At 44.5% G+C, this 143,274-nt stretch overlaps 2 protein-coding genes across 4 annotated transcripts; one reads left to right on the top strand and one right to left on the bottom strand.

Moving 5' to 3' along the window:
* The first annotated feature begins 13,349 nt into the window (after positions 1–13,349).
* Positions 13,350–66,066, top strand: CLIP4 (CAP-Gly domain containing linker protein family member 4). 3 transcript variants are annotated; one of them, XM_090047207.1, is made up of 17 exons: positions 13,350–13,457; positions 19,043–19,096; positions 19,664–19,811; positions 30,068–30,207; positions 31,625–31,718; positions 33,714–33,875; positions 37,029–37,147; positions 43,814–44,050; positions 46,451–46,586; positions 47,869–48,009; positions 53,016–53,099; positions 55,868–56,005; positions 56,501–56,635; positions 59,182–59,305; positions 62,035–62,099; positions 63,327–63,399; positions 64,607–66,066. In XM_090047207.1, exons 3-17 carry the CDS (start codon positions 19,679–19,681, stop codon positions 64,926–64,928), a joined length of 2,103 nt encoding a protein of 700 aa, XP_089903333.1. In that variant the 5' UTR covers positions 13,350–13,457; positions 19,043–19,096; positions 19,664–19,678; the 3' UTR covers positions 64,929–66,066. The 3 variants fall into 3 exon arrangements, with proteins under 3 accessions (XP_089903333.1, XP_089903314.1, XP_089903323.1); XM_090047197.1 differs by lacking the exon at positions 55,868–56,005 and adding an exon at positions 15,470–15,524 and having other exon boundaries at positions 13,366–13,457; XM_090047188.1 differs by lacking the exon at positions 55,868–56,005 and having other exon boundaries at positions 13,354–13,457.
* A 3,629-nt stretch (positions 66,067–69,695) lies between these two features.
* LOC149873569 (ALK tyrosine kinase receptor-like) lies at positions 69,696–119,922 on the bottom strand. Its single transcript, XM_090047220.1, has 15 exons — positions 118,768–119,922; positions 117,544–117,652; positions 115,805–115,903; positions 112,079–112,231; positions 110,284–110,382; positions 108,037–108,223; positions 103,296–103,386; positions 97,316–97,380; positions 96,265–96,394; positions 88,927–89,024; positions 84,607–84,699; positions 83,280–83,381; positions 81,781–81,915; positions 80,417–80,507; positions 69,696–78,976 (listed from the first exon to the last, which is right to left on the bottom strand). Exons 1-15 carry the CDS (start codon positions 118,786–118,788, stop codon positions 78,272–78,274), a joined length of 2,178 nt encoding a protein of 725 aa, XP_089903346.1. The 5' UTR covers positions 118,789–119,922; the 3' UTR covers positions 69,696–78,271.
* Positions 119,923–143,274: the final 23,352 nt, after the last annotated feature.

Consider the following 143,274-nt stretch of genomic DNA (forward strand, 5'->3'; position numbering starts at 1 on the left):
AATTTATTATGAAGGCTAGGCTAAATGCACTGAGCTGTATTATGTTCTACCTTCTAAATACAGGCAGCAGGCAGGGTAGAGTTGCACCTTACAGACTAATTTGGAGATGCATAAGCTTTTGTAAGCAACAGCTCACTTCATCAGATGCTGTGAGTTGGCACCCAGAGAACAGGCATTCAAAAAGAAAGAGTTATTTAAATATAAAGCCAAGGAAGAGGGGAGGAAAGGAGAGAAGAAATGGTGAGAGAGGCAAAGATGGGTTGAATTAAAAAACAAAGCAGTAAACTATGCGGACGTTGGGGTCTTAAAAGCTACCGTAGGCAATGGGAATTAATATAAGAATTTATATAGTCTCTGTTGAGACTACACTTAACACAATCCAGTCTGTGGATGATTTCTTTTCCACAATTTTTGCATTTAGTTGGCTTTTAAGGCTGTACTGTTTGAGAACAGATACTCTGAGGTCAGTGATGAAATGCTGACGGAGAGTAAAGTGTTCTGCTACAGTTTTTTGTGTTTCTGGATTTGGTGTCATGCTGGTGTCCATTCATTCTTTCATGTATGGATTTCCCTGTCAGTCCAGTGCAGACAGTAGAGGAGCACTGTAAGCAGGTGATGGTTATATAGAGAAGCAAAAACCTTAGCTATTATAATCTACTCTGTTTGGTCTGATGATGATGTGCTCTGTGTTGATGAGGGGACACAGCTGGCATCTTCTAAATACAGTTATCCTAAAGAAAACAGACATCTCTCAGTATTGTAAAGGTTGGGAAAGGTACCTTCCACCACTTTTAATTATTATGTGGCTTTATGCTGAATTAGCAGTCATCTCTTTGTAACAGCATGACCTCTAACAATTTTGATGTAGAATTCTGGTTTCCTAAAAATCTCTTTTCAAGTTGCCAAGTGTATGTGGTGTTCTCAGAACATAGCAAATTTAGCTGATATAATTAATTTCTCGCTACTAGACTCTACTAGCAGAAAACCAATGGCCTTGTCTGTACAAAAGAAGCAGTAGCTCCAGGCACCAGAAGGCTTGGGTGCAGGCACAGAAAGACAAGCTAGGAGCAGCCTCCTGGCATATTTCTGGTTTAAAGTGTGCTTGGGCAGGATATGCTTGAGCAGTCCTATGCTGGGACCTACCACTATAGATATATGGACAAGGTGCAGGTGGACCAGACTTCTATTTTATGAATAGGTTTTATAAGGTTTCATTTTTCCTCTTCTCCCCACAGTGAGACTCACGGTGATGGAGGCATGTGGTTATAAACTAGTTGAGGTACAAAAATTAGTTTCAACAAAATTATGTCAAACTGAGAAAAAAATCTAAAGTAGTTCTTCTGTCATAAATAAAATGTGTTAAGAATTCAGGATGGAGCACTGGAATGTTGTTGAAGTGTAAACATTTTATCTCCAAAGCCCTGAGCAACTCACTCTTAGTTCATGTGGTGGTGAATAATGTAACTCATGCCAATGGTATGTTCATGTTCCACCATCATATATTTTCCTTTTGTACATGCAACAGTCCTGACCTAGTTTCCCACAGCCACTCAGCTAACATCCTGCCACAGTAGCCTAAATAGGGTGAGGTGGGTTGGGCACCAGCCCTGGATGCTATGAGGGAGTGCCAGAATCGTGACCCTGCAGGAGTCTGCAAATGCAGGACAGCACTGTGCTGTCCCTGCCTGGCCATAGGAGATGGGGAGGGTAGTGCCACACCAAGCAGGGTATCAAGGGAGTGAGGTGGAAGTAGAGAAAGTGGAATGGTGCTCCCCAGCCCCCTCCATCATGGGGGCCTTTGCCAGAACAGGCACAGCCCTGCACTCCATATGTATGTATCAGAGGAAGGAAGCAAATGGGGTACCAGGGCTGGCTCCTAGGGAGTCCAGCCATGGGGCTGCTACCATCAGAGTGGTGCTAACACTGCTGCGGCAGCAGTAGCCTGGGAAGATAAGCCTTCCCTTCCACTCATCTGCATTCTTCCCCACAATTTACAAAGGTTAGCATACCTCTGCACTCGTGGAGATGTTACGCAACACTGTATAAAACATTCTTGTTACTTTTAACTGAAAAGAAACTCTAAATCTCCACTGATGACAGTAGGTGTAGGTAGTTTTACAGTTAAGATGATGGATTAGAAATCCATTTGTGGGGCTGTCCTGTTCATTCTGATGAGGAGGATTTTTTAGTTTAGGAACAGTGAATCCTGCCTTTATGTACAGGATTGGACTAAATGAGACTTGGGGTCCCTTCCAACCCTAGGATTCTATGAAATTTGGCAAGAAGAAAGGCCCAGGGCCAAAAAGTACATTTTCTTTCTTGAGTGAAATTCCCTCTGGACTTGATTAAAAAATAGGCATGTATTACCATTTCCTCCTATTGTCTGCTTCCTGCAGAATAATGTTAGCAGCTCATCAGAATACTACTCAAACATGGAAATTCCAATCTATGGCTTGGCCCATGCTGCCACTGCTGTTGTTGTCACGGCAGCACACACTGCATCAGGAAACCCAGGGGCAGTCAGTCTTTCCAGAAGCAGACCTTTAAAAGTCATACCAGAGAACCCCAACAAGGCCTTTCTGAATCTACTATATGATTGAAGAAGTCCATCTCCCACTCTAGGGGCACCAGGTGAGGAAGGACTTCCCCTATCTCTTAGGGTGACAGCAGGAGTAATAGCAAGCTCTCTAGCAAGCTACCCTGAATATTCCTGACATCAAGCACGTATCTCAGCACAGGGATGGACCACTGGACCCATAATCTGCAACAGCTGTATGTAATAGCATTTGCTTTCCCATTTTTTCTTAAAACTAAAACAGAACATTAGTTACATGCTTAAAAAAAGCAAAAGACAAAACCTCTACTGAAAAAATACTATTTGGATAAGAAATTCAAATACAAGTTGGGAATTATTCAACCTGTTCAACCTTAAATTGACCCTGTATAAGATATGTGTTATGAGATGATCTTTAATCACATGATCATATATAGGACTTATGCCTAATGCAGGGAAGAAAATGGATGGTGTCTAGAGAATGAATAGAGGTGTAGAGCGAATGGAACTGTGACCTATAAGAGTCCTGTCTTATTTACTTTTTTAAAAGATGAAAAGTATGTACAGAACAAGACAAGGAAATGCAGAAAGAGAAAGAATGGTTGTGCTGATTGCATCTAAATTCCTTAAGGTAAATGAATGCAAGGATATTAGCAGAATGCTGATTGATCTGTTTGTGAGGACTGTTTTTTCCCTGTTGAATACATTAAATTATGCCTCTTTCACTATTAATTTGACAATTTCATTTCTTGTTAATTTCCATTATAGGATGTCATAGACTAGCAGAATTCAGATGTCAATACTGCATTGCAATGTTTGCGTGATTGTTTTCACTGTTATTCAGAAGATCTCAGTAAATCTCATAATAACAAGACGTACATTTTTGGTCTAACTTTACCTGACAGTGTTTCTTTAACATATGATAGCTAATTTGCATATGCACCGTGATTGGTCATCATTGTTCCAAACCTATTACTTGCTAAGGCAGTAAACAACTGAAGCTTTGTTGACTCATTATATGACTATTCAGTGGGTTGTGAGAGAGGATTTTTGTCATGTCGGTTCTTGTTATAAATCTATACAGTGTAGCAAATGTTTTCTCCATGTGATTTTTAAAGAGACTCAAACACTTCCTTTTCCCAGAAGATCTTACTAGGAAAGACGAGACAAAACATGATGTAGGACATGAGCTCAGTAAAAGCACTATGAAAAGATTATTGGCGAGGCAACCAAGGTAGGAAAGATTTCTGGATGAAATGAGGTGCGATAAAAAGGACCTGCTTTGTATAATGTATTAGTACTGTTTATTGATCTGCTTATGGGGATGTTAGAATATATTGGTTTAATATATATGGTAGAAAAGCAGGAAGGCAAACAACAGAAATGGCTTATGATAAAACTTCTTGGTAAACGCCTAAGGTGTGGTAAGAAACAACATTCAAATTATTAGGGTCTGTAAAATAACTGGTTCCAGCCAGTTTACAAAACAAATTCTGGCAAGAAGAGATTAAATTTAAAGACAGACTACCGTGCTAATGAAGATCTAAAAAATAAGGGGGTAGCTATATCATGTTGGGCAATGGTTGCGTCAGCTTCTACAAGCTTAAGCAAGTTTGCACTTTATGGGGATCTTCTAAGAAAAAACAAATTAGGAAGAGATTTTGGTGCTTTAAATATGTAGCAGTCTTCTGAGTCATCACTAAACTGGTGGCCCAGCATGAGACTACAAAACACCATTCTGGTGGTGATGGTACGATCTTCTAAATCAGATGTAAAGCTAGAATCCTAACTACTTGTGGTCATGAACTCTCTGAGAGTATTATTTGCAGAAACAGAGCAGAGTTATCTAACTGTGCTCTGAAGATCCCCTGAAGTTTCAAATGAACTAGGCTCTTTTTTCATGTCCTATTCTAAACCTCTTTGGAGAATTGCTGTCTTTGTTCAAAGTTACTACATTTCACCCCCTGCAGGTATGATTTCATAATGGCTGAAGCAGTTCTTTCCCTTAGATACTAGTGTTTATGAGGTTGATGGGGTTGGATTAGGAATATCCAGATTCTGTTTGCAGGACAAATAAATAAAAGTAAAATATTTTAACTAGCAAAATACTTTTCTTTATATACCTAGCCTTTTCTGCCTGCCTTTTTCATTAAGGGATGCCATAGTCCATTTTTTTGGGACATTGCAATTGATAAGCAATTGTGATGTCTGTGCATTCAGATATTAGGCAGGAGGAAGAGAAAGTGATGGGGTTCTTACTTAGAGATATACCTTCTGATAATCTGCAGATTGGAAAGGCAATACTGAAAAGATACTCAATAATCGTTTTAAGAACATTGGACTGGAGAGGTGGTCTTGGTCAGTGAATTCAGTGCCGGGCTATTGAAAGCACCGTGTCATATAATCCCTTACGGAAATGTATCAAGCTTAATTTTAAGTCCTTAAGGTTTTTTTGCTCCTGCCATTCTAAGTGAAAGATGTTCCAGATCTCACTGCTATAATGGTTGGAACCTTCTTCTAAATCCTAACCTAACCTATGGCCAGTTTAAAGCCATTTATTGTTTTAGCAGTATTGTCCTTTTGCCTTCTTCCACTTTAGTGGTTACCCTTTGATATATGGCTAGACAGGAATTATATCTCCCTGTGCCTTTCTTTTGTTAGGCTAACAAAGCCAGACTTTTTAGTTGCATCTTGCCACATTCCCCCGAGCATCCTAGTAGCCTTTATCTACACCTGTTTCAGTTTGAATTCATCGTTCTTGAACTTGGGTGACTGGAACTAGTCACACAGAGCTCTTGGTTCAGAGGTGATATCTGTCATTTATTGGACCAAATAAATAGTAGCAAAAAAATTCCTTTCTTTGTAAGCTTTCGGGCACCCCCCCTCCCCCCAGAACTAGCCACAGCATTCCAGTGCCTTATACAATATAATAAATACTTCCCTTTCCCCACTAGAAAGGGGTGTGTGGTGCCAGTGGAGCTAAGTTATCTTGCTGCAGGTTTGGGGGTATGAGTTCAAGCTCTGTTCTTGACTTGTGCCCAAGGTAATTTCTAGTCAATCCTTCTGTAAAGAAGTATTTGGTCATTCAGGCTGGGGAGTAAAAGGTGGCTGGATGTGATGCCAACCACATCACTTCCATGTGTTCTGTTGTCTACAGAAATTGGTGGGCCTTAACCACATTAGCTCAATGAGCCATTAGGCTTGGGTGGACCTTTGCCCTTGAATTTTTTATCTCCATTGGCACCCCCTAGGATTTCATTTGCCTTTTTTACAGTTGCACCCATTGGCAACTCCTAGTCACTAGGGCTGTTGAAAATTTCACTGGTTGTTTTGATTTGACACTGTTTCGACTGATTTCGAGCTCAAAACAGTGAGATTGAATCGAAATGAAGGGTTTTGGAACAGCCTCGAAACAAAATGAGGCTAGTAGAAATGTTTTGAAAGTTTCAAAGCCAGCAGGGAGAGACAGGGGAGAACTAGGGCTATGTTCCCAGCACCAGCCGGGAGCACAGCCCTGGTTCTCCCCATCTCCTGCTGCTAGAAGCTGATAACAGTGCAGGGGAAGGGAACTGAGCCTGGTCTCAGTTCCCCACCCCAGCACTGTGATCCGGCAGGGGGCACTGTGATCTGGCAGAGGGGTGGGTGGAAATTCAGTCCAACTGGGCCCACTTCTAAGGTGCGCGCGGCCACACACAACTAAAAGTGTGGCCATGTACAACCTTTTCAAGGCTGCGCACCAGAAAAGGTGGGGGTGGGAGCCTGGCTCAGGCCCTGCCGGCTCTGGGGAAGTGCTCTGCTCCCCTGCATCAGAGCCGGGAGTGGAGCACTTCCCCGGAGCCGGTGGAGCCTGTGCCAGCCACCCGCCTCAACCTCCATCCCTGTCTTGCCTCACCTCAGGGAGGAGTCACTGTCTGCGCCAGTGAGGCTCCGCCGGCTCTGGGACACTGCTCTGCTCCCCACATCGCTTTGGGGAGCAAGAAGGCACATGGTGTCAGAGCTGGGGAGTGGAGCAATGTCCCAGAGCCGGCAGAGCCTCACTGGGCAGGCAGTGGCTCCTCCCCGAGGTGAGGCAAGGCAGGGGTAGAGGCTGGCGCAGGCTCCGCCAGCTCTGGGGAAGTGCTCCACTCCCCGGCCCTGATGCAGGGGAGTGGAGCACTTCCCCAGAGCTGGCAGAGCCCATGCCAGGCTCCAGCTCCCAGCCCTCAGCTCCAGCCCCTGACCCTTGGTCCCAGTCCCTGGCTCCTGGCCCCAGCCTCTGGCCCCCAGCATCTGGCTCCAGCTCCAGCATCTGGCTCCAGCTCCAGCCTCTGGCCCCTGGCCCCAGCTCTTCAGCCCCCTTTGGTAAATGTCCCATGCCAGACTAAGGTGGCGTGCTCATGGACTGAGGCGGAGCGCTCATGGGCCGCTGCTCACTTCCCCTCCACCTGCATTGTGATCGGGAGACCAGTTAGGCTGACTTTCCACCTCCACACCCGATTACAGTGTGGGGGTGGGGAGTGAGCCCAGCTGGGTTGACTCTCCGCCCCCGCATCTGATCACAGCGCAGGGGTTGGCAGGGGGTAAGCCTGGCTGGGCTGACTCTCCGCCCCTCGCCTGATCGCGGTGGGGGGTGGGGAGCGAGCCCAGCTGGGCTGACTCTCTGCTTTCCCCTGCCTGATCTAGCAGTGGGGATGGGAATCAACTCAGCTGGGCTCACTCCCCATCTAGCACTGGGGGTGGGAAGTCAGCCTAGCTGGGCTGACTTCCCACCCCTAGTGAAACATTGAAACAGCCTTTCAGTTTCGATGGAACGGAATGGAACAGCTGTTTCGAATTGAAATGAAATTCGAAATGGAACGCTGTTTCTTTGAACTGGCGAAGCTGAAGGCGAAACAAAACAGTGCCATTTCGCACAGCCCTACTAGTCACCCTGCAATCTATTAACAAACCCAGGTCCCTCTTCCCCTCCATTGTTTCTAATTGATGAACTCCCAGTTTATAGCATAACTTTTTATTATAGTTACCAAGTGGATGACCTTGTATTTTATATTATGGTATTTCATCCCATTTTTTTTACTACCAACCTCCAGGTCATCGAGTTCTTTCTGTATATCAAGATCCTTTTTTGTACTGATGATGCCATCTTCTTTATATTGTCACCCACTGCCACAAAGCCTCTCTCTCCCTACTATGCAGTTGGCCTAGTAAAAGATATCACAAAAATGCTTTATCAGCATGCTTTTTGGCAGCCACCAGCTTTGGGGCTAAAGTAGATGACTATTTGTAAAAATAAGACTAATCCTAGCCCCAAAACTCTCTCTTCAACCCTTAGCTATCACCCTTTTACCTAGCTCTTTCATTAACTCAAAATTCTCCATTTTCTCCAATGTCACTAATAATTTCCCATGTGGCATTATATCCAATGCTTCTTGAAGTTTAGCTAGATGAGATATTCCACATTTCCTTTCTCTAGAAAATGAGTTATCAAAGAAAGACACTGGGTTAATCTGACGTGATTTACTTTTGGTAGACCTGTATCAAAATTCATTCACATTCCCCTCTATGCCCATATCTTTGATTATTTTTTCCTTCAGAATTTCATAGATTTCATAGACATTAGGGCTGGAAGGGACCTCGGGAGATCATCGAGTCCAGTCCCCTGCCCAAAGGGCAGGAAGTCAGTTGGGGTCATAGGATCCCAGCAAGATAAGCATCCAATTTACTCTTGAAGGTGTTCAATGTAGGCGCTTGAACCACCTCCGCTGGCAGACTGTTCCAGACCTTGGGGGCTCGGACAGTAAAGAAATTCTTCCTTATGTCCAGCCTGAAACAGTCTTGCAGGAGTTTGTAACCATTCGACCTCGTCATCCCTTGGGGCGCTCTGGTGAACAAACAGTCCCCCAGATCCTGGTGGTCACCCTTGATAAACTTATAGGTGGCCATCAGATCACCCCTGAGCCTGCGCTTTTCCAGTCTAAAGAGTCCCATGTCTCTCAGCCTGTCATCGTAAGATCTGTTTTCCTGACCTCTGATCATGCGCGTGGCTCTCCTCTGGACTCTCTCAAGCTTCTCCACATCCTTTTTGAATTGTGGAGCCCAAAACTGGAAGCAGTACTCCAGCTGCGGCCTCACCAAGGCCGAGTACAAGGGGAGAATGACGTCCCGGGATTTGCTCGAGAAGCATCTATGGATGCAAGCCAGCATTTTGGTCGCTTTACTAGCCGCAGCATCACATTGCAGGCTCATGTTCATCTTGTGGTCAATGATGACCCCCAAGTCTCTTTCTTCTGTAGTGCTATCCAACGTAGCACTGCCAAGCCTATAAGGATGCTGCAGGTTTTTCCTCCCAAGGTGGAGAACCTTTCATTTTTTGGTGTTAAACACCATCAGGTTCTCATCCGCCCATTTGCTGAGCTTGTCCAGGTCAGCCTGGATCACCCGCCTATCTTCTGGCGTGGATGCTTTGCCCCAAAGTTTGGTGTCATCGGCGAACTTGGCCAGTCCACTCCTGACTCTAGTGTCCACATCATTAATGAAGATGTTGAACAGGATGGGTCCCAGAACAGAGCCTTGAGGGACCCCACTGGTCACAGGGCACCACGATGAGTAACTGCCATCAATTACAACCCTCTGGGTCCGACCACGGAGCCAGTTTCCCAGCCAGCGGATTGTGGTGGAGCCAAGGCCACAACTGGCCAGTTTGGCCAAGAGGTGATCATGGGATACCAGATCAAAAGCTTTTTTGAAGTCAAGATATATGACTTCAATCTCTTCTCCCCAGGCAAGCGAATGGGGCCTTGCAGCCACCAGGTCAACCCCAGGCAATTTGTTCTGAAGACTTGCATATTATTGAGTTCAGACTAACTAACAGGCCTGTGTTTTTTTTCTCCTATCTACAATCCTTTCTATTCTGTAATCATCTAGTACCACCCTGATTTGACACATTTATTAAAAATATTTACTTCCAGACTTGTTATTTTATGTGTCATTTTTTTCACAGTTCTGGGATGGAGGTTATCTGGTCTCCCCTGACATCAGAACATTAAGCTTCCATGTTTGTCTCCTACCTTAACTGTGATTTTTTTTATTTGCATACTCTTAGTCTCATTAACAATCATAGTTTTCATTAAGATAAAGCTGATCTTTTTCTTTTTCTTTTAACTTTTAGTGCCGTCTCAAGTCAAGCATGTACTCTAGCAAGGCTGATTTGGGCTCATATTCAAGGGAAATATTCTTGCTCTCTTCATCAGTTCAGGACCAAGCCCTAAGAGACCAAGTTTCTTTTTGCACATGTAATCTAGAGAAATTTATCAGACCGTGTTTGGATTTAGATACTGATTAGTTACTGATTAGTGCCTACCAGTGTTAGATAGGCACCCTGCTGAAATACTTTCCCATTCTCTCCCATTTTTCCTCCTTCAGATCTAATGATTAGCAAATGATTCCCTTGGAGCTGTCAGTAATTCCAAAGCAACCTTAGCATTTCACTTCTCTGTGCTTCATCTTGACCTTTGTAAAATTGGTAAGATTGTTCACTTTGTAGGAGTGAAGCTTAACTTTAGAAATTTGGAAGATTTGGAAAATGCTTGAGATCCTCAGTTAAAAATACATTATCTAATAGGTAGTGTCAGAGTGATATTTCAGAGTCAGAGTAGCCATGATAGTCCAGGAACTATGTGATAAGCAAGGATATCAGCCACAAAAATCCTTGCCTCTCACATATTATCTAATTGCTTTTCATTCCAACTACATTCTCTTTACAATTCTCTCTCCATTTGCCCTTTGTTCTTGATCCATCTATGTTTTCTGCCCCTGTTTCTTCAAAACTGAGGACAGCATTAGTATTAGTTCTCCAGTTGTCCACAGATCCAAGCTGTCTGATTTTCAATTTGGTGACCTGTAATTTTCCACTGGCTTTACTTCTAGGCACTACTGTATTCATTAAATGCCTCTGTGCCAACATGTTGGGAGAACATAGGCAGGTGCAGTTGATTAAGCTGATAGAAATGTCCTCTAAGTCATCTTGGATAGTTTCCAAACCAATCCATGGCTAGTGTAAACAAGGGACATAATCTGTCTGCCTACGGAACAGACCAATACTATTTTAGTGCAGGCTCACATCACACTAGATGTAACAGGATCTTCTATCTTATAAAGGATTGCCTATTTACAGATGTCACTTCCAAACAGAGCGATGTGAAGAGATGTCTTTAAATTTCCTTTTCTCCCCCCACCCTTTTGTTTAAGAAAAACACACTGATACATTTTGTAAATGTTAGCAACATTGAGAAATAAAAGTTGAAAAGTTTGGTTACAGCAAGTCTCTAAGTAGGCTAACTCCTCCGCACGCTGTAAAATAATACGTGAGTGCTGCTTAGCAATATGAGTCCTTGAGTAGCTACAGACTTAGAGAAAATGCCAACAGTATGACTGTTGCGTAATAAGAAGAAACGTACATTACAGAATAAGTCAAGGTACCAGTAAACTAGTTGGTGATCTGCTGGAGGGCACACTTGAATACAGGCCCACAGAGGAAGAAAGTCTATTCACCTGCTGTAATATCAAGCGGATGTAATGATACATCATCAGAGAGAGAGAGAGTTTTAGCTGTGTGAGTCCAAAGTTAGGCAGAAGGCAAGGCGGGATGGCACTTTAGAGCAGCGTTTCTCAACACATGGGTTGCAAGAATATATGAAAGGCATGTGAACAAACTTTAAAAATGGATCAACAAAAAAAATGGATTCCCCTGTAAAGGAGGAAAACATGGGAAACTGTGGCGTTTCCCTTGCAGACAGTCAGATTTCCAGCCTGCAAGGGCCTGCTTGGGTCCCCCCTGCCCCACATATACCACTCCCTGCCCTGCACACTGGAAGGCTGGGGACAGTGGGTTGGGAGTGAGGGGCATTGGGTCAGGACTGGCCATTGATGTTTACAAATGGGCTTCTGGTACAAAAAAGATTGTGAACCACTGCTTTAGAGACTAACCCTCTGAACAAGATTAATCTGTAGGCTGCCACCCTGCTCTGCTTTCTGACTGGTGGTTCTCCTTGTTAGACTGAAAATGCTAGCTGTTAAGTTTTTACTCTTTTTTTACTATAGATACATAAAAGAACAGGACAGTATGTTTTGGACACTGTAGGTTCCTAGTTGAAATCTCTGGGTTTATCATCTTGTGGAAGGCAAGGCAGATTTGTGCCCTATAGACTAAAAAAAGTAGATCTCTCTCACTCGCTCTCTCTCTAATCCTGTGCATGTGTATATACAGGCATGTGGGCCTGTATATACACATGCACACCTACTCTCTCTCTCTTTTTATTTATATATATATGTATTTTTTTTTATACACACTTTGTAGTATATATAGTGTTTGTGTGTACTCTAAATATACATTGTAATATATATAGTATATATTGTATATGTATGTACATCTTTATATATATATACACACACAGAGTATATATATGTAGTGTATGTCTACATGTGTAGCTCTGATGATGTTGTTACTGTGCTATGATTATTATTATTACTACCAAGTCATTGCACAGTAACAGCTCATACTGCACTGCATGCATGGCACACAGTTATTTTTAGCAGCTACTTTGCTGTAGCCGTGTGCTATACTAGGGGAGCGCATCACTGTGGCAAAGCAGCTGCTACTCACGTGTAGACACCCGCAGACCCTATGTTGCGGTAGTGCGTTGCTACAGTGATGTAACATCAAGTGTAGATGCCGCCCTATATATACTACAAAGTAGATATCCTCTATATATACTGCAAAGTGGGTATATATAATTGATATATATTACAAACTAAATATATATATTCTACAAAGTTGATTATAGATATCCTCTATATATCTACTACAACTCTGTATACTAGAAAGTATATATATTTACTCTCTCATCTATATTTATCTATCTACTTTATAGTATATATGTAGAGAGAGCGAGAGCTTCTTGTATGAAATGAAACCTTTTGTATTCTAACCACTGTCTCCATTTTATACACTACTCTATGATGCATGTCCTTCTACAGCATGGGATAAAGTGAGCATGGGCTCACGAAACCTTGTTACTCTCTCCATCTCTCCCCGCTTTCTTGGAGTACAAGGTGCAAATCTCCCCTGCCTTCTACTTAGCCACACAGACTAGCCAGGTTCTAGCCCTGTTTCCCCAGGCCCCTGCCAAATGTCTCATGTAGTCCACAATTCCCTGGTGAATACCATGAGACATTTAGATTGGCCACAGGCACCAAGCAATTACTGCGCCTAAAAACAGAGGCCTAGCTCAGCCCATCACATATTACATGTCATGCAAGTCTCTGGTAAATTGCACCAGGCATTTAGACCAGCTGCACGTGCAAAGGAGGTATGACAGGATTCAAAAGGACTCTCTAAAAAGCTGACCAGGGGAGCGCTTAACTTGTGTAACAGCAGCTCAGGGGGCGGCTTCCAGCCAACTCGGTGTGACCTGAGGCGGAGTCCAGTCTGCACCCCTTAGTCTTGCCATTGCCAGCCCAAGGCACCCCTCACACTGTGACGTTGCCTGTCCCACTCCCCTTACCCCGCCCCCTTTTCTAACCGAAGGGAGGAAAGCGACGGGATGCGCATGCGCAGAGGGCAGAGGCTGGTCTATCCCGCTGAAGGGCATGGCGCAAGGGGAGGGAAACTGGAGGAGGGGGCGGGGACATTCTCTTTGCCCCGCCCCTTTACGGAACTCGGAGGACGGGGAAGAAAAGGGGGGGAGAGCAGCGGATGCGCATGCGCAGAGGAGAGAGGCAGGTCTATCTTGTGGAGGGGCGTGGCACGGGGAGGGGGCGGGGCGCGCGAGGCGGCTCGGGGTCGCTGTCAGTTCAGTGTGGGTTCGGGCTGCAGCGGCGGCGCGAGCAGCTCGGCCTGCTGGTCCCACCCCCGCGCCGAGCCCAGGTAAAAGCCTTCGCGGGGGGCGGTTGGGCTGTGTCCCGCACTCGCCCCCGCACTATTGGCCTCCCCTCCCCGCCTCACGCGGGAGCGCGCCTGCGGCGGGGAGAAGTGGGCGCGGGGGGAGGGGTGCTGCGCTGGCCGCGGCACGGCTGGGGAGGCGATCTCCCTCCTTCCTTCCCCCCAGGCAAGGCGGGCTGGGGCTTGGGGAGGCGGGCCCCGTGCCTTCCCCCTGCTTCAGTTGGCTGTGGGGGCGTAATAAGGAGGGTTACCGTATTTCCAAAAAAAGAGGATGCCTGTAGGAAGCACCGTGATATGCCCGTGATCTGCCCCTCACTCCCAAGCCGCAGCCCTGTTTGTGCCCCTCGTGCCTGACCTGCACACCACAGCCCTGTTGCCCAGGCAGCTCCCTCTTGGCCCTGAGCAATGCCCCCCACCCTCTCCTGCTGGAAAGGCAGCACTTCCCCCACCTCCCTGCCCTGCAGCAGGGCCCCCCCCCCCACCCCCATCCCTTCAGATGCCCCTGACACACATGCACACCCCCTGCCCCCAGTCCTCAGCTCTTGGGCCTTGTGAGCAGATGCACGTGGTACCCTGCTCAGCTTCAATGCTGAGCAGAGGCATGGCAAAATCCCGGATGTTTGTTGATATTTTAAAAAAACCGCCTGGACGGACATGGGAGGACGCAAAAAGAGGACATGTCTGGGAAAACTGGGGCATATGGTAACCTTAATAATAATGCAGGCACCCGGTACCTGCTTGTGTTAGCTGGCACATTGTAGGCCTTCTGCATGTGGAAACACGTGTGCCGAAAACCGATGCACTGGCATGTCCGTGTGTTCATACGCAGCATAGTCGACACTAGCACATGTGCCAGCGCATGCAAACATGCATTGGCATGTGCATGTGCTGGCACATGCACAGTATAGTAGGCACTAGCACACATGCCAGCACACACACAGCATTGTAGGCATTCTGGCATGTGCGAACAATTTGCGCCACCATATGCAAGCACATGCACTGGCACATGCATGTGTACATGCACACCATAGTAGACACTAGCACAGGTGCTGGCACATGCAAACACATGCACTGGTATACACACAGCATAGTAGACACTGGTATGCATGCCAGCACATGCCAATGAACTTTGGTATGTGCATGTCCTGGCACATGCACAGCATAATAAATGTGAGCATATGTGCCGGCATACTCACATCATAGTAGACACTGGTGCACACACCAGCCCATGCAAACACACACCAGCACATATATGTGCTGACACGCATAGCACAGTAGCTGCTAGCACATGCAAACACATGTGCCTTCACATGCACAGCACACCCACATGATGGCACATACAGAATATAGCAGATACTCTGGCACATGCACACACGTGCTGGCACATGCACAGTGTAGCAGACATGCTGGCACACTCATGCACTGGCACATGCACAGCAGACTGGCATATGCTGGGAGGCACACGTGCAACCCATGTATGCACTGGTCATGCATGGTATAGTATGCACTGGCACGCAGACTGGTGCATGCACTGGCATGTGTGGGTGAACGCGCTGACACTGGCACACACCTAGTACAGTAGATATGCTGGAACATGGGCTGGCACATGCACAACAGTTATGCACAAACACATGCATATCATAGCAGACATGCTGGCCCATGCATGCTCTGATCCATGCATACACTGGCACATGCACAGCACAGTAGACACAGGCATAACTAATCTCTTCCCTTTGCTTCTGTCAGGCAGCTGGTGAACCCCCCCATCCCCTTCCTTTTCTCTCCTCCTTCCTTTAGTTACTCTGCTACAGTATCCTTCCTCTAGCACTAATAACTAGCCTGAAAGTGTGGGAGTTTTTGTTCATTAAAAAGAGATGTATGTTATTGGCTACACATGTTGCAGTGTGTTCTCTAACTGGGTGCACACATTTTAAAGATGTTTAGGTGATTCCCGCTATTTATAGTACTGTATTTTTTTTGCATATATCATGCCTCAGGGTATAACACGCACCCGGTTTTTGAAAGCCAAGAAGACCTTGCCTTGTAGTACTGGTAAGTAACTGACTACTAGCAGCTCAGGAGCTGAGCCTGCTCCTGAGCCACATGCCAGATATAGCCCATGGACTGACCCTGTGTCAGCCTGATCTGGCACAGGAGGACATGTCAGGCTTGGGTCTGGAAATTTGGCCAAAGGGGAGGGGTTGTAGTATTAATTGCTCTGACTCCCAGAGCCACTCCTCCCCTGATGCCTGATTTCCAGACCCATGGGGATCCCTGTTTCTCACATAATGCGCACCCTAATTTTCATTAGCTGGCTTGGGAGGGTGCGGGGAGAGGTGCATGTTTTATATGAGAAAATATGGTGTTTCCGTAGCTTGATGTCTGTAAATGGACTTAGAGCATCAGGAAAGCTGTAACATTATGGGTAATGTAGCAGTGTACAGTGGAGAGCTAAACTGCAGATTGAAAGACCTTTTTAATTTGAGAAATTAAAGTTGTATTCACTGCTTGTCCACAAACTTGTCGACAGCATGGATTTTACTTGCCATGTGTTTACATTTTGTATTGCTTGTAGTAATGTAACATAAGAAATACTACTAATGTAATTCTGATACTGCCTTGGATTCCACTTGCTCTTGGATTTTGAAACTTTATCTTGTGTCTGACCTCTGCTGCATATAAAATGTTGGCTGCAATTGCTTAAAACCCATGCTGCTTTCTGTACTGCCATGCAGGAGAATTTAATGCAGAGGACCTATTTGTAGCAGCATTTAAATATGACCTTTTTCCCCATGTTCTTTGTCCACCAAATCCTGTAGTATTTGCAGGAAAAGAAGGCAGCTTATGGCGGCATTGTCTTGTCCAAAACTTCAAAAGGTTTTTCTAAACTTTCAGCTCTCCAAAATGTAATGGTGCATTGCAAGGAGCTCCAGCATTTTAGCTGGGGAAGTTCAAGATGCTGAATTGTTATTTCATTATGCTGCACTGCCCACTCACCCTGCAGACAGGTGCAGAGAGTGGAAGCTGGAGGAAGGGGAGAGAGCCTGGGTACACTAGAGGCAGCAGAAGGGGAATGATGGGGCAGCAGTGCCTGGACAGGGAGCTTGGTGGTGGCAGCTGGTTAGTTTCCTTGGCGCTGTATGTGGTCTGTGGGTCCCAAGTTGGACAGCCCCGATTTAGAGGGTAGGCAGTGTGCAAGAATCTTGTTCTCTGAAGCATGCAGTTTTTTCCTGTGTGCCACTAGACAAGTTCTGATGCAAAGACATGGTTCACTGTGTGACCTTGTTACGATATGGTGCATTATACATTTTTGACTCAAAAATGTCCTGTGGTAGAAGCCCTTGTACACTTTTCACTTTTAAACCTTTAAGATAAAATTGAGTTACAGAGATACGGATGCACCCAGTTTTTTACTGTTCATTGTAAAGGTAGGACTCTCTAGTTGAATTTTCTTGAACGACTCTTAGTCTCCTCTAACCTTCAAGGATTAGGAAATCTATACTTGCTCTAGATGCTCCTATGTCTGTCTAAACAATCTTTCAGTTTTTCTGTTTTACACAGTTACAGTTCCCATTTTCATTTTAATCTGTTTAACCTAATCCACATTACGTTAACCAGTTCTTTCTTCCCTGCCTCTGAATTTGCCTAACTGTCACTTACTGGACCCTAAATTTCTTAACCTACCACCACCACATTGCATCCATTTTGCAAGAATGCTACCAGCTGCCAAATTCCAAGAACTTTCATAGTAATGAGTCTTTGATCTTGCTTATTTCTGTGTTCAAACATCATTCCTCCTGCACTGTCAATTGTGGCACCTTATTCTTTTTAAATTCATCCTCTCAAAAGTCAATTCTTAACTGATGTGCTGGCAGCACACTTCAACAGTATATCTTTTTGTGCCCATCCCTTCCAGCTTTTTTAAAACTGTTTTCTGTTTCCCTGCTTATTGGATTCAAGATGCTTGATGCATTTGTAGAATCTTTCAGAGGCCTGATTGAGGTGGTAAACTCTTGTGGTAGACAACAAAAGTCTCACTAAAAGTCCAATCAGTTTATCTTTCTCTGGCTGCTGAATGCCTGGCAGATGGTAACAGCTTTAGAGCACAGTCGCTCCATGCAAGATTTAAACTGATGACCTAGCAGTTGTAGGTTTTGTAAGCCATTGTGATTGTACATCTAACATTATTATGTCATGTTCATGACGGTTGCAATTCAGTCTCACTAATAAAAGTCTTTGAAACTTGTTTTGGCTTTATTGGATGAAAACAACAATGACAACTTTAAAAGTGGATTTGAGCATGTTGGATTTTTGTTGAGAATGTGGCAGCACGCAGTGAACTGTACATGGTGCTGAAAGAGGAGAGATGTTCTTGTTTCAAGGTCACCATTGCCCATATATACTCTAAATTTATCATTTATTAGAAAATGGATCATGCTGTATATGTATCACAAGTTTGGGGCATTCACAAGAGGCGATGACTTTATTTAGGTGGTTATTGAAATGAGCCTCTTTAAAATACCCTGAAGTGTGAATAGTATATGCAAAAGAGCAACTTCAGATAACACATAGAAGTTTTCTTGAGTTAAGTAGATGAACCTTAATAAATCACATACCCTAAAATTCAGCAAATTCTACCTTTGTTAAGTCAAGAGCTCTCCAGGAGGGCTGTACAGCCATTCCCCAGAGAAAATTTGGGGCCTGTTAGTATGGGCACTCCAGCTTATCTTTACTGGTAGGCTGTAGACATCACAGTGATGAATGTAATATAACTGCCTGCATTAGAAGTACATGCACTGATTCCCGGAGGTTCATTTACCAATTCTTTCTTGCATTGCATCACGGTCCTATTAGTCTACCATGTACATGATCAAGAACCACCTCTTATCTATATTTTACATTAAATTGTCTAGGTCTGAATGTTCTCATGGTTAACCGATTGTAGTGTTCTCACATGTTATGTCTTTCTTTCTCTGAACAGACATTTACACAAATTTCTAGAGTCACAAAGTAGATCCTTTTACTTACTTGGTCAGAATGGGAGTGCTGTTGTGCTTAGGGATGGCAATGTCCTCTTCATGAAAACTTTCAGTGAGAAAATACTTTGAAATTGTGGCATTTTAATAATATCTATAACTTTTGGCAGATGAACATACTGCAAAATTTATATTTAAATGAGGAGGTCAGAGATGTAGGATGTAATAGCCTGTATGTTATGGTTGAATTCAATTTTAAGCAGGTTCCTCTCCTTTTGTGAAAAGTAACAAAGTATATTTTGCCTTGAGTCATCAGGGTCTAGATTTTCAATTTCTCATCCAAGAGATAGATGGTCTATCCAGTTACGAATTAAATTCAGTTTTAATTATGGGGAAAGGAAGTGCAACCTCCTAAAGCTCTGCCTTACACATACTAACCGAGTCTCCCTCTCATCCTGTTCAGTTTGTCAGATCTGACTATAATATAGTCTGACCTGGTTAATGGAAAAATGTAACTAATTATTCTGTGAAGTTTATCTGAATTGTGGTTTGATTTTTTTTTTCTTCTCCCCCCTCAACCATTCTCTCTCCTAGGTTGATGTAAGGCTTGGAAAGTTGGCTGGCAATACTGGACATTACATCACTGCAGTGAGTTCATTAAAATAAAATGTGGAAGGACAGGTTGAGATATGAACTGAAAGAAAAGAGAGCAGGGAGGGGGAGACGAGCAGTTTCAGTAATGAATCTGCCTGTGAGTGGTGGTTTGGGATCCTCTGTGGAAATATGACAACAGTTTTCTCTTTGAAGAAGAGTAAAATGGCAAATCTGTCGAGTGACTTATTTCTTGTTTGTGGGAGCAGGGGAGTTAGAGGAAGTTGAGATGAGAAGACAGGATGAGTAGTAATGCTTATCATTTCGTATTTCCATAAAGCTATGCAAAATATTAATCTATTAATCCTTACAGCATGCCTGTTAACTGTAGCAATACAGCTCCATTTCACGGATGGCAGAAAGAAATAGAATGTGGATGCCCTTGGCATCATGCCCAACCTATTTTGATTAATAAAATTGAATTTATTATCAAAAGAGTGGCAATTGCAGTCCTTTGTATGTTTGAAAAAAGGAAATAGCTGAATCCCAATATAGATAGCAATTTATAGTTCATTGTAATAAAATATAGTCTGCAGTGTGTGCAGTGAGCTTTTCCTGTTTAAGGTGGCTTGCTAGAAGATGACCATAGAAGATCTTCCCGAGCCTTCCTTAGAAGGAGATTCTTTGAATCGGAGAAATCCATTTTTGTTCCCTGGCTCAGAAACATCAGTTACTTTTTCAGTTGCTGCAGCACCAATGCCTTCAGACTGTGGTATGTATATTTACTGGAAACAAGAAGCTATTTTGAGAGCAAATGCAGTGGCTAATTTGAGGAGAAGAAAGCAGTCTTAAAGGGGTATTAGAAACTTAAAAATGTTGCTCCTGTCTGAAAATGTCAGCTGAAATTTCTATATGTGAACTTTAAGAGGCAGAATGCTTTTTTCTAGTTTTATTTTTCTTCAGTCAGCTTAACTTCCCTGTATGTTCAGTTGTAGTAATCTTCCTGATTTTTGTAGACTTTTTGTGACCCAATCTAGGTGAATCTTATGTGTGGGGGGAGAAAACACTGTAGAACCACCAAAAAGTGTGTGGGATGTGACTTAAGTAGGCATGGCACCTAAAATGTGTTTAAATAAATAAAAACAAAGGACTTAAAAGTTGATGGTCCTACACAGGTTCCCATTGTTTAAAAACACAGAGATTTTGGGGAAGAGAATTTCTGTGGGAAGTGTGTGTGTGTTAAGGGAGATCTATATTCTTTCCCTCAGACAGTGGACTTTTGTTTTTGGAGAAATTGCCTTCCTATGCATCCTTTAAAATTTGTTATGTGACTTGTATTTATATTTTAAATAAAGCTGTAGTGATTAATTGCACATATTTATGAAAATCTCTAGCAATCTGCCAGATATTCTGGTAGATATTAAGTGCACTTGGGTGGCTTAAAAAATATCCTTTAATTTGAGTCTTTCCTTACATGGATTTCTTTATCCCATCTTCATTTCACCTTTGTACTGTGTAACAGAGCACATCATGTGCTCTGTTACTTGCAGGGGCCTGAGCAGCAGAGCAGCAGTCTGCAGCTGGCTGTAATTCCAATTAGGCAGGGCTGCCTAATTGGGAACAGAGCCCAGTTGTTCCTTGTAAGAGTTGGGCCCTGAACAGCAAAGGCAGCAGTCTGTTGCTGGCTGCAGCTGCTGCTTGTGACATCTTGGAGGTAAGGGAGGAACTGTGGGGATGGCAGGAGATTCCTGGTCCTGGGTATGACTGAAAACTGCATCCTGCTGGGGAAGGATAGTCTGGTGGGATTACCTGTCAGGATAGTTCCCCAGAAATGCCAGACCTGTTGCCTCCCCAGTGAAAGACGGTAGGGGGGTCACTTATAGCCCCACCCCCACATCCCTAGTGTATAGTAAGACCGAGCAGGGGGATCCCAGACTCACTGTGAGTGCTGAGGCAGGGTCCAGGTCAGGTGGAGGGGCTTGACACAGTGCCCAGACTCACAGATGAGTTCTGAGACTGCACATAGGAACCAGGAGTGAGGATCTAGGGGGGTGGGGCCCGGAACCTTGCGGAGCTATGAGTAGAGCTCCTGGGGCAAGGGGATAAGGGGTTAGAGCCCAGGGAGGGCAAAGGTATGGGGCTTGGAGCTCCACTATCAGATGGGGCTTGGAGCCCTGAATTAATAGAGGCTGGGAGACCTGAGGGGAACCAGGCTAGGAGCCCAAGTGAATGAGTGGCTGGGTAGTAGACCAGATAACTAGGCTGGGTGTCAGGTCATGGAACATCTGCAGGGCGCTGGGACTACAAGCTCCAGAGGGGAGTGAGAGTCCCATGTGAGATTCTGGAGCTCGGCTCCCAGTGTGTGGCACTGGAGGAACATCTGTGAGGCATGGACCACAGTACAGGGATGGTCAGAGCTATGCCCTTGTCATCAGGGCAAGTAAATGGGCAACCTCTCGCCTTGTTAACATCAGTCAATTATATCATCTACGGATTGGTGGGCAAAGAAGGTGGGTGGTTTGCTAAAGACAAGTGAGTGGGACAAGAATCAGACTGGCCCCGGGATGTCTACTTGTTACAACTGTTGAACACTTGTCTTTTTATTCCTATGAATTATGTCTTTGAAGCCAATCATTGTTGATCCTGTGAGAATTTTCAGTTTTAAGAGCTGAATGTGATGCACTTCCATGTTTTCTTCTACACTTCCTTCCTAGAGGCTTTTCTCACACCTGTTGAATTCTGTCTAAAAGAGGATAAAGTAATGGATAAATATTCCTCTGATGTGTTATTTGGCAAATTACTCCAGAGATTAGCAGAACAGCAGAAGTTGCAGCTGTTTGCCTGACTGATGCTGTGAACTATTGCTACTTCTCGCTTAACATTGTAGTTACGTTCTTGAAAAATGCAACTTTAAGCAAAACAATGTTAAGCTAATTCAGTTACATCACAGTAGTTACCTACTAGCAGGCGGCAGCCAAACAACATTATAACCAAATGTTGCGCGAAGAGTATGTTCTCTAATAGATCAGCAGTGTAATAACAAAACAATGTTAACTGGGACATCTTTAAGTGAGGAGTACCTGTAGTAAGCTTAGATCCAAGTAGCAGGTTAGCTGTGGCGGCATGGAGCTCAGTACAAGCAATATTTGGTGAAATTAACCCCTGCTAAAGTCTGGAGTGCTGTGGCTAGACCCTGGTTTTGCAAGCTAGTTTTGGTGTCTGTCTACTACACTGCTTGACTTTTTTGACTGGGAAGTGGGAAATATGGTTTTAAATTCCCAAAGGCAGGAGAGAAGACTGAATCTGGATATTCCACAACCTGATTGTGTTTGACCATGAGGCAGTTGGTGGATGCCCTTCCTTCCTCCATTAGATTTTTGGATCTATTCCTTTGTTCCCTCTGTTTTTTCTCACAGAGGTCTACAAATGAAACATTTTGTTTGACTCAAAATAATGTTTTGATTTTTTTCATTCTGGTAATGAGAAAAACACTAAATAAATCTTGTTTGGGTGGTACCAAAAATCAGTTGCTCTAACAATCCCAACTATAACAATTCCAAAATGTAACTAAAAAAAAAAAAAGCAAAAGAAAAAACATTCTCTCTTCCTGACTGCATGTCGCTAATGAGAAAAGTAGTAAAAGCTTAAGGTGTTCCATAATAATAAACATGTATGACTGTGGAGACATATTGTGTATGAATCTGTCTTCCATCATACCAATTTTATTCTGGCATCATTTTGAAATGCTGTTTTTTGCCCTGCAAAAAAACGAATGGAGTAGAGATTTGGGCCTACTGAGCATACCTGACAATTTTAATTTCTTCTTTTAAGAGCTATCAGAGTACCTCAGTATTTAGCATATCAGGCTTTCCTGTAGGTCTGTTGGGATGCAGTGATGGTGTTTTTAGATAACACGTAAACTGAGGTACAGATTAGTTAAGAGCTCTGTTCTCCTCTTGTTGTCAGCAGTCTCACATGTATCTGTGTTAGAGCTAATACTACAGCCAAGTACAATGTGCATTTCCATGCTTGAGCCATCCTGTTACATAGCCTCTCTGTTGAGTAAAAATGTGACTGCAAAACAAAAAAAGTACTGCCTGTGCAGTAATAAGACACTTAAATAGTAATTGTTGTTTCTCAGCTGTGGTTACCTCTTTATGGCATCTAATACTTTGTTTGACCAACTTGCCTTAGCAAAAGCTATCAGACAGGAAGTGAGGTTACTGGATCTGCTACATTTTAGCTGCGTCCTATTAGATCCTTTCTTCTTCATAATGGAGTTTGCTTTTTGCATAACATCTTGTTATTTCACAGATTTATTAAAGGCATGGGTACCATAGCTCATTAACTGTTAAACACATTCAACTGGTTTCAGTCATCAGCACTTAAAATACTGTTTAGAGATTTTTATCTCAGTGTGGTAGTTGTAATGTTTTATTGAATTTGTATTTTAATACATAATTTAGATTTATTCCACAGGGGATTGGTTGGGGGTGGGGGGAGCAAGGGGCTTTCCAGAAGCTTAAAGAACCCTGAGAGATGCACAGGAGATGGTCATGGCTACCTGTTTGTGACTTGCTGTAATACCATATTCATTCAAATATAAGATGAGGTTTTTTGCCCCAGTAAACATGAGGAAAAAAGCCCCTCATCTTACAGTTGCATACAAGGAAACCTCGTTAAATACATTGTTTCTTGTTAAACTGCTGCCAAAAGCTGCATGTGCTCAGTAATCAAAACCAACCATGAAGCTGATTAAATGCAGCCGGCACTGAGCATGGCTGTAAAACACATGATGGGAACCTTTTTTTGGTGTGTGTGTGGTCCTTAAAAAAATGTGTGTGTGTGTGTGTGTGTGGAGGGAGGCAGTTGATTCTCCAAGAGGAAAGCAAGGCAGGGCAGACCCTATGAGGAGAGGCTATGGAACCTGAACCTGTTCAGCCTTTACAAGAGAAGGCTGAGAGGGGACCTGGTGGCAGAGTTCCCTCTAAGGTGTGCACATGCATGGCCACACACGAGTAAAAGTTTGGCCGTGCATGAACTTTTTCAGGCTGTGCACCCGCCAGGAATGGAGCTGAGCTGCAGCGTGGGACGCTTAGTAAAGGTAAGCTTGTCCCCTAGGTGAAGGCGGGGTCTGGCATGGGCTCTGCCGGCTCTGAGGCGATGCCGGGGAGCGGAGCAGTTCCTAGGGGAGCGAGGATGCACATGGAGTCAGGGCCGGGGAGTGTAGCACTTTTCAGAGCTGGTGGAGCCTGCGGAGCAGTTACCTAGAGTCAGAGGAGCCTCACTTGGGGCAGGCAGTGGCTCCTTCCTGAGGTGAGGCAAAGCAGGGATGGAGCCTGGGGCGGGGGCTGGCACGGGGTCCGCTGGCCCCAGGGAACTGCTCCATGGGCTCTGGGAAGTGCTCCACTCCCTGGCCCTGATGCCACGTGCTTCCTTACTCCCCGAGGCAATGCAGGGGAGTGGAGCAGTTTCCCGGAGCCTGCGCCAGCCCCCAGCGGAGCAACACTCGGGGCAGGCAGGCTCCAAGCCCAGGCCTTAACTCTGCAGCCTCCAGCCCCTGCCCCCTAGGCTCCAGCCCCAGCCCTCCAGCCCCCCAGCCTACAACCCCCAAGGCCCCACTGCCTGCCCTGGGTGAAGAGTGAGGAGCTTACCTTTTGTAAGTGTCCCATGCTGCACTGAAAGGGGGAGGCAGGACCAAAGTGGCACGCTCACGGACTGAAGCGGCACACTCACAGACCACTACTCCTTAGAGGGAACATTGCCTAGTGGCTGTCTGTAAACTTACCAGGGGGACCAGCAGGGAATGGGAGAGACCCTGTTCACTCGAGCTCCTCCCGGAATAATGGTCATAAATTGTCTGAGAGTAGGTTCAGGCTGGACATTAGAAGGGACTACTTCACAGGGAAGTTGGTTCCAGATCCTAGCCACCAAGGGAAGTGGTGCTGGCTCCTACCTTGGGGGTCTTTAAGAGGAGGCTTGACAGTTACCTAGCTGGGGTCATATAAGCCCAGTATTCTCTCCTGCCCAGGGCAGGGGGTCAGACTTGAAGATCTACTTGGGTCTCTTCCAACGCTACATCTATGAATCTATGAAATGAACACCAGGTCTGGAGGTATTGCAATACTAGGCTAGCTTTTAGGAGAGGCCAGAGCAAGCTCCAGCACCTTCCTCACTGCCAAAAATGCTGATAGGAATCTTTTTTTTTTTTTTGCTGATGGGAATCTACCACAAGGCTAGGTTAGTGTAGCCCATTTAAATAAAATGTATAGTAATGCCCATTGCTCTCAGTCCCCCTCAGCCTCAACTCTTTTTAAAGTCATGGTGAACCACTACATTGAATACATTTCAACTTCCACAGCTGAGCTGTGCCTTTCTTTCAAATTTCCAGTGATTCCTGTTTCTTCACCAGCCTTAAATGTCTAGCAAGCTTCACTAAATGGGGTCCTGAACAGTTTGCCCCCTCTCTCAGCCTGTCATGTATGATCAGCATGGATCCGGGTTTTCTGTTTTCCACGGAAAAACGGAGTAAACCCCAGATTTTGCCTTCTACCAGAGGCAAGTGCAGACTTTTCATTTTACCAGAGAAACCCGTAGATTTTGCCATTTTGCAATAAGCTCCCTGCAGGCTGGCAGAGTTCCAGCCTGCTGGGAGGGAGCAGGAAGAAAGCAGAAAGGGAGTGCCATGTGCATAGACATGCACGTGGCCCTAGGCAGCCTGCAGAGCAGCTCCAGCAGGTAAGTGTGGGGGTAAAGGGGGATTGAGGCCCCTGTAGGGAGGGAGCTGGGCAGGGCTGCCCAGCTCAGTGGGGCTTGGGGCCTGGGGCTGTAATGTGCAGCTGCAGGGCCCCAGTGGGGAGCAGGGTGGGGCCAGAGGTGGCTCATCTGGGGGAGGGGCAGCTCCCTGCTGCCATGCACACTGCTGGGGGGGAGAGGGGACCTGCAACCCCCCTCCCCCCAAGATCTTTACCCGGGGCAGGCGCAGGCTGCAGGCTTATATGTGTTGCTTAAATATGTGTGAATGGAGTATGTGTGCTAAAACTTACAGACGTTTCAGAAAAGGTAAAATGCATCAATTCTGGATGAACTAAGTTTCATAGTTAGTAGGGTTGGAAGCGACCTGAGCAGATCATCAAGTCCAACCCCCTGCCATGGCAGGAAAGAGTACAGGGGCCAAACGACACTAACAAGGTGATTGTCAAGCCTTAAAGACCCCCAGGGTAGGAGCCAACACCACTTTGCTTGGAAGTTGGTTCCAGATCCTAGCTGCCCTGACCGTGAAGTAGTGCCTCCTGATGTCTAATCTGAATTTACCCTCTGCCAGCTTGTGACCATTATTTCTAGTCACTCCTGGTGGTGCTTGGGGGAACAGGGACTCCCCCAGTGCCTGCTGGTCCCCTCCGACAAGTTTGTAACAGGCCACTAGATCCACCCTCAGCCTTCTCTTGTGGAGGCTGAACAGGTTCGGGTCTCTGAGCCTCTCCTCATAGGGCCTGCCCTGCTGCCCCCTGCTCATTCGAGTGGCCCTCCTCTGGAACCTCTCCATGTTGTCCACATCCCTAAGTAATATACAAATTACTATAAGCATGTTTGTATCAAAGTTAATGTTTTCAGATTTGCTCCTCACTTGCATGTGCTCAGGGAAATCGGGCTGACAGTAAAGGGAAGTGGGGTAGGTTGCATGGGGAAGAAGTCTCCTTGCTACAGGGCAAGGATGCCACCTGATTCCAGCCCCTCAAGATTTATTTTCCCTGCTGTAACTGTGGGAGGGAGATGAATTAAAGGCAAACCTCCAAGAGTTAGATTCTATACCTGGAAAATTATAACAGATTTCTAGATTTTTTCATCTGCAGAATCTAATTATTTTGTGGTCATCTTATAGTTAAGTAACTACTGTAGTTCTCATCATGAGATTTGCTTGGGCCTAGAAAGAAGCTAAATATAGTTGATACTTTATCTGAGCTATCTGATTTGCTAGCACAAGGTGGCTTGGGTTAAGGAGCAAGTGACTTAACAGCTTGGATGTGAATCAGAATTCAAAATAAAGAAATATATATAGGGAGTAAAAGAAAGGCCCAGGGCAGGATAGGACCACTACTGAATGGGCAAAAGCAATTGGTGACAGACAGGGGGGACAAGGCTGAACTCCGCAATGAGTTCTTTGCCTCAGTCTTCCTAAACAAGGGGCAAGACATGTCTCAGAATAGGATTGTAGAGATGCAACAGCTGGGTGCCAGACTACCAAGCATTCACCCTGAGATAAACGCATCCAGTCCTTCCAAGTGACTCTGCACTAAGATGGCAGGCTTGGATGAGCTCCATCCGAGGGTACTGAAGGCACTGGCTGATGTCATTGCACAGCCACTGGCAAGAATATTTGAGCACTTGTGGTGCACGGGCCAGGTCCCGGAGGACTGGAAAAGGGCCAGTGTGGTCCTTATTTTCAAGAAGGGGAGGAAGGAGGATCCAAGCAACTACAGGCCAGTCAGTCTCACCTCCATCCTTGGTGTAAAGTCTTTGAAAAGATGATTAAGGCTCATATATGTGAGAGCCCAGCAAGAAAAAGTATGCTGAGGGGAAACCAGCATGGGTTCATAGCAGGTAGATCATGCCTGACTAATTTAGTCTCTTTTTATGACCAGGTTACAAAACACCTGGATGCAGGAGTAGGGGTAGATATCATTTACTTAGACTTCAGGAAGGCCTTTGATACAGTATCCCACTCCATACTGGTAAACAAATTAAGAGGCTGTGACTTGGATGATTACACAGTCAGGTGGGTGGCAAATTGGCTAGAGGGTCGTACCCAGAGAGTGGTGGTGGATGGGTCGGTATCCACCTGGAAGGACATGGGCAGTGGAGTCCTGCAGGGCTTGGTCCTTGGAACAGTACTCTTCAATGTCTTCATCAGTGACTTGGATGAGGGAGTGAAGTGCACTCTGCCCAAGTTTGCGGATGATACAAAACTGCTGGGAGAAGCGGACACACCGGAGGGCAGGGAACAACTACAGGCAGACCTGGACAGGTTTGACAAATGGGCAGAAAACAATAGAATGCGATTTAACAAGGAGAAATGCTAAGTGCTGCACCTAGGGAGGAAAAATGTCCAGCACACCTACTGCCTAGGAAATGACCTGCTTGGCAGCACAGAAGCAGAAAGGGATCTTGGAGTCCTAGGGGACTCCAAGATGAACGTGAGTCATCAGTGTGACGAAGTCATCAGCAAATCTCACTACACTTTACCATGCATCAGCAGATGCATGACAAACAGAACCAAGGAGGTGATACTTCGCCTCTATCAGGTGCTGGTCAGACTGCAGTTGGAATACTGTGTGCAGTTTTGGGTGTCACACTTTAAGAGGGATGTGGATAACCTGGAGAGGGTCCAGAGAAGGGCCACTCATATGGTTAAGAGCTTGCAGGCCAAGCCCTACAAGGAGAGACTAGGGTACCTAGATCTCTTTAGCCTCTGCAAGAGAAGGTTGAGGATTGACCTTGTGGCTGCCTATAAATTCATCATAGGGGTGTGGAAGGGAATTGGTGAGTCTCTACTCACCAAGGCACCTCTGGGAATTACAAGAAATAATGGTCATAAGCTAGCAGAGAGCAGATTTAGACTCGACATTAGGAAGAACTTCTTCACAGTAAGAGTATCCAAAATCTGGAATGGGCTCCCAAGGGAGGTGGTGCTCTCCCCTACCCTGGGGTCTTCAAGAGGAGATTAGACAGGCATCTGGCTGGGGTCATCTGAACCCAGCACACTTTACTGCCTATGCAGGGGGTTGGACTCTGATATATTGAGGTCCCTTCTGACCCTAACATCTGTGAATCTATGAAATGGCAGTGAGGATACCATCCTGCTTTCTGCTTTAGGAAGTCAAGGAAACATGATGAGAGAACCTTTAGAACACAGATGTATGCACTCTTTGTGTTTTATTCCTAGATTCAACTCAATGGCTCTCACACTGAGGAGAGCAGCAGTGCACTACCTCTGGGTGCATTACTATCTCAACCCCTCTTGTTGTGGCCTCAGAGCTGTTCCAGAAGTCAGAGACCTATTTTTACTCTGAGTAGTATCACAGGGATCCTCTATCTGCTATTGATGCAGAGTGATGTTATGCATTCATCCTTTTCTGAAAGCAGCTCTGTGGTAACTATAATGGAGGTAAAAGATCTATGACTTCCATTTTCATTGTCAAGCTTTCATTCCCACTGGAAATGATAATAACATGAGGGATTTTGGATAGCTAGATTCTTTCAGGATGGGAAAAATTTCCACAAATGTCAAATCTGTCTGTATGGTGTGGGAAGATGCATGTGCAGCTTGTAAGTTCAGCTGTGTAAGTTGCATAATTAAGTTTAAGGTTCTACAAAGGAAGATGCTTTTTGAAGGTAGTGATTGATGGCCTGATTTTCAAAGGTGCTAAGTATCTGCAGCTGCCACCAATTTCAGTAGGATTTATGAATGTGTAGCAGTGCTGAAAAATAGTTGAGCAGTGAATTCTTTTTTGCCCTTAATTATCTTGATTTCCATTCTCCTGCATGTTTTTATAAGTGTGAGAGTGGGGTTTTTGTTTTGTTTTTTAGGAGGAGGAAGAGGAAAAGAAATAGATAACAGCATGTGGAGTAACCAAGCAAAACCTCCACTGCTGAAATTGACTGTTAACAAACAACTTATCTATTCTTAGGTATAGTCTTTATTTAGCACTTTGTGGCTAGCTTTGAAGCAAGGATGATTTCTATTAACATAATCATTGCCAACATCTGCAAGTCCTTGCCTAAATTTACAGGCATCAATACAAGCATACTGATTGCTGAATCATAGTTTTTACTACAGTGTAAACATAGTTTAAGTGAGGAAAAAAGAAGTCAAGATCTTAAGGAAGAAGCTGAATTTTTTAGAGATCCTGAATTTTGATTCTGGGATAGGTCTTACCAACTTCTTTCCTCAGAGTTTGAAAAACATATGTGTTGTTTAAAAAATGTAATACCCAAATTTACATGTAATGATTCAACTTTTTTAAACAGAGTTCTCCTTCTTTGATCCTAATGATGCGGCATGCCAAGAAATTCTTTTTGACCCCAAAACATCAGTTTCTGAATTGTTTGCCATCTTAAGGCAATGGGTCCCACAGGTCCAGCAGAACATTGATATAATTGGGAATGAGGTAAGGATCCCAAATAGTTTCAATATAAAAGAATGCTATAGTGTTGATAATGTTTGGAAATAGATTTGTTGAAGAGCAAAGTGATGGCAAGGTCCAAGATGTCTCTGCCTTGCAGCTTATAGTTAATGTACCAGTTGTACAGGCACTATGTACAGTAGAAGGTGCTTTCAGCTGTTTTGTGTCAGAGGTCTAATGGAATAAGGAAAACCAAAAAATCTATTTAAGAAAATTACAAAACGAAAGCAGAAGTGGGTGGTAACAGAAATGGTAGGACTTTCTTCAATCTGTAATTTAGTCTCCCTGCCCCCTATCTTCCAGTTTTCTACTTACAGTAATTTTTAAATTCTGAGAAACAAAATTAAAACTGATTCATACCTCTAAGGGTGGGGTTTTCAAAAATATCGAAGTGACTTGGTAACTGAACTCTTATTTACTGTTGTGACTTTTGTTTCTAAGAGTCTTGGATGCTTTGGGAAATCCCAACCCTAAATTCCTCTTTCCCTGTGTTTCTTCAGGTAGTATAGGATTTTAGATATCCCAGTGGTAGAACTGTAAACTCGCCCTTTGTATTGGGAAACAACATGATTAAAGTATGGGGAGAAAGGGAAATGTATAATATTTACCTAAATCCAAGATGACACCCCCCCCCAATAATTAGATTTCATATGTGGAAATTAAAAAAAAAAAGGTTATAGTTTTTTTTCCATATATAGAATCTAATTGTTTGGGGAGTTATCTTAAATTAATTCCACCCCCCCACTGCTGTACCAGGGAAAGCAGTGGTGGGTGGGAGGTCAGTAAGGTGGCAGGGAGGGGTCAAACAACTTGACCTCTACCCCTTGCCCCCCCACACCTTACTGTATGCCACCTGTTCCCCCATCATTTGCCCCTCTGCTGCCTGCCTCCTCATGCAGCTGCAGACTTTCTGCCACTTCTTCCCCACATCTTCCCTTCTACTGCCTCTGCCCCTCCTGCCTGCCCTTCCCTTCCCCCTACCCCCAGACCCCTTTGCTGCTTACCTTTGCTTTAATGCCAGCAGGCTCTGTCCCCACAGGAGCAGGGACGGAACCTGCTGGGGCTGAAGCAAGGGTATTGTCTTGGAATTGAGTAAATACGGTAAGTTTTTAAACTGGTAAGATTCATCTGAGCTGCATTGCATCTGATGCTTGAACAGTAACTTCGCAGCACATTAAAACTAAGTTAGTTATAATAAAGAAAAGTTTTAAAATTCTAATTGCTGAAGGTTACTAATAATTTAGTACAAATGACATATATATTATATATTAGTAGAACATAGTGGCATATATTTTGGCAAATTGCTTTTTCAAGCTCAACAAATCTGGAAGTCTACCTGTGTGAAAGCAGGACTTCTATAATGAATTATTATTGAAAATTGCAATCTGCTGTTTTCCTGCAGATCCTTAAGAGAGGCTGCAGTGTGAATGACAGAGATGGACTGACTGATATGACTCTCTTACATTATACCTGTAAATCTGGGGCTCATGGTATTGGTGAGTAATGAAACAGAAATTAGAGAAGAGGGAGCCTAGTTTCATCTTGCTGTCTGCTCCTATTTTCCATTCAGAGGTGACCTGATCAGGGTGCGGGGCCTCGGGCAAATCAGCCTGTTTGGGGCCCTGTCCCTGAACATGAGGAAGCTGGCGGTGGATTTGGGTGAGGGGGGAGGGAAGAAAGAGTAGCGAGTGGCCAGACACGCCGGATTCAGCGGTGGATTCAGCCATGGGTGCTGATTGGCTAGACATGAAGCTGATGGCAGCATGGAGTTGCCGTGCCGCTCTTCCCAGCTCTGTGGGACCCCCCCAGAGCACAGGGCCTGGGGCAGTTGCCCTGATTCATTCCTCCCCCCTCCCTGGGACAGCCTTGCTTCCATTACAAAACTGTTCTTTTATGTTAAATTTTCTAGTGTTTGCTTTTAACTTTTCTGAATAATTCTGTTCTTTCTGAGCTTCTCTGAAATGATATAGAATTCATTACCAGTTAAGAAGGAAATAAATATAACAGGTTATTTCAGATGCAGGTAAAGGTGGTGGCCAGGTATAAAACAAGTAGCTAGCTGATAATGAATAAAATAAATATTTGATTGAATTGGTTTGCCATGCTGCTGATGCCACCAGAAGTGGGAGGGGAGGAGTTGCCATGACTCGGGGGCATATTCAGCTACTGGCCCGTGCCAGTGCACCCCTCTCTTTCCCAGGTATGGCAGTGAAACAAAGCATTGTGGTGGTGAGGCACCTATCGCCCACCACCTGCTCACAGCAGCACCGGGCACTCAGGGCAGCTTGCTGCAGGCCTGTCACTGCTTATGCCCCTGAGCCGTGGGACCGGGCTGGGCTGCGGCAGTCCATTGCCTCCCCCTGCTGCTGCCCACGCCCCTGGCCTGTGGCAGGTTGCCGCAAGTGCCCAGCGCCTCTGCGAGCAGGCAGAGGGTGACAGATGCTTCACCTCCACCCTCCATTATAGTTAACTCCACTGTCACCTCTGGGAGAGGGATTGGGTGGGGTACTGCACTGTAGCTGCAAGCCCATTTGCAAACTGAGGACCCTGTGTGGGGCTGGTGGCAGGTGCTGCCTTTTGTCCCGTGGGGCTGCCTCAGCGGGAGGTAATGGTGAGCTGGGCTCCGTAACCAGCCCTGGCTCCCCATTCCACTGCAGCCAGGTCACTGGCTCCCTCCTTGCCCCCTCCCTGTGGCTGGCTAGCCACTCTTTGGAGGCACTCAGCCTATGGTGCTGTGTCAGGACCCTTGCTGCTGCTGCCTGCACTGAGGGGAATAACCTTCTCCTTCCCCTCAGGCTACTGGCATCTGGCCGTTGCGGCCCTGGGTGCCTGCACTGGCCCCCTTCTCCTACAGTGTGGGGATTAAACCCCGACTTCCCCTCAGGCTACCGAGTTCTGGCCCCACCCCTGCTTCTGCCACTGGAGCAGCAAGTGAGTGGGAGTGGAGGGGCTGCGGACTCTTGATGGGCTGTTTTCCCCCCTCCCCCTCCAGGCAGACCCCAGCTGGGTTCCCTGCAGGCCAGGGTGGGGTTTAAACACCAGCCAGTCATCCCCCCCTGCACAGCTTCTCTCCAGTCAAGGGGTCGCTTTAGTGCCCCCTGGCTTCTGGCCTGAGCCACTGCAGGCATGTGCCTGCATTTCTGGAGTCAAAAGTGAATGTCTATTCACATGCAAAGTGGTTCAGTCTTTGCAGGTTAGGCTAACCTGCAAAGATTGAATCAATTCAGGCTCTGGCATTTTGAATGTCTGTCCCTAGCTTAGGTGGCACAGCTGCAGTGTAGGCAGCACAAAGTGAATTTAGCAGAAGGGAGAATCCAGCCCTTAACTTATGTGTTACAAGATAGAAGGCAATGATTCTTATCCTGCCTAGTCCTGGAAACACCTCACCTCATGTAGCTTTAATTTGGGAAATGAAGGGTTTCAGGTGTGTTTTGTATGATATCTTGGTATTTATAACCCTATATTAAATTTTTTAAAACTCTGCTTTACAGGTGATGTTGAGACTGCTGTGAAATTTGCTTCTCAACTTATTGATCTGGGTGCAGATATCAGTTTGCGTAGCCGTTGGACAAATATGAATGCTTTGCATTATGCTGCCTACTTTGATGTTCCGGAGCTTATTAGTATCATTTTGAAAAACGCAAAGCCAAAAGGTATGCAAAGTTAAATGCCAGTTTTTATCATACATTGAGTCAATGGGATTGTGTTTAGTATAGCTGAAAGGTGCTATTACCCTCTGTAAAGGATTACAATGTCTTATTCTCTTTCATTTGCCTTATTGGCCCATTTTCTGTGAACTGAATCTGAGTGCTATTGTGCATGCCAAATAGCTGCATTTTTTAAAGACGAGGGATCAGGAAGGGATTAAATACTTCATAAATAAATTAATAGAGAATTTGGGAATGGGGTGAAGAAAAAGGCAGTGTAGCTTCACCTTACCTAACTCTAAGTCTGGCTGATATAATGAAATAGAGAAACAGGCATAATCATTCTGTTTGCAGACTCTCAGGGTTTCTGAAGTGCCCTGATGGATGGGAGGTGGGCTCAGAAGGGAAGAAGCAGGTAAGAAGGAAAGCAGTTTGGTAAACTTTGAACAGCAGCTTTTTGCTCTTTGGCAAGTGGACCATTAGCAGGCTTTTATAAGTAGAGATGCAGATAAAAGGCAAAACCCTGAATCCCTTGTGATGTAGGTGTTTTACCTCTCTCATTCTCTCTACTTAAGGGGCAAGTCAGGACTTTTCCCTAATATTCAAATCTTAGTGTACTCTGTCCTAATGCACTGTCCACACCCCACGTATTAGGGACAACACAGAGTAGTTCATAGCCTACCTAGCTGGGATCATTTGAGGCCAGTTTTTTTCTCCTGCCCAGGCAGGGGGTCAGACTTGAAGATCTACAAGGTCCCTTCCGACCTACTTCTATGATTCTGTGATAGCTGGGAACAAACTACAGCCACTTAGTACAGTTAGCATTGTGTTTCAATAGTAATTTTTCAGTCACCATGACTTTCAGCAGCAGAATGCCTTTTTAAAACAGATGTCTTACTTTCCATTTTGTTGTTCACCTCTCTTCCTGTCTGGTTGTCTCAAGAAAGGGCAATGCTTTGCCAAATCTTCAAAGAAAAATTGATCTAGATATGCCATACTAACCATTCACACGTAGGTGATTAACATACACAGTCTAAGAACAATGGGTGCTGACAGACATGGAAAAAAACAAACAAATCACGCTTTACCAGAAACAGCAACACATTACTTTGACCCAGCTTTGTAACATCTCTGTATACATCAGGCGCTTCAGTGGGATTTTTTGGCACTTTTATTGAAGGCTGATTCAATCAGCTATTAGGTAAAAACATCAAAAAATTGGCACTGAAGTGCCTGATCTGTACAGATGTTGGGAAAGCTGGGTGCAGCTAACATGCTGCTTCTTTTGGGCGAGTGCTGGTCTCAGCGCAGGAGCATGCTGAGTTTAAAGTAAAGCACCATTTGTTTTTTCCCCCCACATCTGCCAGCAGCCAATATGATCATTTTGAAATGTAAAAAAAAAAAAAAAAGGAAATTAAAACCATCCTGCTCTGACTTAGTTCATGTTAGTTGTTTTCATGCCTCCAGAGCTTTGAGTTAACAGGAAGTATACCTTTGGCACTTGGAAGAAGACCTTATCAGGCAGATTAGCCCATAAGAATCAGGTTGCTGTTTCTTTTCAGATCCTTATTTATATATTGTATTTATCTGAATCCAAGACAACTTTGAATTTTAGATGACCCCTTAATAATTAGATTTTATGCATGGGAAATTTGATAAATTTGTTATAATTTTCAATGTATAAAATTTAAATAATGGGGAGTCATCTTAAATTCTTCCCTCACACTGCTGCAGTGGGGAAGAGAGTGGCAGGGTAGCAAGTGGTAGGAGCATCAAGTAGCTTGACCGCTGCTCCTTGCCCTGCCTGTTTCTTGGCCTTTCCTTGCCTGGCTCCCTCTCCTGCCTGCCCCCACCACCTTCTTTGTTTCCCTCCACTCCCCCACAGCATCCTCTCCAACCTGTGATCAAGGTTGGAGCTACAGCAGCTGCCTTACCACATTGTATATGGATTGTTTTGTACATTATACTAGTAATATTCTTCTGAAGCTTATATGTAAGTGGCTTGTATGCATTTACAAATGGAATCAGTTATGATATATGAGTCAATCGAGCTTAAAAAACCAAACAAAATGAGATTTGGCACTATCAGCAAGATCTTGTTCAAAATTTGATACTCCTCAAATCTGTTAAACGCAGAGTGCATTCCTCATCTCTGTTTGATAGATGCACTATAGTTTACATGTACTGACAAATTTATTTTCTTATCATGAGAATAAATATAAATTATTTGTAACATATACTTTTGAGTTCATCAAAAGGGAGAGTATACATTCTTGAGAAACACTCTTTCTTTTATTCCATCTTTAGTGGGGTCGGTGAAGCCAGGTAGTAGACACTAAGTGACTTTGTGCCTCGGCATTACACAGTTCTGTAGTTAGTAATGACTGGAAGTCCTACAAAAGCTGTATGGAAGTGCTTGTGAAATCATCTGGAATTCTCAGCTAGTTTCCATGTTCATAATTGACCTTGTCTTCCAGAATTCCTTTCTATTCCCTAGAAAGTAAGCACTCTATCAGAACTTGAACTGCATTGGGGTGTCTAGGGGAGAACTTGTCCTATTAGATATCAGTTGTATAGTGGAACATAACACTTGATTCTCCTAACTGTCAATATAGGACTCTTCTGCCATCACTTTTTTTTTTTTAGTCCCAACTGTATTCTCACAGTTAGTTTCACTTATGCTACCACTATACCAAGAATAATGTAAACATTGAAAGTTATGGATGAAATTATCATCTCAAAAGTGGAAATGGATGGTAGTAAAAAAATATTTTAAAGTTTAAATGCATGAACAATCAATAAAAATAGAAATGTAGACATAAACTTATTAACTCATACGCAAATGTACAGTAGTTTTTGTTACTTAGCACATATGATTGAGCATCCTAGGTATCAGCAGTTTAACTTTTAGTAGTTATCAGGACTATAAGATGCCTGGAAATAAACTAGGCTGGAAATAAGGTAGTCTATGCATAAGTATACAGCTAGAATTAAGACTGGTAAGTTACACAAAATCACCTTTTATCAGCATTTGGTTTATGGATAATAGTGTTATATATAAAGTTTAAGATAAATGTAAAATTTAAGTGGCTGTTAAAGGACATGTAAAATGAAATGTTCGGACACTTCTTTTCTCTTGCTTGTGATGTTTAATTGCAGATGTGGATGCCACCTGCAGTGACTTTGATTTTGGAACAGCTTTGCATATTGCTGCATTTAACCTGTGCACAGGAGCTGTCAAGTGTTTACTGGAACATGGAGCAAATCCTGCCTTCAGGGTAAGATGTTAGAGATTGCTTGAATCCTTAAGGATGAAAGTTAGTTAATTCAGAATATGACTTGAGAAAATTAGCCAAAAACTGTAGAGGCCATTCATGTTTTTGATGAGGGAAAAATGTATTATACTGCATGGTAATGTCTGAGAAATAAGAAAATCCTCACCATGAATCATATTTTACAGAGAGAGTATTGCATCAAGGCTTTGTGCATCCAAGCCTAGATTTCCATGTCAAGATCCAATTCTATCTTAATCAGTTTAGACAGAGCCCTAACTGATTTTGCTTTGAAGGAAATAAACCTAGGGCTAGTGATTCAATTTACTAAGGAAAAGATCTGGAGTTAAGGAAATGTGTAAGTCACTGGCTCTTTTGGAGGCACCCCTTCATAACTTTTGTGAATTGAGTGGCACCCAATTTAAAATATATATATATTACAGTGCTTACCTCCTTGCAGAGAGGCCAGATAGTGAGAGTAGGGAATTGTTCAGGTAGGGACAAACCTAAGCCTGTGCTTATCTGCTTATCTCTGTGTGCATCTACACATGCAGTTACGTTGCATTAAATTTACTGCACAGTAAGTGGGAATAGGTTGGTGTCTACACGTGGATTAATGCTGTGAATGGTCTAACTTGGGACTAAAGTTAGTCCAAAGTCAGTCCACACATAGTGTTACTGTGCAGTAAGGTGTCTACATGTGCGTTACTGCGCAGTAACTTATCAGGTGTAAATTTGATACTTACATCATGCAGGCATCAAATTTATGCCCAAGATGGCAAGTCACCATAGTTACTGTACAGTATGGGCATGCACATAGATGTGTGCCTGTATTGTACAGTAATTTTAGGTTACTGTGCAGTAAATGTGCATGTGTAGATGTGCCGTCTTAGCACTCTGGTCGAGAACCACTTGCTTAAGTATAAGATTTTAGTTGATTCCTTTGAAAATTAGAATAAGTCCATACTTATTAGTATATAGACTGAAGTTAATACCCTGTTTGTCTTCATGCTTTCATTCTATTGTTTTAGGATCCCAGAGTTTTCTGGGGGCAAAGCAGCAGTTTTAGTTGCACCTATCTATAGCATATGATTTTCTATGGGTTGTTGGCAATTTTCCTCTTACAGCTGTTATTCTGCTGAAAATAATAGGTCCTAGTAAATTATGTATGTATCTGGACCATGCGATCAAAGAGGTGAAATGAAGATGGTACCATACTATTTTTTAAATCACTTTTCAGATTCCAGGAGGGCTTCTATCACAATATCCATCAACTCTTTACGTGTGTTCCTTACAGTTGATGTTCCACATTTGCTGCTGTAAAATGAGGCCTCCCTGGCTACATTTGTCTCTCCATGTTTTTCATTTGAGTTGTAACATTTATAGAAGCATTTACCTCTATATTGTTTGTTTATCTGAAGACTAGTAGTGTGATTTCAGTCTTCATGCCCTGTCAGTCCTTGGTACATGTGTTTAGATTGGATAGTCAGTAGAAACCAATTTAAAACGATCACCATTTTTCTGACATGGTGCCTCTTCATAAGTTCATCCATACTAAAAGCACAACTGTGTCTATTAATCTAGTTCTAGGATAGAGACTATCATTTTACTTTGTGTTTGTATAAGGCCTCACAAAATGGGTCCCTACCTACTAACATCTAGATATGTGATTTTTGAGCCAGGGTGCTGTTGTATCCTCAGGTGCTATGAGATCCTTTTAAAGGTGAAGCACAATATTAGTGCTTTTAGGTATGCAAACATCTACACGTGATTCACAAGATAAACCCAGGGACTTCCAACAGGAATCCATAATGTCAAAGACATTCAGTTCTGTTGGGGCCTTTCAGAATTCTTTGCAAGAGAAGAATTGCTCTACTACTTTTCCATAATGAGCGAAAACATTAGTGAAAGTCAGGAGCTGGCATTTCCTGAAAGGTGTCTTGAGTGTAATGAGGTTGAGAACAATGTTGCTTCCATTTCAATATCTAATAACAAAAATCTGCATTTGTTTAGAACAAACATAGCTAAATCAAGTTCACAGGATTTCTGATTTCATATTCAGTTACAACAATCATACTAATGTCTACCTTGCATAGTATCAAAATACTATTTGTACTCCTTACCATAGGAAGATCTAGGTGGGAATCTCATACCACTAGCAATTTTTTCCATGTATTTTGGGATGTCATACCACACTATTGTAAAAAACCAACAAACCTGTAATCTAATTGACCACATCTCCTACATGTCAGCCTTAGCCACTGAAAATGGTGAAGCATTGTTAGCTGTCCTGGATACTAACCGAATCATAGCCCTGTGTCATTGACTATAGGCTCAAGTCATATTTAAAGCCAAGCAGATTATCTAGTTGCATTCCTATTTAAAAATGTAGTGCAGGCAGGGTCTCAATTCAGCATTTCAGATCTGATGAAGACTGGTAGTGACTGAAAGCCATTGCTACTGATTAAGTGTTCTATAATACCATATGTTCTTGAGTACAACATGCCCCAGAATATAATGCACACCCTTCATAGATTTATAGATTGTAAGGTTCTGGAAGGGACTCGGAAGATCATCGGGTTCAGCCCACCTGCACCAAGCAGGAAAGACAGGTGGGGTCAGGTGACCACAGCAAGATGACTATCCAGTTACCTCTTGAAGATTTCCAGGGTAGATGATTGCACCACCTCTGGAGGGAGCTTATTCCACAGTCTGGACACCCTAACTGTGAAGAAGTTTTTCCTAATGTTGAGCCTGAAACTGTTTCCAGGAGTTTGTGGCCATTACTCCTGGTTCTCTGCAAGGGTGCCCTGGTGAATAGTTGTTCACCAAGCCCCTGATGCACTTCCCTGACATAGCAGTAAAATGCTACCAAGTCCCCTCTCAGCCTTCTCTTTTTCAAGCTGAAGAGTCCCAGGTCTCTCAGCCTTTCCTCGTATGGCTTGCCATGCAAGCCTCTAATCATATAGGTGGCCCTTTTCTGGACTCTCTCAAGTTGTATCATGTTCTTGTTAAAGTGTGGTGCCCAGAACTGGATGTAGTACTTCATTTGGGGTCTGACCAGTGCCGAGTAGAACAGAAGAATCTCCTCCTTGGTCTTGCTGGAGATGCATTGATTGATGCATGCCAGAGTATTATTTGCCCTGCTGGCAGCAGAGTCACATTGCTGGCTCATATTCGTGTTGTGGTCTGTTATTACCCCCAGCTTGCTTTCATTCATAGTGTTGGTCAGGTTGCCTTTGCCAAGCCTGTAGGTGTGCCGGGGATTGTTCACCCCCAGGTCGAGCACTTTACATTTCTCAACATTAAACTTCATCTGGTTCTGACGTGCTCAACTTGCTAGCCTGTCTAGATCCACCTGTATCTGTAGCTTATCTTCAAGTGTGACTATGCTTCCCCATAACTTGGTGTCATCTGTGAGCTTGGCCAGTGAGGTCTTCACCCCCTCATCCAAATCATTGTTTTTGAAAGGCAGAATGAACGGGGGAAAAAACAAGTTTTTTTTTATGGCTGCGTAGGGTAGGGACAGAGCCTAATCTTCAGGTGACTCGTGCTCCTCCCTTTCCTGTTTAACTAAAGCTGAAACCCTAGTCATTGCTGAAAACTGGTGTTTCCAGGCCTGTGATTTGAAAAGGGCTAAAGAGTCTTCAAAACTGTGAAATAGGAGGAGAGAAACTGGGAGCAGTTAACAAATAGAAAAGGGTTAGCTTCATTTAGTGGAACCTCATGACCCTTAAAAAGGAGAGAAGTTTGTTAATCTCTGGAATAAAGAACAGTGAGCCATTGAGGCAATTGACTCCTTCAGCTACTTGACTAGTAATATAACAGTTGCTGTACTGAGGAGGAGGACTCAAAGTAGGGTGCTTCTATCCCAGTCAGATAATCAGTTTGCCTGCTAAATACATGCACCCCAGTTTTGGGCAGCTGATGTTTTGGGGGGTGGTGCATGTTCTATGTAAGGAAATATGATATGCCTCCCATTATTAATTCCATGAGCTATCTAATCCCTTAGAATCATATCTTTTACTCAGCAAATATTAAGGAGACATGGAGAGCCTATGTGCCAGTGATGATTTACTCTCTTTCAGAACATTGTTATTATCTATTTTGTCACTCATTCATAATGTAAATTTAAGCAGAAGTTCTTTAAAATATAGTATGCAAGGATTTTTTGTAGATGATATCTTTTATTGGACTGACTATATTGTTGGGAGACATGTAGACAAGTTTTTGGGTATAGGATACTCTTCTTCACAGAGCTGGTACAACAAATGCTATCGCCCACAAAAATCTTGCCTCTTTTTAAATATATATTTCCAGGACTGTCATGGCTACAATATCACTCCAGCACTACCTTAAAATACTATAGTTTGCCTCAATCAAATGCCTTTGTGTGTGGGTGGGCAGAGGGAGGGAGGAGCACTTTTTGCTTTAAAGTATGCATGTTTTTAGAGTGTATATTAGATTACTAGGTTGCAAAATTTGAAAAAGGAAAAAAAAAGTCCTCTTTTGTGTTTTTAGGAGGATAGTAAAATATGGTAACTAAGACCTCTTAAACATTTTTTCTTAAAATTGGCCCCAAGGATTTTTTTTCCAAAGGTAATTCTTATTTTTGAAACCAACTAAATTATATGTTCTTTCAGTGTGTTTTTAATAGAACTTTGGTCAGACATCATAATGTATGTAAAATTGATGCAGTAGGTTTGAAAAACAAAGATGGCTTCATTAATTTCTATGCTTCATTAGTCAGCTTGCAGTTTATCTTTTTTTGTCTTCCTCAAGCAGTGCCAAAGTGCAGCAAAACAACATTGCTAATACATAAGTTTAAAATAATATAAAACAAAGAAGACAAGAAAATGTTTGGAAACCCAGTACTGAAATTGGTTATTTAAATTGTTTGAATGTGCAACTGTCCCTGGATAGCTTACGTGGTAGGTGGCCATAAATGCACATTGCTGCTATGTGGTGCAGTGTGTCCATACCTGGATAGGCCATGTCTCCCTGACATTTGTGGCAGAACAAAGGACTTAACGAATAGAATTAGAGCTATCTTTTTTCTGGGGCTGAGCTTGAGAGGGCTATAAAACTGTAGGAGTGGTATAAGGAATTCCATAGACAGGGATTTTTTCCAGTGAATAATGTTATACCTTTTTTTTTACTACACCTCACCCTTTTAAAAAAATTTTTTGTTTCATGTATTTTATTCTCCTTGTGCTGCATACATGTGATGAGTACCAGTATAATTGTATCTTGCAATTAGCATGAATATCACCAAAAAATAATTTATTATTGCTCTCTAATTTTACACCGAGGAAAGTTTTTATTCCTAAAGATACCTCTAAAATTAACATTATGTTCATGTTAATGGCCAGAATTCTTAAATCTGATGTCTAGGTCAGGTTCCTAAATCTATGCTTAGACCTTTTTTTAAGGATGTGGTGAGCACTTATTCTAGGGTTACCATATATCCGGGGTTTTCCAGACATGTCCTTTTTTTGGGTCCTCCCATCTCTGTTTAGGATTTTGCTGCCTCCACATTCCCAGCACTTCCTGGCTTGCCCCAGCAAGGAGCTGCTTGGGGCTGGGGTGAGTCGGGGGAAGGTGATTGGAGTCTGGGTCATCTGTGTGCATCCCAGCAGCTGCAGGCATGCAACTCTGTCAGGGATGGGGTTTGGAGGGTCAGGGCTTGGAACTGTCTGGGGTGTTTGTATCTGTGGATCAGTGTGCAAGGGGGGCAGCTGCCTGTCAGTGCTGGGGCTGCAGCAGAGTAGGGAGGAGGGGGAGGAGTTCTTCAGGGGCAGCAGGGAGCTGCATGGGCAGCAGGGCTAGGGAGGGCAGGGGGCTGCGGGTTGGGAATAAGGGTTACTGGCAGGGCTGGGGGCAGGGGACTGCTGGTTCAGAGTGAGAGGCAGCAGTAGGGCTGGGGGTTGGGCTGTGGCCTGAGAGTGAGGGGTATCAGCAGGGACAGGGGGGCTGCAGATTAGGAGTGAGAAGCTGCAGCAGGGTTGGGGGGGCTGTGGCTTGAGAGTGGGGGCAGGGCATGGGCATATGACCACCAATCTCCACCTCAGTCATATTTCCTCCCCCCACTGCCCCCCGCCCTCTTTTTTTGAAACGGGAAATATGGTAACCCTACTTGTACATACTCTTAGTCCAATGGTGCCCGGCCTTTTGGCTCTACAGGCCAGAAGGGCAGCTCTGGGTTGGTCCATGAGCTGGATCCTGTCTGTGGGCCAGACTCCTCTGCACACAGCTGGCCTGGCTGAGGCCCAATCCAGTTGTGTGGGGCCTGGCTGGGGCTTGGCAATTTGGTGGGAAGGGAGTGGTGACAGTGTTAATTGCCGCTGCTCTCCAACTGCCAAGTTTCCATATTTGTGGGGAGCCACAGGGGCCAGATGACATAGCTAGCTGTGTTAGTCTGTGAAAACTGTAGGGCTCAGCATTTTTGAAAATAAAATGCCATAATTATAGAAACAGATACCTAAATTCAGGCAATGGATAATTTTAGCCACTGTTTACTTGAGAAAAAGGGAGGGAAAAGAGCTGAACCATTTCAAAGAAATGCTAATGAAATTTTTCACAGCCAGGATTTGCATTGTGTTAATATTAACTTTTAAAACTCATGCCTCCCTCTCCACAACCCCTTCCTTTTCCTCTGCTATTTTATCCTAGAATGACAAAGGCCAGATTCCAGCAGATGTGGTTCCTGATCCAGTGGATATGCCATTGGAGATGGCAGATGCAGCAGCCAGCGCAAAAGAAATCAAACAAATGCTGTTGGATGCAGTGCCTTTATCATGTGACATCTCCAAGGCCATGCTTCCAAACTACGATCATGTCACTGGCAAAGCCATGCTTATGTCACTTGGACTGAAACTGGGAGATCGTGTTATCATTGCAGGACAGAAGGTACAAGGATGAAACTGAAACTGCCTAAATAACTTCTCTGTAGTGGAACTTAGTGTTTTTCAAGCACATTTCTCAACTATAGGTATAACATTTATGAAAAGTATGGAATGTGGATGGCAGTAGAAATATGAAGATACTTTTCCTATTTAAAGCAAAGGGAAATCCTTTTATGATAAACTGAATGCTTATGTGTTAGTGGAACATTTTCATTTTGTAAAGCAGTTGTTGACAGGGAAACGTCTCTATTTTGCATCTGCAAATTCTCCTTAACAGATCATTGAAATAAATGTGTGAGATCTAGTCTTTCCAATGTATTTTGTGGGTACAAGGTGAACCAAGGACCTTGAGAGAACTTATTATTATCAGTTGCACAATTTTGAGTTGCTACACTTTAAATTGAGCGGCTGTATGCTTTGTAGGGTTAATTTAGTTACTATTTCCAGAAAGGATTTAAAGGTGCTCTTAATTCTGTTTAGCCTTTAGTAACTAACTTTCATTGGTACAATGAAGCTGAAATCTCCAATGAAATCTTGCTGGGGTATAGGGACAGATGCAAATATTTTTATTCTAGCTCTACCTCAAAGTTAAAAAACTTTCATGTTGTTTTTTTTTAACCACCATGCCATAGTTACCCAAATAACTTTGGAAAGTTATGTTTATACTACTGCGGTCACAAAATACATGCATTTTTCTTTGCTTTGGATAGTGAGAACTTTGAAATAATTTGATTATATTTTTTAACAAAAAAAATTGTCAGTACATTTGTGCCGGTTGTCCAGGCAGCTATTTATGTTAGCATAATTTGATATTTGGATATTTGTGTATTGCTGATAACAGTATTTGCATATACTATTTTTTCTAATTTTTGTATATTCAGATTTATAATGCTAATGATTCATTTCAAAGTGGTTTTTCCTCAAGGGTGTACAGCAGCTTTCAATTATAAATTTGCATTCAACATATTGCTGAAATGAGGTCAGAAAAGGTATAGTTGCTGGTAATACACAATTAATTCTAACCAAAACACATACAAGAAACCATTTCTTCTGACAGAGTAATTAATGAATATATGAAAGTTTAGTTAGCTATAAATCACTGCATAATGAAAAAAAGAAAATACCAGTGAGCTGATATTTTAGATGCAAGTTAGTGTAAATTTTGTAGCAAAAAGGATATCAATGCTTTTTCTAGTCAGTCATTTTTTGAAATTTAAAGAATGGACAGAACTCTAACTTCATTTGGTATTTCATTAGTACTCTTGGTATCTTATGTGGGCTAACACTTTCACATTTAGCCTTGCATTTGAAGAAGCATGCCTGTTGGAATTTTTTAATATTAATCCTTCTTCCTAAGGCCAAAATGCATTCTAATAGTATATTAATGGGTTAACTGGCACAATCAAAGCTGCAAAGGGGACTGAAAGGGGAGCAATTGCAGGAAGAGGGTGTTTATTTAATTTACCTAAAAAAACAAAATGTAAAAGTGATTTGAATCCAATGAAAGAAGTAAGGGTCTCTTGTTCTGGTCAGATCTGAAGAAGAATGTCTTGCATTCAAAAGCTTGTCTAATTCTATCCCCGCTATACACTTGGTCCAATAAAAGATCCCACCCTAAGAAATCTTTGCCTCCTATAACTTTTTGGGACCATCACAGCTACAACATCAGTTACACTTGAATCCAGTGTCTGGGATTCTGAAGAGAGAGGGCAGTCTTTGTTAATGATTCCACAACTTCTGTCTTCATTTCAAATCTGTGACATTTTAATGCACAGCTGAGATCAGAAGGGGCCCACTTGCAAAATAAAGAAAATCAGTCCAGGTGTTCCTGATTATATATTTTAAAGCAGTATCTAAATATCCTTTTTGAAAACAAAAGTAAGTCCTTGTTTTTGCCATCCTAAGGAAGGAATAATGGGCATGGACTTCTTTTTTTAAAACTTTTGAAGTTTCAGGCCAGTATGAATATGATTCATGTATCTACATGCAAGTCCAATTCACCTGGATACTTGATTTTGTTCCTAATTCTGTACGGGTGAATGGTCTCATTGAAGTCAAAGAGAGGAAAACCTGCTTACATTTCAGCTCATGATGAAATATATTACTGAACTGGTGTTATAATCTAATGTTCTACTTACTGAATTTGATTCTTAACTTGCGTGAAAATGGCCACTGTTTTTTAAACTCAGATGAATTAGTTCTATCTTTTACTGCTTAAGAAATGTATTAGCTTGCATTGAAGGAAACTGATGTCTTTTCAAAGGAGATTGTCATGTTCACATTTCTTTGTGTACTGCTTAATGGTCTTGAGATGACTTAGTCATCTTTCATAGTAAATACTTTGTCTGTTTTAAATGGTTACTATTCACAAAGTCATTTGATGTTGGTTTATTCTTTTCTTTAGGTTGGTACATTAAGATTTTGTGGTACAACAGAATTTGCCAGTGGACAGTGGGCTGGCATAGAACTGGATGAACCAGAAGGAAAGAACAATGGAAGTGTTGGAAAAATCCAGTATTTCAAGTGTGCAACAAAATGTGGTAATGCTTTCTTTTGGTGATTTAGACCATTTGAAACATTAATTTAAAAAAAAACTTATAAGAATGTCCACCCTCTTTTGGTGGATAATTAAAATTAATCAATTCTTAATTTAACTCTTCCTAACTCTTTTTTTTAACATCAAACTTCTTTAAAAGAAAGCATTTCTGATGACTTACAAAACTCTAGTGTACTATTCTTCTAATTTTGCAGCCACTTTTTATTAAGGTATTTTCTTTTCTTACAGCTATATTGTCTTTGTGTTTAGCTTTCTTTCATTTCTTGCTTTGCCTGCCTTTCTTAAAATTTTCTTTTGTGGCATTCATTCTGATATACTTTTCTTAAAGAGATCAGTCAGGGAAGAGGCAGGGTAGATATTCACCTTGTTGACTAACTCGATCAGATATATAGCAGTATAGCTGCTTCCTACTGTCCTTTCACAACATCTGATGAAGTGAGCCTTCTTATGAAAGCTTACACTTTACAGCTCTAGTTTTAATTAGGTTATAAGCTGCAAATCTATCTTGCTTTCTGCCATAGTTTTCTTAAAATTTCTTCCCAGTGCAAGTCCCCAAGCCTCCCTTCTTTGCTATATTAGGTGCTTCTTTTATATTTTTTGTCAGCTTTTAATTAGCATTTTATTGTGGCCTTTTTTGAGCACTTGATTGGGTATATACATCTATCTGCTTGCCCTTTGAAGATGTACTAAAAATTTTATGTCTAGGGACCTACTCAAATTGTGATTTTGCGGATTTCGCAGAAATTGCAAAATTGGATGAAATCTGTAGGGGAAACCCCCCTCCTCCAAAAAAAAATTACTAAAAATATAAATGCTGGCTGGCTCCCCAGTGGGAGCCAGTAGTCCTCCCAACTATGGAACCCAGCACAAAGGAACCTGCTGGCATGAAGGTTAGCAGGCAAGAGCTGCACACACCACTGATTGGTTGAGAGGGCAGCCTGTTGTGCAGCCCCACCCCTCTTCAATCAGGGGTAGGGCCTCATGATGGACAGCCCTCTCAACCAATCAGCAGCAGAGGGTGGGACCAGTGGGGCCCCTAGCCAGTCAGAGGTAGGGGGAGAGCACCCACAAAACTGGCAGCTGGCCCTGTGATCTGCCTGCAAAATTGGCTAGCCACCTCCTTGAGTTAGGTGGTAGACCCCAAATTATGTTCATTCAGGGCCACATAGTAAGTAATACAGCAAAAACTTTCTAATTACTGCTACTCTGCATTCTATACTGCATGGTAATAGCGATTCATATTTTGTTTCTTAACATGTCCACAGGCATCTTTGCACCCCTTTCTAAAATAAGTAAAGCTTCAGATCACAAGAAGAATCCTGTAAGAAGTCCTTCCACACGGTCTTCACCTTTGGTCAAATCCAAGAAAATCGATGTAACACGGATAACTTCTAAGGTGAATACTGGTATGTATTACCAGTAGCATATCTGACTGTATTATAGTTTCCAAAAGTTAGACGGAGATCCTGCATATCCTGATGTTAAAATGCTTGTTTGGAGTCAGTTCATCTTCTTGCAATGAATAAAATGGAAGGAAATATACTAATAATATATTTTTGTAATTGAAGTTAGCAGTGATGAGAACTTAGTATCTGCTAGTACCTAAAAACTGTAGCCACTGTGCCTCTTTGGATCAGGCCACATAACTTCATTATCATAAGATGCTATTTTTTTGTCATCAGTACATTAGAAGACAGGTATGTCACATTGTTTTACACTTCCTACAGTATTATGTAAATAATCCTGAAGGTAGGCACATCACTTAATCTTTGTGTCTCAAGTTTTTCCCATTTGGAACCCAAGACTAATTTTATCCTCATTCTTGCTTTTCTGTTTAGATTTCAAACTCTAAGGCCTAAGGAATATTATTCAGGGTCTAACATGCACAAATAGATTCTAGTTGTGGTTAGTTAACTCAGTGTTTCCCAACCGTTTTTGCCCCATGGCACTCTTACCTAAATAAAAAAGCACTGCCGGGGGCAAGAGGGGCACACAGTCAGCTGGATGCTGATGGGGTGGGGTGGTGGCTAGTTGGACAGCATTTTGGGCTTGAGTCGCGCTCCCCGTCTGTCTGTCTGGAACAGCAGCGGGGGGGGCATGGCTTCAGCCAGGCAGGGGCTGTAGCTCCAGCCCAGAATGTCATAGCACACCAGTTGGGAAATGCTGAGTTAACTCATGTCAGTCAATGTGTTCATTCATTATTTTCTTTCTTTCTCTTGAGGCCTGCCTAGGTGGACTGAGCATGAGACAGCACAGGTTTATAGGTGGAGGGATAAATACATTCCCAACAAGTTTATTAAAAACCTCAAAAATATCATTTTTACTGTAACATGCAGCATAGTATGTATTGACTGCAAGATGGAATGATGAAAGGTAGCTTTTTTGGCAGTGATTTAGAATTACCTGCATAATGCAGGCCTCCAGTACATGTTACATGTATTATGCAATTAGTGGGTTAGTTGTACAATTAATTTATATTGTATACATATGAAAATTTAACTATTGCAGCATAAAAAGGTCCATTCAGCTATAAGGTTAGAGCTGGAAAATGCATGTTAACTTTATAGCTGGTTTCTAATCTAGCTTTAATTTGTATGTGTAGCCTCCATGACTGGGAGTCCTATGCTTGATGAGCCCCGGATCCCAGTACACCAGCAATAAGGCCTACTAGGATCTGATGCTGGATCCCACAGGCATGCCTCCTGCCATGTATGTGTGTCATGGCAGGAGGCACAATTATGTGGATCATTCAGTAGATCCTATCACGCCTTTGCTTGGACATCTAGAGGGGCCCTTCACTTGTCTCTCTTGCTTTCATGTACATGTGTAACCACATGTACTCTGACAGTCAAACATAATTGAATCTACACTTCATACATGGCATTTAACCCTTCAAAAATGTGGTCTGTTTGTTATGTTAGAAATGGGGTATTTAAGGTCAGATCCAAATTGATAAATTAAGTGTCTATGTAGGATATATATGGAAAGTAGGTACCGAAATCACAAAGTGATCTAGCTCCTAACCCTGTTCCAGTGGCCACAAAATTCTGTAGGTATTTAAACTTGTTCAGAACCTATATTTTGACTTGAGAAGATTCCTAAGCACCTAAACCTAAGCTTTTAAGGGCATATGCATGCACTCTGTAAGGAGCAGCTGGATACCTAGCTTTTGTTGCTATCCAGATCAGAGTTGAGGAAGCATCTAACCTCCTTCCTAAGTCCTAAAGGGGCCCATGTAGTAGGTGTCCTTGGAGTTCGTCTAGCCTATGCTGACAGCACTGAATAAAAACACACACAGGCAGCACCAGTGGCCACTGTCACTTGAAAACTAAGACAGAGGGGATGTTGGGGGAGGATCCTGCTCACCTTTTGTGGTAGTTAGTGGTTAGAGCACCCAAGAAGTGAAGACTTGAGTTTCTGGCCCTCCCTAGCCTGAGGGCACTCTTCCTCACTCCCCTACATTGCACCAGAAGTATGCTGCACAACAGCTCCTTTAACGTGGCTTTTTCTGCCACACACCCCCCTCCCCTGCTGTGGAGGGGCCCCAGCAATGCTGCCACTCACTCCTGATTGGCTGGGAGCTAAAACTATGGCTTTAAATATTCTGTGGTATTTACCTCCACTGCTGACTGGCTGAGGGGCCCTGGTGGCCCTGTTGCTGATTGGCCATGAGGCAAAAGCCATGGCATATTAGTATTCCCATGTTTTGTGCTTCCTCTTAGCTAGCTCTAAGAGTTTCCTTGTTTGGAGCCAAGGTGCATAACTCTCCCCGTTCGCTGTACAGGTCTCCTAGGCTGTGTGAATCTCTCTTCTGGTTGAGTTGCCTGTTTTCAGGTATGATAAAGCCTAAGTGGATCCAATGTTTCCTTAGTATAATTTACATGGCTAAAATTGCCTGGTTGGGAAACATGTCAAATTCTCCAAGTTTCTGATTATTTTAAAACTTAGCAGCCTAACTATCCATATACAGACAATTCTCATAATATCCATGCTTTTTTGAAAGCTGATTCTTTTCATAGGATGCTTATTTTTAGTTAATTAAATAGGAAGGTTGTTCAGTGAGTAGCCCTGTTGATATCTTTCTATTAAACATTCTTAAATTGTGTCTGTTCAGTCCTCTCAGAATATTGAGAAACAAGATAACTTGTTAAGGCTGAGCTGGGCTTTATTTGAAAAGATTTTGAAAGAAAGGGTAAAGGATTGTTTTTGTCAGAGTCAGTGCATATGTGATAGGTTCATCAAACTCTCTCTTATGACACAGCTGTGCCTAGCTGTCTTTATGAATCCAAACACTTGACATTTGCTTTAGGAAAAAATCAGAGTAGGTTATGCATCATGTACCTAGCAGGGCCCACATGATCAAGCAGTATGTAGTGAGCTGCCATTGTAAGGCATTCTTTGAGCTAAAAGACACATTAAACTTTATATGCTTGGCTGATTCACAGGCTAGAACGGGAGGGAAAAAAGCTACAAATACAGAGATTTTCTTCTCTAACATTTATTGCATTACCAAATTAAATTTCTTAACTAGTAGCATATTGCTTGTGTTACAGACCATGAAAAATAATTAGAACATTTTCAATTATCTTTGATAGACCTCTGTAAAACATTACCTCTATTTTTCAGTATAGATTTAAAAAAAATCTACTTTGATATTTGTACTTGAGAATCATTAGCTTTTCAAATTGTTCATAAGGTTTAATCAATAACAGTAATTTTATTGCCCATTCTGAGGAAAAATCTTTCAGCAGTCATCACTGCTCTTATTGATCTGATATTCTTATGCCTGAAGTATAAAACATCACAGAAGAGAATACAATAGACTAGAATAAATTCACAAACTAGTAACAAATAATTTAACAGCCAGACTAAGTCAATAAATATAGTTAATTAAAAATAAGTAAACTTTGTAGGTGCTTTTCATGAAGGCAGAATTAGCTGGAAAGGTTTGTTTTTGCCTGATAATTGAATAAAATCGCTTATAGGTAGGAAATGGTTTGCCAATGAATCCTAGACTTAAGTAGGAAAATTAGTTCATAAATTAAATTAGTAAAGTACTTATTTTCAAGAATGAGACATTGCTCTTTACAAATAATAATGTATTATTATTTTTCATAGAGTTTAGTCATATTTATAAAATGTGCATAGGTAGAAACAATGGCGTTAACAATTTGTGGTTACTGTGTTAACAGTACAAATAGAAAAAAAAACTAGTTGAGTGCTAAAACAAATTGGAGGGCTTTGAGATTTTTAGAGGGTTTTTGTGTTTTGTTTTTGTTCACTTGTAGTTTTACATTTATATTAAGCAATGTGAATGACTGTATATCAGACATTTTGGTTATGTGATATAGCTTGACTGCTTTGGGGCATTTTAAAGTGTCAATGCCTTAACATTAATGTTAAATTAGTTTATTACTAAAAGCCACTTTAAAGATATTGTGGCCTTGTATTTCTTGAATCTCAAAATTCTAAGCCCTTTACAGATAGTAAATGAGAATCCTCAGTCTTGTGATTTAGGCCCTGGCAGGTGTTAAAATAGTGGTGCGATTGGGATCCGAGGAAATTTACACCCTGTTACAAGTGTTCAGCCTTAGCATGAGGATGCTCCATGTTCAATTTATGGTGCTATACAAATGAACCACAAAGTTCCACATATTTTGTGGAATATCTTTGTGGCTGGTTTGCCATTTTATGGCACCATAAATTGGCTGAATGTAGAACACTGTTACTATTTATGGTGAAATTAATGTATCAGTCATCCTATAACTATAATCATGAGTCTCTGCACAGGCAGTTGGAAAGAGGGAGTGCAGGAGCAGAGAGAAGTTGTGGCTTGTCAGTGGTCATATAAGAAGGTAACAACAGTCAGGAATAGGACCTTGAAATTCTCATTTTACCAGTTTTCTGTTCAAAATATTAGAGTGCCTATACACGTTCAGGGAGGCTGCTCCAACACACCGTAATTATAGCGCATTGGAGCAGACTCAATTAATTGAATCTGCTGGACTGTGTTAATTACTGTGTTCCAGCAGACTCCAGTGTCACATATCAGCATCCCCATGCTGAAAAATGGCAGTGGAGGTGCTTTAACTAAAGCTCATAGAATGAGCTTTGGTTAAAGTGCCCCCACTGCCATTTTTCAGCGTGGGGACACGGATGCACATGATGCTCTGGGCACTTTTAATTAAAGTTGCTCTTCAGTGCCTTTTGATATTAGTCCTATCTGTAAAGATTACCATAATCAATGTATGTTTTATAACAAGGTGGTTTGAAATAATGGACTATAGATAATTTGATTTGTCTGTACTCTTTATGTACTTGTCTTGACTTTTTGAGTTTTATGGTTTTCTTTGTAAAATTATTGCCAGGACACTTGCATTTATTTTACTTGGGTTTTTGTTTTGCATCTTAGGTTTAGCTGCATTAAAAAAAGATAATTGTTCTGAATCTAACTTTTTGGCTACTGAAGGAATAAAAGCAATGTCTGGGAAAGGAGGTAATTATATTTTATTTAAGAAAAATTCTGGCAAGGGCAAGATTGTTATTCATTCCCTTCATCATGTTCCCTTTTAAGAGGTGCACAGATGTTCCATAAAAATAGTGCACATGGATATCCTTGCATTCTGGTGTCCACCAACCCTTTACGCTGTTTCACTTAGAGCAAGAATAATATGGGTATTGGGGTTATTGCCAGAGCAGCATGGTATAGCACAGTGTGGGCCAACCTTGGCAGGCATGCCACAAGTTAGCCCTGTACCCATCCTGAGTGCTACTTCAATCCCCTTCCCAGTTTTTTGCTGTGCTTTCTGCTCCCTGCCGTGAGGTCCCTGCCTGATCTGCTCTGTTTTCTGCTGCCTGCTACTACTCTGCTTTCTGCCCTATATGCCACCATGATTCTTGTCCTCTCCTCAGTTTGTTCTTTGCCATGCACGGAGGCTGTGTGCGCTACTTGTGGCATATGTCCCACAGGTTGGCCATCCCTGGTATAGCACATATGTGAATAACAATGAAGACCATCCCTTTGAGCCAGAGATGCTCAACCTCTGGCCCACAAGCCAAATCCAGTCTATGGGGCTCTCCATGGGTCTAGAAATTTGACAGCAAGGCAGCATTAAGCAGTGTTAATTGCTCCCAATGCTGTGGCAATTAACACTGCCACTGTTTTCTTCCACCACACCCACTACCTCCCCGCCCCCCCCCAAATTTCCAAGCCTGCAGGCTAGATGGTACTGTCCCATGTACCAGATTGTGCTAGTGTACAGGGTAGTTTCATATGTGGATCCAGCAGTCTGGGTTGGCCTTGGCTGGGCTGGCATGTAGGATCACTCAGTGGCCAGATCCAGTGCTCAGGGCAGAATCGGCACCCTGGATTGCACCTATGGACTGACCCCACCCTGGATCCAGCCCACAGACCAATCTTGCCCATGGAATCCAGTCTATGAACCAGCCCCATGCCATCCATATAGTCTGTGGGCCCAGAAGGTTGAGCGCCACTGATCTAAACCTTAAGCTCTGTCTCCAAAAATGCCATCTTGGAGCTTGGGAAGGACCCTTTTTGCCCTATTTGCCTTTGGCTGGTTGTGGGTGCTTTGATAGGAAATTTGGTCTTGGAATGTAAGTCCTGTATTTGGTCTTCATTTTTCTGTCTCTTTCAGGGGTTACTTTTGCTTATTGAGAGACAGCAGAAGCCAATTGATTTTGGAACATTTAAGCTCTTGTACTTTCTTTCTCAGTGGCTCTCAATTTTTTTTAGACTCAAGGCACTCCTCGGAAAATGCCAGCTCTTATTTTAATGTATTATTGACTTTACAATACAAGAATGGCTCTAGTATTTTACTAAAGACCACAACAGGTCAGACTGTTTAACACTATGGATTCCTATTTGAAATCTCTGGCTGCATCCAGGTGAGCACGGACATTTGTTTCCCAGGGAAAAGTAGCAGCAGGACACCTTGTGCTGTTGTTACTTGTCCCTGGGGAACACCCATGCCACATGCCCTCTGGCAAGCAACAGATTACTTTGGATGGGGTAGGGGAGGCTGGGGCCAGCAATTGTGCTGGCCCCAGCAGCCTTACCTGGGGTCCTGGGTGCTCCTGTAGCTGGGAGCATGGCTGGCAGCCAGAGTATGGCTCCAGCCAGGCAGGCTCTGGTTTTGGGCGGTGTGCACTGCCCCACTTTTTGGCATGGATATTTTTGACCCCAGGATCTTCCAGGGTCACCCCCCACACACACATTGCAAGGCGGCAGTGCAGGGAACTCCTGCATGTGCAGCGTTTAGAACCATAGATGGGTCTGCGGTGCCACACATTGCACATCCATGCTTGTCTGGACACAGCCTCTGGGTCTATCTGTGTTTGCATACCTAACTGCTAAGTGGCACCCTTGAAAGAATCTCAAGGCACCCTGGTTGAGATTCACTGCTGTAAGTACTCCAGTCCATAAGCCTGCGCTCTAGTTTGTGGTAGCTGCAGGTCACAGTTCTTGACTTTTCTTATTACTTTGAAGATTTGGTTGTTAACGTTGATCGTGTTTTCTTCTTGGGAGTATCCCTGTGGGGACCACAGTGCTTTGTAGACATCAACATGTTTAGCCTTGCAACATTTCTGTTAAAGCCAGTTAAGAGAATTATCTCCAACCTCCTAGGTAGGGAAACTGAGACACAGATGCTAAGTATCTTGTTACACACTTGATGTTTGGGCAGAATAGAAAAGAAATAGCTGAAAAGTAGAGAACTATAAAAGAAAAGAGAGATGCTAGAAATAAATCTGATTGGACAGCTTCAACGTCAAGGTTTGCAAATGGAACTAAAAATGATTTATCTCCCATTCTTGTTTTATAGTAAGGATTTTAATATTAATACAGTATCTAACAGCATACAGTAGGCACTAATCCACACACTTCATAACTCACCCACAGAAATGTCACTTTCCCTACTTCTCATCAAAGATTTAATATACTGGATGCCGAGAGTGAGGTGATGAGGTCTTGTATTATAAGCCTTCATTATTTTAACAAATATGCTCTGAACTATTTACCGGTATGTCGTGAAGCATTATAAATAGCTAACACAAGCCTACCATTGCCAAAACAAATGAGTAAAAGCTCACACTGGATATATCTATTTTGTTTCTTGTTTTGCTCCCTTACTGATTTGGTGAATTAATGAGGTTCTTCTGTTTCATACTTGTCTTTTCTTTCTTGTTAGTTAGTCCTTCCCTGATTATTATTTCTGGATAACTTTTTCCATTTACTGCTACTTTCAGCTTTTTCTGGCTCCAGTAGCTCTTCTTCTTCTACTTCTTTAGATACTAAACATAATCATCTCCCAAAAAGGAGTTCAACCAACAGTAATAAGAAGGCAGCGACTAAAGTAACTTCCATCTCATCTAAAACCAGTACTGGTACTGTCTGCTATGTTTAGTTATAAGGGATATCTTCACAGGCTGGGGATGTGGGGGCAGGTCAGTTATCTGATAGGTCAGATGTTCATAGGGAACATATCTGCCTGTTCTTTAAGTTAAACTATGGTCCCAAGTTGTGAAGGAGGGAGGCACTTGTCAAGTAATTATCCCTAAAGTTTAGGTTGTGTGTGTTACAGTTATTAAAATAACTGAGCAAGATGTTATAATTTTTAATGTCTAACTTTCAGAGTTGAACTGTACTTCAGACGGTGCCTTCAACTTCCAAATATAAACTAAGAGCTTTAAGTCCAGTGTTCCTTAGTCAAACAACTCCCACTGAAGCAAAGGAGTATTTTGTATGGGTTTTGGTTTAGTATAAAGTACAGGTTGGTCAGAGACTATTCCTTTGCGTTGGCTGACGTGTTGCTAAACCCTCCTTTGTTTTCACAATTGCTGGTATGCTAATTTCAGCTCATTTCCCTGTTTTTTAAATAGGATTGAATAACCCTTCTCCAGCCACAAGAAAAAACCCTTTTGATGAAGGAGAAATTCAGCTTGGAGACAGAGTGCTGGTAGTTGGACAGAGAACTGGCACTGTTAGATTCTATGGGACAACAAAGTTTGCACCAGGTATCTTATAAGTTTATCAAATATATTGTAGAATTAGATTAATATGAACAGTGTGGGTGTCTGGACTTCTAACTTTAAAAAAAAACATTACAAATCTCTCTCTCTCTGTCCTGTTATGTTAGAATATTTCTTGAAATTGCAGCTGCATGGAGAACGTGGGTATTTAATATATAATGTGTGATTTCCCCTTAACCATTTAGGTAGATGAATTGGAAGAAATATTTTAATACTGAAATATTTGGTTATTGAAATTCTCATAGTTTTTAATATTGTGAGCTCAATGGGGGAGGGGGGAGTGTGCGTGCAATTACACACTCCTTTTCTTCTCTGGGCTTTTATATGCAGCTCTTTGACCATGCTGATATCTTGCAACATGGAAGCTCTACCACAATATATTTATGCTCTTCTCTTTTTAGAAATGCCTTGGTGGCTGGTAAACGATGAAAAAGATTGTTAGTCTAAGTTCAGTTATCTCCTGGGACCACTTTTGTATTATTGTTCCCAATAAGAAAGTGCAGATATCTAGAGAATTGACTTGCCGGAAATTACCCCAATTGTGAGAAATAGCTAGGTGTCTTGAAATGGAAGTGGATTGTTCTGAAATGACAGAAACTATAACTTGACCATGCGTCCTTTCCAACTAAATTGCTTTGACACTCCTGTAATTTTTGAGTTCCTTCATATTCCAGACCTCTGCCTAGAACAGAATCATGAAGTTGAGACTGCCCATAGTTAAGGTGTCTGGTATTTTTTCACCACGACTGGTTTAAATGGAAACCTGCTTGATTGACAATTCAAGTAACAGTACTCTGTCTTGACACGTGGTGGCATCGATATTTAAAAAAAGGTTGAAGGTAAAATGTCAAAATGCAGCATCAAAAGGCAGAAGTTGTATTCCTCATTGAAACAAGTACATTTTAAGTAATATTAGATTAGGATGTTAATATAATCTAATCTGTAAATTCTGTGTAATCTATATTACAGTCTAATGGAAACAGCTGAAATGTTTCTTGTCCTCAAATGGGTATGTTCCCGTTTGCAGCTTGTATTTGGTGTTTACATATGCTGAGACACACAAATGAGTATTAGCTCACACTTTAACTTTTTCTGCTAAATACTAAACTGGTTTCTTCCCCCCATCTTGTATTTTTATCTTGAATCTTTTTATATTTTCTGCTAACTTTAAGGGAGAAAATGAAAGGAGTTTCTCTCTGTACTGTAGCAAATGATAAAAAAGTCCTTTTAGTGTTAGCTAAATGATCTTTATCAAAGGGCTCTTTTAATATATTAATTTTTTAGAAGAGAAATTGTGTCTCTTAACTTTGAGAATAAAACTGCCTCTTTTACTGCAAAAAAAAAAAAAGAGAGGGTGAAATTCTACTCTGGAATAATCACTAATCTTTATGCTTGCAGTAATTTAGCACTGTGTGTTTGGGGAATGGTAGGGGGACCCACTGTTCTGAATTTTCATGTCGGGAAGGTAGCCATTTAAAACCCCCCCACCATAATATAGGCAAAAATGACAGGAACATATCTTCCTGATAGTCTGGCAAAAATCCCTTTTCCTATTGCTTTTGGTGGCCCGCCATTCCTTGCATAACAAATAGGCCTATTGATTTTGGTCATGTTGTGAGAATGGGCAAAAAGAAACTTTTTAAAATATATTTAGGTGTTTTAACTTAAAAGTTATGGTCCTTGTTTCTTCAGCTGATTAGTATTGCCCTTAAATCCATAGCCTAAGCTCCAAGTGACCTGAATTTAATTTCGAGTCTTTGGGGATGGATAGCATAAGGACTGATAATGGGATATGGAACTTATCACCTTCACATAATTAACTCACATTTATCACAGGTTGCTAGTGTTCAAACTTATTAACATTTGATGGCTGTTCAGTGATCCGTATGAAATGGGTTGTTGGGCAGTCCTAGTTCTTCATATGTTTGTGTCCACATGAAAAAATTAGGCTTGACATTAGTATGAACAACTATATATTTTAGATGGGGAGAGAGACTTGAATGAGTATTAGCTTACACTTGAATTTTAGTGGAAGTCATTTGAGATCAGGTTTAAGGTATGTGGTTGGAGAGCTGAAGAAACTTGAACTGCCAGTAACTCATTCCTAACTGTTTTGTCATCAGAAAACTTCAATTTCTAGCAGCATCGCATTTGCCCAAAAACAATCTTTGAAACTTTTGGGTCTTTTACATTTTATTTAAAATTAACTCCTTTTAAAAATAGGTTTAGATGTTTAAAAAGATCAACAGCATCTTTGGGATTATTTTGATCTGTAAACAAAGCATTCATATCTTGAAATTATCTAGGAATTGCTTCTTCTGTATTTGATTATTGACTCAAATCAAAGAGATCCCGTCCAGAAAAAGGAAAATCTTATTTCTTGGTTTGGTGAAAATCCTCTTATTTATAAATTAGGTGAATATGCAACAATAAATACCATGCTTTAACTATTATGTACAAAAATGTTACTGCCTTCACAGTTGACCTTTTAAAATTGTTCTTTAAAAATACTCATATTTCATCTTCTTTAGGGTTTTGGTGTGGTATTGAACTGGACAAACCTCATGGCAAGAATGATGGTTCAGTTGGAGGGGTGCAGTACTTTAGCTGCCTCCCTAGATACGGCATATTTGCACCACCATCTCGTGTGCAGAGGCAAGTAATGATGTCATTTTGACATGCAAACAAACATTTTCCCAGTGGAGAGAAATGTGGTAAGAAAATGAGGAGAGGATAGAGTTCTATATAAGTATTAGGGTTGTATGAAGTTTTGGGTGCTGATTTGATTTGGAAGAGATTCAGCAGTCAAATCTCCGAATCTTAATTGAATCGTGAGACCAATAAAAAGGTCCAAATCTATTTGGAAAAGATTTGGGCAGCCCCTGCTCGCCGCTGCAAGGAGCTGGACTCAGTCTCCGTGCTGGTAAGTAGAGGGTGGGAAGGATGTTTGGAGGAGAGCGCCCCCGCATCCCCTGCCCACTCTCCCAACCCTGTCAATGGCTGCCCAGCCCCAGCATCCTGGCTCCTTAAAAAAATCCAAAAAATGCCCCACACTCACTGGCTGCTGCAGTGGCCGTCAGGACTTCTGGGGGCTCCTGGTAGAGCTCCCCACGCAATGTGGGGCAGTGGGGTTTGCCCCCTGCGGCAGGAAGCCACCTTCGTTTCTCCCCAAAATCTCTGCTTTGGGACAATTTAATTAGGATGGGCCCAGCTGAGGAGACGCACCTTTACTCTAGCCAGCTCAGGTTACCTGAAGAGATATGTTCCTGGGAGAGGGGGGAAACCTGCTCCCTCTGCCTACGTGATTGGTATCAGCTACCTGGGTGAGGGGCATCTACCTGGTGGGCTAGAGTCTGCCTGGCAGGTAGTGATGTATTTCAAATTGGTTGGCCAACAGCCAACAGGTGCTGGCCTCCATTGGACCAGGTGAATGAGGTCACGGGGGCTATATAAGTTAAGACTGCCCAGGAGGAGGGGGCAGCAGCCATGCGGGGGACTCAGACTTAGAGAGGAGCTTGACCATCTGAAACTGGCTCTCTCCCCCATAACTCATGAGCTGGGAATGGCCTGCCTCCAGAGGGAATCTTCAACAGCCTCTGGATGATGCTTGTGAGTAAGCTACTCGAGATCTGGTTAGATATCTAGCTGGCAGTAACTCAGATGTGTGATCAAAAGGCTACCTCAGCCAGACTGTTTGCTCTATGGGATTTCTAAGATATTGCTGTATCTTGTACCCTGTTTTCACCTTACCTCTGTAATGAATAAAGTTCTCCTTTGTGACCAGTGTAGGAGACTTATTGAGGGGTGGGTCTAAATTATGCCTAAGAGGCCCCTTAGGTCTGCGAACTAAGGGAGACTTTCCTTTTTGTCCCCCTGATTTGGGGAGGTGTCCCAAGTACCTGTACTGGGTCGCGTACCCGTAGGACTATTAGGCCTGTGTTTCCCTGAGGACACAGGGCCGAGACAGTCCCTTCTTGGGGTGGTGGCAGCTTACACTACCCCCAGGCTAGCGAGTGTGCTCCAGGAAAGGGGGTCAGCTGGACGCGAGGCACCCCTAGGGAGGCACTTGGAGCCTGGAAGGTGGTCGGGCGCAGGGAGGTGGGTGGCTCAATGCAGGAGCACCCCCTACTGGCCCGCCACACCCTCTACTACCAGTCTCTCAGTAGCCGGTGAGTGTGGTGGTGGTGTTTTTTTTGTTTTTTTTAAATGGGGCTGGGAGAGCGGGTGGGGGATGGGGCTTGTTTGATTCAGCTGGTTTGGTGGTGATTGAATCTCTGAATCAGATTTGGCCGAATTGATTCGGGAAAGTGATTCGAATCACCAAATCAAATCACTGTCCCCCAAACCATCCGAATCCGAAGCCTAATAAGCACGTACTCTTCCTGCTGGTGAAGGCTAGGTGTGGTTAGACCAACTTATTGACAGAAACGTTTCAGTACTAATGCAGTGTAAATGGGAAGCATACCCATGCGGCTCTTACAGCAAACTCGCACACTTTTCAAATGTTTGTTTCAGTCCAGCAGTTGGCTTTAGGACCACAGCTAATATAGTAGGTGTTTGTGATTACTCATTAGTAGGGACAAACTTGATATTGGATGTAAAGTTCTAGTGAAAGGACTCTGCATTGGACACCACGTAACTTCATGGTAATCTGTAGAATTCTCCTAGCCAAACTACATATAGGAGCCAGAGCTAGGAGCCATGTTGTTGATTTAGAGCCACTAATATTTGGACTTACGGAGGAATATCAGAAACAGCTCTGTCTCTTCACTTGCCTAGTTTTGGTCAGTGGAAGATTGCTTTGTATGTATCAAGTTACAGTTCTCTTCTCCACTTCTCCCTCATCTCACTCTTTTAGCAGTGAAATTGCACAGTACTGTGCATCACGGAATGGAAGATAAATATTTTCCCACTTCCTTCTGTCTATAAGGCTGCAACACGGAGGAACCAGCACTATATTTGTAACCTTAAATATACATGCAGCACTTTCTCTTACTGTGTGATTGACTTTCATCTTGCACTTCCATTAAGACTTAAACCTTAGTAGTGTTTCTGTGATCATAGAGCTTAGTGTAACTTCCATATTATTGGGTATATACAGGTAGCATTTTATATTAGTAATTGATGAAATTAGTGTATGCAAGCTGAGAGAATTGACTGCTGTGGGAATCTTACTCTGCTTTAACAGACCTGTGCGCAATTAAAATCCGTCTGTTTGGAATCAAAATTTAACTTGCGGGATGGGAAGAAACCCAGATCTGCAGTAATCAACAGTACTTTTTCAGTAAACCTTGACACTGATGTCTTTCCAAAATAATTCAGCAATATATTTATTTAAGTTATAGTTCAGTTTGGAAGAGATTTAACACACAGTCTCATTTCAGATTAACAGGTTCCCTAGACTCCCTCACAGAAACTTCCTCAGGTAAAATGAATCAGTCTTTCCCAGGTAAGAAACTCTGTTTATATAGCTTAGTGGTTCTCAGCCTTTTTAGGCATGCCTCCACAGATTTGAGGCACCGTTCTATATTCAGGCACCCCTGAGAAAGTGCTAGCTGTTAGTTGTTTGCACTTTTTTTTTTGTTCACTACAAAAAACAAAAACAAAAATTCTTTATTGCAAAGAACTCAGAAAGACCACAGCAGGCCAGAATGTTTTTAACACTATGGATTCCCATAAGAACTGCCACTTACTGGGTCAGACTATAGGTCCATCTTGCCCAGTGTCCTGTGTCACAGTGGCAGAGAGTGGATGCTGAAAGGGAGAATGAACTAGGTATGACTAGGGGTTTTTCCAATGTTCCTCTCCTCCTACTTGCAGACTCCAGTGTTTAAGAATAATATTAAACCTAGAAATTAACAACCGACTAAAACTGAAAATTTGAAAAATTTAATTTCTTCCTCTAATGTTTCTTATGTTCCTTGCTTCTATTAACCAAATGTCTGGTTTTAGAAGGATCTTAATGGTCTAAAGGTATATCTACCATTTGTAAGTATAGAAAGCAGTGTAGTCCAATGGATATACTGTTCTGGGACTTGGGAGACACACTAGGGCCACGCACTCACCTGCGAGACTTTGGCTGATTTACTTCACCTGTCTTTCTCTTCTATCCCTCCTTTGTCTCGTCTATTTACATTATAAGCTTTTTGGGGCAGGGTCTGTGCCTGCTACCTATTTGTTCAGTGCTTACCATAGTGAGGCCTGGACCTCTGGTGCTAACATAATAGTCTTACTATGAACTGAAAATAAGGGTTTTGCCAAAGCAGCTTACAGACAAGGACAACAGATCAGGAGTTGGAGAAACAATGGCAAGTTGGTGTAGAAATCTGATATGGAACTGCTCCTACTCCAACTCATATTTTCTCAGAGCTATTCAGACTTTTTTTGAGAAATCATTTTTTCCTGAACAGAAATTTTAGAGAAGAGGTGTTTAAAACTTCATTTTTAAATTGACTTAATCTCCTCTTCCCTCTGCTTCTTGAAAATCTGGTTCTAATACACTTTTTCTTGAAAAATATATCCTCCTTTTGATGAACAGCAGTTTGTAGGAGCGAGGGGAAGGAATCTAGTAAATGAGATGGTAACAGTATAAAAGCCTAGTAAATGCAAATTGTATACTCTTGTCAAAAATATTTTAATCAGCTTAATTACCTTATTTATTCATTGTCCCATGTAGGTTTTAAACGAAGTTTGAGTACAACTTCTGCATCTTCTCAAAAGGAAATGAACAGAAGGCACTCCTTTGTCAGGTGAGTATGTGTTTTAAATGCGTATTAGCTGCAAAAGCTGGGCAGCTGAAATTCACAATGACTGGGAGAATTAAGGTCAGAATTTTATTCTGTTGATGTATATGTGTGATGAGTAAAGATTCCTCTGAAGTTACACATAAACTAAGCCAACAGGATGAGGAAGGCTAACAAACAGTCCTCACTGATTTCTGATGGTGAATGACTGATTAGAGAACTCTCTCTAGAAGAGCTAAACCACTCATGAGCTCTTACTCAGAACTCATGACACCAAAACAGAAGGGGAGCAAAAGTTTTAGTTCTGAAATATCCCAGCTCCTATGACAAACTATAACTTAAACCAGTGGTTCTCAACTGTTTTCGTACCAGGATCCATTTGTAAACATCAGGGGCAGTCCCAATCTGTTGCCTCCCCACCATGTGAGGTGGGGAGCAAGCAGCCCCTTGCAGGCTGGAATGCTGCCAGCCTACAAGGGAAAATCCACTGTTTTCCCTTTTTTCCATTTTTAAAGTTTGTTCACGACCCTTTCATATATTCTTGTGACCCACTTTTTTGGATCGCAACCTATGGGTTGAGAAACGCTGACTTAAGCTGTGTATCAAATTGGGGGAAGGGGAGTTATTTTTCTTAACATGTGCTAATTCTACTATATCTACTCCCCTTCCCTGAGGCAGTCTTCTAGTTCTTTATTTTTTATTGTAGATTAATAGAGTATGGTTTGAAGGCATCTCATTTTTTTAAAATATGTAACTGGATAGAACAAAATGATTGATTTCGTTAACATTTTGTATATAAATACTAGTTTTAGATTTTTATCTTGCTGCCCAGATTCTGAATGAAAGCTATTGATCTGCCAGGTGTAGGCCTGAAAACAAACAACTGCTTGTTAGCTCAGTTTATAGGGACACTGAATTGTCATGTTCAAGGTATTTGCCACTGTACAAGTTTATAATGCTGTGTGATATCAGTTATTTGAAAGCAAGTGTAGGTATTAACATCAAGTTAAAGCAGAACTGATTTTCAAATGTGTACTTTATCTGTAAATTAACTTCTTGCATATCTTACTACAGCTGAGGTGGGATCTGAAAGCAATCTGGTCTTTAAAAGGCATTTGAGCTTGTCTTTTAATCTTGTCAGTCGGGAAGATGCATCAAACGAGAGAACTCCCTATGCACTTTGTCAGAAGCCTGTTTTTCTCTCCCTAACTAGATCTAAGAGCTCCGTGCTTCGGCGCAGTTGGAGTAACACCACTACAGCTAACACTGAGGGACCGGTGAAGCTACATGAGGGTTCTCAGGTCCTTCTAACCAGCTCTAATGAGATGGGCACTATTAGGTACATTGGTCCTACTGACTTTGCACCAGGGATATGGCTTGGACTTGAACTCAGAAGTGCCAAGGGGAAGAATGATGGATCTGTGGGTGAGAAGCGGTATTTCACTTGCAAGCCAAACCATGGAGTCTTAGTTCGACCTAGTAGAGTAACATATCGTGGGATTAACGGGGCAAAACTTGTGGATGATATTTGCTGACCCTAAATGCATACAATGAGTGAGCCAAGTGCTGATGCAGTGGAATAAAGGGATTAAAGCACTCAAAGAACCCCAAACCTGTCTGCATGGACCGCTGGCTGCTTTTTTTTTTTTATTTTTAATCTTCAGAGTTAAACCTGCATTTTTGCAATTCATGCCAATATCCTTGGGCTCTAACTAGTCACACCAAGGAGTGGAATTAATGTTTCATTTCATGCATTTGACACCGTCCTTGCTTTGGGAATATATTGGAAAACTGTCTTAGGTCTGAGATGCCATATTTGAATAATATTTAAAGATAAAGGCATATCTGATGCTTGATGAATTACAAAGCTTTAGAGAGCATATGACTTTTTTCCAACTACTAATGAGCTTGATAATGCTTTATGCACTGCTTTTTTGTGAAAGGAGTTTACTAACAAGTGACATTAGTCTGTTTACTAGACATTTTGTCCATTGCTGCACCAGCTGGTAGCAATAAGCAGGAAAAAAAGAAATTACTTTTTTCCTCAAATTGTCTGTGAAGCAGTTTAGTATTTTATCATTCAGAAAAATTCTACCCTTTGAAAGGGTGTATGAGTTGATGGCAAAAGAAGTTAAATGGAAGAATTTACTGCTACAGTGCTATGGAACTAAAAATTGCCAGTATACCATGTTTCAGGTTTGTAGTAAAGCACTTTTCATTGTAGGCTTTTGTGAAAAGACAGTAAAAACATGCAAGAAGCACTTTTCAAAATATAATGCACTTTTCTTCTCCCCTCTGGAGAGCTATCCCCCATTTCTGGAAGAATTTCTTTTTTGCTGCAAGCTAACATTTTTAATGAATATGAAACTAAAGTTGGATCATATGTAGTACCTGCATTATAAATATTAAGTCTTTATAGTCTGTGCTGTGCAGAACTTACGTATATATCTGTTTTTAAAGCAAGCCTGTCCCTTTTTATTGGTTTGTACCACTTCCATCAGAACAGGTCCTTTTTTCCTACATTTGCCATTTTTATATTTCTAATTTGCCTCTAAATGTATAAGTGTTGGTTAAATTTAGTATATCTTTAGATGCAATACTGTAACTCTTATTTTATTTGGATGCAATATGGTCTTTTAAACAACTGAATAAGAATGTGTCTGTCTCTTTAAATATTTAATGGAGTTTTTTTTTTGGTTTTTTTTTAATTATTTGGCATACATGAACAGTATTTCACTACAGGTATTCAGGGGCATAAATATCCCAGAAACAGTAATTTAGCACAGGACTCTTTTCTGAATTAACTGTTTGTTTGCATTTCACTTATTTGAAAAAGCATAACACAGTATGCCATCTTTAGGCTGAATTCTGCAGCTTATACAAACTATGTGGTATTTTAAATATTATAGTTATTTTTTTCTGAACTGTATTAAGATTGCATATTAATTCTAACTTATGGAAATTTTTAATAGAAGATAATTGTAAATATTGAATGTAAACATTTTATTAAACTATCTAAATTATTGCTTTATTGTTTGAAGACAGATGCATTGAATCTTGCGGTGTCTAATAGTTGTTTCCTTTGTGTGTTTTTCTTGCCATTAGTAAAATCAAATATCAGTGCCTAGTGTTTTTAATGTCCCTTCTTTAAAGGAATTTGTTAAACAGCCCAAAATGCATGTTTTGTACCACTTATTTTTCATTTAGGTGGGGGAGAATGACACTTAAGGAAGGTATAACAACATTGTGTTTACATATTGCAGCCACTGTGTGTCATGCATAGGCTTGGCAGAATTTGATTTTTATTTTTTAATAATTTCAATGGCTAAAATTGATGTTTGTTTTTAAGTATTTATTTTGATTTTTTTTTTTGTCAATTTTCAGGATTGCACAAAATTAGGGGTGGGGGGGACAGACAATTTAGTAATGACAATATATTGTTACAGCTTTATAAAATCATGTCAAAATATAAAAAGCAAATATCCGTAAATCATACCTGCTTTAAATAATTTTGTTCATTCATCAGGAAAGAGTTGGGTAGGCAGGGAACAGAAGAGGACAACTGCAGCACTCCCAGACCACTGGGAACATGGGGAGAGGCAATCATGGATGCTGTCTTTGGTCCCCCACACCCTGGCTCTTAAGTGGCCTGGCCTAAGCAGGAGAACCCTGCTGCTACCAGGATGGAGCTTCAAATACCAGGTCCTATGCTCCCCCCACTCTAGGTAGGGTTTTTTTAAAGTTGCCTGTTATTTTGCTCCAGCTCACTTGCACCTGTGAGCAAGCAGCTAATTGCTTAATTGATGAGTCATTAGGCCAGAATGACTAGCTAATTGCTTAATTGATGAGTTATTTAAAAAGAGGCTCCCCAAGCCACCAGGGACCAAGCAAATAGGGCAAGCAGTTTGCAGGCAGGTTGCTGGGCGCAAGAGGAAGAAGAGGAAGGAGAAGAGAAGTCAAGCACCAGATCCTGCCCAGGGAAGGTAAGTGATCCAGAGCTGTCTGTGCCTTTGGCTTGCTAAGTGTTTGATGAACTGTATGTTTTTGGAGCCTGTGCTCTGAGAAGCTGGGAATGTTGCTAGCTGAGTGCTTGCTGAATTGTTGCTGGGTGTGGGACTGAAGCCCTAGTAAGGGGGTGGAGCCAGTCCAGGTCCAGCAGGGAATAAAAGGAAACTCTCCAAGCAAATAGAGAGTAATAAACAAGGCAAGCAGTTTGTTGGGAGGGGGCAGGAGAAACTTCCCTGGGCAAGAGCTGGTGCTGGGTTCTAAGTGATCTGGAGCTGCCTGTGTCTTTGGCTTACTGAATATTTGTTTGGTGGGCTGTGTGTTTGGGGGGTGTGGTCTGAGAAGCTGGGAGCCTTGCTGAGTGATTGCTGCCTGTGCCTGACAGAAGGCCTAATGATGGGGTGGAGCCAGTCCAGGTCTAGCATGGTATAAAAGGAGACTCCCCAAGTGACCAGGGGAGCAAGTGGTTTGCAGGTACTTTGCTCCTGTGCTTTGAGGAGAGAGCCTTTCAGTAGGTGTGAGGAAGAAAGGAAAAAGGAAGTCTTTGAGGCTAAGGAACAGTATACAGGCCACCTTTTCAGTCAAGTTTGCTAGGGAAAGTGTGCTTGGAAGAAGGGCAGTAAGAGAGAAGAGGCAGATTAAAAGACCCAGTGAAATTGTTGGGTGATGTCACAGTGCCAGAGCCACTGTCACTGCTTGCACCTGTGAGGTTTCTATCCAGGTCTAGGTTTGCTGCTGTGGGGACGGCAGCTCGCAGGTTCCTTCTGGTGATGGCCAAGTGGGGATGTGCCTGTAGTGTGAGCAGTGCCTCCTGGTGGTGCATCTTGGGCAACAGGCAAAAGAGCTACAGGAGGAGGTGGTGAGACTCCAAAGCATCTTCTGTCATGAGGAGTTCGTTAATTCGATGATAGTGGAGACCTCTGGGATTGGAGGAAGAACTGCCAGAGGCAGTGCTAGAGAAGGGAGAAGACATGGACTCCCAGGAAGGTGGAAGCTGGAAGCTTGTGGTTTCTGGCAGCAAGCAGAAATCTTCATTTTCACCTGCAGCAGTTATCTAGAGAACACATACGGAGCCCTAGCAACAGAAGGTGAGGAGCATTGGTGGAGGAAGACAGACCAGGCTTCCCCAAGGTGGGAAGAATCGAGACAACTGCCACCAAGAAGAAGCAATGGGTGGTGGTGGCTGGAGACAATTCTGCAGGGAATGGAGGGATCCATCTGCAACCTGACTTGTTGTCTTGAAATTTTGCTGCTTGCCCAGAGCCTGGATCCAAGATGTCACAGAGGGATTACTGAGATTCATCCGGCCGTCTGACAACTACCCTATGCTGCTCATCTATGTGGGCATCGGTGACACTCCAGGAGAGACACTGAGCAGATCAAGAGTGACTACAGAGCTCTTGAGTGCAGGGGTGAATGGAACGGGGGCTCGGGTGGTGGTCTCCTTGATCCTTTCCAGTCAAGGGAAAAGGCCCAGGCAAGAGGTGGGTGCATTCTGCAGATCAATGCCTGGCTGAGCAAGTGGTATTGCCAGCAGGGCTTTGGCTTCTTTGACCATGAGACAATCTCCTAAGAAGACGAACTGCTGGGAAGAGATGGAATCCACCCAACAAAGAGAGGGAAGAGCATCTTCACCCACAGGCTCACTAACCTACTGAGGAGGGTTTTAAACTACGTTCACCCAGGGGTCGAAACCAAAGCTCTGAGGTAAGGGGGGGGGGGGGTGCCCTGGAGGAGGAGCAAGCAGGAGGGGGCAGCAGAGGAGATGTTCTCATTCTTCCTGAGAAATCTGGCAGTTGACTAGTTACCTTAAGTGCCTGAACACAAATGCACAAATCCTGGTAAACAAACAGGAAGAATTGGAAGTCCTTGCACAGTCATGGGATTATTATGCGATTGGAATAACAGAGCCTTGGTGGGTGTTCATGTGACTGTACCCATCTGTGACAGCGCTCCGAACTGTTCAAGAAGGACAGGCAGGGGGCAAGAGGAGGAGTCGCACTTTATGTAAAAACCATGTGATTACTCAGAGCTCCAATTTGAATCTGGAGATGGGTCTGTCAAAAGTCTCTGGGTTAGGGTCAGAGGGGAGAACAACAAGGGTGATGTCATGGTGGGGGTCTGCTATAGACCACCAGACCAGGAGGAAGTGGCGGATGAGGCTGTCTTCAAACAGCTGGTGGAAGTTTCCTGATCACAGGCCCTGGTTCTCATGGGGGACCTCAGTCACCCTGACATCTGCTGGGAGGGTAATACAGCAGTAATAGGCAATCCTAGAAGTTTTTTGGAGAGTGTTGGGGACAACTTCCTGGTGCGAGTGCTGGAGCAGCCAACTAGGGTTCATTCTCTTCCTGACCTGCTGCTCACAAACAGGGGTGAATTGGTGGGGAATCTAGTAGTAGGTGGCAAGTTGGGCAGCAGTGACCACAAGAAGATTGAACTCAGGATCCTGAGGAAAGGAAGGATGGAGAGCAGCAGAGTAAGGACTCCGGACTTCAGAAAACCCGACTTGGATTCGTTCGGGGAACTCACGGGCAGGTTCCCCTGAGAAGCCAGTCTGGGGGGAGGAGTCCAGGAGAGCAGCCTGTACTTCTAAGAAGCCTTACTGAGAGTGCAGGACCAAACCATCTCAGTGTGTAGGAAGACTAGCAAGTATGGCAGAAGACCAGTTTGGCTTGGTAGGGAGCTCTTCAATAAATTTAAATCGCAAGAAGGAAGCTTATAAGAAGTGTGAACTTGGCAAATAACTAGAGAGGAGTGTAAGAATATTGCTCCGGTATGCATGGTTGAAGTCAGGAAGGCCAAAGCACAATTGGAGTTGCAGCTAGCAACGGATGTGAAGGGTAACAAGAAGAGTTTCTACAAGTATGTCAGTAGCAAGAGGAGGATCAGGGAAAGTGTAGGTCCCCTTACTGAATGAGGTTGGCAACCTAGTGACAGAGGATGCAGAAAAGGCTGAAGTGCTTGGTGCCTTTTTCATCTCCGTCTTTGTAGGCAAGGTCAGGTCCCAGACAACTGTACTGGGCAGCAGAGTTTGGGGAGAAGGTGAGCAGCCAACAGCGGTGAAAGAACAGGTTAGGGACTACTTAGAACAGCTGGACATATACAAGTCCATGGAGCCAGATGGGATGCACCCAATGGCGATGTGATTGCAGAGTTGCTGGCCATAATCTTTGAGAACTTGTGGTTAGCAGTAGAGGTCCTGGCTGGTTTAAAAAAAGGGCAAACATAGTGCCCATATTTAAGAAAGGGAAGAAGGAAGATCCAGGGAACCGCAGACCAGTCAGCCTAACTTCAGTCCCCAACCTGATTACCTTCTATGTTGAGATGACTGGCAAGGTCTTTGATACCATTTCCCACAATGTTCTCACAAGCAAGCTAAGGAAGTACAGGCTGGATGAATTATCTGTAAGGTGGATAGTAACTGGCTGGAGCACTGGGCTCAAAGTGTAGTAAGTAATCAATGGCTCAATGTTTAGTTGACAGCCAGGATGAAATGGAGTGCCCCAGGAGTCGGTCCTGGGGCTGGTTTTGTTCAATATCTTGATCAACGACTTCAAAGACGGCATAGAGTGCACCCTCAGTAAGCAGATGACACCAAGCTGATGGGGAGTAGTAGATACACTGAAGATTAGGACTAGGATTCAGAGAGACCTAAACAAATTGGAGGATTGGACCAAAAGACCTCTCGTGAGATTCAACAAAGTTCTGCACTTAGGACAGAACAGTCCCATGCACTGGTAAAGGCTGGGGGCTGACTGATTGGGCAGCTGCTCTGCAGAAAAGGACCTGGGGGTTACAGTGGACAGTAAGCTGAATGTGAGCCAACAGTGTGCCCTTATTGCCAAGAAGGGCTGAATTAGGAGTGTTGCCAGCAGGTCAAGGGAAGCGATTCTTCCTCCTATTCAGTACTGGTGAGACCACATCTGGAGTATTGTGTTCAGTTTTGGGTCCCCCACTACAAATCCGGTGTGGACAAATTGGAGAGAGTCCAGTGGAGGGCAATGAAAATGGTTTGGGAGCTGGGACACCTGACTTCTGAGGAGAGGCTGAGGGACCTGGGGTTTATTTAGTCTAGAGAAGACTGAGGTGGGATTTATTATTGGCCTTCAACTACAGTACCTGAAGGATGGTTCAAAAGAGGATGGAGGTGGACTGTTCTCAGTGGTGGCAGATGACAGAAAAAGGAGGAAGAGTCTCAAGTTGTGGCAAAGGATGCTTAGGTTAGATATTAGAATTTTCTTAGTAGGAGGGTAGTAAAGCACTGGAACAGGTTACCCAGAGAGGTTATGGACTCTCCATCCTTGGAGACCCAGCTAGACAAAGCCCTGGCTGGGATGATCCAGTTGGGGATGGTCTTGCTTTGAGCAGTAGATTGGACTAGATCAGTAGTTTCCAAACTTTTTTTGATCGCGCACCCCTATCAGTAAAAAATTTTTGAGCACGCACCCCCAATATATGTATTACTTATTAGAACTTCTATTTGTGTGTGTATGTATATGTGTATATAATCTTCTTCCCTCACCCCAGTGGATCATCTTGCGCTCCCCCTGGGGTGCATGCACCCTACTTCAGAGACCACAGGGTAGATGACCTCCTGAGGTCCCTTACAACCTTAATTTTCTATGATTATTAGGCCATCTATTGTTTAGGGACCTAGGGCTGAGCACAGGGCTAAAAGCACGCTTACTGTAGACTGAAAAATCAGGACACTGGTCATTAAAAGGCATTAAAGTCCAGGTTAAAACTAAAAGGAAAACATGCCTCATGACTAGATAAAGAACCAAAAATCTTGGCACGTAGTGATTTTGTCTTTTGTCCACCATGGAACAACTTGGATGCTGAGCTAGGAAACCATTGTACCTATCTCTGTACTTGCCATACTTTAAAGCTAATTTGTTTTGCTTATGGAGCTCTGTTAAGTGGTGATTTAATTATTAGCCAGGAAGGAGGTTCTCCCTCTCTCCAATATTGGCTCGCCTAGATAGGAGATGTATTCTAAACCTTATGCAGGTAACAGTTTTTTCTCGGAGTATGAGCCAGTCAGTGTTTTACAAAAAAATTGATGCTGAGATTAATGTAGATGTTTCAAAAAAGACACAGTCACACCACACAAGCCACTTATAGTCATTTTATTTGTCTTCATGCCTTTGGGTTCACTACACTTGTTTACAATACAAATACACTATTTGATACAAAATACTCAATGACCATATATTAGTATTTACCTTGATCATATCCCTGAAGTGCATAGGCCCTTCCCCTTTTACAAACAGTCTTGCATAAGCTACTGTACAGATGAGAGACATACCTAGTGAGGCTGTTACAAAATGAAGAAGCCAGATGCAGACAATTTGGCCTCTTGTTGAACGGTGTAAGTTTGGGGCAGGCAATCATATGTGATGTCTTAGCAGTGGTGAAAGGATATTTTATGCCATTCTCTTCTCTGAGTTCTTGTCACCAAGATGATGGGCTTAGCTATAGGGGCAGCCTTGCAAAATTAAACACATCATGGCATTCAACAGGCTAGCCTTGCCATGCATTGCAAAAATGAGGCCATTGCTGAGGCTACTCTCACACTGAATTGCCTTTAGCAGACACACAGGTGTGGGGAGGGAAGGGGAAGCTTGTGATGCTACATTAGGCTGCCTAGCATGGACTGCAGTGGGCTAATGATATGCACCATTTTTAATGACTATATTCTTGAATACCCTAATACAAGGACCTCAGATAAACTGACTTTCCTTCCACAGCTTCTCCAGGGAGTGCAACACCACCCTCCTTGGTTCCAAGATCCAAGGTGACTGCCTCTTGCTCCCCACTGCGAAAGCCTCTTCCACGCTCCCTGTAACTTCATGTTGCTACTACCTTAACCTGAGTGATCAGGCACGTGAGGAGAAACCAGAGTCCACTGGAAGAAAGGAGATTTGTGGCAGTGGAAAAGACAAATCAGGAATTGTCCTACCCTACCCTGCTCCCAGCAGCACAAACCATCACAAGCACAGCAACTATTAGGTCTACCTAGGCTATAGGGAAACAGCTACTTCATAGCTGCTATTCATGGACCTGGCTGTGTTTAGTAGTCGGGGTTTTCTATGCACTCTTGTCATAGTACAGGCTTTGGGTCTGACTATATTTCATGCTGTAGCGAAAAAATAGCTATATGTAGCTAAAGGAAGACATTTATAATGGGTTGGCCTAACTAGGCCCATGGCATAGTCAGCCCAGCTACTGCACACCTGCTTTCCATCACCCACTGCAGAAATATCCACTGCACAACCGAAACACAATGCAAGAATTTTTTTGGTGTTTTTTAATCGGCTGATTATCAATTCGTATGCTTTTTTTTTCCCTATCAAATCCCACCCCCCAACCCCACCAAGTGCTTGTTTCATTACTGGGCCAAAACAAAATCTGTTTCAGATTCTGGTTTAACTATAAAATAACTTCATTGTGTTCAGTGGAATTACAATAATAGCAGAACTAGGTTTATGAATCTTGAATCTCTTCTGCTCCACTAAGGGAAACAATAATTACCAGAAAAGGCACCTTTTTAAGGACCTTTCAGTGATAATCAGTACAAGACAGTCTCAAAACAAAAGCACTAGGGGGTGGTGCCTTACCCGGGTGCCGGTCTGCTTAATGCAGCCCAGCTCTTGTGCCTTCACTTGAATGAGACAAGCCTTCAAATACAAGCAGCTGTTTTGTTTCCTTTCCTGCCCCATATTTGGCCTGTCTTCAGGCAAGAACTTCATATTCATGTCTCACTGCATCTCTTATTTTTTTTTATTCCTTATCTGCAATGATTCCTGCAGCTCATTCTATGAACCATGGCAGTGATGACTGAAGCCTTCAGTCTGTTGCACCAAGTGTAGCAGGGTTATTACCACAGCTTCTTTCAACCCTTTGGACAAGGCTACTATTGTTTAAAATTTGAAATGACTAAGCAATGAGCAATACTGGAGTGTTAAGTGCTATTTTATTCCTAGAGCAAACTGGCATCAGCCACAGAAACCTTCCTTTCTGTCCCATGGATCTACTTGTCTTATAACTGCACCTATGTCATCCATAGGGGACAAGCTTAGGTAAGTAATAGTCTTGAGAGCAAGTAGTCAGCTGTCTTTTGGGGCTACAGGTATGGAGTAGGGGGAAGAACATGGATCTGAAAGTTCTAAGCGAGGGCTCGGAGATGACTGAGTGCCTACGATGCCGGGCTTCAGGGTGGCGCAGGGATCACTACTGGTGGAACAATCAGTCTGTGGCTGAGAGCTGTTGTACTAGGAATAAGCCAAAAGCAGGTTCTCTGAACTCCAGGGGCACCTATGCATGTGCTGCACATCTGCTCTGATTAATCAAGTCTGCTGGAGTGTGCTAATTAATGTGCTCAAGCAGTCGCATCTATTCAGTGTCCCTGAGCTTCAAAATGGCGGTAGGGGCTCTTGAGCTAAAGCTTGTCAAATGAGGTTTAGTTCAAGCGCCCCTGCCACTGTTTTGAAGCGCAGGATGCTGAATACACATGGTGCTGTGGCCGCTTTAATTAAGAGCTGCTCTTGGAGCTCCTTCCCCTCCACACTGGAGTGTGTGTATAGATGCCCCATGAGGAGTTGAAGAGTGGGTTTGAATCTACATTCAGACTTCCTCCTTCTGGTTCCATTTCTGCACTGGAGCCAAAACCAAAAAGCACTTACTTGGTTACAGTTTGAATGTGTCGGAAGCACCGCAAGGTGACAGAATTTACATGAGAAGGTTTGAATCTACCGTTTGGGCTGACATTACTTGAGAACAGCTTGCTCAATGCCATTCAACCACATTTCTAGACCTAGCTCTTCAACAAATCAGTTCTTTCCAGATCTGAACACCTCTTTCTTAGCCCAAAGCGCTTCATAGACTCATAGAAGTAGGGTGGGAAGGGACCTTGTAGATCTTCAAGTCTGACCCCCAGCCTGGGCAGGAGAAAAATGGGGCTTGGATGACTCCAGCCAGGCAGGCATCAAGCCACCTCTTAAACCTCCCAGGGTAGGAGCCATCAACACTTCCCTTGGAAGCCGGTTCCAGAGTCTGGCTGCCCTAACTGTGAAGTAGTTCAAGAAGACTTGCTTCTTGTTAGCTCGCTCACCCCAAGTCACCTCAACTGGGACTTGATCTCAGATCTCCCTGCTAGTAGGCAGGCACACTGCCACACAAGACTGCTGTGAATGTTTCTTTAAAAAAAACACCCAAAGGTTTTGGATGTACTCTTCCCCACCATGGAAGTTTTCATGAAAAAGAAATCCTAGAAATATATATATTTTTAAAACCGAGTAGACAAAAATATCTTCTGAGAAAGTGAATTTGAGTCTCCCAATTTCAACTCACCAAAACACGGTAATAAAGCCTTTTAAGTCATCTATCTCTTTCTGTTTTCCTTGTGAGCATGGCACACCTAACTGAACCTGTATATACACACAGAGATACACAAACATACACGCCACAAATAAGAGTACAGAAATTAGTCTACATCCCTGCTATTGTCATGAATGAGGAGGAAATTGATGCTGTGACTTGCATATCTTCCTTTGCTCATAGCTAAGGTTCTTGCAGTTTTTGTGGAAAGATGGCCAGGAAATATTGTATTGGCTGAGATTTCCTGCAAAATCAGCCTAACCCGCCCCCCCCCCAGCTTATTATTCATATAATACACTGTTTTAAAATGTCCCATGCTTACTGCAATACAAAGACAATGTGACAATCACTGCAGCCACAGATGACATGATTGAGAGTTCCTATTTGCTCATGACGTAGGCTATGTGAAGGTGCCAGGCAGAGAAGTGAAAAGGTATTGGCACCACCTTTTACCAAATTAAATGCAATGCCAATACCCCTCCACCAATCAGTAATGAGGGGAGGGCTGCTGGGAAATACCCATGAAATTGGTTCTTTGTGCTGCAACCACGCTGTGAAAATTACTTTATCTTGTGGCAAGTTCAGTAGGCCCTTACTCATAGCCTAGAGGTTTTTTGTCAAAATGCTCCTGTTACCAAAAGTAATAGGAAAACTCACTATCTGAGGAATCTGAAGAGGGAGAGGGCCCTGTGGATGTTATCTGTAGGATCCTAGGAGCTGTAGTCCTAGGCAACATCGCTTGCTAGTGGCTGGTCCATGAAAAGGACTGTAAGCTGTAACGCTGGCACAGCTTGTAGATTATCCTTTCAGCTCATGTGAAAGAGGACCTGAGGTCTAGGCCTAGTTATATCCATGAAATCTGTACAGCTGTGATATCCAACATACCAGCAGCAGGTGATCAAGATGACCCAACCACCAAATTATTATATTGTATAATATAAACCTGTTCAACATAGTATAAATCTCATTTTAAAATGATGTGGAATAATTTCAACATCAACTTCTGCAAACTTTTAGCGCCACATTCCACCAGGAGGGGTGGCAGAGGAGAGTGGTGGAGGAGAGTTTAATCCTACCTCTGGTTTGGTGACGATGGCTTAGCCCATCCTTATCAAATAGGGTTCCTCATTTCTGAGGCCCCCCAAAACCAAACTGGATGTTCTGGCTTGTTTTATTTGAAGAAAGGGGACTCACCTCACTGCCTGGATCCAGAACCAACATTTGAACTGCTGCTTTATGGTGACAGATCAGGAAACCAGGCCCACATCTTTCCTGTTGTTTCTGCTGCTCAATAGACCCACTTCTATGGAAATAGACAGCCACTTATTTTTTAGACAGCACTGCTGCATAAACAGCCCCTTGTGAGTACACTGTAAATTATTAATGCACATCTTTACATGTGAATTTATCTCCTATGCCTATATTTGACAATACACTTACTGGGATATATTTCATGCACAAGGTGTTCAAAATGGATCAGTGGAGCTTTGTGTTTTAAACTATCATACAAATACTGTGTTATGGAAACAAGAGTTGTAACCCCTTGGAATACAAATGGTATCTGGAATCCAGATTGGGACACAACATTCTATCTTCGGCCTTTATAGGGTATTTTAAACCTTTGAGCAATACTGGTGACTGCTGATGGTCAGGCCTTGTTACACATCTCTCTCTCTCTCAACTAAGCCTGACCCATTCAAATTCCACTGAACAATAAATTCTTGTAGAAAGACGTGCTCTGGTTTTTTTTGGATGGAAGGAATTTTAAACGGCCAGTACCTTATAAGATTTGGGTTCTGGAAAAAAAATTGCCCGCTTTTTTTTTTGCATTTCATCCCTTTCCCTTATAATTAAGCTAGCTTCCCACCTCCCTCACAAACCATCCAGTATGACTGACATCTTTCCTCTGGCTTGCCAGTGATACTGCAAATACTGCATATTCAAGGACTTTTGAAGACTGTGCTCTAGCTGTAACGCAACTTGGGAACGTACTCTTGTGTTCCCATCCAGAGTTGCTTTGTCCAATTTGTTTCGAAGACGCTTGTCCCAGCCCTCCTCACATCTCTGCCACCTGGAGGATATTTCCAAACGTCCCATTCCATAGCAGTTACTAGTCTGGCAAGCAAAGCTCCAAACATGAAACACTCAAGCAGCGAGTCATGACTTTACATTTAAGCAGAGCACACACAATTGAGAAGAAGCTCACAGGAAAGGGCACAACAACAATCATGCGAATGAGTTGATGCAACTGAAAGCTGGGCCTTGCAGTGAACATTTATTATCCGCTCTCCTTGTAGCAGGGGCTCTTGCGAGTTGAAGCCCCTTGGTTTATTGGAAAACACGGCTTCCAAGGGTGGCACTTTAGAGCCAGTTGGCACAATATGGGAAGTAACACTGTCTGCTCTTTTGCTCGCAGTGTGTAGGTAACACGGATAACCTCTTCAAGGCTCACAGGCCATGTGGGATGAAAGTCAAGAGCTCTGGGGTGCTCTCAAGGCCCTTGATGGGCTACATGACCCTTGTTTCTAAGGACAGAGTCCTCGTAGTTGCTAGCACAAGGCGGTGCTGATGCCTCCAGGGGCAAGTCCTGCTGTTGGTATCCATAGTTGACATTCCCACAGGGGAAGTGGCGGAGCCTAAAGAGAGGCACTTCCTTAATACTAGCTGTTAGTGAGGATGGTTCTAAGAGCAGGGAGGAGCCTGGTAGCCTGCCAGTCACCACACTGGGCCCCACTGTACAGTTTCCTTCATGCCCCAAATTCTCCCTCTCAGACACCTCTTTCTGCAGCAAGGAATTATTTTTGATGCCCGTCTTCCCTGCAAACCAGGAGCCATAGGTTGGATTCCAGAGGTTGGTGGGCTTGTTTTGGGACCCCCTGCCTTTGTGAAGCTCAGAAGCTGGGTTGGACTGTGTATAGGCCACACTGATATGGCCCCCTTCCAGGCCTGGGCGCGCTTTAGCAGGAATGGGTGGCTCAGAGGCTGCCACCTTCAACAAAGGCTTTCCAGGAGCAACAGTGGTGGGCAGAGGGGGCGGAGAAGGCAGGGCCTGCTTGTCATCCTTCCTTTCTTGGTGTGGGGAGACCAGCAGAGGAGGGATTCCTTCAGGGTCTTCTGGGCGCATTGGGACTTTTTCCTCCTCCTCTATGCATGGGCCATATTCCACAGGTAAAGCAGTGTTGATGACATCAGGGTCCTGCAAGAGAGAACAATCAAACTGGTACCACCACTGATGTTCAAGCATTGCTAGCATCCTGCAATCATGCAGGATGGGGTGCCTCTCCAGCCTCCAAACTTTTTATACAAGGGGCATCTGTGAAATACAGCTAGCTCTGGAGTGGAACATGACAACATATGAAACAGTAACCTGAGAGTTATATTATACAATAGTTTATGGCAAAAGTGAGGAAGAATTTTGGTGTTGAGTTGGAACTGGAAGGAGAATGTTGGGATGAAATATAGATTCCAAAACAAAGCTTATAGCACTCTGGTACCGGTGAATCAGTCACAGCTATGGAAACATAGGAACGTGGTGCAGGAGACGGTGAGGTCGGTGGTATACAGGGCAACATTTGAAGAAGCACCTCAGTTACTTTGGACCTGAGGGGCCTCAAAGGGACTAGGTCCCCCCAAGCCTTTTGGGTGCTTTTGCAAAAAGTTCCACAGAGAGCTGTCTCATGGCTAGAAACTGGTCGACTGCTGACTGTTGATGGGCAATACTAGATGTTTTGGATTTAACGCCTCCTACCCTAAGAACTAAAATGCATCTGAAATATGAAAGGTTAAGCCTGTTAATCATCCCTAATTTACAGATTGGGGAAATGAAGCCTGGAGAAGGAAAATGGGGTGAACAAGGCCTCTCAGCCAGTATGTATCCAAGCTGGCAATAGAATAATCCCCTAGCTGTTTCATTTGCTACACCATGTTAAGTCTCAACTGGGCTACTTGGGCTAATCAGTTGTGTCCTAAACAGGATGGTAAAGAAGACGCAGTACTGGAGAGTTCACCCAATCTCTCCCTCCTCTGCCCGACTAGCACCCCAGCTGCAATAGTCCAAAGCTGGCTGGTCCTAATGGCATCAAATGCCTGAGATAAGGAAATTTAGCTGAATCTAGAGACAAAATTCCCCAGAGGTTAAGGGGGTCTGCTAAAACTGGCATTCTGGGTGGGGACCATCACAGGTCAGTACTTGCCAGACTGCGAAGAGAGGCTGGTACCTGGCTATGCCTGTGCAGCACAGTCAGAGAAACAAAGAACACAAGTACAAGAAAACATCTGATGGATTGATTCAGGCCTCTGGACTGCTGGGAAACTCTATGTTTAAGCAGAAGCAGCAGTCACAGAGCTGCTACTCCTCTTGGCCTGTGGCAGGGCACGTGTATTGTCAGTGAGAACTCCCTCTTTGGCCAGGGAGATGGAGACATATATATTTGAAGGGCAGGCAGGATCCAGCACCTCCCAGTTTACTGCTCAACACTATTTTCAATCTAACACAATGCATATCTTCACAGCCTAGTGCAGTGCTACCTTCCAAGTGCCCTGCACTCCAGCTTGCTCAGACTGTTTCTTTGGTGGGAGGTTCCCCTCTTCCCCTTTCTGCCTTTTATTAGATGAAGGAAGAAATGAACACTGATACCTGAGTGCAGTATTCAATCCTCTCCAATATTATGGCAAAATTTGGTCGGTCTTCAGGCTGGTGCTGCCAGCACTGGGTCATTATACGATACCTACAAGAATAGCCAGACAGAAGATGAGTGGCAGGAAGGAAAAAGGCAGATCACTTTGGTCAATAAAGACCATCACTTCACTGCAACCCAGAGATGATCAGGGCCCACCACCCAACCAATTATTCAGTATGCTGCTGCAGTGGCCAATTAGAAATCCATTCCCATGCAGGTTCAAGTGGGAAGCCCTGTACCCACTCCCCTGTCTGCATGCAGATACCAATGTAGGTAAAAAGCCAGATATGTCTGTATGTGTTGCTGTTGGAGACATGCCATGAAGATTCACACAACTGATGAAAAACAAAAAAAATCTTCCCTTAGGAAGATTAGGGGAACGATCTAAGGCTGTAGCTATTTCCATCTAATTCCTGCCTCCCTTCTCACCCATTCTGAACACTGTGTTTGCGACTGAGGAAAACCCCTGTTGTGCAAAGGGGTCTTCTAACCAGGAAGAATGAGCAACAAATACCGTGCCCAGACCTTTTGTTCTCCAATGCATCAGTTGTATGTTCCATCTGAACAAGGATGATCCCACCCTGCCATTGATCCCACCCTCATTGATCATCAGACGGGCTGCTCAGATGGAGTCAGGCTGTTATACCCTACCAGCATACACTATCCTTTGGGAGCTGGTGAGGGAAGTGTTACCTTGGGAAACTAAACTGTACAGTGCAATTCTAATGATAATAATAGCAGGCTTATACTGCCTGCTACCTTTTACTTCAAAGTCTCTCAAAGACTCAGTCTACTGGACTGATTTTCAAAGGCACAGAGGACCTACAGCTCCCTCTGATTTCCAGTGAATTTTCAGGTGCCTAAGTGCATGTGAAAGCCAGGCCATACTATAGAGGTACCATTGCAATGCAACCCCCAGTGAGGGTGGAATCCAGCAACAAAATAACCTATCCGTCTGAAACTACACAGGGAATCTGTGCAGGCTTGCTTTGATACAATAATCAGGGCAAAAGTTGCCTTCTAAAAAAGCCCACAAGGCATCTTTGATAGAGGTAAGTGGCTTGGAGTTTCTGCCTTACACCAAATCTGAAGGATAAAGTACTGACCTAACTTAACTCATGACCCATACTAAGTACTCCCAAAGGGCACTGACTGACAAGTGAAAAGAAAAAGTCTTACACTTGATTTCACAAAGAAAAGGTTAATTAGGATATTCAGTAACTACATGATAATAAAGTCAATAATTTTCTGACCAGAGCAAAGAATTCAAAACACAGAATGAACTATACTTATACTTATTGTATTTCTTAAAGTCTCATACACAGGGCCAGGGCAGTTTTTGGGCGGATCCATTCTTCCTCCATTTGTTACGAACTCAAGCACCTCCTGGTTACTTTTGCTAGGATAGGGCATATATCCAAGAGAGAATATCTCCCACAGCAGTACCCCAAAAGACCTGGATACAGAATGAAAAGAAAAAAGGATGAGGATACGTGTAAAAATTAGTGTAATTAGAGGGCTATGAACTTAGATTCAGTAAAATCAGTATTGCTTCGTGCAACCCACAATCAGTCAACCTCTGGAATTCAGTGCTTAAGAATACTGGAAAAAGTAGCTCCGTTAAAAGGAAAAAATAGGTTATTTTATGAATATCTATGACATTGATTGTTAAATAAACGAGGACTGTGATAAGGGTAATTAAATCTGATGCTTCTGACTGCAGGTCAGCTTACGAGTAGTCGAGTAATCACTCCAGGAAGTAATAATCACTCTACCCTTGTATCCAGTTGACCAGTTGCATGGAGAAATTGTGTACCTTTGAGCTCTCAAGTATCAGGCACTGTTGGAGGTAGGCAAGTGGTCTTAGTGGACCCAGTACCTCAAGCCCTTTATAAGAATCCCTGCAGTCCTAAATAAGCAGTGGCTCATTGTGTTTTTGTAAAGATGACATGAGTGAGCCCCTTGCTGGGTCTGGATCCTAGATATTGCAGGAAACTGGAATAAGAACATTCTCCTGATTACATCATAATTCTTCATCTGGAGTGTGGAGTGGCCTTGGCAGGACATCCTTTGAGGCAGTAATCTGGCTGGTGGCTTGGAAAACGACAGCTGTTTGAAAGTTGCAGCTGCTGTGTGATTGGGAACAAAACAGCAGTCCAGACTTAGCCCTTTGGCACTGACAGACATCAAATCTTAGGACTCAGCATGACCCATCAGCTGGGGAATGGGCTCTTGATCACTCCAAACTCCAGGAATGGAGCTGGTGTTTGTTAATACCGATAGCTTCACAATCTCCTCCTCCCTCCCAAACACACTGGCTTGCACTCCTGGCTTCCTGACTCACATTCGCCTAAGCATCTCTTTCCCAACCCCCAGAAGTCCAGCTTTTTCAACAGTGGCTTCTCGCTTCCTGACACAGGTGGCTGTCAGCCAGGGTAAATACAGGGTGTGACACAAACAGCTTCAGTGATTGCTTAAGGCTTTGCACTTTTGGTCAAGCCCTTCCCAGCCCCTTGCTGACTCTGGTTTGCAAGCCAGCCCCATTTCCTTCTCTCTCCTCTGGCACCAGGAAAGTCATTGCTTACCCAACAATGTACACGCATTCTGCTGGTACCAGAAGTACAGGTCCTTCTGCTGAAAGGTGCCTGGCTCGGACTGATATCAGCCACCTTTCATGAGTAGAGACCTGGCACCTTCCTTTCAGTTAATAACCGAAATGGCATTTTAACCACACCCATTGCACCCCTCCAAAGAGAACGCCTTCAATTTGCAAGTGGATAGCAAATAATTGGTACAACAGTTAAGAAGAAAAAGGCCCACCATGTGTCTGTTTTTGATGTAAATACTCCTTCCATAAAGGCCTCTGGCGGCATCCACTTGACTGGCAGCATTGCACAGCCTCCCTTTCGATAATAGCTGGCCCTGCAGAGGAAAGATAAAAGCGGACAGTCACCCAAGGATTCAGAATGAAAATGGCCTTAATGTAGTACTTTTCTAATCAAAGGATTATAGTTATCAGCCTGGGGCTTGGCTCATTTGGTAATGGGCTTAAATGGGGGCTTTTCTTAAAGACGAGCAGCATGGCAGGGATGATGCAGAAGAGATCTTTCTGTGTTCATATACACAGATGCTACAGGCTGCATGCTTTCCTCACTCTGTGCAGCTGTAAACCTTACCCATAAGGATAGTCCCACTGACTTACATCCCCTCAAAACCAATAAAAGCCTGCAATAAACAAATCCACTCGACTGCCCAATTAGCAACAAAATGCTCCAGAGGAGAGGAATGAACAGGTCCTTGCTGTTGCAGTTGGTTGAAAAGAAAGGTGCCCAGACATTATGGTGACAAGAACATCAACGGTAAGTAATGATCCCTTTGTCAACTGAAAGTGAAGCCCATCAATATCTAAGCTCTGACAGTGGCGGGCACAGACTGCTGCCTTAGCTCTCAAGCTAAGCAGAGCGGGGCTGGCTCAGCACTTCCACAGGAGAGCCCCAAGTTGTGCTGCTGAGCCAGTAAGTGGCACTTGGGCCTTGGGAGTCAGAATGGAGCCTATTCTCCAGCCGAATGGTAGGAGGCACTGTGCTGCTGAAAGACCTGCCTTGCAGATAAGCTGTCTAACTGAGGTCCTGACCATCTGTGGTTATTAAAGATTTCCTGACCCTTCTTGCAAGTCATTTATTCTAGTGGCTTGGCTAAATTCCAGTTTGGGTAATTATATTCTCCTAACCCTTCCCCCACCTCTTTTGTATGCAGTACATTGAAAAGACTTACTCAGGACGCAAAATAAAAGACACAGGGTGAGTGCCAAGGAGGAAGGAGATTAAACTCAGAATGATTTGGGGTCACAGAACAAAAGGGCACATTCATGGTTTACACCACTTCATAGTCAGAAAGCAAAGGGAAGAAGTTAGGGACAAACTGGAAGAGGAGGGAGAAGGGAGAGGGACCAGGGAGTATCCTTCAAAGCACTGTCAGATCAACACCTAGAAGCAAATTCTAAACAACAGCATTGGAGCCATAGGGAAATCAGTCCCGCAGTATTTCTTTTACATGGGCTACAGCACGCGATGATGCTTTACCAGGCAAAATACCTCCCCCGCTCTGGTAAGTTTGTGTCTCAGCACACTGGACTTGGTTCTGTTACCTGTATATGTCTCGGGCCATTCCAAAGTCTCCAATTTTAGCTACTCTCCCAGCCCCTTGACAAGTAAGGAGACAGTTCCTGGCAGCAATATCCCTGCAACACAGAGGAGGAAAAAGAAAAGGAAAGGGGAGAAAGAAAAGATAATAGCCATTTAACCTTTCAGCTATTTTGCAAAACCAAAGGACATCACAAGAATAAAGTTGGCCTAATTTGCTGGCAGAGGTGTGAGAACCTACAAACCCCAGAGTAGTCAAGATTGGTGAATAACAAACCCTGGTTTATTTATTTTCTTTTTTAATAGAAACTCTTCAGGTAGTTGCATATTGCTGTCTGTAATCATTCTTTAAGACCTTACATCTGTGCAGATGATTCCCTCACCACAGCAATGGGCCATCTGCAAACACCCATTCCTCATGAGAGCTGTCAAAACCGTAGAAAGTTGGAAGCAAAAGATTTGACTTGGACAATTAATCTTTTCCAACTACATGCTGCCTTGGGTCATGAGCTCCTGCCTCTGGGCCTAATATGTCTTTGTTGTACATGTCACAGGCAAATAGAGCAGCTCTTACTCTGTGGAGAATACTCAAATCTGTATTTCAGAAGGAAGATGTGCACCTGAACTGAAGTTTGCATCTACGTCTTCCCTTTTTGAATGGGCTGAACTATCTTCCTCTGACTATCCTGGACTCAGGTGTGGCTCCAGCAATGTGACTTAGTCTCATGTCTGTCAGAATAAGTAAGCCTGGTAAACTGACCTCAGAAGAGTGAACTAAAAAAATGGTAAAGAGTTCATGGTGCTCTTGCACCATGACAAGTAAGGAGACAGCTGGACTTTTCCAGTGATGCTACAGTTGCCACAAGCATTCCCATGCACACAGAGTGGTGAAAGATAAAGCCAGATAAAGGAAGATCAGGATCATTTCTGTGTCCCATAATGCCTCTGATCTTGTAGCTGGATAGATCACAGATGTAGCTAATAGCTATGCTTAAACATGCTAGATACTATCTAACTATATTAGGTACTATCTAACTGCCTCCCTAAACCAGAATTTCTCCTTGTACACAGAAGGAGCTAGGAAGGTGTAAAGTATGTGACAGATACCTGTAACTACTTCTCTGAATACAATTTGTAACCATGTGTTTGTACATTATGGGGGAAGAGGTTAAAATGGAGTACTGCATCTAATTCTGGGTACCACAATTCAAGAAGGATGTGGAGAAGCTTGAGAGAGTGCAGAGGAGAGCCATGCGCATGATCAGAGGGCAAGGGAACAAGCCTTATGAAGAGAGACTGAGAGTCATGGGACTTTTCAGCCTGGAAAAGCACAGGCTCAGGGGGGACCTGGTGGCTGCCTATAAGTACATAAGCGGTGTACATCAGGATCTCGGGGAATACCTGTTCACCAGAGCGCCCCAAGGGATAACAAGGACCAACAGTCATAAATTCCTCTATGACCGTTTTAGGCTGGACATAAGGAAAAACTTCTTTACTGTCTGAGCCCCCACGGCCTGGAATAGACTCCTCCAGAAGTGGTGCAGGCACCTACTCTGGACTCATTCAAGAAACTTTTGGGTGTTTATCTTCCTGGGATCCTTTGACCCTAGCTGACTTCCTGCCCCTGGGGCAGGGGGCTGGACTTCATGATCTTCAAGGTCCCTTCCAGCCCTAATGTCTACGAAATCTATGTCTATGAAAATGGAGCCCAGCCTGGCCATCACCCCCACTTGGATCCCCAGAGGACCTGGAACCGCATAGAGACCTACCCTGCTCTGGGGAGTGCTAGGAAAGAGGTAGCACAGGGGATGGCAACCCCAGACATGCGTGCCACAACATGGCATGCAAGGCCATTTTGCTCGGCATGCCACATCCAGCCTGGGCTCTGGGCAGCTGCTGCCAGCTATGGAGCCCAGGCTACTCACAGCAGGCAGCCAGGAGACTGCAAGCCCTGCTGCAACCAGCCTGGGCTCCATGGCAGGCAGCAGCTGCCCACAGCCTGGGTCAACTATGGCAGGTAGCTGGGAGTCTGCAAACAGCTTTGCTGGGGTCTAAAGCACTGGCTCTGTGGCAGTGGCAGCTGTATGTGTGCCTCAGGGCAAATGGCAGGGAAGGGGCTGGGGCAGTGCAACCCTGGCTCTTTCCCTGCCGTCCGCCCAGAGGTGCGCTGCCAGCAATGAGGACTGGGCCCCTCGTGGCTTCCCCGCCATCTGCCCCCGGTACTTCAAGTCAAGGTGTGGGTCAAGGTTGGGGTTGGGGTGTTTTTGGCACTCTGGCCAAAAATGTTGCTGATCCCTGAAATAGAGCTTCCCTTTCTACCTGCATTGTGGGAAGACTCCAGAGAAAAAAGACTCCCACTAGTTGCTAAAGAAGCACCAAAACAAGGACCTGTGGGCACTGGAGAACTTCCTGTGGCTTTGGCGGAGCTTTCTCTGCCTTGTGCCAGCTGGCTGGTTGCTTCCACCATCCCCTTCCTTCACTTTCTTTACCTCAGCTCTGACTCCACACCTGCTCCTCTTATCTACTTCTTCCCTGTGCTCAGCTTCTTCCTTTTCCTCTCCTTTCCACTATGTGATCCCTCCCTAAGTAAAACTTCCTCTTTCTCCTCCAAATCATGGACTTAATATGAAGCTTGCTGCCATCATACTGTGCACTCTGCCCGTCTTGTCTGTTTTGATTCTTGGGGAAGGGTCATGTTGCCTGTGAGCAGCGCCTTCCATGATGGGGCCTTGTTCCTAGCTTAACAACAAGGATGGTGTGGTTTGCTTTATAAAATATTTGGTGTTAATTCAGCACGGAGGAGCACAGAGATGACTAACTGATTGCTAGTACTTACTAATCAATAGGAGATAAGTCATCAATGTAAGGCCATCACAAGAAAGAGAATGTATTTTTGGCTGCATCAGCAGGAGCACTGGGCATAAGGAATAGGAGGCAATAGTACTACTGTACTTGGTACTGGTTAGGTAGACCTCACCTTGAATATTACACTGGGCTCCACATTTTAGGGAAGAAATAGAAAAGTAAGAGAGGGTCAAGAGGCAAGTGACAAAAATGATACAGAGCTGAAGGGAAGCTGTATGAGGAGAGGTTGAGAGCACTAAGCATGTTTAGCTCAGTGAAAAGGAGATTAAGGTGGAGGGCATGACAACCGTTTTCAAATATTTGAAAGGTTGCCACAAAGAAGAGGGAGAACAACTGTTTTCCCTTGAAGAGAAGGCAGGAAATTAAGCAGTTGTTTTAAATTGTGGCAAAATAGATTTAGATTAGACCTCAGGAAAATAATGAGCTTCTCATTACTGTTAAAATAATAAGCTAGCAGAATAGACTGCCCAGTGAAGCTGTGGTATCTTTAAGTGGACACCACACTGCCACTGGGAGCAGGGGAGGATACAATGAAGAGCTGATACAGAAGCAGAGATTGCAGAAAGTACTGTCTGCCAGCCTAACTCTGGAGATGAGTAGATCTAGGCACAAGCATAACAAATGTCAACTTGCAAAAACAGACAAAGATCTACTGTATTTTCCCACTGGTAGAAGTCACCAAAGAAAGTCTGAAGCAGGGGCCAAACTCAATTGGACCTGCTGAGGGCTCATGGCTAGTGACCAGGTGTGCTCTGACCTGGGGACCCAGTCTAAAAGTAGGGATTAAGTGAGGGATTCCTCCCTTACAGAAGCATAGGTATGGGCCTTCTTGCTTAGAAGGGCAGCCCACAAGGGACCAGGGTCAAAGGCACAGCACATCCCTGGAAATGTAACAGGGAAGATTAGAATTCATCCTTTTGGAAAGAGAAATCCTGGCGCTGAGGAGTCCTTTAAATAAATCCTTTTTGGAAAAGGTGGAGAGAATACTAATGAGCATGCCAGATCTCTAGGCCTGCATGGAAACAACTCCTGGCGAGAAGAGGTACAGGGCTGATGTCTCTACAGCCTTGCCTGATTCTCTGGACAGAACCGGCTACATCTCAAACATCATTCAGATTGTGTAAGGCTGTCTGCAGTCTCGTGGTACCATTCGCAGCACTGTATCTGAAAAGAATCCTACTTTAATATGCATGTGTCTGGGGAGAAGGCAGAAGAAAAAAAACAAACAAGTCACTAATTTGGAGAGAAGAGCAGCAAATTACTGTAACAAGTGGAGTCTCTGTTAAGAGTTCAAAGGAGTTGGGCTTTTATGTCACATCCTTTGAAAGCACCTCATTGCTGGAATGAAATAGGGCATAAACATATTGATGGAAAGCATTACTTACACACATGTGACATTATGCACCCACTCCTGGAAGGGCCAATAATGAAAGGTCCTAAAAGCAAATGGTCTTACTCACCTGTGAATGAAATGGTTTTCTTCCAGATACTGACAGCCACAAGCAATATCACGAGCCACATGTAGCAAGTCCAGCATGCAAAGGGAAGAGGGCTGGGTCTGTCAAAAGAAGAAAGGTACGGTTAGGAACAGGACCATCACGTGGCTTGTCTTCTCTAGTTACCACCAAGTCAGGAAATCAGTTGAGTCACCACTGGGTTAGGAGGAACATGGATCAAATTCTAAACATACATATGATGAAAAATACCTCAGACCTATCTTTTATCTGGCACATACGGTTCCTTTCCAGGTAGGTTAAGAAAAGAAGATACTGGCACCTACTTACACAGAATCAGCAGCTCTGACATCCCATTGCCACAGAACACCTAATTCAGGTTTCACAAGGAACAGGACCCTTCCTATAGTCTCCTTCACTGCTTTGTGCAGATTAATTTCAGATGGGCTTCCACCTCTTTCCCTGGGAGGTGATTCCAGTGTTACAATGTTGCAGTGATATTCAACTTGACTTCGACTTCACTCAGTTTCATCCTACTTTTCCTACTGAGTAACCCTGATAGCTGAAGCCATTCTCTGATATGCCCATTACCAACCATAATATCTGAGTGCCTAAGTCCCATCATAGTGTTAATCCTTACACACGTGTGAAGTGTGTCATCATTTACTCCCTTAGTTATTTGGCTAAACCAGGCCTATTGCATTCTAGTGTTCTTTCTGTTTCCTCATGCAGGCTTTTCATGTATGAGTGCAGGAAGCAGACATCCCGTCTGGGGAAAGAAAGGAAGGATGCATTTGTATGGAGCTAGATGATACACTTGGGGAACAAGCATTGCTTATAAGGGACATGGCTTGTGGGCTGGAATGCTAGCACTCCGCATGCTGATCATGGGGCTCATCTACATGGCACCTATTTAAGAGAGGCATCTTCACAACTCTTCCCCTTTGCCCTGCCCATCTCCCACATCCTCAGGTACTGTTCCTTCAGCAACAGGGACTCTAGACTCCTCTGTCACTACCCTGTCACTGCTCTACATCTAGGTTATGCTATTCCTATTTCCCTCCTGCTCTAAATCACAATGGAATTTGGCCTAACCAACTGACTGGAACTGGGGGCAAGGCCCAAGCTCCAGTGCCTACTGCAGCACATGTAGCTAAATGGAAAAGTATAAGCATTAGCTCATTCAATTCATCCTGGAAAGGTTGGGGAAAACCCAATTTTAATGTGCCTTTGAATATATTACCAAAGAATTGCCAATCACCCAGTGTCATCTGTTGCCTAAGATGGGTCTTGGGCTTATCTGCACTGTACCTCATGCAGAAAAAAGCAGAATGGACAAGACATACCTGTACACTGTCCTGATGTCACTATAAGGTGCTGACAGAAGTGAAGTTTTGTCACGTGACTGGCTACTAAACGTGCTCCACAGCTGTGCGCTAATGGAAGTGCATGGCTGCAGAGTGCTTTAAAAAGTGCCTGATTGCACAACAAATGAACCTGCATTACATGAGGGTTCAGATGAAGGTGCAGCAAAGCACCTTCATTAACTTCTGTCAGCATATGCTGGGAGCAGGGCTGGGCTGACGCAGCCCAACCCTGCTCCTGGCACTGTCTTCAGAATGGGAAGCGGGGGAAAGAGGGGAGGGAGTTCCCTCTGGGATTTGCCCAGTCTGCACTGGAGGTTGGGACAGGTGGATTGGAGCCCCCACCATTTGCCCTCCCCCCTCCCAGAGCAGGCTGGGCAAACCCCAAAACATACCTTCCTCTTCTGCCTTCTCCCCCTCCCATCCCAAGACAGCACAGAATTTGGGAGAGGTGGGGCAGGGCTAGGGGAGAGAGGCTGGATCAGCTCCAAAGTGGAGCCCAATCCCTCATCCTCCCAACTCAACAGCAAAAGACTGTTGTATTGAAGGGGCAGCTTAAGTCATGAACTAGAGCGCCGTGGGGAGCTGCATGTCTGTCAGCAGCCACAGACACAGCACATCTAACATGCATGGACATTACAGACATACCCTAAGACAGGAAAAAAGTGTGGGTTTTTTTATTTTGCTTTGTTTTGCAGTGTCAGTTGCAGAAGTTTTTGCATGAGACGAATTTTTGGGGGGAAGAATCTTTTTCAGTCTCACTGTCCCAATTAGCAAGTGATCCACCAGAACTGAGCTTATGGGTGAAATGATTGAAACCGAAGGGATGCTGACAGTTAACTTCTTTTCTTAGGGATGAGAGCAGGGGTTTCTACAATCCATCCATCCCTTCTCCCTCTAATCAAAATTCAGAACAAAGGAGCCAACTTCGGGGAGACGCAGTGAATAAAAAATGTCTAATTCTTCAGGGTTGATCCACTGGGCTGAACTGAGCTAAGATGCAAAGCTGGTGAAAAGAGGAAAAGCTGTTTCAAACTGCAAAGCTTTTTCTTCCTTGGACAGACTCCTTTGACTTTTTATTTTGGCTACATGGAAACAGATGCGACTTCTCAACCAAACAACAATTTTGGCTGAGTAATTTGTTAGCAAGACAAACTTTTCAGATCCATTTTGTCCAGGAAGCAGCCTTGAGACATTAGGCAATTCACTTTACAGCTTTTTTCCCCCCAGCTTTTGCTCTCCAGATGAATGGACAAAGTCAACTGGAAACTTCATGGTCAGTGTTTTGAGTGAAGGGCACACTGGAAGCACTATGGGAATATCTTCCCTAGATGGGTCAACCCTGCTAAAGGTGACACAAAACTAACTATTGTTCGGTGTGATCACTATGACCTCTGCAACATGCTGGAAAATACAAAGGAAGGGAAATTGCTACTTATCTTCCAAAGCCATCCTTTGATTGAGCCTTTTCTCACAAAGAAAAGCAAACAGAGAATTTTGAGCTCCACAGAAAGGGGAACTGTGCAATTTGCTAACACATCAAGGTTTTCATTGCAAGGATCAGAGTAGTTAAATACCTCTGACTCAATCAAGATCGTCTCAGTGCAGAGGAGCAAGGTAACACTCCAAAATAGACAAGGCTTTGTACTAGAGATGAGGCAGAACAAACGCTCCAGGGCCAAGCATCTGTGAACTTTGTGGAGAGGGTTTGGTGCTGAAGCTTGTGGCTTCACCCTGATCTTGATGGGCCAGCTAGTGCTATGCTGTTTTCCCCCAGGTGATTATTTGCATGGAAAGTGTGAGTTTATGTTTCTTATTCAGAGAGTAGAAGAATCATCATTTTTCCAGCATAGTTGAATGCTTCCTTTGTATGTATGTAGTGCCTGAACATGATGGGAATAGGTGAACTATGATGAAATTAAGGGGAGGTAAGGAAAGAGGGTTAGGAATACAGAGAAAAAGGAATAAGGAGGAAAGGCAACAACATGGGGCACAGAACAGGCATACTATGGTGTCTGCCAAAACTGATTTCTCTTTATAATTCATTTACCTCCAGAAGCAAAGCTCCACCCTCTTCAACTCCTCAGTAAGATTCCTTGCCTTTTCAAACAGTCTTGCCTAGCTGAGCCTGAATGGGTTTGTGAAACCAGAAGTCCATATAACCAACAACGATCCCTGAGTGCCACACCAATCCCCTTCCTCTGCTCAATATGCTGCTCTCCTCTCCACTTCCAGCCCTATTTGCTGCCCTGCTCTGTGCTTCCTGCCCTGTGCTCCCTGTCCAACTGAGGCTCTGCTTTCTGCCCTATTTACCTACTGCTGTGTTCCCTGCTCCCTCCTGGATCTGCTGCATGCCTCACACAGAGGCTGGCCATGCAACTTGTGGCACATGTGCCATAGGTTGGCCACCCCGACACACACAAACCTTCCAAAGCCCTCTGTGTTCCCTCACCTGGCTGTTTATTGCCTGCTTGAGCTTGACGCTTGTTGTCAGAGAGGCTGAACAAAGCTGCAGTTGATATGGGGAGATGAAAGCCCTGACGTGAAGTATTTTTTAAGTGGCAGAAGGGCAAAGAAAGAAGAAACCCTGAGATCAGAGAGAAGCAGTGATTCCATCTTGTGATGATACAGGGTATTTTACGATCAGAAGTGACTGGCTTATTTTACTGCAAGAACCAGGTCAGAAAGCTTGCAGTTCAGGGTTAATGTACTTGGTGTCTTCTCTACAAGGCTAGTCATTACTGCTTTGGCTTCTCTCTCTCATTTAATGAGCTGAAACAAACATACCACCAGGCAGCAGAAGTGGCTGCAACCCCAAAGTGTCTGCTTCATCTTAACAACATTATATTAACAACCTTTTACAGAAGCAGGACATTGGCTACCATGGTTCCCCTACTTTACCTGTGACAGGTTAGGGTGCTCTATCTTGTGTTAGGGTTGACAGTAGTTTTACTAAGAGGTTAGATTATGAATTTGTATGGGATGGTTTGGCTAGGGATGATCCTGGCTCAAGCTGGGGGTTGGACTAGATGACCCCTGTGGTCTCTTTCAGCCCTACTCCTCTATGATCTGTCAATCAGCATCTCCAGCAGGCAGGTGGAGCACTGGCTCCATACTGCATCAGAGGCCCTGCTGTTTTACTAACACCACTTTCCATGGTATTAAGTGGAGAACAGGCCTCTCATCATAACATTCAAGATCTGGATTTAGCCTCATATCTGACCCTTCTCAGATATTAGCCCCTGCTTAGTCTTGGACACTAAACAGGATCACAGCACAAAATGCTGCTTTAAAAAAAAAAGAGCAAACCCCATTTGCAATCTAGAGATTGCTTGCATGGGTATGGACTGCAAGTCGTCAAGTTCTGGATACTGTATTTGAATCTGTAGCACAATCAATAGCCCATTGGTGATGTGTAGGGGGTGCATGTGCACCCCCTGAGATTGGTGGTGCTCCCCCTGCAAAAAGTACCACCGACACTGTTGGCAGTGCCTGTGGGTGGTTGTTGCTTGCCACCCTGCCCCCCTCACTGCTGACACTGCCGGTGGCGTCTGCAGGCAGTCCCTGATCGTCCCTGGCTGCCACCAACATTGCTGACGGCATCTGTAGGTGGTCACTGACTCTGGTAGGTGCTTGCCACCCTCCCCCTTGCCACCGACACCACCATGGCTGCCTGTGGGAGCTCCCTGCTCACACCCACCATGCTGCTAACACTGCCGCCAACTGCAGGCAGTCACTGTGCCTCCCCAGCCTCTGGGGACATGTGGCTTTCATGCAATAGTCATTTTCAATTCAGACTAAGACTTAAAAGAGACCTCATGCAGACACACTAGGCATGTCAGGCTGTGTTTGGTCAGCCTGAAAGCTGGAAAGCAAAGAAGAAATACAGGGATATTCTGTATCTAACAGCTTCAATGAAGAAATTCTTTGATCTGTGTCACAGCCAAGTCCTTTCTCTTCTTTAATTCAAGGGGCATCATGGGCTCTGAGATTTCATGCAGGGCCAGAAGAAAGATACAGACAAGCTGCCAAATTTGGCTCTGCTGTCAGCATGTTGTTCTGACTTGCTGCTTGGGACTGGACTCTAATCTCTTTTGTTTAAATACCAATTGCCCTTAGCAGGAGATACCAATTTCTCAGGCCTTTTCAGTTATTCATGGTACAACGTGTCCTGGTAACCCTGATGTCCCTGGCAAAGGCTCCAAGGGTACAGGGCATTCCAAGTGAAGAGCCAAGTTCTCTTTCTCCATAATGCAGGGTCAGCAGCTCTTCTTCCTTACACCAGTTTTATGGTGTGACCACACAGACACAACGGTGTTGCTCCTGATTTACACCACTGCAGGCAAGGGGAGAATCTCAACTCAGCTCACCATTTTCCTTCTTCCTGAGTGGACAGAAAATTTAACCTTATTTTTCCCAACTTCTTCTTCAGACCACTACTTAATCTGCTCCTTTCCCAGAAACAACCCAATGGGTCCATGACTTATTCAGATGCCATCCCAAGTGTGTTTTGTTCTTTATTGTTGCTGTTTCCAGTATTTTAAAAAGGGATAAAACTCAGTGGAAGAATTCTGGGTGAAACCATGAACTCCTGTCACACCAAACACTGAACTGAGATCTAGGGGCCTTGTTGTATGGGACACTTAGCACATATTTTAGCTAGACCACAGTAAGCACTACTATGAGTTGGAACTTGTTCTGACCAGTTGCTTACTAACACTTACTACAATCAGGACAGGGCCGGAGACAGTTTTGTGGTTGACAAACAGCTCCTTGTTGGCCGCAGTCCCTGCACCTCACTGGAGCCAGTGAGGACTGCTCATATTATCTCTATGGAGCAGTTCCACAACAGAAGAACACGTGTTAAAGCCATCCGAAGATACTCCTTGGCAGAAAAGTCCTAACTTTGCTATGAGGTGTTGACATTTAGCATGTGTTTTACTGCTTGAACATGTAGACGTTGGCATTTTAAGTGCAGTTAACACATCCTAAATGTAAAAGTATGACAAAGCCTTTAAACTGTAAACTCTTTGGGAGAGGGACTATCTGTGTGTGTACAGCAGCCTGTACAATAGGGTCCTACCCTATGACTGCAGTTTTGAGGCACAACTAGAATACAAACCCTGCCACCATTGCTTTTCAGTTCCTCCCAGGCTGTATTGGAACTGGCAACTTTAGCAAGGGGCTGTCACATGATAAATGTTAGGCACTTTGAAAAAAAAAAAGAAAGCAAAATCAAACCACACTCTTTGCTTACCTCCCCCCTCTCCTCCCAGCTGTACTGTTCCTCCCTGTGGTCAGGCTTCCCTCCTCCTCTGCTCTGTTACCTGGCTTTTTTTTCCCTTGACTCCCGCCACCAACCTATTATCTGATTTGCTTTGTCCCCATCTTCCCTGCATGAGTCTCTCCTGGAGCTGTTTGGTACCTCTGAATGTCCTGATGGCTGAAGTTCCTGAGGGTGGCTTCTGTTCTCCTCCCCCTATTTAGCAGTGGGCTTTAGGAGTATCAACTGTGCCACCTTTTCTTAGTCCCCAGGGAACGTTCAGATTGGTAGAAGCAGCTGGCAACCAGGAGGAATATCCCACCCTATGTGACCAGCCATCCTCCTGCAGGCCACCAGCAAGTGATCTGCAGCATGCATGTGGTCTGTGGACTGACCACAGGTGGTGAAGTACTGCTCTAAAACCTCCAGTCACTCATTAAATAGATGGGTTATCATAGTGTGGAGGCAGCAGCACTTGCTCCAGTATCTGGGGTCTTCTTAGTAATTAAGAAGTCAGGCAGGAATATTCTTGATGTGACCTTTTTTTTTGGTCTAGTAGCTATTTCTAATAATTGGAAATCTCTTGGCGAATAAGCTGTGGAGAATGGTAAAACAGAATGGTTAGAAAAAGATGGGCTAGCTGGGAGGAGAAAAAAGAGGCTGCAATACTAGCAGAGAGAAATGAGGTCCACTTCCCTCCCTCTCCCAACTGCTTACCGGTCTGGGCCGTGTCTCCCTTAGGAAGGATTTCAGGTCCCCTCCAGCCATGAGCTCCAGCAGGATGAAGCGAGGCAGTGCCTGCAAGCTCACCCCAATACAGCGCACAATGTTCTGGTGGTTGAACTTGCTGCAGAGACAGAGACACTAAACTAGAGAACAGCTTTGAACAGAGTTACATTAGCCATGACCTGTAACTGTATCACCACTGGCAGATCCCATGGCCAACACTGGGACTACAGGCAGCAGCCTTGATTTTCTATTACGTTGTCTTTGTGTTGGTGTGGGAGTAAAGGCTGGAGAGGGAGGCTTTCTATCACCTTTGTGGTCCTCATGTTTTGGGTCCATTTGGGAGCTGGCACAGTCTAGGGACCCTTGGATGCCGACAACAGGCAGGGTACACTCTTTACCCTTTCTTCAGTACCTCTCTCCCAGCTCCCCATCCTCCATGCCTGGGGCTGGGAGCAGGAGTGACACACAATGTTGAATGTTGACATGGGAACTTACTTATGCAGAGGAAATTCTCACAGGTCCTAATTCTTTTTAAGGCCTTTTCATGCTTTCAGGTCTCTGTGGAATTGAAATTTGGCCCTCTGGGTTTTGTGACTATGCAACTGACTCACTTCGTGGGCTCTGGAGGGCAATATTGTCAGGTTCATGTACTGATTTTGGTTGTCCAACCTAAGAAACATAGGGTTTGATTTTTCTCATGTGCCAAGATCTAAGTGAAGTCAGTGGGAGCAGCAATGATGTTTGAAAGCTGTGCTATGAGTGTTTGAATCTAGGCACACTAAATCTGAGGCACTTAAAATCAGTGAAATCTTCTGCCCTTTACGTTTCTGTGTCTCAATTTTATCATCAGTAATAAAAACAAATCAAACCCTAAAAAGGGGAATAATGCCACATACCACTGTGAAACACTGAGCTCTGTAAGGGATAAGCACACTCAGCAAGTATATTGTACTGACACTGTCCCACATTATACTTTTCATTCTTTCATGGGCACCATCATGCCCTCTGCCTACACAAACTCTTGGTTTTATTCACACACCTAATAATTAAAGCTTCCATGAGGAAATCCAGCTCATCTTGCTCCGAGCACACCTCTGGCAATGTCTGGAGAAAAAAGTACAAAAGAGAGGTGAGGGGGAGGGTTACTGTAGGACCTATCTTCCACTGAAAGCACTAACACAATCTGTTGTGATCCATGCCTCCAAACCAAACTAAGCATATTGCTGTTGCTAGACTGGGTTGTGAAACCTGTTGACAGGCACAGGGGATTTGTTATTAGCCAACTGTTCTTCCAGCAGCACCCTGTACTGAGATACTTCAGAGAAACAGCCGTAAGTGCAAACAATTAATTGGGTGATGCATCATGCACTGGGGGTGGGCATCAGACTCCACTGGGTAGAGCATGATTCAAGGTGAGGACAGATTTCTTCCTGACCACTGCATTCTGCAGCCATTGTGCTGGAAATAAGCATCTGTTCACCAGCCGAAGGTTTCCTCAGAAGGTCTAACCCCTTAAGCACTAACATTATAATGGACAGGAAGCCTCTCAGTACTGAATTCTCTTCCTTCAAAGTGAGAAGAATGATGGTGGCTGGGACTGAAGGGGATGTTTGTTCAGCCTTCTCTGGTGAGCAGATGATGGCTATGCAGTAATGACTTCAGGGTGGGGATAGAGTTCAGAGAGCAGATGAGAGGGGATATAGTGGGTTCTCACAGAGGTAGAAATGAGCCCTGGAAGAAAGAGGGCAAAGAAGAGGAGACAACCACCCATTGCCGTGTGCATGTGGGCCACCACTGGGCTGAGCTAGGATGGAGAAGACATAGATGCCCATCACTACCTCCACAGATCAGCTCATCATTAACACAAAAACACAGAAGGTTGGCTTCCCACACAGACAAGATGCAAATCACCACAGCTCATTAACAGCTTTTTATACATTTTAACAGCTTGATGGTCATGGAATCAGCTACCCAGGGCCTTCAAGTACCTCCTGATTCTCAGGGCTCATCTTTCTCAGCTGTATGCAAGTCAGCTTTGCTTACAGGAACATTAGACAGGTGACACTTGACAATAGAGGCAAACCCATCATGTGGAAAAAAGGGCTGTGTCATGGAATTTCCTATGTGAGTAAGGTCAACTAAGTTCGATTAATTTCTTGACCAAAAATAAAAAAGAATCTTATTATGGATGAACTTGGTGCCTACTGCACCCGAGCCGCGCAGCGCGAACAGAGCTGTAAGAGCGCGCCGGCGTTTGCGCAGGCGTTCGCGCCGGTGGGCGGGGTGGGAGGGCCAGGAGTGGGACTCCTGTACGGGTAGGACGTAGACACCACACAGGTCTACAAACAGCAGCTTAGAATGGTGTCTACGAGGAGTGCTGCTAGGGCCTCTGCCCAGGGGGACAAGGCTAACCGGGGCTGGTCTGAGGCCTCCACCCAGACTGAGCCCATGGGGGAGCTGATGTCCCCCTACCTCCCGGCTTGCGGGGGATCCCCAGCAGGGCCGGGGGGGGCAGAGATTGGGAGCCCCCACACCTGTCCGGCAGGTGCCCGGCTTAGGGCTCTGGAGGCACAGGTGAGGGAGCTCCGGGAGGAGGTTAGCAGGCTGAGGGGGATCAGGGAGGCGGAGGAGGAAATTGACAGTTATTTCCTTTCCCTGCAGGACCAGGCACCCAAGGAAGAAGCAGCCCAGGGAAGGACCTCCACGGCAGAGTGGCAGACGGTCACAGCCAGGACCGGAGCGGCTCGCAGCGAGCAGGTACAAGCTTCTCCAGTCCGACTGGAGAACAGGTACGAGGCCTTGGCGACTCTGCAGGAGCTGGAAAGGGAGGAGGAAACCCTTGGGCAGGAAGAAACGCCACATTCTTCACATTCCAAACAGATCAAGAGATCCGAGAGGACCCAGAAGAGGAGGAGACGCGTGCTCGTCATAGGCGATTCCATCCTGAGAGGTGCGGAAGGGCCCATTTGTCGCCAGGACCCTTCAGCACGAGAGGTCTACTGCCTGCCTGGAGCTAAGATTCGGGATGTGACGGAGGTAATCCAGGCCAGGATCAAGCCCACCGATTACTACCCCATGGTCCTTGTCCATGTGGGTACTAATGATGCGGCCAGGAGAACCCCCGATCACCTGATGGCGGACTACCAGGCTCTCGGCAGCGTGCTGAGGGAATTCGGTGCACAGGTGGTATTCTCTTCCATCCTACCAGTGAACGGACGTGGAAGACGGCATGAGAACTGCATCCGAGAGACCAACTGGCGGCTTCGGCAGTGGTGTCTCGAGGCAGGCTTCGGCTTCCTGGACAATGACCCACACATTACAACGAGGGACATGCTCAGCTGGGATGGGCTTCACCTGTCCCCCAAAGGTAAGCGTGTGTTTTCTTCCAGGTTGGCGGATCTCCTCCGGCGGGCTTTAAACTAGGCTCGTCGGGGGGAGGGGAAGATGAGGGTGGGGGAGGCTGTGGACCACCAAACCAGGTGGCACCCACAAGGACAGCCCAGCCTGAAGAAAGAGAGCTTTGGGAACGTGAAAGGCAGGGGGTGGACAGCAATACGGCACAGGTAAGGAACGGGAAGGTTAGAGACAAAAAGCCCTTTAGGACTTGGAGCGAGGGGGTAGCAAAAGCACCAGTCACAGGGCTCAAGTGCCTATATACTAATGCTAGGAGCATGGGGAACAAGCAGGATGAACTAGCGCTCCTGGTTGCACTAAACGACTACGACTTAGTGGGGCTGACGGAAACCTGGTGGGATCCATCCCACGACTGGGCGGTACATATTGAGGGCTATAGATTGTACAGAAAGGACAGGGTGGGGAAAAGTGGGGGAGGGGTTGCGCTCTATGTTAAGGAGCAATATACATCAACCCTCATCAAGACAGAATCAAAGGATGAGGAAGTAGAAGGACTGTGGGTTAGGCTACATGGGGGGCAAGGAGAAAAGGATTTGGTGGTAGGGGTCTGCTACAGACCCCCACATCAAGGGGAAGAAATAGATTTGGGGCTCCTGAGGCAACTCTCAGAGACCATAAAAGCTAAAGAGGCGGTGGTCATGGGGGACCTAAACTACCCGGACATCTGCTGGGAGACACAGACAGCAAAGTCCCACCGCTCACGCAGGTTTCTAACCTGTGTACAGGACCTCCACCTGACGCAGGAGGTACATGGTCCCACTAGGGGGAATGCCTTACTGGATCTGGTATTGGCAACGGGGGATGACATAGTAGGGGACCTACAGATCGGTAGCCATCTGGGGGACAGTGATCACCTAAAAGTACAATTCAACATAAGGCGTCGAGTGGGTAAGGTAACCAGTAGGGTGAACGTGCTGGACTTTAGGAAAGCTGATTTCAGCAAACTCAGGCGATTAGTGAAGGATGCACTGCAGAGTAGTAGTTTTGAAACGATGGGAGCCCAAGAAGGGTGGCTGTGCCTTAAGGAAGCTATCCTTCTCGCACAAAGCGAGATGATCCCCGTGCGAGGTAAAAGAGGGAAAGGGGCCAGGAGGCTTCCCTGGCTGACCAGAGAAATCCAGGGCAGACTAAGGGCCAAAAGGGGAGCACATAAAAAGTGGAAACAGGGAGAGATCACCAAAGAGGAATATACCTCTTCTGCTCGTGCTTGTAGGGAGGCAGTTAGACAGGCCAAAGCTACCATGGAGCTGAGGATGGCAACCCAAGTAAAAGACAATAAGAAATTGTTTTTTAGATATATAGGGAGTAAAAGGAAGGCCCAGGGAGGAATAGGACCCCTGCTAAATGGGCAGAAACAATTGGTGACGGACAGAGGGGACAAGGCTGAACTCCTCAACGAGTTCTTCGCCTCAGTGTTCCTAAGCGAGAGGCATGACAAGTCTCTCACTGGGAGTGTAGGGAGGCAGCAGCAAGGCACCAGACTTCCATGCGTGGACCCTGAGGTGGTGCAGGGTCACTTGGAGGAACTGGATGCCTTTAAGTCGGCAGGCCCGGATGACCTCCATCCGAGGGTACTGAAGGCACTGGCCGACATCATTGCAGAGCCACTGGCGGGAATATTTGAACGCTCGTGGCGCACGGGTCAAGTCCCGGAGGACTGGAAAAGGGCCAATGTGGTTCCCATTTTCAAGAAGGGGAGGAAGGAGGACCCGGGCAACTATAGGCCAGTCAGTCTCACCTCCATCCTTGGCAAAATCTTTGAGAAAATCATCAAGGCTCACATTTGTGAGAGCCTGGCAGGACAAATTATGCTGAGGGGAAACCAGCACGGGTTCGTGGCAGGTAGATCGTGCCTGACCAATCTAGTCTCTTTTTATGACCAGGTCACAAAATGCCTCGACGCAGGAGGAGGGGTGGATGTCGTATACTTGGACTTCAGGAAGGCCTTTGACACGGTATCCCACCCCATACTGGTGAACAAGTTAAGGGGCTGTGACTTGGATGACTGCACAGTCCGGTGGGTGGAGAATTGGCTGGAGGGTCGCACCCAGAGAGTTGTGGTGGATGGGTCGGTTTCGACCTGGAAGAGTGTGGGCAGTGGGGTCCCGCAGGGCTCGGTGCTTGGACCGATACTCTTTAATGTCTTCATCAGCGACTTGGACGAGGGGGTGAAATGTACTCTGTCCAAGTTTGCAGATGACACTAAGCTATGGGGCGAAGTGGACACGCCGGAGGGCAGGGAGCAGCTGCAAGCAGACCTGGACAGGTTAGACAAGTGGGCAGAAAACAACAGAATGCAGTTCAACAAGGAGAAATGCAAAGTGCTGCATCTAGGGAGGAAAAATGTCCAGCACACCTACAGCCTAGGAAATGACCTGCTGGGTGGCACGGAAGTGGAAAGGGATCTTGGAGTCCTAGTAGACTCCAAGATGAACATGAGTCGGCAGTGTGATGAAACCATCAGAAAAGCCAATGGCACTTTATCGTGCATCAGCAGATGCATGACAAATAAGTCCAAGGAGGTGATACTTCCCCTCTATCGGGCGCTGGTCAGACCGCAGCTGGAGTACTGCGTGCAATTCTGGGCGCCGCACTTCAAGAAAGATGCGGATAACCTGGAGAGGGTCCAGAGAAGGGCCACTCGTATGGTTAAGGGCCTGCAGGCCAAGCCCTATGAGGAGAGATTAGAGAAACTGGACCTTTTCAGCCTCCGCAAGAGAAGGTTGAGAGGCGACCTGGTGGCTGCCTATAAGTTCGTCAGGGGGGCACAGAAGGGAATTGGTGAGTATTTATTCACCAAGGCGCCCCTGGGGGTTACAAGAAATAATGGCCACAAGCTGGAGGAGAGCAGATTTAGATTAGATATTAGGAGGAACTTCTTCACAGTTCGAGTGGCCAAGCTCTGGAACGGGCTCCCAAGGGAGGTGGTGCTCTCCCCTACCCTGGGGGTATTCAAGAGAAGGTTGGATGTGTATCTAGCTGGGGTAATGTAGGCCCAGCACTCTTTCCTGCTTATGCAGGGGGTCGGACTCGATGATCTATTGAGGTCCCTTCCGACCCTAGCATCTATGAATCTATGAATCTATGTAAAGGAGGAAAGCAGACTTGGTGGTTCGGACAAAGGACTGAGAAGAAGGCAACATATTTCATGACTAAGGCAGGGACAGTGGTGGTGTCAATACTGAAGATCGGGGTGTGGAAGAGAACTATCCGAGCTACCTTAGGTATCTGTGGCAGCCCAGAGCAGACAGATATACCCTGCTGAGAAAGGGCCCTACCTTACCTCAGCTAGACTACTTCTGGTACCTTTCTGTGCCCAAGTTTTTCTCACTGCAGCAGTGAGGACAATGACATTTACTACCAATTGCAATGGATCTTTACATATCTGGAGGGAAAGCTCTGTGGAAGAGTGAGGTATTATTATCCAGTCTAAATGACCCTGGTGAAATCATGCCACTCACTTTTGGCTTCCATCTCCAAAACAGGGATAACACACCCCTCTCTTCCAGCGTGTTGGGAAACTCAACTGTGTTTATAATACCTTGACACCCATGGATAAACAGTGGGCAAAATGTTACCACCATGATTTTTCACCTGCCACTTACTTTCACAGCCACCTGCAAGGGACTAGGGTCGCTGGGCATCCCAATCACTTGGCCTTCATATACCTCGCCAAAGGCTCCATGGCCCAAACCCCTGGACAAACCAGGAAGACAAAGATATTTTAATGCAGAGCAGGCACATTGCAACACAGTGATCGAATATGCTCATTCATACCTGTGTCAACAACAAGAAATCTCAGAAAAAAATTCCCAACTGTAAGTATAATAGGACAAGGGAAAAAGCTGCCTAGCAAAGTTGTAGAATCTCCTTCATTGGAGGTTTTCAGGAAGAAACTCACTGAGTTCCTTCAAGAGTATGTTTCCACTGGCTTTGTGGGATTACAGCCACATATGGAACCAGAACTTGGTTTATGATCTTGATCTAGTCCTTCCTTAACCCACAATGTATTTAATTGCGAGGGGCAGTTGCTCTCAAAAGTAACAATTCATGGATCCTTACCCACTGAAGCCAATCTACTAAGTTAAAGTTGGCATTAATATGTAACACACAAAGTACCAGAGTGTTGGCTATTAGTGGCAATGTATCTATGAGCTGCATAACATAACATTGGGCTAATAAATGTGGGCCTATTGGAGATGGACTTTTTGGGTTACAGCCACACAATTAATAGTTCTTAATGCATTCAAGAAAGTGAACAAGAGGTTATACGGTGCAGCGGAAAAATCAGTCTTGAAGCTGTGCAGTAGGTTGAACTACCTGCCCCACTTACCCCTCCAGTTTCTTCCAGCCCTACGATGCTATGATTCTGATCTACATCCAAAGACTTGAATGCTGACCTGGTTCTAGCCATGACTCATTTTGTAACTGGGTGAATCACTGAACCACCCTGAGCCTCAAGTTCCCCCATCAATAAAATGGGGATAACAATGGTATGTAAAACACTCTACTCCATGGGGCAGAAAATTATCTGTTGTGAGGGCTGCTTAATGAATTTTGGTGAGCTGTGGAGGGCCGCATGGGTAGCCCTGCCCTTTGACAGTTGCCCCACCCCCTGGTCACCATCTTCGGTCTGGAAGTCCCATCCCCTAACCCCTGGCCTTTGCCAATGGGAGTCCTTCCCCTTGCCTCCTTTTGGGAATAGGGGATTACTATCTTGGAACCAGAAAAAAAACAAGTCATACACGAAAAGTCAAACATCTACTATAACATATTTTAATTTTATTACAAAAAGTATTTTATTATGATTTGTGTTTGCATTCTGTATATAGAAGTGATTGCATAATAACTCAAAATCAATTCTTAGTTTTGTATATTGTGGGCAGAGTGTGTTTGCGTGTGGTGTGTGAGTGGTTTGCATATGGTATGTGTGGTCTGTGTGTGGGAGGTATGTGCATGCCGTATATGTGGTGTGTACATTTGTGGTGTGTGTGTGTATGGTGGGTGTGTATGGTGGGGTATGGCGGTTGTAAGGGGGTGTGGCTGTGTGTGTGGATCATAGGGTATGTTGGGGGGTTGCGTATATGTGGGTGGTTATGGGGGCAGGGTGTGGGTGTGAGGGATGTTGGGGGGTGTGGGGACCCCTTCACACTACCCTCATGATGCAACAGCAGGTGGGGCATGCAGGACACAAGTGCCAAGCAGGGCACGGCTCTGGCCAGTGCTGCACATTGCAGCAAGGGGTGCAGCCTTTGTGTGGCTGCCTGTATCACTGGTGCTTCCCTCCACTCACATGCAGCCCCTGTACTCACCCAGCAGGGAGGGAAGCCCCATGTGCTGGAGTCAGGTGCCCTCCTTGCTGGGGCTGTGCAGCACTGGAGAGAAGCCTCAGGTGCTGGAGCCAGCTGTCTTCCCTGCAGGGACTGTGCAGCAGGGCAGGAAAGCCCCAGGCAGGGAAGGCAGCTAGCTCCAGAGCCTGAAGTTTTTCTCTGGTGCTGTGCAGCCCCAGCAGGAAAGACACCTGGCTCCAGCATGTGGGGCTTGCCTCCCTGCTGCAAGAGTGCAGGGGCTGCACGTGAGTGGCAGGGAGCACTGGTGATACAGGCAGCTGCGCAGAGGCTGCACCCCTCACTGTGCTGTGCAGTGCTGGCCAGAGCTGTGCCCTACCAGGCGCCTGTGCTCTGAGCACCTTGCCTGCTGCTGCTACCACTGCCGGCTGGGGCTGTGCACCAGAGGGGTGGGGGGTCCCCACTCCCCCCACTTTTCCTCATACCCACATGCTTCCCACCCCAGCTCTGTGCTGCTGCTGCCCCATCCCCCTGGGCTTAGGGTTCATGCTGCCCCCAGCCCCATGCTCCGTGCTCCCTCCCAGTTGCAGCCCTGCCCCCGCTGCTTCCCTCCCTGCTGCCTGGAGCCAGCACACCAGGGAAGCAAGCAGGTCCCAGGGGCTGTGGCAGCAGCAGCCCCACAAGGAAATTGCACGCTGGCCAGCCGGGCCCTTCTGCTCATGAGGGTGAGAGTGAGGCAACAGGGTATATTTTTGGGGCTGTGTGCCTCGCTCTCACCCCTGTGAGCAGAAGGGTTGGGCATGGCACAATATGTTGGGCCCCAAGGGCTGGATGAAAGTGGTTGGTAGGCCAGATACAGCTCGCAGGCCATATTTTGCCAGCCCTTGCTCTACTCCCTGCATGAAAAGTGTTATGCAAACACACAGCCTGGATACTTTAGATCAAGGGTTGTCAACCAGGGGTACGCGTATCCCCGGGGGTACTTGAGACGGCCCTAAGGGGTACATGCAGGGAGACAGGGATGGAGCGCCGCCACACACTGTCCTGTGCTGCCATGCAGGCGCTGCCCGCCCAGACATAGGAGGTGAGGGAAGCTTGCGTGCGGCAGTTACCGCCCATCCGGTCATGCACTACCTCCCCCCCCAGCACTCAGTGGCCAGGGGTACACTGCTTTGTGTCTGACCGCCTGGGGGTACAATGACTGAAGAAGGTTGAAACTTCCTGCTTTAGATGGTAATATATTACAAAAGAAGGCTTTAAGGCTCCTGACAGAAGAATACAGAAAGAAAAGAAATCATACATCCTGTTAACACAGATTCTCTCCTGTGTGCTTCACATATAATCTTGTGTCACTGACTATTCTGGCCTTCAGGCAATTAACTTTAAAATGTTCTGTGCAGTAATAGCCACATCATGTTGTGGACTCAGGTTTCTAGTACAGTGACATAGTCAAGCAATATAAGGGAATCCCCTTTTGTTCACAGATGGATACACGTTAAGCTCCAGCAGTGCAAATCTCCTGCTGATGCTTCTGTCCTTCAACACTGATCCAGAGTACACTTACTGTATGGGCTCTTCCATAACAGGAAGCAGAGCCATTCCTGTCAAACTTGGGACTAGTTTGAACCTGGTCTAGACCACTGGCCAGTCTTCTGGCTGTTGGGTGGTCTGTGTTTCAAAGAAATGACAACCGCCTCTCACTTCTCATTAGCCTTGCTGTGGACACTCTCAGCAGGGATGCCATGAACACTGAGCCCTTAGTGGTGGTCCTTCAAAGACAAAGTTAAGGCACATTCCATGAGGGCTATGTGGGAAGTCCACATGCTGTACCAGCGGTTTTACTCCTGGCCAGGGGAAACAGTGTTGCTTTCTCTGTTTGTCAGACCACAGTCTAGGTAGTGGAGCCACAATGCAGTCAAATCACCCACAGCTTGACTGCAGCTATAAATTACTGCAGATAATGTCAGCCTGAAACATTGTTCTCTGCAGTGCTGACCCACCCTTTGTGAAATAGGGATATAAAACAGATCTCCACGGCTCATAATCTCCTCTTCTCCCCATCAATTCCTAGCTGTCTCCTTTACTCTGTGGCTTGAGTCACATTCAGTAATCCTCTCACACCCCAAAGACAACATCAAAACACTCTATATTGTATCAGGAAGTCCTAACTGCTGCTTGGTGAGCTGAGGGCATATTAGGCACGATAGCAGAGCACTACTCTGCTCCATCAGAAATCCAGTTAGATACTGGAGCCCGCAATGTAATGTGGAATGGTTTGGATGCTGTGGACTTCATCTTCAAAATAAAAACTCCTGACTAGCCCAAGCTCTCCTGCTTCTGAGTCTTTTCTTCTTGGCTTCATACATGAGACAACATGACATAAATGTAGCGGCATACATAGCCTCTGGTTGGTGAGTAGGGGCATGTCTTTCTGAGACCTGTCCTGTTGCCATCCCAAACTCCCACAGACCATGTAGAATATGGTATGTGGCCTTCCCTGTTGCTGGCTTCTCTAGTCCTAACTCTATGGCCTGGCCTCTCATCACCCACTGGTGCTGTTGCCATTGCTGATGTCACTCTCATTGCCAGAAATTCAGTCAGTCACTTTTAAAGAACCTTCTGCAAGCTTCATGCCTCCCTGTATTTCCTCATTTACTATCTGGCATAAAACAGACGAGAAGCAAAAATTTCTATGGATGACATCTTTTACTATACCAACTGCAAAGGAGCCATTCCATAGGGGTAATCAAGAGCCTAGAGGGAAGGTGCTGGACTCGCTGGGCTTTATAACAGCTGAATTCTCTGACAAAGCAGAAGATGAAGGTTGCACCTGTGAAAGGATAAAATAATTCAGCCAAAGTCTAGCCCTACAATGGTCATGTAGTAACCCTGGAATACCTCCCTAATTGCCATCATGCTTTTGTGTGCTTGAAAATAGGGATTGATATAAGAATGAGTGGGTGCTTCTGTGCATGTGAGAGAAAGTGCATGTACTGTAAGAGATAGTGTATTTGGGTGCATGACATGAAGCATGGGGAAAGCAAGTGGATGAGTTTACCTTATGAGGGAGATATTTTTCCGAGGCACCTCTTTGAGGTCACTGATGGAGGTAGTCTTGCCTGCAAAACAATAGTTGGGATTGTAGTCTGTCATAATGGTGGAGGTACGCAGTTTGCTGAGTTTGTATTCAGGACTCTGTAATTCCATTTGCATGGCTTGCAGCTCCTGGTGCTTCCGGCGATACACTAGAAATAGAGTAGAATGAATCAGTGGCACAGATTGCTCTTTGAACATGAAGGTAATCCCTCTCCCTGCCAGTGCAGAATGTATGTGTTATGAATTCAGTAGAGTCTTCAAAATCCAGTGAATTGAAAAAGTCGAGGCTTTTGGCAGGTTTCTCTCCTTTGACTAAGTACATGCAGGAAATTGGAATTTATTTGATCTCATTTGGTTCAGAAATCAGGCTCAGAACTGGCTCAAGCATAAGACTTCCAGTGCTTCTTGGTTTGAAGGACAGGGTGAAATACACCTATAGTTACCTCTCTGATACAAAACAAACCTGTTTGATCAGAGATGAGCCTGAACTTCAATGTGTAGATCTAGATCCAACTTCCCCCAAGCTCAAAGGTGTTCACATGCAGGGTTTCTGCTTAAACACACCATCCCTATTTCAAGAAGAAGTCCTGAATAGTTCCACTGCATCCCATTGTCACAATGTTGAGAATGATATTCTAAGTAAAGCAAAGCTTCCCTCCAGAGTGAGGCTGTGTTAATAAAAGGACATCATTTTATAAGACTCCCTCTTGATCCCCTAGTTCTGGACAAAAATAGGAAGGGAATCAGGAGGGAGTGAAAAGAAAGTGTTTACAATAAATCCACTCATGTAATCAAATGTTTCTAAACCTCAGACAGGGTTTGAATTTAGGGGGTGGGGAGCTCTGAGAATCAGTTTTCAAATAAGTTCACCTAGCTTCACACATAAATCATTCACCACAGACAGTCAGGCTGCTAAAGTTACTTTGAAAACATAAATGATCCGGAACACAGAAGTTTCCAAAGCAGAGTCCCAATTATGAGTGGGTTAAATCAATAATAGTTTTGCTACTGATTTCCATGGGAGCCAGACTGGGCCCAAAGACTGTCCATAATAGACATCATATCTACTCTGATAGATAAGTTGTTCAAGAGAAGAGATGGGGTTAACATGCACTAGAAACATGGATTGAATGGCCTATCATCAGGCTTTTTCAGTTCTCTCCCTTCACCAAAGCTCTTGCTTTGATTTCTCAGATCTGAGCTCATCTCTGAGATGGGAAAGATAGGGATGGTCAGAAAGAAATGGGACTATTCTTGTGCTCCATGAAAAGTAATTAGATCTTTTTTTAAAGGGACACTGTCAGGACATCTAAAGTCAGGCATGTGTGCTACTGATAACTCCCGAAATTCTCAAAACTGAAATAAACTGCACAAACCTAATTTACTATTTGCCATTTTTCCTTTGGGTTTTTTTCAAACATTTCACCCAGAGAAAAAAGATTGACTAGACACAATCACTGGCTGTCACACGCTATCACAATCCTGATGTGTTTGGAGTCATAATGTAGGCAGGTGGATCGTTCATATAAAAAAATAAAACCTTAATTGAAATTCTATAAAAAAGGCCTGGAATATCTATATCTTACTGCCTCATGATTTGTAGCACTGGAATACAGACCAAGGTTTTTCAAGCTTGGCTTTCCGAACCTGGACACCTAAATCCATATGATGGGTCATTAAAGTAAGAGGATCAATTCTTTCAAGGTGTTCTGTGCCCACAGCTCTCATTAAAGTCAGTGAGGTTGGAAGTTGTGCTCTGATGTTTTTCAACCCCAAACCATTCAGTACGTCTCTTTAAAGATGCAGTCATAAGAAATATCACATTGCTGTAGTCAGTCACTGTAACGACCTTGGAACCAGCTAGTAGAGAGGAAGACTGTCAGTATTTCGATTAAGGTACCTGGCTTCTCCATTTATACCCGTACTTGACAGCTGCTGAAATATAAAAAAAACTATAATATATGCTTCAACAAAAAAAACCCCAACCCTTTCCTTCTTCACTTTTCTTTTAGTGAGGAAAAATGTCTTCAAAATTGATCATTTTGGTTAAACATTTTTGTCAAAAACCCCAAAACAACTGAATTCATATTAAAAGCCGATAAAGCTGAAAGCTTGAGTTATAATGCAGTGGTTTGTGGTTCATGTAGGAAGTAGCACATGCTGTAACTTTTTGCTGATCTGAACACATTTTATTTTTGGAGACACTCACCTATCATGATCCCTGAAAAAGCCAGAATGAGGGCAGCAACCAGGGCTGAAGTCACTACAGACAAGACCAAGGAGAGGGGGAGATGAACTCCTGGGCCTGCTGAAAGATGCATGAGAGAAAAAAGAGAGTTAAGGATTTAAAAGGCTTGTTTTGATTGTCACCAATTTTTTGCAATATGTTTTTTCTGCTCCTCCTTCCATTTGCTCTATCTGTCGCTCGTGTGCTGTAGGAGTACCTCTGCCATAAGTGAATCCCAGATTTGTGACCTCCAACGGCTCATTGTTTCACTTTCCTCAATTAAGTTCAAGGCATTAAGACAGATGGTTTTCTATCAGGAAATTAACATGTGTACCCGCTCCATGAGAAAACAAGGCCATAAAATGGGGGGAAAGCGGGGGGGAAGGTGGGTGTGCGCAGGGGGAAGAATGCTAAATTGCTGTGGGCTGCCATCAATGCTAAGTCACAGCAAAAACAGGAGGAGAGCAACAGTATATCATCAACTAAATGCATCTCATCTCCGGCAGCAGAAAAATAGATGACGGTCTGCATGGAGAACCATACTCTATGGCTACAGGCTCACTTCGGAGCATCTTCCCATCACAGATCAGTCAATTAAAGCTCTTTCAGCATACCCCAGTAAAGAAGTAATATTATCCCCAGTTTACCGATAGCAGTACTGAAACAAAAAGAGGGTTAGCAACTTTCCCAGGTCAGTGGCAGAGTTGGAAGCAGGGTCTGGGACCCCAGGCTCAGAGTCGATTACTGAGTCAAGATTGCTGGACACAGATACAGAAAGGCAAAACCCCACACTGGAGCACTGAGGGTGAACAGGGCAAATGGATACCAACCGGCTTGCCTCTGCTTTGCATTTGGCACTCCGAATAAATGTCAGACTGGGATTCCTCTTGCTTTTCCCTTGCTGGGCTCCCTCACTCATTATGCAGGTAGATTTTGCCCATCGCAAGCTGCATTTTATGATTAGGCCCCCCCCCCTCCGCCTCAACCCCCTGATTGTTTACAGCTGGCTCTCCGGAGACCTGAGCTCAGGGATGATTAGAAAATTCTGGTTGGTTTTGGGATCAAGGGAGAGAATCTTAGTGAATTACAGACTGGACCTTCTCACTCTGACCTGGGATAGTCAAAGCCAATATAACCAGAGGAGATGTTTTTAAAGATGTGCATTAGACATCCTGCTCACACATCTTGGTCCCTCAGTACAAAATGTCATTTCATGGCTGCTAAATGTCCCATATGTACAGCAGAGGAAAGCACCAGTGCTGGCTTGCGGACCCCTGATCACTGCAGCACCATCTTTTGGCTGAAACCTGTCTTCTGTGGTTCATTAGAGACCAAGTATCTTTGCAGCAAATGCCTACAGCAAAGGGGATTGTGATCTGTCAGGATCATCTTTGAAAGACAGGCTACCTAGGGCTCTTGTGCCACCTTGCAATGCAAATTAGAAAAGCTTTAATCATGCATAGGGACCTACTTAATCAGCATTTATCACTGAAACCACAAAATCCAGGATTGTCTGTGAAATCCCATGAAATCAACAAAAAAACCATAATAAAAATAAAATGCCGGCTTCCCCAGTGGGAGCCAGTGATCCTTGCAGCTGGGAGGGGAAGGCGCCAGCTGGTGGGGTGGCACAAAGGGCAGCAAACAAAATCATCCTGCCTGGGCCTCTCTGCCAATCAGCACCGAGGGGTGTGACCACTATGAAATGCCCACAAAATCAGCTCTGCAAGCCATGAGCAGGCCACAAAAAACCCTTGTCTCACCTTCACCTTCTTACCTATGCAAGAGACACCATCCTCAGCCAAGTCTGTCCCAGGCTCGCAGAAGCAAATCACTTTCTGAGTCTCCAGATCAACCCGGCACTCATCCAGCTCACAATGACTGCAGTTCAGGTGTAACTTAATATCCACCTCTCCGTGCCCCTCTGTCACTAGGGATTGGATGAAAGAAGCTGAGTTTACTACTGTAATGATAGCCCCAAGGCTTTCCCCAGACTGTGACAAGACTGCTGCCAGATGGGGTGGTGAAGGTGCAAGCAGAGAAGAGCCAGGTGCCATACACAGCTAGTGGGACGGCCCCTGCCTGAAGGAGCTTGCTTTGTCCCCTGCTATCGTGACTCCCATTCAGCTTTCTTTGTTGACTGTATCTTGAGATTTGCAATAGGGAAGAGGAGATAGTGAGTATCTGAGCTAGTAGTTTTCACTTAGAAAAAAAGACTCCTCTGCTAAGATGGCCTTGGACCCCTTCGCAGCAGCTAGTGCAGGGCTGCAGTGCAGAGGATCAGCCAGGCTGGTGTAAAGGTGGACATCCAGCTTGAGTGAATTCTCTCAATGCAGCAAGATGTCTCGCCAGGGCTGTACTGCCTCTGTGGTGGCAGAGTGGGTGCTGTGTGGTGGGCTAAGGCCATGGTGGTGCAGTTTTCCACCATCCCTGGTGGGGCAAGACCCCCTGGGGTTATTGGGGGCTCAGGGGAATAAAAGTGCAAGTGGTCTCGGGACTTGTCTAGCTTAGTGGCTTCTGCCATTTGGGCTGTGCAAGTTATTGAGTGTTAAGTTCTCTCCCACCATCTCTGTCCTCCCCTGTCCCAAAAAACAAACAAACAACCCAACAAAACCAACAGGTTTTGGGTTGAATGGAGTCTTCCTTCCTTGTTTTCCTCAACCACTTGTAATAAAAGCCAAGGCACTGAAGGACCAGGTTTGGAGAACATGCCTGAAGAAGGAGCTTTCTTGCCTTCTCTCAATAAACCAGAGGTCAGGAAATTCACCCAGCGCATAGGAAATAAGGTTCAGTTCCCTGCTGTCCTTGTGGAGATGTAAATCCGCATGCCTGCTCCCCAGAAGAGTGTCCAAGCCATGAGGCTACAGGGTATGTAAGGACTTCAGCAAGGCCTTTGACACTGTCTCCCACCCCATCCTCATTAAAAAACTAGGCGACTGTGGCATTGATGCCTACACAGTCAGATGGATTGCAGATTGGCTGAAGGGTTGCACTCAGACAGTGGTGGTGGATGGGTCATATTTGACCTGGGGAGAAGTGGGCAGTGAAGTCTCCCAGGGCTCGGTCCTTGGGCCTGCACTGTTCAATTTCTTTATCAGCGATTTGAACGACGGGGTGAAAAGCACCCTGTTTAAATTCGCTGAGGATACCAAAATTTGGGGTGAGGTGAGCATGCTAGTAGAGAGGAAAAGACTGAAGGAAGACCTGGATAGGTTACAAGGGTGAGCTAACAAAAACAGGATGCGCTTCAACACTGACAAGTGCAGGGTGCTGCACGTGGGCAGTAGTAACCAGCAGCACACTTATAAGATGGGAAACTCCCTTCTTGAGAGCATGGAGGCAGAAAGGGATCTTGGAGTCATTACTAACTCCAAGATGAACATGGGCCAACAATGCGAGGTCATGATGGACAGGGCTAACCGCACCTTGTCGTGCATCCACAGATGCATCTCTAGCAGGGCCAAGGAGGTGATCCTACCCCTCTATGCAACACTGGTCAGGCCACAGCTGGAGTACTGCGTCCAGTTCTGTGCGCCCCACTTCAGGAGGGATGTGGACAACATGGAGAGGGTCCAGAGGAGGGCCACACGCATGATCCGGGGACAACAGGGCAGACCCTGCAATGAGAGACTGCGGGACCTGAACCTGTTCAGCCTCACAAGAGAAGGCTGACGGGGTACCTGGCGACCGTCTATAAACTCACTAGGGGGGACCAGAAGGGTTTCGGAGAGACCTTGTTTCCCCTAGCGCCCGCTGGCATAACAAGGAACAACGGCATAAGCCGTTTAGATTAGACATCCATAAGAACTACTTCACTGTCAGGGCGGCTAGGATCTGGAACCAGCTTCCGAGGGAAGTGGTGCTGGCTCCTACCCTGGGGGTCTTTAAGAGGAGGCTTGATGCCTCCTGGGATCATTTGAGCCCAGTTTTTTCTCCTGCCCAGGCGGGGGGTTGGACTTGAAGATCTACAAGGTCCCTTCCCACCCGACTTCTATGAGTCTATGATTCCATGACAGGTGTATGTTCAGTGTCTTTTGCTGATGAGCCTCCATGGAGCAGAAAACTCTTTAAAAAACGCACTGAGAAAGAGACGGAGACACAGGGCGTGTGTAGACAACACAAGAGACAGAGCAACAGAGACAGACAAAGACAGCAAATGGCTATCCCCTGGTGGGCAGGATGCTCACCTGGGAGGTAAGAGACCTCATTTCCACTCTGTTCCTTGCCTGATTCAGAGTGGAGAGCTCTCCTAGTCTTTCACCACACAAGAGCATGCTCAAACTAATGGGCTACAGGACATTCTGGCACCAGCCTCCCTCAGTGTCTCCTGCTGACACAGTGCCACTTTGTATAAAGTATTTACATGGTCATTGAGCCAGAGGGAGAATAACACTCTGCCCTGGTGGTTGGGGTGTTCCCCTGGGAAATTGGACACGGGGGGGGGGGGTTCAGTTCCTACTCCAGTGAATATATAAGTAATTTACTCATGACAGAACAGCAAACCTGTCCCTGGATAGCCTTTAGCCTTGCATTTAGGACCCTTCCCAACAAGCTGTTTAAACTTCCTCCAGCAAAAGGAGGGGACAGGCTCGGGGTTTCCCATCTTCTGGGTACATGATCTGACACCCTGGCTATTAAGCAAGACAGAGAACCTTCAGGTATGTGGTCAATCTAGCCCTTTAACTACCTTTGCTTTTATTACAAGTTGGTCCAAAAATGAACCTGTTCTGGCATTTCCAAACTGATCTGTCATTTTTCATTTTGGACAATACTGTTGGATGATGCTGATTTGAACTCACAAATAGTTTCTGCTGAATTTTTGATGAATAAATGGATTTCCAAAAATAACGTCATTCAGCTGTACTGCCACTACACAAGGGAAATCAAGATCAAGTCACTGAGTCCAGACTAGGAAGGCTGTGCTAATGCAGCTTATTCCATCTCTGAGGATGGGGGAAGTAGTGCACTTCTCTTTTCCACGGTCTCCCTGGGTCTGGTCAGGAGTTTTAATGGTGATGGGCTCAGCGAATAAACATTGAATAAGTCCACTCTCACCTTGCAACACCAACAGAAGCAGAACCTATAAATCTCAGACTGGCAGCTGGGGGCAGAGGCCTTTTAGATTAAGTAGTCCACACTTTGACAAGAGTAGGAGTTTTTCCTCTAGTATATGCTTAAAGGTTTTGTCCAGTTCTGTTTTAAGCAACTCAATTTTGAGGAGGCTTGTACTGCCACTTCTCTTGGGAAGACTACCCCCAGATTAACAGATGTCACAGCTAGAGAATGCTTCCTAGTTAGCCTCAAGTTTCTTTTGCTCATTCCCTTTCATCTCATTAGTCCTAGTTATTAGACTTTGGTCTATCCTAAACAATATCTAGCCCTCATTTGTGTTCATAATAACATTAGGGTACATCTCCTAAGGATCTTAAAGTGTTTTGCAGATGCAACCTACTAGAAACATAAAGGGAACTCACTATAACAGACTCCTGACCAACATGAATACCTTTCAGTGCCGGGGTGTATAAGATACCCATTGGATTAATAAAGGACACACCATCCTCCCCATCCATCTCGGGGTCATTCTCCGCTGCCGCATTGCCACCTACATCAAATCAGAAGGCACCTTAACATACTCTGGCTCATTAGAACAAAGCTGCAGTTAATTTTTGCAATATGCATGCGCATTCATTGTGTGAAGCATCCGAATGAGAAAAGGAAATTATTCAGTCCAAATATCCAGCTGGGCAGCTTAATGGATGATGGGAAGGTTTAGTAGATTGTGGTATGGGCTGCCGGTCTTTCACTTCAATAACATGTGTGGCTCTTAACAAAGAGAATTAATCTTTCAGTTCAAGTCCCTAGCAGACCATTGCTCTCTAAGCACAAACATCACCTTTAACCATTCGGATGCTGTGTAAAATAGTCAGACCCTCCTGTGCATTTTTTTGGCCAGCAGGCTGGAAGATGCCAGTGCTTGAGGGCCAGTTCTGCACAGTTGCTGATGAGGATGTGTACTTCACCAGCACAGAGAGTAACAATCATCTTTTCTCCAGCATCTCCTTCTCAACCTTTGGCTAGGGTGGTCCACCAAGAATGGGGGACAGAAGGAGTTTGCATGGGAGATGTCCAGGCATGCCTTGGACAATCAGAGGGTAGGTCAGGTAGCATGCATAGACCCCCTTCTTCTCCTCGCCATGCACAATAAAGAGAGGGTTGCTGTCCCCTTTCATTATCCTTGGCAGAGGAGAAAAAGCACAATGCAAAAAAACACATTCTCCTGTGTGATGCATTCTGTTGGGGAAAAAAACTGTTATGCATAACATCATCATCACAGTACATGGGGTCAAGCTAGGTATTCAGACTAACTGCTTCCCTTTAGGGTTTTCAGTCTACCCTGGCCTTGATTTCAAGCCACTTGGGTTATCGCTAACTATGGGTAAGGACTCAAGATGCAGGGTTGCCCAGGAGGGCTTATTAAGGGATTGTGGTGCCTTTCACTGCAGCTTGAAACAAGCTGTGCAGTGGTAACTTGGTGTCACTGGCTGCCCTGAGGCCTACTGGCCATGGATTAGTGACTTCAGTTAAGTTCATTGTAAACTAAAACCATCACCAGAGTTATTATAATCGGCCTCCTTGTTGGCAGTCTAAGCACAGGGCCCGAGAACTGGACGATGGAGACTGAGCTGCCTGCCTTGCCCCTGGGGGTTATCCATCCAGGGATGAGGCATGCTGGCAGTAGGATAGGGCAGAGGAAGTTTGCATTGCCACTCTGCATGCTGACTCTCTCTTAGGTGTACAGCCTGCTTGCCAGCCTCCATGGCAAAGGCTCCCACGGGCAGGTGCAGACAACATGACTGCAAAGCTGATGGCTAATACTTTTTCACCATCCCAACCACGAGTGAAAGGGCTTGGCTTTTTATCACAATTCAAGAACCACGGCAGGATCTTGATGGTGTCATTTCCAGACTGCAAAGCCAAGATTCCAGCTGAAGAACTGACATCTGGCTATTTGCTTAAAAAGCTAAATACATATATATTCACACAGAGCTAGAGGCAACACATCAACATCCTATTAAACAACAGTCATATATAGATATATACCAGTGATAAGAGAATTTCTGATCACTAAAGGAGGGGAAGGGACACCTTGAACAGGAAGCCACTTTACCTATATATCCTCCGCCTCCTCCACCTGAGGAGCACCCCCCTCCACCCCCTCCGAAACCCCCTCTTGTCTCCCACCCCCACTTCTTCGTGGCCTGGGGGCAGGATCTTCCTCCAGTAGCACCTTCCAGCAAGGACTTTCCTGACCACAGGAAGGAAGTGTTATCATTCCAGCCACCTCCACCACCTGCAGTTAAGAGGAAAGAAAACAACCCAGCTATGTTTCTGTTACATCTGGAAAACATATACATCAGCAGAGTGAATACTCATTCAAAGTCCCGCAGCAGCAGGTAGACCATCATATAGTGCCATTAAAGCTGGGGATGGGAATCAGGATTCCTGGGTTCTATTCAAAGTTCTGCCACTAATGTGCTGCCTGACTTTTTATCACGGGGGCTCTCTGCCTTTTTTCACTTGTCTGTGAAGAGAACAACATGGTAACAAAACCAGGACATAAAATAAGTACTGTCTATGAAAAATTTGGGGAGTTTTTTAGACCATTTCCTGCTTTTCAAGAGAAACTAGACACCAAGCTTTTTGGGTTTTTGAAAAGGAAATTTCATTTAATTATTTTTTCATAAAACCAGAACATTTTTTAAAGAATTGATGTTATTTTTCATGACAAAGATCATTTTTCTTCCAAAAAAAGTTTTGGATGATAGTGCTTAGCCAGCTCACAGTGCAACGTGCTGTTGCCCTCCATTGGATGTACAGCTCTGGTTGGCAGATGGGTGACAATTAACAGAGAATACATATGCACTGCACAGTTCATGTAGCTCAGATGCCAAAGGCAGTAGAGCATTGATCTCTATGAGGGTCAATTTACCATGCTTCTTGGTCAGAGATAGACTGGGTAGCCCTACACTGCACTGGTTTGGGCAGACATGCCCACACAATCATCTTTATCTGGAGTGCAGGGACTAGGGCTTTGGAAGATTTAATCTGAATCATTTTTGCTGCAAACAGACTTTGAAAGGTCTCAGCTTTGTCCTGATGTGGAAATCACACACATTTTTTGTGCTACAGGAAAACTGCTTGCCATCCAGTTCTACAGACAATTCAAGCAACAATGCCTTGACCCTCATGGAAGGGCTTGCTTGGTCTTTGGTGTCTTTGGGGTGGGTACATTAAGCTGATGCCTGCTTCAGCCACGGGAAGGCTGTTAAGTGGCTGCACTAGAGGACTGCCAGCACAATTTTCATGAAGTGTCCACTAGAAATTTCATCCCTATGGTGGCTGTAGCTTGGGAGAATCTCACATTTGCCTGGCAAGCATTTTCTGAACAAAGTAAACCTTCCTTACCTGCAGCTCCTGAATTTCCATTCAGACCTGGAACTGAAGAATCATTCTCCAGCCTTTCTGGATGAAACGTGTCTGTTTTGGCCCTGTAAGCCCTGCCACCACCTCCTGCTGCTATTAGCAAGGGAACTGGCTCTCCATTCTCCATCTTAATTGAGAAATGAAGCTGGGGTTTAGGCTGTCAGACATGCAAATAAAAGTTCATCCCACAGGCTAGTTACTGCTATGTACTAAGCAAGCCCCCAGGACTGCTCAGCAGTCCAAATTACCATTGCATTATTTATGTATCTGTCTCCTAAAGATTAATGAATATCCTGGTCCCACTACATACTGTAATGGAAAACAGCAGAATCAACAGCCTTATGTATTGTACACCACAGTGCTGATGGCTCTTGTAAAGCATGTAATGTTTTTCTGTGATGGAGTGCATTGCTCTATGGTGTGCTGCTCTGTGCAGTAGAGCACAGTGGTGCCAGCAGTCACATATACCATACTGGGCACATTTGATTGTGCAGATTTACTGTTACACGATGCATGCTGATTTGAAGCATACTGAGAACACCAGAAGCCGTGGTTTTAAATGCATGTTGATAGACTTAGCCAGCCTTTATCACAATATGAGTGACCTGTGATACAGCTCACTGGATTTTGGATATAGGCTGTGCCTACAGCAGACAGAAAAAGATCCCAAATGTTCCACCGCAGAATTCAAAGGCTACAGCCAGGGCTCTATATAGTCTGCAATTCCACAGCTGCAAAAACTGCTGTGGGGTTTGCGCCTGTGGCAGGAATAAGACTCCAGAATTGTGGCTTTCATTTAAAACAAGTAGCATAAGCCCTTACAGTTATGCAGAGAACCTTTTACATGTGAGCAGTGTGAAGCGAAGTGGCCCTGTCTGTATTGGAAGACAGTCCTAGCAAAGCTCTAAGTGTGAATAGCCTCTCATTTCAGTGAGGGGAACAAGTTCTCTCTTAATGCACAGCCATGCACTGTATATATAAGTTTGATCAAAGTTCACTTTAAGGCTCCTTTACAGCCTCCAAATGGGAACAGGAATCAGGCCGACAGCACTTTTGTTGTTCCAAGATGAGATGGAAGGGACCCTTAATAAACAGTGGAGTGCTTTCATAGCGAAGGCTGTAGCAGCATGCACTACATTTATAGAATAAAGTATAATGGTTGTGCTCCTATACCTTAAATATGTAAGTTGCTCCTCCACCTCCTCCACCTCCTCCTGCCCATTCACTGACACTCTTGTTCATCCGAATCTCTTCTTCAATCACATTATTTTCTCCAATGCAAACTTTCTGTATAACATGGTTCGTCTGCAGGCAGAAGAGCAAATCCGAGTTCAGATTAGGGGGATGGACAAACATACTTTTTACTTAATTCAAAGGGGGATGGGGAGCTGCCAACTGGGAGCAGGAATCAGTTGTTATGGTGCAACACTTACCTGTGTATGGTCCTATAAACATATGAGCAAAATCATCCTAACTTTATCCCTAAATGAAAGGGGTTAAAGTCTTCCTACGCTTGTATCCCTATAGAATCATGCAGATGTAACATCCACCTTGTATCACCAGATGTGGAAACCTTCCATATCCATCTGTACCTCAGGAGTCTCCATGTTGTTGTACATGCTAAACTAAGCTCATCAGCTACAAAAGCCTCACATTGCTTTCTCCTCAATATTTGCATATGAATTATCCAATCCAGCTTCCAGCAAAATTAATATGAACCAAAAATGACAAAACTATTGGTGGAGAATCCTACCCTTGGCTCTGCTATTGCTATTGGCCAAAGTCATTTGCTTCTTTTTTAACTGAATAATTTTGAAGTGAATTCAGTCAATTTTAAAAAGTGCCCAGCAGAGAGCAACAGCTGCAGGATCTGTCCCATATATTTCAGTGGGCTTTACAACAGAAGATACCGCCTGCATTGTACAAATGGAGAAATAGAGACACTTATGGCTGATATGACTTACAGTAGCAGAGTCAGGAATAAAACCCAAGTTTCCATGTCCAGCATCCTATTCAGTAGACCATGCTGCTTGCGTGCTTCGCTCCTGACTAGAGTATGGCTAGTTCTGGTCTAATTCATATTCCTGATGCATGCAAAGATGTGACTGCAGTGGATGTAAACCTAGCTAAGCTAGCTTTAAACCAGCTGCTCAGGAACACTAGCAATGTAGCCATGGGAACACAGCATGGGTTAACCACATCCACAGTTGTCTGCTATCCTCAGCAGGTTTTGCAGTCCACATTAAACTCTGTGCTACCACAGCTTGTGTGCTAGAAGAAGTAGGGTAGGCCACTGCCACTGCCACAGGCAACATGGCAGCCTGTGCTGCCCCATGCACCACTGATACCCATGGCACAGAGCTGCCCTGTTACACCTCTGGCTGGTAATACCAAGTGTAGCTTGGTCAGGTGCATCTGCAGGGTAGGCAATACCCTCAGAGTGACAAAGCTTTCATGTCTCGTGAAATGTTTGTTCCCGCCCCACTCCACTACCGGTTAGTGCCAAATGCAGAGATGGATCCCCATCTACCACGAGAAAATCCACTAGGGAATCCTCTGAGTCCTGTAACTCATTTCAAACAGACAAATGGATAGTTTTAACTACCATCCCAATAAACTGCTCCTGAGCCAATGACCTGGAAGCAACAAAGCAGTAGCTGGGTGACTACTCATGCATGCTGTTCACTTTGCTCTTATCTCATTGTCTGACTGAAGTCACTCAGAGCAGCTCAAGTGTTCCAGGGGAGCAGGGTTTAGCTCTGGGTATTTCATTTGGTGCCAATCTGGCCTCTAGTTCATGCTAATTTCATCTGGATGCCACTTATGCCACTCTCAGTCTCTCTTATTATTTATATTTGGAAGTATCCATGATTATTCTCTGGCAAAGTACAACCCTCCCTCTGTTTCTTCCCCTTCTTCACACACAAGTGTTTTGCTGTGGGAGAAGACCTTGATGTAAACCCCTTCCCAAACTAGAACTGAAATGTTTTGTTGCTTATAAAATAGACCCTAGAAGTTGCCAGCTGTGGACCACCAGGAAAGGACTTGATTTAGAGTTTGGGAGGGAATGATTAATAAAATGACAAAGTGCATTGACCCAGAGAAACCAGTAGATTACAACTGGATTAAAAAAAAACAACCCAAACCTTCATGGCAAAGACATAACTGATTACAATCCAATCAAGTAAAAGTCCCTTCCACAAGTCAATGCAATCTCTTTGCCTCAATGAAAGTATTACATTAGCACTCCATAAATTCTCACTAAGATTACCATGACCTGTAATTTAATGAGTCCATATATTATATTGAGCTGGAATGTCTTGATCATAGATGCTAAATGAAAATCTGAGTTAGGACATTTCTCACTCCAAAGGGACTTCATATTAACTGTGTATCTGTGTGTGGGGATTACTCCAATTTTATTATTTTATTATTTTCTCCAATATTTGACTGTGAAAAATCCTCTTTTATTGTCTACACCTTCCTACATTTCCCTGCTTAAGGCAGTAAGGCCTTTTTCTTGCACACTGACTGTGGAACAAGTGCCACAGCTAGGATATGGAATACTAATGTCTGGCACAAGCCCCACAGTAAAATTTCCTGAGTTACTTTGCCTCCTCAAGGGGCTATTACTGAAAGAAAAGAATATAAAAAATGATATTAGCTACAGCAGCTATTAATAGTGATTATGGAGGTGAGGCCTGTCTTGTAAGCAATTTGTAGTAATGCTTCACAACAGGCGAATCTGGATTGATTCAGCAGTAGTTCACTTAACCTCTTCCACACATGCACAAAGCATAAATTGGTTTTGTGTGGCAATCAGTATAGGATTTCAGGGACTTGCATCAAAGATGAGGATCAGGGTGGGGTAAAATGGGGAAAGGGAAACTTCTGTGAGGTCAGAGAGTTTTCCCCGCAAGTTGTTATGCTGGAGAAAGGATGGAAAAGTTGCCCTCCCCTTTCTGCAGAATATCAGAGGTTCTCTGAGAAACTGCACAACCACTGAGATTTCACAGACATGATTTCATAAATTTCATAGACATTAGGGCTGGAAGGGACATTGGAAGATCATCGAGTCCAGCCCCCGGCCCCAGGGGCAGGAAGTCAGCTGGGGTCATAGGATCCCAGCAAGATAAACATCTAATTTACTCTTGAAGGTGTTCAATGTAGGTGCTTGAACCACCTCCGCTGGCACACTGTTCCAGACCTTGGGGGCTCGGACAGTAAAGAAATTCTTCCTTATGACCAGTCTAAAACGGTCTTGCAGTGGTTTATAACCATTCAACCTCAACATCCCTTGGGGCGCTTTGGTGAACAAACATTCCCCCAGATCCTGGTGGTCACCCCTGATAAACTTATAGGTGGCCATCAGACCCCTAAGCCTGCACTTTTCCAGGCTAAAGAGCCCCATGGCTCTCAGCCTGTCATCGTAAGATCTGTTTTCCTGACCTCTGATCATGTGCGTGGCTCTCCTCTGGACTCTCTCAAGCTTCTCCACATCCTTTTTGAATTGTGGAGCCCAAAACTGGACGCAGTACTCCAGCTGCGGCCTCACCAAGGCCGAGTACGAGGGGAGAATGACATCCTGGGATTTGCTTGAGAAGCATCTATGGATGCAAGCCAGTGTTTTGGTTGCTTTACTAGCCGCAGCATCGCATCGCAGGCTCATGTTCATCTTGTGGTCAATGATGACCCCCAAGTCTCTTTCATCCATAGTGCTAGCCATTGTAGCACTGCCGAGCCTATAAGGATGCTGCAGGTTTTTCCTCCCAAGGTGGAGAACCTTGCATTTTTTGGTGTTAAACACCATCAGGTTCTCGTCTGCCCATTTGCTGAGCCTGTCCAGGTCAGCCTGGATTGCCCTCCTGTCTTCTGGCGTGGATGCTTTGCCCCAGAGTTTGGTGTCGTTGGCGAACTTGGCCAGTCCGCTTCTGACTCCAATGTCCACATCGTTAATGAAGATGTTGAACAATATGGGTCCAAGGACAGAGCCTTGGGGGACTCCACTGGTCACAGGACACCATGTCAATTGATTTCTGTCAACCACCACCCTCTGGGTCCGTTCGCGGAGCCAATTTCCCAGCCAGCAGATCATGGCAGACCCAAGGCCACAATTGGCCAGTTTTGCCAAGAGGTGATCATGGGATACCAGATCAAAGGCTTTTCTGAAGTCAAGATATATGACATCAATCTCTTCTACCTTGTCCAGGTGATAGGTCATCTGGTCATAGAAGGAAATGAGATTGGTCAAGCAAGACCTACCCACAACAAACCTATGCTGGCTATCCCTCAGGATGTTGGTGCTGGCCAGTCCATTAAGGATGGCCTCTTTAATAAACTTTTCTAAGATCTTCCCCAGGATAGAAGTCAGGCTGATGGGCCTATAGTTAGCCAGATCCACTTTCGCCCTTTCTTGAAGATCGGCACCACATTGGCCTTCTTCCATCTTCGGGCACTAAACCAGACCTCCAGGAATTCTCAAAGATCAGTGTCAGGGGCTGGGCTATGATGCTTGCCAGCTCCTTGAGTACCCTGGGGTGTAGATTGTCAGGACCGGCTGTCTTGAAGGTATCCAGCCTCTCAAGATGTTCCTTCACGAGGTCAGCATTAATGGAGGGTAGGGGATCTCCCTCACCCGATCATCCCTGTCCCGTAGCGGGCATGGGCGTCCTATGGGACTGATGAAAGACTAATGCAAAGTACCATTTAATAGGTTGGCTTTTTCCTGGGTGTCAGTTGTCCCATCTGGTTCAGCAGGGGTCCAATGTTGCCCTTGCTTTTCCTCTGGCTCCCCACATACCTGAAAAAAGACTTTTTATTGTCCTTGATGCTCAAAGCTAGTTGGAGTTCAGTTGCAGCCTTGGCTTTCCTGGTTTGTTCCCTGCAGGACCGGACCAGTGCAGAACATTCCTCCTGGGAGGTGAATCCCATCCTCCATCCTTTGTAGGCTTTCTTTTTAGCTTCAGGAGGTCTGCTAGATCCCTGGAAAGCCAGGGGAGTTGCTGTGCCCTCTTGCTGCCTTTCCTCTGAGATGGACTAGAATTAGCTTGTGCATTGAGGATTGCTCCCTTGAGGAGCAACCACCCTTCCTGAACTCCCCTCCCCCTGGGGACATGGTCCCTTAGGGCCTCACTGACCAGCCTCCTGAGCTTGTCAAAGTCAGCTTTCCATGTTGCTGACAGACTTGCCAGGTTTACGGCAGATGGTGAAGATAATCAGCTCGTGGTTGCTGTCACCCAGCTTCCCATCAATCACTAGGTCGCGGATTAGGTCATCCCCAGTAGCCAGTATCAGGTCAAGTAGCGCTTTGCCTTTGGTTGGCTCGTAGACTTCATGAGTCAGGTAGAGGTCATCCACGCACGAGAGGTAACTTTGTGACCACTCAGATTTTGCTGAGTGATACTCCCATGAGATGTCTGGGTAATTGAAGTTACCCATGACAACCATGATCCTGGAGCATGCAGCCTCAGCCAGTTCCCAGGTGAACTGCTGGTCAAGCTCTTGAATTTGGGTGGGAGGTCTGTAGTAGGCTCCCACCATTGTGTCCCCTGTGCCATGTTTCCCACGGATTTTAACCCAGAGGGTCTCCAGTCATCCACCCTGGTCGCCAACATGAACTTGCAGGGATGTGTAGCTTTCCTTAACATAGAGAGCTACATCCCTGCCGCTTTTATCTACTCGATCTCTCCTGTACAGGATATAGCCATCTATACCCATGGTCCAGTCATGGGTGGAGTCCCACCAGGTCTCTGTTATCCCTATGACATCATAATTATTTGCATTGAGCAGGAGGACGAGCTCCTCCTGCTTAATCCCCAAGCTCCTGGCATTTGTGCACAGGCAGGCAAGTGTCCCCTTGGGAGCTCTTGCCTTGCCCACAGATTGTACCAGGGCTGGGGCAGGGGTAGGCTCCCTTAAGTGCTTTGGCCTGCTGGCTTTGCAAGAGTTGCTCAGTGGGCCAGCAGTGGCAGTAGTGCCCCCGTCCCCCAGCGGGTTTAGTTTAAAGCCCGGTGGAGCAGGTCAGCCAGTCTGGCTGAGAAGAGCCTCTTCCCCAGGGGAGAGAAGTGGAGGCCATCCCTTCCCAGCAGCTTGCTGCCTCTCTCGCCAAAGAGCGGACTGTGGTCATGGAAGCCAAAGCCTTCCCGATACAACCAGCGCCGCAGTCTTTGGTTCACCGCGTGGATCCTCCTCTCCCTCCTCAGCCCATAGCCTGAGACTTGGAGGATCAAAGAGAACACCACCCGCATCCCCAGACCCTTTAGCCCCACTTCCAAATCCCTGTAGTGCCTCATGACCTGGCTAGGAGCACTCTGAACTGTATCATTGGTGCCCACATGGATAAGGAGCATGGGATAGCGGTCTGTGGGCTGGAGGAGCTTAGGGATCTCCTCAATGTCTCAGATGTGGGCCCTTGGGAAGCAGCAGACTTCTCGGGCTAAGGGCTCAGGGTGGCAGATTACCTCCTCATCCCCCCTCAGGATAGAGTCTCTCACAACAAACACTTTGCGTTTTGACTTGGGGACAGCAGGGGTAGTAGCTACAGTAGTACCTGTGTTGCCTGCGGGAGCTGGCAACTGAGCAGGCTCTGCTGGGGCAGCAAGAGGTTCATACCTGTTGCTAAGCTCCGGTGGGGCAGAGGTCTTAGTGAGGCGGGACTTAGGGTGCTTGACTACCTTGGTCCATCCCCCTGACTGGACAGAATGGGAGGTCCCAGAGTCCTCCCTTGTCCTGGAGGAAGACCATGGTCTACCCTCCGGCTCCCAGGGGAGAAGGGCCTGGCAGTAAGAGTCAGTCTCCTGCTTGCAGTCCCTGATGGTGCACGGTCTCTGGACTGTGGCCTGGGGCCCCTCCAGCTGGCGTGCCAGAGACTCCAAAAGGGAGCAGACCTCACAAAGGGAGGTGGCCATGTTCCCAGGCCCCAGAGCCTGAAAAAGGGACAGGCAGCCCCTGCAGCTGAGAGCCAGGGGCTCCATCTGGCTGGCTGTCTCTGAGGTGCCAGGGAGGGGTGCCGCAGACCCCAAGGGGACCATTGGGGTGAAGTGAGTGCCCATCCATGGCATGCTGCTGGTAGGTGGGCTGGGCCTGAGTCTGTCTACCCTAGGGAGCTTGCAGGCAGGGCCTTGACCCTCCTGTGCACCCTCCTGTGCGAACTCTGTGCTAACTCACGTTCTGTCACCTTTATTTGTTTTGACTACTTGGTGTCCCCTGTCAGGACTCCTACTTTGATGGTAAGCCCCTACCACAAATACTGTGCCTATAGTTTGAACCACCACAGCCAAATTCCCTAAAGTAAAATTGCATTAATATGTAAAGATTTCAGTGTCAGAAAAAATTCAATGAGAAACAAAGATGGCATCACTTACACTGGGGCAGGCATCTTCTCCTTGCTGTCCTACCAAGATGTACAGGGCATCATCTTTTTGCAGATCAAAAATCCCCAGCACAGACACACCGTGGGATCTCATCATGGTATTCTTTCCTCCTTTCCCACCAGCTGCTCCATAGCCTGAAATGCTGCAGTGGAAAGAAACCAAAAGCCTAACACGACATTGCTTCAAATGGGTGAAAAAGCAAGTAGCTTCTGAAATCTGGCAGAAGAACTGCAGGAACTATGAGTAGAAAAGATCTGGTCCTTTTCCTTTCCTACACATGCAATGACAGAGTTTGCTATTACGAATGTCAGCCAGCTATTATTATCTGTATTGTGATAGCACCCAGCTGGGGATCAGGGCTGCATTGTAAGTTTTACAGGAATGAATAACAAAAGATGTTATGCTGGGAGTTTAGCTACTGCCAAAGTCTCCTTTGGAAAATAGGATTGATAACTCTAAACTCCTTTGCTTTGGCATGGAACAGATGCAGCCAGAGTAGGATAGGAACAGTTCAGTTTATTTCCAGGGTGAAAAGAACTGATGGGCAGCTGAGAGAGTTTCTGCCTCCAGACCCTAGACTATATACCCTCTGAGATCTTGAGAGACAGAGAGATAGAGAAATGGAAGAGCAGAGGAACAGGGGCCAAAGAGTACTGTTTTCATGAGACTGGCTAGCAGGAGTCTTGGGGAAGCTGATAATGAAAAGATGGCAGATGTCAAGGGCTGCAGGGAAGGCCATACCAGCAGCACCAAGATATGTAAAAAGGCAAGAGGAGCATAGGATAATAGAGAGACACAGCACTAACTGAAGCAAGTCCATAGGTGGTTTTAAAACAAGGAAGGCAAAGCCCTCTGATTTTTACTTGGCATGGAACCCACATCCCCACAATGCAGCTCCCTGTTTCTGGCTGGACCCTGCAGCGAGGTTGGTGAGCCTGCAACCTCAGCTAAGGTGGCAGCAGTTTTCCGCTCAAGCAGCAGAGGCTCAGGCCTTTAGACTCAGAAGTCCCCTGGTTACCATCCACTCAAACTGTTGGTGTTTCAATTCTGTCCCTTAGGGCTGCCTCCTTTTATGCTAAGAAATAACGAGAACCTCCACAGTAGCTAAATATCAGATTAAGCCACACTTCTCTATGGAAGACAGGTATGAATTATAATCCCCTGTTTACCAGTGGGGAAACTGGGACACAGAGAACCTAGTTTAGACCTGGTGTGAGTGAGAGAGCCTCTGCTGACTTCAGTAATATTAAAGCAATTTACTGCGAGGCCGAATTTCAACCCAACACATTTACATGACTTGCTTACAAAGGCAGAGGAAAATAAGCTGGAAAGTCTCATTCCTGGCACTGACAACTAAGCCAGCCCTTCCTCTATGTACTTCATTGGGGAAGGAGAATTGGCTTCCTTTAATCCCCGTTCCTCCAAGTTTGTGTCTGCACTTGGCTTGGCACAGCACTGCATGTAAACAGGTTATGAATGATGCTGAACTGTAGCACGCTCATCACAGCAGTATCCTGCAGTAGGACTGCTTCTTAAAAGAGCAACTTATTTTGCTTGGGTTCTAATTTTAATGAATAGGGCATATGCTGGGCTTTGTGGTAGTCTGTATGGAGATGTGACTATGCCAACATGATCATGGTGCACTGTTTCATAAAGCATGCTATATCTCTGGAATGTGACATACATGTCTGTCTTTGTAACTACACCAATCATTCCTGTGTAAGGAAGCAACAGAACTAGACTAAAATGGATAGATACAGCACAGGGACCCCCAAACAGCCGCTGCATGAACTAGGAGCTAATATAGACCCAATTTGTTGCATGCTGTAACAGCTCATGAGAGACACTATGAAGCAAGGCAAGCTGGCAGGGCTAATTGGCTACAATTAGAAGTTGTATTTTTCAACATTCAGTAGATTTTGCACATAAGGGATAAAATCAGTGAGTGCAAGAGATCCCATTTTTGGCTCATTCGCAAGCTACAGGTGAATACGAGTGGCATACATAGTATCCGGGTCACTCCCCATTCATCGAAGGAGCTCGCTGCTACTTAAGCATGTAAGTAATTTATTCTTTAATTTATAGCAAGGATCTGTGCACCCATGCAGAGAAATCTATATTACAGGGTTGTATTCTACTAGACAGGCACAGAGTAGAGTGGAGTAGAGTAGACTCACATTCCCTTCGCTTCTTTCAATTTGTTTCTCTCTCATTATCATATCATGACTTGCAGTCATTGAAGAGGAAAGGTGCCTTGGGGGGTTGGGATTAGGGCAGAATATTGGCTCAGGAAAGTGGGGACAGAGAAGTTGTTTCTCACTTTTTGAAATGCTCTTGACTCCACACTGTAGACACACACATACTTGACAGCTGCCAGGGTAAGTAGCCTTTGGGTCAGAGAAATGCCCCTGAACATCCACTCAGGTATGGCCAAGTTAGAAACATCTAAAAACCATGAGACTGGAGGAAGTTACAATTTCGCCGGAGGCAGATCATGGGGAGGGAGGGGGCTCTCACCTGTAAGTGTTGGTGGCTGGCACTCTCCAGATCTGGACTCCCTGGAGAATCCCTTCAGCCCCCACAATCACACTGAGGTTGGAGTTCCTGTACGCATTGTTGCACTGGCTCTGAGTGGGTCCATAGGGTCCGCTGGCACCACACGTCGTGAACAACCAATGATCTGAAACAAGACCACGTCCAAAACATTCTCTAAAGATGTGAGGGCCCCAATGTTCTCGTCTTCGCTTTCTCCCCATGTTACTGGGGCCACAAAGAGAATTTGCATGCTCTGGTGCTAAGACACAATGGTCAATTTTCCACAACCCTCCTCACCATCCTGAACATCATAGCAATAGCATAGACATAGTTATTTTTCATCTGCAGCTCTCCAAAACCTTCAGCAATATGAGTCCTGGTTCTCTTTTACTGGGGCACCAGAGGGAGACAATTGACTTACTCAAGGTCACACAACAGGTCGATACCACAAGGAGAGAGAGAGAACCCTGCTCTCTTGGATCCCAATCTAATGTTTTCCCCACTGTGATTAACGTGTGATCTACTAATGAGCAATTTACCATTCTCCTGTGTTACTAGCAATTGTTGAAAAATAGCAAAGACTAGTTTAGATTTTTATTTTAAACAGTGGCATAATTAGGGAAGAGTGACTGGGTTAGGTGCCTCAAATGCTGACTTGCGGGGAAGGAGTGGAGGGAAGGGCAGAATAGATGATCACAGGGCAAGAGAACAGGCCTTATGAAGAGAGGCTGAGAGTCATGGGACTCTTCAGCCTGGAAAAGCACAGGCTCAGGGGGGATGTGGTGGCAGCCTATAAGTACATCAGGGGTGTGCATCAGGAACAGGGGAAAATGCCTGTTCACCACAGCGCCTAAGGGATGACAAGGTCCAACCGTCACACATTCCCCCAAGACCGTTTTGGGCTGGACAAAAGGAAAAATTTCTTTACTGTCCAAATCCCCAAGGCCTGGAACAGACTCCCCCAAGAAGTGGTGCAAGCACCTACTCTGGACTCTTTTAAGAAGCGTTTGGATGCTTATCTTGCTGGGATCCTTTGACCCCAGCTGACTTCCTGCCCTGGGGCAGGGGGCTGGACTCGGTCTTCCAAGATGCCTTCCAGCCCTAATATCTATGAAATCTATGACATTTTTAAATGGCTGCCTCTGTAGCTGCATGATTACGTCAACAGCAACGGCAGCAACTGGAAGTCACTGCTGCCCTGCCCTGTGTGGCAGCTGCCTTGGACGGCCACCTATCTCATTATGCCTCTGATTTGAAAAGAACATATGTAGCACCATCACAATGATTAGCATATAAAGGACAACACTAGATAGTTTTGGATAACTAAGGGGGGTTTCCATGTAATCAGTGCCTAAGAGGCCACGGCTCAGTGTGCTTAGATTTATAGGTCTGTACAACAGAACCTTGCTAATTTTTGCTTTGGTATTCTGCACATCAAACTACAGCCCCTTCTTACTTTCTGCAAAGAGTCACCATGAGAGACAAGATTCATACAGCTTCATAACAGGATCAATGCTGTTGCAAAATAAGCTCCGGAACATTTGCTGGCATACTATAAAGGACCGCATGCAAGCAAAAGGATGTTATTACTGGCAAATACATGGCCAAACTCCATTTTTGCTGCATGCAGTCTTCATTTCTGTATTGTGTATATTTATTTTCATCTGAATTCAGAAAAGCTACCATGTGCCATTAGCAGTCATTATTAAAAATATGAAAGATTTAAAATATTTTCTTATGAAAAGCAGTAACTGGTTGATGCAAGTGCCTCAGTTTTCCTCTGTTTGAGATAATAATCATCATCAGAGGCGTAGCAGGGTATGTCAGCACCCTAGGAGTGGGGGGAAGGAGGTGCTGTGCTGAGTGCTGGGGAGTGGTTGCAGGGCAGAATCTTACCTGCCATGGCCCAGGCTTACTGCATTGTGGTTGCTGCCGTGGCACCGGCCCAGGCTGCTGCAGATTCAGGTGGGCTCCTACACACCTGCTGTAGCAACTCTGTGGCATGGGCTGTCCAGAGGGCCTCTATTCTGGTGCTCCCTCTAAATCAGTGCCCTGGGCTGGTACCCATTCTATGGAAAGACTAAATTCCTTAACATCCATAAAATGATGAGATCTTCAAATAAAACAGGGCAAAAATGACTATTTATTTGGGACATCTCTTTGGGGTTTGATAAGGAAGGGATCATGATACAGTGTGAAAGGGTATGAGAGTGTGAAAGGTCTCTCTATTAGTATAACCCTTGTCAGTGTAAGCATCTGAGCACCTCACACTTCACAGACTTTCTCCTTAGGACATCTGTTTGAGGGCAGGTGAGGTTACCTCTGGTGTGCAAGTGAGAAACTGGGCCACAGGATAGAGAAGTGATTTTCAACCAAGGTGCCATGGCACCTAGGGGTGCCTCAAGATCTTTTGAAGGGTGAAATAAGGTGTAAAGAAATAAACCTGGAGTGAGGAGATGAGCAGAGGCACAGGCCCTTCCCTGCCTGCAATGCCCAGTCCCTCTGCAAGGAGGCGTACATTATAAGAAGTAGGTTAGTTTTTACAATGGGGAACTGCTCGATTCACAAAAGTTATGGAGAAAATGCCTAGAGACTAAAAAGGTTAAAAGCCACTGGGATTGCCCAATAAGGGATTACCCAGTGTTTCACAGGAAATCTGTGAACAAACCAAGAATTCAACTTGGGGTCCTGGGGTTCCAGTGCTCTGTCCACCAGACCACCCTTTCTCTAATTAACCTCTGAAGCCTGCTCCAAAACCAGCTGCATCCAATGGGAGTTTCCAATTGTTTTTATTAGGTGTTCAATCAGGGTCCTCAAGAAATAAACTAAACTGTTTCCTGGTGATTGACATAATAATCTGGAGTCTGGCACCTTCTGGAAACTCCTTCCCGACCCAAACCCTTCCTCTTTAAGAAAGCCCTTCCACTATAAGCAATACTGACAATATGAGTTGCTCTTTCTATTTGCAAAGGTACAGCAACACTTCCTCTCAAAAAGCTGTTACTTCAAGCAGAGATTTGACCCTGAAGAAGAAGTGTCGGAGACTCAATGAATTCCACGAGGCACTTCACTTGTTATTGAATTTACACAGAAGGTGCTTCGATGCTACAGTGATGAAGGGCAGTATAAAATTCTTAGATGGCCAGAGAAATGGCTACGAAACCTCCCCCCACAAAGCCATAAAAAAGGCAACAAGAACCATCCAAAAATTTGGACCAGGGGAGGGACAAATATGTGTAGACAGACTGTTTGTTAGTTTCCGCACAAAGCTTCAATGCTTCTGATCCTTTAAATGCTGACACTCTTACATCAGAACTATGTTGCGTTCATTAGCTTCACTGCATAAACAAAAAACAGAGAAAAAATAAAACATACGCTAAATAAAATGCTGAGACCCTGTCAGCTGTCAGAGTGACTTAACATTGTAATTTCCCAAAGGGCTAAGCCAGCTGCATAAAAGCATATGTTTAGTAAAACAGGCAGGTGGATGCCTCGGTTTGGAATAATAAGAAACTGTTCTGAAGTCTCTGATGAAAAATCAAATGTGCTCCTGCAGGTAGGAGCAAGTAACCAGCAAAGGGGCTAAAAACTAGAGCAAGGGAGAATTAAAATGGGAAGGTCGAAGGCAATGAAACAATGTCATTTGAGAGAGAGGAAGTCTATAAAATCAAGACGGTTGTGGATAAAGCAAATATGGAACTGTTATTCACCACGTCCCAGCATACAGAATTAATGGGCACCTACTCAAAGTGACTGGAAACAGGTTTAAACTAAAAAGGGGAAATCCTTTTTTACATGCTATGTAGGTAACTTGTGGAACGCTGCTGCAGGAGGTCGTAGAGACAGCTAGCATAACTGGGTTCAAAAGGGATTAGATAAATTCTTGGAGGACAGGTCCACCAGGAGCTTTTAAACAGAACTGTCAGGGATGTATCTTCTGCCATTCTTAAAACAATGATGGCTGATGTCAGAGGGGGAGTATGAGAGAATGGATCATTTCAGACATACCCCATTCACCTACTTTCCTTCCAAAGCATCTACTACTTGTCACTTTTGGAGGAAGGATATAGGGATAGAAGGACCTTTCGTCTCACTCAATATGACATTTCCTATGTTCTTATGTGGAGGAATATAGGCATGTTTTAAACTTCCATTAACCAACCTGGTTAGTCAAGAATATTCACCTGACATTAATTCTACTCCTAAATTAGCTAGTTATAGACCATGGCAAATTATACAAGCAACAGGTAATATGGCTACATGTTGGATTCACTGCTCCTACTTCCATTGAAGTCCACAAAAGTTAGATATGCTCTGTGTGGAATCAGGCATTCATCCAAAACATTTACTTAAAGCAATCTGTTACCTTGAAAGAGGCACACTGTGGGCCAAATTCCAGTTGCTTTTATACCAGAGAAAAGCTGCATTAAAATTCCATTGACTTCGGTGAGATTTTCTTTGCCTTTACACTATTACAATTGACATCAGATTCGATCCTACACCACTCCACTGTATCTATGGCTTGGCAATCCTTACCCAGTGCTAGGACTGACTTATTATCAGTTTTCAGGTCGCAAATTTCCTCCTGTACTGCAAACTGACCTCAGTGTCTAGTAGTTAGGGACCCAGTTAACTTACAGCAAGACAAAGCCATTTTTGCAGCTTTGTCTCGGGGTGAAAAGCCCATTTCATGGGCATTTTGCAGTGGCCCTGCCCCTCAGCACTGATTGGTGGAAAAGCCTTGGTGGAGGACAGGGAGAAGGATGAGGAGGCAGCCTCCACTTGACTGCTGGCTACCTTTTGTTTGGTCCCTCCTCTCAGTGCTGACGGGTGAAGAGATCCTGGAGGGGGAGGAGGGAGAAGGGGCAGCTGCTATCTTGTCTGCCACCCCCCTTGTGCCACCCTATCAGCTGGCGCCTTCCCCTCAGCCCACCTGGGAAGGAAAGACGTGATAAAAACTTATTTTTATTACGTTTATTTTTCATAGATTTTATGAGTAATCCAGGATTTTGCAGTTTTCACGAAATCCACAAAACCATGATTTAGGTAGGTCCCTAACTAATAGTTGTATGATCTTATGTGAACTCAAGTAATTTGTGACATTCCCCTTCCCTTTGTCTCTACTTTCAGGTACTTCCTTTTGTACCTTTCAGTTAAACTGTCCTTCTCGTTTGCCCTACTGGATGAGTCATTCAGGGCTGTAATTGGAAAATATCACCAGGTGTTGTCACCTCGTTCTTCCATGAGCTAGAACTCATACAAGATTCAATAGTTTTACAGTGAATTTAAACCTCTTGAGGGGATATTTCTTTTTACAAAGAAAATTGCATTTTGGAGAGAAGAGGCTGAAGATCATTCAAAAGCTATAAAACAAAATAGTAGGTGGGGGAAACGTGCATGCATGCACACACAACATAATCTGTGAAATCTAGTGGCAGGAACACAAAAGAGTGTCACCCTTTTTGAAAGCTACCTTGTCTGAATGGGTAAAAATAAAAGGGGTGGCAGGGGAGAGGCGGACACTGGCAAAAGCACACAAATAAAATCCAATCAAACCAAATGGTACATTTCCTTTAAGACAGTGTAAGAAATTTGTCTGTGTCCAACTTCTAAGCAGATGGGGGCTGTACACCCTGTGGACCGCACTATTGGGGACTGCATGCCCCATGGGCTGTGTCAGTGGGAGTCACAGACCCATGGACCACAAACCACATGGGACCCCCCTTCCTGTTACATCACATGCTTGCACCTCCCCTGCTTTAGTGCATGCATGTGCAGGTTCCCACATCCCATTGCTGCACTACATGGCCTCAGCCCAACCCTGAATGCCTGCACCATTCTGCCTTACACCAACTTCCAGCCCCTAACATCTATGAATCTATGAATCCTTGGGGTGGATGCAAAACATGGAAGCCAGAAGAGGGAGGGGGATCCTGGAGACTCTGGCTGCTGTTGCAGCTGAACAGATAGGGGGAGTCGCAGATGGCTGGAAGCTGAGGGGCCACAACATGACCTGTTGTAGGCCATATGTGGTCTGTGGGTCACCAGTTGGACATCCCTATTCTATGTGAACTTATAAATGATGCCTGTTCTACACTGCAATGTAGTACCTTACCTCTTGCACTGCGGTGGGGTAGGAAAGTGGCAGACATTAAGGAGCATCATCAATTGAACAAGCTGGTCCAGGCAGAACAATGAAATGGCTACAGTTTTCTCCACTTGTCTGAAAGGAAGGGGCTTGAAGCAGTGAAGTCTCCTCAACAGGACAGGAGAAAAGGATGAAAATGACTGAACCAACTTCTAAATCAGAGACACTTAGAATTCAGGGAAAGCAAAGCTTGGACTGCAAAACATGTCCAGGAGTAGAGATCCAATGTTTTCGGCAGCCACTGACCAAATCCCCCACGATGCTCAAAGGTGGAGAAAAAGGCAGGGAATTATACAAAGGAAGGAGCATCTACATGAGATGCTATGGCACAGTAGCAATGGCTACTGCATGGTAGCTCATTGCTACCATGCAGTAGCATTGCCAGGCACTAACCATGCGGTGATGATACTACATAGCAGGAATGAGCTACTGCGCAGTAGCAATGGGGAACAAAACATGTGGCAATGATACTATTCAGTAACTCCAGTTACTGTGCAGTCATTTAGTATTTGCTAATGCTAATGCAAGTACTAAATGACTGTGCAGTAAGAACTGTGCAGTCCGCCACACATGTAGACGTGCCTGGAATGTCATGCTTTTGCCTAGACTTGCGTGTCTTTAGGAGAAACATAGACAAATTCTTCTGGAAAGAATTCAGAGGACAGCGCAAAGAAATTATGAAGTTTAAAAAAGCCCCTACATGACACATAAAGGTCGAAACAATTGCATTGTGAGAAAAAGATAAGTTTGAGGGGGGACTTGATAATAGTATTTGAATATGTAAAATGCTGTTACAAAGAGGACGGCAATCATTGCTCTCAGTGGCCACTGAGAAGGAGGCTACTGAGAGCAGAAAAAATAAGATTAACCTTCAGCAGAGAAGATTTAAATTGGATAAGTGTAATGAAGTGCTGGAGCATGGAAGTTGTGGTATCTGCTTTACCAGATTACCCAGTTTTGGCAAGCTGTCGAGGGCCACATGGGTAGCTACGCCCCCTGGCTGCCATGGTGTGACTCCATTCCCTAATCCCTGAGGTTTGCCACCAGAAGTCCCTTCCCTTGCCCCATGGAAGTACTCCTTTCAGCAAAGGGGTTTGCCATTTTGGAATCAGAAAAATACCAAATCATATTAAAAAAGTGAACATCTAAAACATTCATTAGTTTGATTTAAAAAAATATTTTTGTCCTGGTTTACATGCATTTGTGTAGTGTATACAGAGGTGACTGCATATAATATCTTAAAATGAAGTCTTACTCTTATATTTTGGGGGGTGGGTATAGGTTCGTGGGGGGCTGTGGCTCTGTGGGCATGTGGGTATGGGGGAGGGTGTGTCTGTGGTGGGTGGATAGGTGTGGGTGTGGGGTGATGGAGGGGCAAGGGTCGCTGGAGTGTGTGAGGGGGTGTGGGGGTCTGCATGTATCGCAGTGCAAAGGGGGGGGTGTATGGTGGGATGTGCATATCGGACTCACCCTACACACACACACACACACACACACACACACACACACACACACACACCCCCCGAGTCCCTCCCTATACCCACTCGCACACACATGTGCATGCACGCATGCCCCCCGGGTACCGGCGCGGCCCCATGCTCCCACAATGCAGCCAGGAGCCACATGGTGCTGGAGCAGTGTGGATGCAGGAAGGCCAGGAAATGGCTGGGGGTGGAGAGGGGCTAGGCTGCTGCCTCCTACTAATGGCTCCCTCTGGGTCCTACTACCCCTGTCTCCTGTCATCTTTGACAGGCAGCCAGGGACAGATAAATATTAATTTTCTAAATTTTTTAGGGGCCTTGCAGGCTGGACAGAATGGCCTGGTGGGCTGGATCTGGCCCATGGGCCATATTTTGCCTGCCGCTGGGTTAGAAGAACATCAGGCAGGAATCGTCTAGGCATACTTGATCCTGGCTCAGAGTAGGAGGATGAACTAAATGACCTACACTTCTAGGATTTCAATCTTGAGATGTCTAAAAGTAAATGGCAACTGGTTTAGAAATCCTACAGTGAGACCTGTCTGCCCTATGTCCTCATGCACTTTTCTTGGGGCCTGGGTAGCTGAACAATGGGTCCCACTTCTGATAAGAGGTACCGCACTGAGTCTATACCCATAGAGCTAGTCTGAAAGGCCAGAGCCAGACCCAATGCTAGAGCCTACTCAAACCCAAGCAGCTCAGAAGCACATAGATCAAGGGGCTGGATTCATGTACAGCAGCCTGGTGACTGTCCAACAAAGTGAAGCTTAACTAAGTCTATGCCACATGACATGCTATATTTTAAAACCAAAGCACATTTTAAAATCTTGTTTGATTTTGTTTTACACTGCTTTTGACTCTCCTTGTGCACTGCACTCATGTTGGCCTAGTAGCATTCACTCAGTTCTCAGGTACCTGCACAACTGGAAAAGGCTTCCACAGTATCAGCTTCCTGGTGTGGAAATGGCCACACAAGGGGTTGAACATTAATTTGGCTTACAGCAGCATGTGAATATAAAGTGCAATAGCTGTTCCTAGATAATGCCATATGAGGATATTCTTAGTTTGGAATAAGAGCCCACACACAAAGTTGTTCCAATTTTGGGTAGACAAACCCTGGAGATGATAAAATAATGCTAATCTCTGTGTTCAGCTTCTGCATATGCCCAATATGGAGTGGATGGCACCATCACCAGACTCAAGTAAAGCCAAGTGCTTGTGTAGTTAATTGAAAAGTATGCTCCCTCTCCTGAGAAATTCATAGATATTGCATCAGTTTCTAAAAAGTTGGAGGCCTGGGGAATGCTAGATCATGAGAATGCTGGTCTATTAATCCTGAAGATTCTGCCCGATTTGAGGTATGGCATGTAAACATTACCAAAGTTTGCATCTTGATTAACCTTGTATTTTCTTCTCTAAAAAGTAGTTTCCATGAAGCCCATATTAATCTAAAGCCTGTATTAAATGTAGCATTAACTTGAAGTCTTAAATAACAACAACAAAACCTATTGTGGTTCTTTTAACACTGCCTAGACTACCTTGAAGGCAGTCATTTCTTCTTTCTATACTATTGATTTTTCCCTGACACCAGAAATGACCACAGCATATCACATGAGCCATTAAAAGATCATAAGCCACAAGCCCAGCTTCCACAGCTTGTTGTGTGTCACGGCAGTTAGAGTAACTTAATTTTGAGCACAATGTTGATGTCTGCAGATGACAGTAATGGCACTGAAACAAAACCCTAGAAGCAACTGGGACAAGAGTACAGCTTTTTCTATCTGCATAGAACGTACCTGCTGTCATACAGTACGTGGTATCCCTTTCCTCTGCTCTGCTGTGCAAGAGAGGAGCTGCATTTTTCACACATCATAACTATCCCATCAGTGGTTGCAAAATTACTTCCCCATACAAATTTTCCAGCATAACAAATGATTCAGGGGACACAAGTTCAGACATCTTGAGTAGTCTGAACTTCCAGAAACAGCTGAGCAATTAAACTAAAATTCAAGACTTCCCACACCAGAGGCAGTCAAAAATCACTAGTTACTTTTAAAAATGAAGATCCTCAATTCTAGGATTTTCTGTTATTCACAACAGTCTTGGATCTAATGTCCACTGGGTTCATAAACTGGAAAGTTCAATTTAAAGGGAAAAAATGAAACAGAACTGCCCTGAGAACCAGAGCTACTACACCGCAGTGAATAATTTATACAATAACTGAATTGATGGAATTCATGTATTTGATGTAAACTTGACTGGTTGTTCACATTGCTTCTCGACTACTCCTGCCTGCCTTCCCTGGATTCTTAAGCTTTAAGGCTCTCTGGCAGCTGTCTGGTATATTGCCAGGGCACTGGACCCAGGAATTTTTGAAAAACCCTCCTTCAGATCTCCTGAAACAGAGTTTTGGGGGAATATTTTTTTCCTGGCAACATAAAAATTGTCCATGAGATGGAAATTTCAGTTCCCACACACTCTACAAGGTAAGTAGAAAACACAGTTGCCCTTACCACAAACCATAGCTTTATCCATATTTTGGAATTCAGTATAAAGCAAGTAATGGAACGAATGCTAATACTTTTAACAGAGTGCATAAGCAGTTTGTGGAACTCATTGCCACAATTTTATTCAGGCCCACAAACCACCCACACTTGCATTAGATAAAGTAAATATTTAAGGCTTGTATAGGTTCAGATCATAGGCCAACCATGAATGAGAGGAAAGAATTGTATCTATTGTCAGTTATTTCCATACTTGTCCTTTAAAGGCCACTTTGTCTCATCCTCCAAAACCACTGTGGATGAGCAAGCAACATGCTGCCATGAACAAACAAAAGAATGAATCTGTGAATCTATTTCTTTGTGAAAATATTAAAAAATTCCATATTACGTTTGACAAAGAAAATGAAACAGATTTTAAAAGAGATTGCTTGTATCAATCCTAACTAATGTTTTGCTACCAGTGATACCATAATGCATGGGATGACAGATCTTTACCTCAGTGCATGAGAGGTTTTTAAGTACAAGCTCCCATTAATTCCAGTGGTTATTCTATGCTGAAAGCCTCCAGGCAAAATATACTGCATTAATTTATAAGAAATGTGTGTAAAAGAAGAAACTTTTCATTTTGCTTTGCTTTCGGTTGTTTAATAGTGTCTTGGTAAGTGGTAATGCAAGAACTGTAGCCATTACCTTTTCTAGCATTAAAAGTGTCAAAGGTTAATGTGGGGGAAGAGATGTGAAAGATGGCATTAAAAAAAGCAGCATAGGGCTCCGTTCACATTTATAGGCCTCTCTATCATTAAGCATGTCTAAGTAGTGATATTAATAAAGACATAAAAAAGACCATAAGGGTACTCTCTTATGCATTATGTGGGAGTTAGCAAGCCTTACTAGCAATGCTGGTACCCGTACAGGAACATCTAAGCTAGGCTAAGAAGAGATCTCGGTTTCATCTGTTTATGTAGTGTCAATCCCTGTTTTGTTTGTCTACCTTTCCACCTTTTTAAAGGAGGAAGGAGAAGAAGGCAGAGAAAGGTCTGCAAATACTTTTGAGTTGAGTGGAAATGACATTAGTAGCAGTGAGGGGCGAACTTCAAATTGCTTCACAAGTTCATTTTGCAGAAGCATGTGAAGCTTGCATTCCTTTAGTATTTTTCTGAATTCCTAGGAACAGGCTGTCAGATACATGACTGGATTAGAGCTACCAAAAGAACAACTTGCCTCTTGCTATTTCTGGAATCAGAAACTAACAAAGAAATGGGAAGAAAATTAGTTAGCATTTAGAAAAAAAACTTCAGAGAAGGGATGGCTGGAGTTTCCAGTGGCTGGAGTTTAGAAAAGATGTCTCTAATTTTATTAGGATTTGTTACCTATGGGAAGAACCAGGGACCAAGTCAGTATGGCACGGCTGCCTGGCTGGCATGATCATTCCAAATTATCCCATGAAAACCATATTGATTTCTCCAGAATTTAAGTTGTTCATCATAAAAGACAAGACAGCTTTAAAACACAGGTCTACGAGGTGCAAACTTGCGTGATTTATCTCAATTGGATGGTCAAAGCTTTGAAGACTAACAATTCCCATTTAGCTGTGCTGTGTTGGGATTTAGGACTGTGGAGGGAGCCCATATACATTGCCATGAGTTTTTCAGCCATGTTCACCTTTACTTTCTGCTTTCCAAAGAAAAGCAAGCACGGGGACAAGATGGTGTAAAAGATCTTTGCCTACAGAGATGGAGGCCAATGCTTCACAACTCATCCCCAAACACCTTTTATCACGGCTTAGGTTATTACTCTTGTTGAGTGGAGGGCTGTTCATCCACTGAGTTAACTATGCTTAATATAGAAATACAATTCTGCAGACATCTTTATTACATTATGCCAACAGTTCAGTTAGTATAATTGCATGCGAAGAGCCAACAAATGTAATTTTCTTGTACTTAATACTTGCTCCGTGTTTCCTTTCAGCGCCTTCATCTGATTAACTAACATGACTCAGGGTTCTTCCGAGAAAGAGCCACCTAGTCCGCTAAACAGGATTTCCTCTGCTGCAAAATGAAAAAAGCCCCCCTGAACATCAGATATTGTGGAAAAGACAGAAGCTAAAGGAAGAAGAGAATTCAGTCCACAGCAGAAAACTATATGTTGGCATTAGCCCAGTGATGAAAATTGGTTTTCAAAGTGACTGATGGGCATAAAAATCAATGTCAGATCTGGGGATGGGGGGAAATGGGGAGGGATTAACTTCTACTTGTTTGATGGCTCATTCAGAGCATCTGACAAAGTAGGTTGTTGCCTACAGAAGCTCATGCCTTTCTGAACTAGTTGGTCTCTGTGGGCATCTTTACATGTGCTCTGAGGTGGGACAGGGGGTACTTTAATTAGAGTGGCTCTCAGGAGCTTCTCTAATTAAAGTGCCTGCAGTGTCTCATGTATTCAGCATCCTGCACTTTAAAATGGTGTGGGGGTGCTTTAACTAAAGCTTGCTTGATGACCTTTAGTTAAAACACCCTGGCCACCATTTTGAAGCACAGGGATGCTGAATACACATGATGCCAAGGCTGCTAGAGCATGCTAATTAGCATGCTCCAGCAGACTCAACTAATTATTAGGATGCATTGGAGCAGGTGTTGAACGCATATAGGTATAGGTGCCCTGTGGTTCCACATTGCCCCACCTTCTGCTTGACTTCAGAGTAACATGGCTAACCATCTCTGTACTTGTTTAATGGTATGCCACTGGTGTCCATGTATCCTGGAATTTATAATCTGTGATTTGGACAGGAGGAGACTATTCAGAAGAAGCTGTTTAACTAAAATCAGGATTTAGCCCAGTGATTCTCAACCAAGATGTTGTGGGATGCAAACACCTTCACATGATTCACAAGATAAATCTAGAGATTTCAAATACAAATCCATGGTATCAAACATTCTGACCTCTTGTCTTTCTGACTTCTCAGAAACAAACACATTGCTCTGCTATTTTTCATGGTCAAAAAAAAAGAGTGAGAGCTCAGAGCTGGCAATTTCTAAGTGGTGCCTTGAGCCTAAATAGGTTGAGAATCACTGGTTTAGCCAGTAGACTAATCTCCTGTATAGACATTTTTATTTTGATTATAGATCAGCTAAAGTATCAATCTTCAAAATAATCCAAAATAAATCTGATTCATGCCAAAATTAGTATCCACACAGCTTTTTGCATGGGTTTAACTAAATCAGTTTTTAAACATCATCATTTACATTTCTGCAACTTCCTCATACAGAAAGTTCTCTGTTAGTACCATTCATTCTTCCTACAGTTTTCCCCTTACACATTGCCAAATTCTTGTTTAAAGGCTCCCAGACAAGTGTCGTTTCTCAATTAATTAAAATGAACAGCATTTATGCTGCAGCGCAACTAATCCATGTTCCAATCATCCAGTGCTTTGTCTCTCTAAATTGTCCTATTTTTGT

Source organism: Crocodylus siamensis, chromosome 1 (assembly GCF_052110815.1).
Source record: "Crocodylus siamensis isolate JL-2025a chromosome 1, ASM5211081v1, whole genome shotgun sequence".
Taxonomy (NCBI): Eukaryota; Metazoa; Chordata; order Crocodylia; family Crocodylidae; genus Crocodylus; species Crocodylus siamensis.

Excerpts from the sequence above, each read along its gene's own strand:
- CLIP4 (XM_090047207.1), top strand. The coding sequence starts at position 19,679 with ATGACCATAGAAGATCTTCCCGAGCCTTCCTTAGAAGGAGATTCTTTG. Across the intron at positions 59,306-62,034 it reads CCACCATCTCGTGTGCAGAG|ATTAACAGGTTCCCTAGACT; the intron begins GCAAGTAATGAT and ends GTCTCATTTCAG. Across the intron at positions 63,400-64,606 it reads AGAAGGCACTCCTTTGTCAG|ATCTAAGAGCTCCGTGCTTC; the intron begins GTGAGTATGTGT and ends CTCCCTAACTAG.
- LOC149873569 (XM_090047220.1), bottom strand. The coding sequence starts at position 118,788 with ATGGAAATTCAGGAGCTGCAG. Across the intron at positions 115,904-117,543 it reads CAGGCCACGAAGAAGTGGGG|GTGGCAATGCGGCAGCGGAG; the intron begins GTGGGAGACAAG and ends GATTTGATGTAG. Across the intron at positions 97,381-103,295 it reads CCTTGCAGGTGGCTGTGAAA|ACATTGCCAGAGGTGTGCTC; the intron begins GTAAGTGGCAGG and ends TTTTTTCTCCAG.